General features: G+C 31.8%; 5 protein-coding genes and 2 long non-coding RNA genes across 8 annotated transcripts; 2 read left to right on the top strand and 5 right to left on the bottom strand.

The window, feature by feature from the left end:
* Positions 1 to 36,070: 36,070 nt before the first annotated feature.
* On the bottom strand, positions 36,071 to 49,375 carry LOC128174092 (probable serine/threonine-protein kinase clkA). The gene is made up of 3 exons (XM_052839728.1): positions 49,231 to 49,375; positions 36,484 to 36,586; positions 36,071 to 36,320 (listed from the first exon to the last, which is right to left on the bottom strand). Exons 1-3 carry the CDS (start codon positions 49,373 to 49,375, stop codon positions 36,071 to 36,073), a joined length of 498 nt encoding a protein of 165 aa, XP_052695688.1.
* Positions 49,376 to 66,684: 17,309 nt separating this feature from the next.
* On the bottom strand, positions 66,685 to 73,842 carry LOC128173115 (serine-rich adhesin for platelets-like). Its single transcript, XM_052838837.1, has 6 exons — positions 73,793 to 73,842; positions 72,411 to 72,791; positions 71,186 to 71,563; positions 70,392 to 70,766; positions 69,836 to 70,114; positions 66,685 to 69,020 (listed from the first exon to the last, which is right to left on the bottom strand). Exons 2-6 carry the CDS (start codon positions 72,541 to 72,543, stop codon positions 67,021 to 67,023), a joined length of 3,165 nt encoding a protein of 1,054 aa, XP_052694797.1. The 5' UTR covers positions 72,544 to 72,791; positions 73,793 to 73,842; the 3' UTR covers positions 66,685 to 67,020.
* Positions 73,843 to 96,851: 23,009 nt separating this feature from the next.
* Positions 96,852 to 109,616, top strand: LOC128174091 (glutamic acid-rich protein-like). The gene is made up of 3 exons (XM_052839727.1): positions 96,852 to 96,961; positions 109,112 to 109,306; positions 109,367 to 109,616. Exons 1-3 carry the CDS (start codon positions 96,852 to 96,854, stop codon positions 109,614 to 109,616), a joined length of 555 nt encoding a protein of 184 aa, XP_052695687.1.
* Positions 109,617 to 109,693: 77 nt separating this feature from the next.
* On the bottom strand, positions 109,694 to 110,500 carry LOC128174090 (uncharacterized protein DDB_G0271670-like; the record flags this gene model as incomplete). Its single annotated transcript, XM_052839726.1, has 1 exon — positions 109,694 to 110,500. A coding segment is annotated over exon 1 (807 nt), but the record flags the coding sequence as incomplete, so codon positions are not given.
* A 16,818-nt stretch (positions 110,501 to 127,318) lies between these two features.
* Positions 127,319 to 138,996, bottom strand: LOC128171047 (DBH-like monooxygenase protein 2 homolog). Of its 2 annotated transcripts, XM_052836805.1 has the most exons (9): positions 138,846 to 138,996; positions 138,122 to 138,314; positions 131,860 to 131,989; positions 131,385 to 131,483; positions 130,870 to 131,049; positions 130,243 to 130,400; positions 128,987 to 129,230; positions 128,581 to 128,677; positions 127,319 to 128,081 (listed from the first exon to the last, which is right to left on the bottom strand). In XM_052836805.1, exons 1-9 carry the CDS (start codon positions 138,854 to 138,856, stop codon positions 127,499 to 127,501), a joined length of 1,695 nt encoding a protein of 564 aa, XP_052692765.1. In that variant the 5' UTR covers positions 138,857 to 138,996; the 3' UTR covers positions 127,319 to 127,498. The 2 variants fall into 2 exon arrangements, with proteins under 2 accessions (XP_052692765.1, XP_052692764.1); XM_052836804.1 differs by lacking the exon at positions 138,846 to 138,996 and having other exon boundaries at positions 138,122 to 138,334.
* LOC128171048 (uncharacterized) lies at positions 133,753 to 136,519 on the top strand. Its single transcript, XR_008241994.1, has 3 exons — positions 133,753 to 133,989; positions 136,027 to 136,131; positions 136,230 to 136,519. It is a non-coding gene; the product is annotated as an uncharacterized LOC128171048 (long non-coding RNA).
* A 998-nt stretch (positions 138,997 to 139,994) lies between the features above and the next one.
* Positions 139,995 to 143,882, bottom strand: LOC128171046 (uncharacterized). Its single transcript, XR_008241993.1, has 3 exons — positions 143,135 to 143,882; positions 141,856 to 142,137; positions 139,995 to 141,143 (listed from the first exon to the last, which is right to left on the bottom strand). It is a non-coding gene; the product is annotated as an uncharacterized LOC128171046 (long non-coding RNA).
* Positions 143,883 to 144,179: the final 297 nt, after the last annotated feature.

Below are 144,179 nucleotides of genomic sequence, written 5' to 3'. Positions count from 1 at the left end.
CAACTCCCCTTACTTGTGTAGCAATGTATCATTATAATGGGGTTTATGTCCCACAGATTATTCGTTATACAAAAGCATGCTCTATACACGAACAATTTTTTAACGAGGCATGCTTCTTACAAACAAATATTGGAACAAAAATATTAAAAACATCAATTTAACTCATATTTACGCAAATTCTATGTTCGATACAATGACCTTGTCAGCAAGTACAATGTTTCATTAAGACACTTGTTTGTTGTCTGACCATTTTCGTTCTTGTTAGACCATTATTCATCTACAGGACTGACCACAGTTTTTTCCCGATTTTCATGATCTTAACAATGAACACACAGCGAGTGCAATTGACACTCAAGATTAAAAAAAACCCCAAAAACATCGTGATTACACAAAAATCTGTTTATTTCAGGTTTGTTGTTTTACATTTTCTTAAATTAAACAAGTACATCTCATTTAGATATCACACAGTCTTAAATCATTAAGATCGGTAACTTAATGTGGCCAATAATTCGATTATTTTACGTGTCGACCTCTATTCACTCTCCATTAAAATTTATACTAAGGTCTTAATTGCGGAAATAATAATCTTTATGTTTGCTTGCTTAACAAACACAATTCAAACACTTAATATCGTTTTGTTAGTTTTAGATAAAATTATCAAATATCGAGAAGGTAGCCTTGTTTACTTAGAGTAGATTTTTAAGGGTTTTAACTTGATCGATTGACTTTGATATGAGTATCCTTAGTCTGCTTATTCTTATTGATACAATTAATTAAACTGCACAGTCACTGTTTGCTTTTATCGATGAAAGACCTATGAGGAGATAGAAACTAATTCTTTAATTTGTTCTTGTTTCTGGACAGTGGAGAGAGAGAGAAAGCGAGAGAGAGAGAGAGGAGAGAGAGAAAGGAGAGAGAGAGAAAGAAAGAAAGAAAGAAAGAAAGCAAGAAAGAAAGAAAGAAAGAGAGAGAGAAAGAGAGAGAGAGAGAGAGGGAGAGTTGTTGAAACATAAACATGTATGAATAATAATTACAAAAACAAAACTATAATGTTAAAATAAATATTTGCAGTAGACTTTATCGGGATATACATTTGTTAAAACTTGATAAAACCCAATATCTGCCTCCGTTCTCACAGTTCCTTAAAATTGTTTATATCAATACAAGTTAGAGAAAGCCGAACGTTTAACGGTGTCATTAATTTCTACTGTCTCTATGACGCCACGTTTATGCATAAATTCCCACCATTACTTAAAAACATGAAAAAAAAATGAACAGTTTCATATTCAAAAGTAGAAAATATAGGAAACACAGTTGCTCTAGAATCATTTTCACATATGTTATTGTTGATATAATTTTGCATGTCATATTATTCATTGTGTTAAAGCATGTATGCGTTCGATATTTCTTATTTTAAAAAAAAATGGTTGCAAATACACAACATTTTGGTTTAATCAGCCCTGATGTAAAAATTAGAACATCATCATCCTATTATATTTGTATTATAGCATCGATGAAATAATTTATCTTGTTTGTGTCTGAGTATTTACAAATTAATTTTCTTTGTGTACTACTATGAATTTGATACATATTGAATATAAAATGTGTTTGTTTAAAAAAAAATCAACACATTTCCTTAGATATTAGATATGTTAAAGTTAGTTACGTATTTTTGCATGAACCATAATAATATAAATGCATTACAATTTTTTATTTTATATTTTTTTAAAAAAATCCCGGATTTAAACATATCCGAAAATGAATCGCTCAATGTGTGAAATTTCACTAAATGTGCACAACACACACTGTTTAAACAAATCTACTTTATAAATCTGTTATTAAAAACAAAAATCACTGTAATAATATAATCAAAGATCAAAGCACTTTTTCTTTAGGTAATACGAAGTACGGACAGGCATTAAAACTTGGTGTTACAAGAAGAAAAATACTCATATCAATTATTTGATTCATTGGTTTAGATATTGAATCACAAATTTGAGTCAAAAATGTCGTCTTTCGATTATCGTGTGCGGACATTAAAACATCAATTTGGTCCTCTAGACGTTAAAAATGATAAATCTTAGTTATTTTCTTTTTCTTAAAATTAATCAAATAGATCTATTTAAAAAATATATAAATATTTCTGGGTTTTTTTTTTTATAAATTGCTAGGATTGAGATACATCTGGAGTGATTTTTTTAAGAACCACTAATTAGTACCTGGTTAACGGACAAAAATAAACACGAAAATATACATTAAGAAATGGTTATAGTAAACTCGCTTATAATGAATTGACGCATACAGCGAAGTGATTTTCATTCCTTTTACACTTTGTTTTAAGCGTGTTTAAATATAACTTGAAAAACTTTCAAAAATAAAACTGAGTACCATCAGCACATTATTTATTGTAGAAATTTCATTTCACTAAAACTTACATATGAATATGATATTTAACATTACAAGGGTTTAACAGATGTCTTTTCGTTTACAATTTTTGTAAAAATGAAATAAGATACAGAAATGATATCCCCAAGAAAGAAAAATAAACCAACCACTATCAAGATAATTATAGTACCACTGTACCAAACACTTTCGACGTCACACGAATATCTGGAGCTGAAGTGTGCTTCCTGGTGGTTGATGAAAGTCCTTGTTGGTTAACGGTTAGTTCCCGTCTTCTGTTTTCTATTGACTCTTCTAAAGTTTGATCTACTCTGTGCAGACACAGATACATGCTGTGGTGTTGATTACAATATGCATGACGTCATTAGTTGTTGGCGTCAATGTCGTTGTTGTCGTTGGCGTCGTTGTTGTAGGTTTCGCTGTTGTCGCTGTTGTCGTTGTTAATGTTGTTGTTGTTGTCGCTGGACACAAGTCGGGGCCAGTAATTGGACTTTTGCTTGCAAAATAGCAAGTTGAGCATAATGGGACATAGGTATAACTAGTGCAGCCACTGAGATAGCATCCATTGTTAGAAGTGTCAATGGAATATCCGTTACATAAATTATCGCTGTCACACTCTGATCTACAAAATTTATTGCCTCCACTTAAAGTTCTGTACGGATTGGTAGCTTCGTTAAAGTTATTATATAAAACGTATGCTCCTCGAACAAATGCAACTGTAACATAATAATTGTTTCTTAAATAAAAGTTCATGATATAAACAAACCTTTTTGTCATCCAATTAGTTTGACAGCAAATGATATTTTAGCATTTGTCAACTTAATGCGAAATGGGAAATAAGATTCATATTCAATTACCCAAACTGGATTAAATTTTTAAGAATACTAAAATTTAAAGCAATTTAAGAGCTTCCAGTTTACGACGATATTTTATACCATACAATATCTTGAATATGTTAAAATAATATGAAAAAAACCCAGTAATTTTACAGTCTTTAGTATTTCCGGACTATTATTTTACTTACCTGCAATTGTCCATACAAGAACAAAGTGTGAAAACCTCAAATACATCTTAAACAACAAAACGTCGAAACTATGAATTTTCCATAGTACCGAACTATGATTCATGGACCTACTTTCCGTATATACCCAAGCAAGAATTCAGAAATTGTACGTATTTTGTATTTTTAATAGAAATTTCATTCAATATATGCAAATTGTGTATGTACATAACTGGGTGAAATTATTATACAAATACATCACGTAGGACCAGCTTTTTTAAATAAATGTGGAATGCATATAATTTTTGCTATATACGTGCATGTAATATTTAAAAACATAATATGAAACTTATGTGAAGTTAGGTACCAATGAAATTTTGACCTAAAACTCAAAGAACTTACAAATGCATATCCCTTTGAAATGGTCAAATTTGTTATCGCTACTCTTTGAAACCATAACAGATAGAGACCTGGGACTAGTATTTCTGTTTTTAAGTACATTTACAATACAAACAGAGAGCATCTGAGGCCCCATTCAAACAGTCCTAGCCCCTTGTAATACTTACATTTGCAGAAATTTACTTTTTTTTAAAAAAATGATCTATCATAATTAAGACCAGAATAGTTTGGATGGGAGCATCTACCCCTTACGTACAAAATCACTTAAATGTCAAAGTCATTCGGATTTGAAAATTTGTTATTTAAGTGAGTTCTGAAGTTTCTTTTTAGGGTGACAAAAGGAAAACTTTCAAATAGATATAAAAATGACATATTTAGACATTTTATAGTAATTCCTTCCATGATTTATTTAGCGCCCTTATCGTATTTTATTGAAGTAATTAGAGTTTAATATATAGCAACTTTTGATACAAGTTTCATTTTCATCCTCAAAAAAATATGGAACAAGATTTTTTTAAAAAGTTACTTACTGTATAATTATTTATTAAAGTAAATTTCCCGGTATCCGTATAACTATTCCGGTAAGATGAAAATGTCGTCCCAAGAACAGTATATTTGATTGTAAAACAGTTAACCATACAGTTGCATAGACTGTTATTCGTAGAACCACATTGTTCGTTTGAGAAGGCTTAAATAGAATTAGGTGCATTTTTATTGAATTTTCTTCTCTTACATATCAATTCTTTAAAGTATTATTAATAAAAAAACTTAGACTTAGAGAGTGTTTTATTAGATTACAAAAACGCTATACAGAATGTACTCCTAACAAATAGCCATCACTTTAATGCCGAATATAAGATTGTTTTCAAATGGTAATGGAACAAACAGTTTTTTTCTCAGTGTTTTATCTTTTGAGTAAAAAAATCGAAATTATATGTACTTTTAGCGTTAAAAAAAACATACTAGTTCAGAAATGTATAAATAAAATGCTTAAATAAACAACTTTTCAATTAACATTTGAAAAGCAAGAAGAGGAGTTGTTTTATCATATTTGTTTTTAACTTAGCTTTTTTTAAGCACTGGATGGTCATTTGTTGATGTCGACGGTATCACAACACACCAAGGATGTGCAGACAGATTATCATACCGCAATTTTGTCTGCACAGCATTGGTGTGTTATAGTGCCAACGACATCTAAAAACGCATTCAGTGTATCACATTGATCCACGTACCGTTGCTGTTTAACACATGACTATTTTACAGTATTCTAGCATACTTCAATAGAGTCTTCTTCCTTTTATGGCTTATATCTACTTGCAGTTTGTGTTTTGTTTTCTTTTTTGTGTTTTTTTTTTGTATGAAGTATTTTGTATTGTCCCTAAACCCATTACAATGTATATATGCTTTAAGTCAAGGATAAGAAATATAAATTAAATAGCCATATTAACATTAGATTAAGATCACTTTTGCAACTAAAATATGGTGCAGTCAATAATGAAACTTTGCAGCGAATATTTTTTTTATAAACAAATATATATGATTTAACGAATATTTATTATAAGTACGTTTCGAATTGATTATGTAAATTTTAATCGAACATTCATTTAATTTTACAATATTCGAAACACGTGCTGATAGGTGTATTTATGCTCATGCTCAACCAATAGGCTACGTGTTATCCTAGGAAATTGAACGTCGCAGATTTCAAATACAAACATATGGGTATATACACTTTGAATGTAACTATTTCCGTATGTAATAATTCACTTTTGAATATTCTTTACTTTTTCAAAGCAAATCTACAAGTCATATTTGAAATTTGGAATGCCTTATTATATGACTGAAGTACGCAATATTTGCTTTCATAAGTGTTTGGCTTTTTAAAACTAACATCATTTAATGAACAAAAATATCGCGACGTTTATGAAAAGCAGTAGCACAAGCGTTTCTAAGTACAAGTATTAGATTTCCAAAATGCATATCTGATTAAATAACATTTATCAATGGAAGCATGCATTTATCAATTTGGTTCTCTTATCAGAAATAAATTAAAATTTTCGCTGTTGGTCATAAGTTCATTTAAGGAACTTGCAGATTTAAGAAGAGATTTCAGTGTTTTCTTCGATCTAGTAAATACTTATGTATATTATTAAAATCTTTTATTAATTCAAATTAGTTTAGGAATTTACATCTATCAAATAATTGCATGTGGGCTTGAAAACGGAAGATAAAACACAAATTTTTAAATATTTGTGTTACATAAGATGCAAAATAAACTGAAAGGCATTTTTTTAAAATTCCAACCATCATTTGTAGAGCAAGCAGTTCGATTATTTGCTGTGTTCTTCTACTTAATTTTTAACCAATTTGTTTATATCTCCAGATTTTAAGCACAAAATTCACCTTGATAAAAAGAGTTTATATACATGTATTTTTGCATAGATATCGTATTAAAACAAAATATTGATTTATTTGTTTTAATTTTAGGATAAAATTCATAGAAAGTCCACTTTCAAATATAGGTAGGGTAAAGGTAGGGTGCCCAGGTGACTTACTTTAAAGTTTAGACCATACATCCTGTAAAACGTGGTTGATTGACTCCAATGAGAGAGAGAGAGAGAGAGAGAGTTATTGAAACATATATAGAGAACGAATACATATAAAAAAAATCAATGTTAAGAAAAACGTATGCAATAAAGTTTATCGGGCTATAAATTTGATAAATCCAATATCTGCCCCCGGTTTTTACAAATTCTAATAAACTTCATATCATACTGAGATTCTAAATGTATATAAAACTAACTGTATAAGTCACAGAAGCCAGATATTTGACAGCGTCATTAATTTTCTGTGTCTCCTTCATGCTACGAACATTGGCTTATTCCCGCCATTACACAAAAACATGAAAAATCAACAAGTTTTCTTTAGCAAATAGCAATAGCAGAAAATATAGGAAGCATGGTTTTTTTTCAAAACCATTTTCACATGTGTTAGTATTCATATAATTTTGCATATTATTTTATTACCAATGAACCCAATATTTTTGTTTAATTGGTTCTCTTGTAAATACAAGATCATCATCAATATATTTTTATTGCTATTTTGACATCGTATTGAATAGTAATTGTTTAATCCTTTGTTTGATTAAAATTTCTAAAGCTTTATTCATAACATGGGGCATAAAACACCTTATTCTGCTCAATATTCTTTATTTTAGCCATGCTATCAAATCGGCCTTTTCATTATCTCCAACTTTTTACTTACAGAAAACAAAGTCACATTTTTTTAACCAACATCGAGTGGGTTTTTTTGGCTGCTGTTTTTTTTCAAAAGTTATTTGGATTTTATGTATATGCAATCCTTTATCTTAAAGAATTATTCTTTATAATGTAACGTTGATTAAGAAAAAAAAACAGTATGTTAAAACTAAGTGACCTTTTTTTCTGTTTTTGTTTTTGTTTTTAAATCGTCATGTGTGAGCTATATAAATCGCTTAGGGTGTACAATTGCACTTATATGGTAAACATGCAAAGCTTTAACTAATTTATCTATTCTTATTCTGTATTTAAAAAAATCAGTTAAAAGTTAAATCAAAACATTTTTACTTTAGGTAAAACAAAGTACGGATGATCTTTACAGCTCAGTCACCGTTATAAAGATAATCATATCAGTACTTTGATTTGTTAGTTTAAATACTGAATCTCAGATGCGAATGAAAAATGTTGTCATCAACGCGGATGATCACAGAAATAAGCAATAAAAATATGGTTAGTGCGAACAAGCTAACAGTGAAGAAGAATAAAACGAGTTACGCCTATAACGAATGAACATTACCTGTTCCTTGCATTTTGATATAAGCGTGTTTAACTATCATTTGTAAAAGCAATTAATTGAACATACAACCGAATACCATCAACACGTTATTTATTGTAGAAATTAACTTTTATTAAAACATACATCTGAACGTGAAAGTAAAAGACAATTATTAAGGTTTAACAGATGTGCTTTTGTTTAAATTTTTTTTGCAATTTTTGTGAAAATAAAACGAGAAACAGAAATGATATCTCCAATCAGGAGAAATAAACCAAACACTATTAAGAATATTGTAGCCACTGTACCAATCACTTTTGACGTCACACGAATATCTGGAGCTGAAGTGTGCTTCCTGGTGGTTGACGAAAGTCCTTGTTGGTTCACGGTTAGTTCCCGTCTTCTGTTTTCTATTGACTCTTCTAAAGTTTGGTTTACTTCTGTGCAAATACATATACATGACGTGGTGTTGATTACAATATGCGTGACGTCATTAGTTGTAGGCGTCAATGTCGTTGTTGTCGTTGTTGTAGGTGTCGCTGTTGTCGTTGTTGATGTTGTTGTTGTTGTCGCCGGACACAAGTCGGGGCCAGTAATTGGACTTTTGCTTGCAAAATAGCAAGTTGAGCATGATGGGACATTGGTATAGCTAGTGCAGCCACTGAGAAAGCATCCATTGTTAGAAGTATCAATGGAATATCCGTTACATGAATTATCACTGTCACACTGTGATTTACAAAAACTATTGCTCCCACTTAAGGTGCTGTACGGATTCGTTGCTGCTTTGTAGTTAAAATGTAAAATGTAGGTAGCTCCTCGTACAAATGACACTGTAACAATGTGAAAATTGTTTCTTATATAAGTTATATCAATGTATAAACGTGTCGTTCTTGTCATCCAATGAGGTTGACTTCAAGTTTTATTTTGACATTGTTTAACTTGTTTCGATATGTGAAATAAGATTCACATACGGTAATTAAAACAATTTTAATTCTGGTTATTATAAACGTTTGGAAACAAATAATATGGCTAACAGTTATTCTAATTACACACACATTAAAAAAATACCCTCCCAATAATAGAAAAAAAATGTTAGCGCATTGATAAATGAGAAAAGAAGAAAACTGATCATGAAGCAAATTGGAGACTTGTCTTCAGTTTCCGACGATGTCATTTCTTAACAATATCTTAATTATGTGAATGCAATATCATCAAAAAGGATTGGTAGAACTAAATTTGTTTTTTTTTTTTTATTTAACTTACCCTCTATTGTCCATACAAGGAAAACGTATGAAAACCTTGAATGCATCTGAAACAACAAAACATTGAATAAAGAAGTTACCATAGTATACTATGAATTTTAGACTTACTATATATATATATATATATATATATATATATATATATATATATATATATATATATATATATATATATATATATATATATATATATATATAACCAACGACACAAACATTAAAGTAAATTATTGTCAAATTTTCGGGACAACCCTCCCTTCTTTAAGACAACAAAATAAAAACTATATGTGAAAGAATAACATGTACTAAACTAGCACTTAACAAAAAACTAAATAATATATACCGGATCGAAACGTGGCAACTACAACTTTGTATTTAATATCATAAGCCCGAGAGAGAAAAATCTCGTCCGACACAGCAGGCGGTCTCTTTAGAAGTGCTGAAAGATAACGCAAACTAATTATTTTGCATATTTGGATTGCTATTAATTAAGTTGTACTAGTAAGATAATTCGTAATGAAGGTTTGTAGGGGAGACAGGCTCTGTAAATGACCACATAAACATACACAAAAGTGTAAAAACTAATAGGAGTTAAATTAAGAAAATAAAATGGATAGAAAAAAGAAATAAAATCTATCCATTTTATTTTCTTTATATAGAAGTGCTATCAAACAGATATTGCGCCTAAAATTATTTGAATTTTCATTAATTTACCTCGACCTTTTTCACTATCCATCATAGAGACTTAAAACAGCTATGGATGGGAGCATCTACACCAGACGTACAATATGACTTTAATGTCGAAGGTTATTGCAACTTGAATATCTGCTATTTAAGTGAGTTTTAATTTCTCTATGGTTTATGGTGGTAAAAGAAAAAGAAAACTTTTTTAATAGATATAGGGAGACATCTTCAAAAATTTAATAACATAACCCATTAGCTTCTTCATTAAAAACGTTACTGCCCTTATCGTGTTTTAATATGGTTATTTAAGTTTTTTATAGATAGTAACCTTTGATTTAAGTTTCATTTGAGATCTAATGATCATATGAAATACGTTTTACAAAAATATTACATACCGTAAAACGATTTATCGAGGTATAATTTCCTAGTATTAATATCAGTATCCTGGTGAGAACCGTATACCGTATACCTAATTGTAAAAAAAAAGTTAAGCACACAGTTACACAAATTGTAATTCATATAACCACATTGTCCGTTCGAGAAGGCTTAAATAGGATAAGATGCATCTTAATTGATTTTTTTTCCTACGTGTCACTTTTTTTCTAATTATTGTTAATTAGCAAACACACCGCTAAAGCCCTGATAATAATGTTCGTTTGATAAGTGGCTTTAAATGCCCTAAACAAACAAAATGTTAATTTAAGTTTAAACTTATTGAGGGCTTTATAAGATCATAAAGCGCTATTCAACATAAATTCCTAAAAAAAATAAGGTTTTTATTAGTCAACCCTTCAATGCCGATTATAAGAAAGTTTTTAAATCGTTTTAGAAAATAGTTTTATTGGGGTTTATTTGTGATTTGTTATATTTTGAGTAAAAAGATTTCAGTATCTTTAATCATAAAGTAAAAATAAACAAGCTAGATTAGAAATAAATACATAAATGCTAAAATACACAAAATTTTGATCAAAAGTTCGAAAGCACAAGAATAAGTTTTTTGATTATTTTTCATATTCAAATTTACTCTTAGTTTAAGCACTAAATGCATATTTCAAGATGTTGTCGGTTATATAACACACCAGGACTGCAAACTTTCATGCCGCAATTTTGTCTTCACAATCTAAGTGTGTCATAAGTCTGTTGACATCCAGAAAAGAAAATATTTATGGCTTATAGATTATGTTCACTCATTTTGTTGTTTTTTGTATAAGGTATTTGTGTATCGTCGCTAGAGTCATTATATATGCTTTTACTCATTGATAGGAAACAGACATGAAATAACCATATTTTCGTCTCTGGAACGTTCTACTTTACCACTTGAACGGTAAGTAAACGATGAGCGCATGCTGAGCGAATGTTGAGCGTATTCTGAACAAACGATGACTGCAAGCTGAATTTAGTGAGCGCTTATAAACGGGGAATATTTAGAGATTGCATAGCGCAAACGGAGCGCAAATTAAATAGTGATCGCACGGCGAACGCTATGTGAACGCTTTGTGAACGCAAGATGAACGATTTATTTGAAGTGCCTCGGGAGTTATCATTACATTGTATTTCGTCGGCAATCAGGAAAAAAAAATAACAAATAAACTACCGTATACTGCATCCTGTTCTGCAAAAAATGTCTATCCTATCCTTTTCTATAACATAACATTTATATTTACATGTAGGGATAAGAGTAAAAAAAAAAGACAGAAATGAAGACGATGATAATTTTATAAACGAGTCATCGAATAATGTAATAATGAGAATTTCTAATCAATACACTGTACATAAAACCGAATGTCTTTAAAACAAAGTAACTGTCCATCGGAAATATTAAATTGTACGCGGAGTGTATACAATTTCGTAGTTGCATTATACTTCTGTTTTCATAAGATATATTGTATATCTGATATAACGAATAAAGCAGATATAGAACTTTTATTGTTTAAGCAAACATTTAAATCATTTCCCTATACAATATGACAATTACTTGTAAGTAAGTTTACAAGTAATTGGCTGATTCGTTCGGAGATAAATGTAAAAAAAAAACATGATTTATGAAATTATGATTACTTTATAAATGATTAAAAACATAGTATTAATTGATAAATCATTTGGATTTTTTTGTTTATCTATAAATTCATAAGCATTAATAGTAAACTTACATTTCTTAATTTGATCTGTTCATTTTATTTTCAGGCAACGGCACATTTTTTGGTTTGACATCAACACTTTTTTGTTACTACGGACTTGCTCAAGAATGTGTACATTCAATAATGAAGATTACATTTTGATTAAAATGATGTTGTTGATGTATAAGTTTCATTCAACCTTTACTCATGCGTTTTTTTCTCATTTTGCTGTGACTCGCAAACACCGATCCTTTTACTTTGGAGTTCTAAATGAATATAAATGAAAACGGACTGAACGATAAGTAAAAAGCTGAATGAACGCTAAGCGCAATATGAATGCACACGGAACGAACAGTGAATGCACGGTAAGCGATTTGTGAACGGTGGGCACGAAGGGAGCGGAGCGGATAGCGCAAGTGAACGCATAGTGAACACCCAGTGAGCGCTAATTGATAAATTGATAATGAAAAGTACTAATTAATATTCACTAACTTACAGTTTATGTACTTAAGTAAGTTAGCTAAAAGAATTGTATCCTGTGAGACTTTGAGTCTGACACCATCATGATTATTTCGTGCAGTCCGTGCTTTTTCATAGGTAGCTGTAGGTGTGGACCAATCGATAAGCAGGGTGTGTTGATATCTGTTTGTCAGTTTCAGCCGTTGTAGATTTCGACCAATCGATAAACGGGGTTGTCGATTTCAATCTGGTTGTGTCTATAGAGCTATGAATTAACTATAAGTTTCCATAGCAATGGAGGGAATAATACCTGGTAGATGTAAATATATCTTCATAATAACAAATCAAATTGATGACGTAAATTTAAACCTTTCGTATAATCTTACAATATTCAAACAGGCTACGCGTATTCATAAAAAAATATTAAACGTCGCAATTCCAAACGATTCCAAATGCAAAATAGAAAGAGAAATATACTCCGAATGTAAATTGTTTTGGATGTTACAATTCACTTTGGATGACTTTTTTTGTCAAAACTAATATACAAAATGTATATAGAAATAGTTTTTATAGGACTTATGTACGACAGTATTTGCTTAATGGAAAAAAATGTCTTTAGAATATGAACTATTTTAGTTCCGTTTAAAAAAAATAATAGGAAATTAAAAAGAAAGACAATTAAGAATTATTTTTTAAAAACGTAAAGTAAGCCCAGATTATCATTAAGACTTACTTTTGTATTTAAAATAACAAGATTTACTACGAACACATCATTGACGACTAGGTTAGAAACTACTTCATTCACATCTTTTACTCTCAAATCACCATTTTATTTTGATGACGTTTACAACCAAAATGAATATTAATTTCAAATTTAAACTCAGAAAAGCATGTGAGATTATAATAAAAAAAAATGAAGATCAATTTAAAACTTGTTAATATTGCTGTTTATTTCCTATATTTACGTCAGAAAAAAGACAAATTGTTCAGAATCATTATTATCATGATGGTTTTACGTTTACAATATTGCAACCGTCAAACGTTTAGCGCGTGCAATAACCACAATGGGGTCTTAAAACAAGTCCACCTAGATTTAAACGTTTTTGCAATCTTAATTTTTAACGATGCGTAGTTCACAATATGTAAAACAGTTTAATGTAGACCAAGCACCGTTTAAAACTTGGTCGATTGACTCCGATTCATGGTTTTATTGATTACTTTTAGACTGCCAATTTCTCAAAAATAGAATTGAAAGAATTGCTGATTCACTGGGTTGACTTTTGGTGTTATTCTTTTAAGCAGAGAAAGAGAGAGAGAGAGAGAGAGAGAGAGAGAGAGAGAGAGAGAGAGAGAGAGAGAGAGAGAGAGAGAGAGAGAGAGAGAGAGAGAGAGAGAGAAAGAGAGAGAGAAATAACAATATTATCACTTAATTTTTTTTACGCCTATGCTTCCTGAAAGAAAGATTATTTAGAAAAAAGTTATTAGTACTTCCTTTGCGAACAGAAGTAACGGCACATACAACAAAATCATAAATACATGCACATACATGGGTCAATCATCCACATAAGTTTGGCTGTTTATGTCAGTATCGTTTTTTGAGATTTCGAAAAGACAAGTTCTATGTCTCGGGACCGGAAACGAAAAAGCTCAATTAAATGATAAAGCAAGGTTTTATTTTTGTATATTTGCCAATTGTACGACTCATAAGATGCAAAATGTTCAAACACATGACTTGTACAAATATAGGTTAATCATCCCATAGAGTTTGGTTGTTCGTCTTTATAGAACCATAGATCTCTAGGTGACGAGCTTTTTGTTGCTGTTAATAATTACAATGAATGGCATTACACGGGTTAAAATTTCTTCACACTTCTCTCTGTGTGTGCATTTGCAAATATACTGCTACACAGGTAGATCCCAATTATCCAATCGTTTGGAAATGGATATGTACATATTAAGAGATTATTTTTTTGATTTGCAAAGATATATCGACACCATTTAAAGTGCTCCAATTTTCCTGTACTAAGGAACTATGCAATTCATTCAATCATATAGTGTAGTTAAGTGTATCTTTATATATAATGCTTGGTTTCCTTCAACATTAGCTGACCACAGATGCTCACTGCTTTCGTGGTTTTATTAATAGATGGTTTCAAACATACGTTGCAGTTACATGTAGATAAATTATACCTGTTTATAACAGAGGTTATTGACACGTGTAAGACCTTTGTTTACAACTTTTTTTTTTAAATGATCGTATCAGTATCATCAGTTTATCTTCGAGTACTAATACAAATAAAAAGTATGTTTTTTTTTTCTATAAACACATGATAGTTTTGGATTATAACTGATTGTCACTTTTTGGCATATGATAACCGTATGCTTCCATCTACATTGTGTATTGTTTAGATCGCTTTTAAACACGATAGTTGTTCTAAAAGAAACACTTTAAAAAAGAATTCACCAATTAAATATCGTTAATAATTCATGAACTATTTTTATGTAAGTTTTAAAATGTTGCAAATACGTAGATCAACTTTCTGTAATATTTTAACCAAAATAATGGGACAATTATAACAACAATGTTGATAACAAACCGACAAATAATTATTGAATGTATTGAAAAATAGATAACTCCGGTTCTTTAAATGAGCAAACGTAAAGGTTAAATAATGTAACTTTGCATCAGAATGCTATAAAGGTAAAGTAAAAACATACGTTACCTTTTTATACTAAATATTTGTAGGTAGAAAACATCTTGTGAAATTATTTATAGATTTCCTAAGGCGTGAAAGCCTTTCCTTGATTAGCCAGAAGTAAAGGTCGTGTGAAGATGACCTCCTATCAACCTATCAAACCCTGACTAGTGTAAGGATTAGTGTGTGTGTGTGGGGGGGGGGGGTAATTAGGCTCACTGTTTTGAGGTTTATTGAAATAATTATGATAATGAATAACAAATAGAAAGTCAACATCATAAATGTGGCAAATATTCTTTAATTAGTAAATTAGACCCTTTAGTAGTATACAGTTTGGCTAATTAGTGTGTTGTCTACTTGACATTTTTCTGTATATCTCCAAACATTAATTGTGGACTACATACAAACGTTATATTGATTTGTTTTATTAATGTGTTTTTTTTCGAACACCGAGATGGTGGTTGGTTGACATAACGTAGACGATTAATTGTTTAAATCTTGGTCGATTGGCTCAGTTATATTTTTTATTATTTACTTTCGGTAGGTATATTGCTCATTAACACAATTAACTCAATGGCAATGTTTTACTATGTTCGGTGTTTGACCTTTAAGCAATATTTGTTTATTACTATTATCAAATTCATTTTATAATTTTGTTTCTAAACACAATAAGAGAGAGAGAGAGAGAGAGAGAGAGAGAGAGAGAGAGAGATGTATAACGAACAATAACATCAATCGAATAATATCAGTTTGTATCAACTCGAACATTGAATTTATATAAAACAAACTGTTTAACTTTGAAAAACAATGCCAAAAGCTAGACTCTTCTAGTAAGAAATGTTCTTCAAATGATGAATATTTAGATTTAGAATTTTTGAAAATTCATTGAATACCATGTACATGTGCAAACAAGGGACTTTTGCCACCCGTTTTATACCATTCGCCTGCTTTCGTTGTCAGGACGAATTTAAAACACCTTTTTAATGACTGTATTTATGAAGGTGTCATTTCTGGTTTTTGACTTGTCAAACGTTAATTTGATTTACTGTTCATTAAATCAAGATGAGATGAAAGGAAATTAAAAAAGTATATTTTTTTTTACTATCACACAACTTGGCATAAATATTGCCGTAGAAAGTATTACACGTTTCGCAATTCAGAATTACTGCAGATTAATGAGTCTGTTTAAGCATTTTAAAAAACAATAACAGTAATGTTGGATTTATTTACTAATGTGAAATAATGATATGATACTTGGGTTTCAGAATATGTTTTTAAAATATGATTTGTCTATCAATTTTCATTTTTATAGGCTTTTTACGCGCCCATTCTATACATTGATTTTTGTGAAAAAAAATCACGAAAATCGGGTTTTCTCTCTTATTAAATGGCTAATATATTAGCCTTGCTATCAATTCATATCTTTAAATTAATCTTTAAAGTCTTTATAATACATACAAATCAGAAATATTTTATTATTAGAAGCATTAAAAGCTCCAAAATTTCTTCGAAATTTAAGAACATTAGAGGAAATGCGGGCTAAGCTATATCAATTTTAGTATAAATATTTATTCCAAATGAGTAGTATAAGCTAGACATTCTGATATTCTATCATTTCATTGAAGAATAGAATCCTCAAATCTTAAACAAATGTCTACAGAACTACAAAGAGCCACACGTATTTTTATCATCCTTTACTTTGAAGAAAAAGGTAGTGACCTTGACCTGACCTTTATGCGAAAACAGGATGGTCAAATTTAATTAAACTGATAGAATCATTTGGTAATATGATTTGTTTGACTGTGTCAAAATTTCATGAATTTCTTATTATAAGAAGTATGTTTGATAACGAGAAGACTTCTTCCTCAAGAAGAACGAATATCAATTATAAACTATGTTTTGTTAAATACAATAGAAGGCAAAATTAACCGTTTGCACGAGTAAAGAGGTAAACAAATGATAAAAAAATTAAGAAAAGGTAAACAAAAAGGCTAAAAATAACTCAGTATAAAATTAACTCAGATTGATCTGATAAAACCTCAAATATTAGCTTATTGTTATTAGATTCATTGCCGACACCCACCTGATGATTTATGTATTTGGATTAAAATAGATTTTAAAAAACTAATCTCTCTGAAAAAAAAAAAACTAACTAACAACATGTTTACACAATCGGGTTTATAAGTATGAAGGAAAAAATACATCCGGGTTAAAAGTATCAGAATTGAACAGGACGAGAAGTTTTACCTAAGTTCGCCAAGCCACGTTATTGATTTATTCATTTATTTTGTATGAAATAATACAGAAGGTAATATAACAAAAGAAAAACGCATTTTTTCTGTGCGTAACATCATTTACGAATGATCATTATAGTTTGGTGTCACTGTGATAAAGGTATTCAAAAATAGTTTGATAACAATCATGAATTTTGACTCACAAATCTCAAACATTTCTTATTTTTTAAATGTTGAATTTCAAATCTCGAATTTTAAGTGGGCCATGTCAACGTTGACACTGACAGAGGTTTTTTTTATTCAACAATTGGCATAGATCAGCGAAATCGACTCAAAATTTCAGATAATTGTTTCATTAAAATCATATTTGATTCGAAAAAAAAAATATTATACAAGTTCAACAAATGTGTTTTTGTTTACTTTTTTCTGTAAAATAAATTTAAATACAGAAATGATATCTCCAAGAAAGAAAACCGATCCGTACACCACCAAACCAATAATAGCCACCACAGCAGCTATCACTTTCGACGACTATCTGGGGCGGAAGTGTGTTTCCTGGTAGTTGATGTAAGCCTTTGGTTGTTAACGATTAATTCCCTTCTTCTGTTTTCTGTTCTTTCTTCCACCGTTTGGTTTACCTCCCTGCAGATGCAAACACATGATGTGGTGTTCATTACAATCTGTGTGACGTCATTAGTTGAAGTAGACGTCATAGTTCTAATATTTGTCGGTATTGTCGTTGGCAATGTTGTTGTCGTAGGCGTCATTTTTATCAAAGGCGTTGTTGTTGTCATAGGCCTTGTCATAGGCCTTGTCATAGTCAAAACTGCCGTTGTGGTCGAAGGATTTGTTGTTGGCGTTGTTTCTGTAGGCGTCATGGTTGTGGTTAAAGTTGTCTTTGTTGTAGGCGCCTGTGTTGTCTTGGGCGTCGTTGGTGTCGTAGTCGTCGTTGTTGTAGATGTTGCTGTTGAAGGCGGCATACATACGTCTGGGCTAGTTATAGGGCTTTTACTTGCAAAATAGCACGAAGAGCATTGTGGGACATCGGTATAACTAGCACAACTACTGAGATAGCAGCCATTTTTAGAAAGGTCAATGGAATATCCATTACATAGATTATCACTGTCACACTGTGATTTACAGAAGCTATTGCCTCCACTCTAGTGCTGTATGGATTGGTTGCTGCTTTGTAGTTATTATGTAAAACGTAGCTAGCGCCTTGTACAAATGATACTGAAACGTAAGAACAACTTCTTCATTAATAGTAACAATACTTTAGGTGTTTTCTAATAATGAATTATGTCATAAATCGGTTGCTTCTTTATAGTTACAGTGTATTATGTAAAATCTAGATAGCTTCTCGCACAAATGATACTAAAACGTATGAATAACTTCTTCATTTATAAATACAATACTGTAGTTTTTGTTTTTGATTAATGAATTATATCATATTTTAATTTGTCATATTTTTTTTAAGGTAGAAATGTGACAAGAATTTAATGTAATGATTGCCATTTAAAAACAATTATCATCACTTAAAAAAGTTCATTTCAAGGCTGTTGTATAACTTACTCTCGATTGTCAATGCAAGCACACATAATGGAAAACTTGAAAACATCTGAAACAACAAAGCACATAAAACAACGAAGTTATCAGAGAGTAAGAAACTGGGTTTTTTGGCACATAACATATGAATTTGAAATCAAGATTTCAGTTATAGTTTTAAGTATGTAGAAATTGTATTTACATGTAATATTTTCACATGTTGAAGAGGTAGATCTTTCAGACGTTTACAGAAGCGCAATTGTACTTGGGGTATCGATTAAATTTGTCGCGCATTTCTTCATACGTTTTTGTTAAGACAATGTTTACATGCGTTCTATAAACTTGTAAATTGCCATTTAAACGTGCAAAAGAAACATGTAACTTTTGCAACAAAAGTAATCTAATTAAAGAGTTAATATACTTTTTGGATACATTAAATAGATTTTTTAACTACATTTAAAAATATTTACATTTCCAAATACATTTCCTTATATGAACCGATTGAAACGCGAAAAGGTTCAATTCTGTATGAACTTTTTCGTGACGTCACAATATTCATAGCACGCGATTATCGCTTGTCGCTTGTGTTATTGTAAACACAAAATCTCGTTAATTATAACAGTTCTGAACGATTTGTCGTTCTCAAACGTAAATATAAGTAATAAACAGCAATATTAAAAAGTTCACCGGGATATAAAATCGGTTGGTACGTGATCAAATTCGGGCTTCACAGGATTTGATCACGTGACCAACCAACTTGATATTCCGGTGAACTATTAAACATTGCTCTTTATTTCTTAAGCACATTGATAAAAAATTCCCCCATTCATTTTGAGTTTATTTAGTAAAATAATGTTACAAAACTGCGTTGAAATTCACGTTTTCACCAGAAAAGTAATGGAATTTTAACTGATAAAGTAAAAAAAAAGTGTAGGACAACGTGTAATTATAACACATGCACGCTTACCATTACATGTTTCACATCTCATCCTCTCTATTGTATGAACATGTGTAAATTAAAATGTATTTCAAAATTATTTCTGCATACTATTGCCGTATATGAAAACCGTTGAAGTCAAAAATGTATACACGTTTTATGAATTTAATGAATAGATTCTTTTTATCACATGTTTTGCCACCCCTTTTGCTAAACCTCAATCATTTTCTGTAAAAATTATAATCTTTAGCCACACAACACATTCACTACACGAAATCTACATCAATTTTATTTGAAAAAATTTGTGGACGATTGAAAAATTGTTTTAATTGGAAATACATTTAACATAGAAGCAAACCTTCGGACAATCAATCAGTTTAAATCATGTTTAGAAATAGAGAGATCGAGGCCGTAGCATTATAAATATTAGTAGGGGACGGATATTAAATAATGATTAACTGACCTTGCGCCGTCAAACGTTCCTTACAACTGTGATGATATTTGCTCAATCAGTATTGATTTTTTTTAATCAAATCTTCATCATAATTCTTTCTATTTTATTTTGTTGAATTCAGCATCATGTTGAGTGTTATAAAAATCAATAGAGAACAGCCTATTGAATTATACACTTATCAGGTGATTTCATCATATCTGAACTGTCGTCAAAATAATTTGTTTAATCCCCAGCAAATTTGGTATATGTTTAATAAATGCACTTTAAACAATATATTAAATCCTTTCTTTTAATTAGAAAGATAACGGGTTTATTCTAAAAGGATTTGAAAACTAAAACATATGTCGTTCCTGAAACAGAACGCAGTTGCGTTTATGTAGTTGTATGCATTGTGTGTATCAAAGTACAAACAATCCAAAAGTTTTAAAAAATCTTGCTTTCAAAAGTTATTTCTGTTTTGTTGTCTATGCTAAAGTACTTGGTTTCTATAGAAGTCGTCTTATGTTATTGAAATTGATATACAAATCGAAGATTTCTAGCAAATGTACTGAAAATTGACCTTGCATTCAATTCTAGGCACTGATCGTGGCTTAATAGGGTCATATAAAAGTCCGTATTAAACTTAAAAGAGTGTATCAACAAGTATAAAAAACTGTCAATGTGACACCAAACCGGGTTTTCTTTTTTGTGAACTGTATCCATAATCCATGTCAACCCGCATCCAATGAAATGGAGTACCATATATGCAACATTTCGCCAAAAAAATGACTAAGTTCAAAAGCTAGTATTATTTTTGTAAATAATCAGAAATCAAAATCCTAGCAATATGCACACTTCTGATATATGTACAATTGATCTGCAAAAGAACAACTCCCTATCTTGAGAACTGTAGGAGGAGTTATCCGTACAATGAGGGTACCCTACATGCAATATTTTGCCCAAAAATGTGAATGAGTTCAAAAGCTGGTATTTTTTCGATAAATTATCGGAAATCAAAATCCTAGCAATATGCACACCTCTGATATATGTATATTTGATCTGCAAAAGAACAACTTCCTATCTTGAGAACTGTAGGAGAAGTTATCCGTACAATGAGGTACCCTATATACAATATTTTGCCCAAAAATGAATAAGTTCAAAAGCTGGTATTTTGTCGATAAATTATCGGAAATCAAAATCCTAGCAACATGCACACCTTTGATATATGTACAATTGATCTGCATAAGAACAACTTACTTCTTTGAAAACTGTAGGAGGAGTTATCCATACAATGATGGTACCGTTTTGGCAGCCGCCCGCCCGCCATTTTCACCATTTTAAAATCGGATTTTTCAGATGGAAAACCCGGTTAATAAATGACTTCTTTCATTTTTTTTATCAATATATCGCCAAAGAAATATTTTACCACTATGAATGAACATGATTTCTATTTTCAATAACATTATATTGATTTCCTTTCCGTATTCATAGCTCAAATTGTATAGAGAATATTATTTTTATCAATATTTGTTTTTGAATCGATAGACTTCAAATTAAAAAAAAAATTGATTTGTTTTTTAAAAAATCCGTGTACGAATAATGTTTGCATTTATCGATGTTGACTTATTAACGTATGGATTAAATGCACTTTTCCAGACACTTAAAAGCTTGCAACTTTTTACAAAATCTTTGTGTTGAAGTCTCCTAATATATAATAGTGTTGTGTTGTGCATGTACTATGCCTAAATAGTAGTCAGGGTTTGATACATGGTGCACGAGCCGGAGGAGAGTGCACTATGTATCAAACCCTGACTACTATTTAGGCATAGTACAAGCACAACACAACACTTTTGTTATTATTATGCCGAGTGTTGTATATACTGACGTGCTTTGCTATAAGTAGCTGTGACGTTTGAGTGTAATACAATTATACAAGTAAACCTCATTTAGATAACAGACGGTCTTAATTTTTTTTTAAAGGTCGATAATTTTATGGCCAATAACTCGGTTATTTGGCGTGTCGATCTCTATTCATTATCCTTTTATATTTATACCAAGGTGTTTATTGCAGAAACATCTACGTAAAAAAAGTTTGTTTGTTTGTTTTACAAACACCATTCAAACTCTTTATGTCGCTTTATTAGCTTTAAAGTAAATAAAATATGAAAAAAAGTAGTCTGGATTACCTAAAGTAGATTATACAGGGTTTCAACTTGATCGACTTACTTCGATATGAGTATTCTTAGTTTGCTTATTCTTATTGATACAATCAATTGAACTGCACAGTCACTGTTTACTGTTTTCGGTAAAAGACCTAAAAGGATATACAAACTAATTCTTTAATTTGTTCTTGTTTCTGGACAGCGGAGAGAGAGAAACACAGAGAGAGAGAGAGAGAGAGAGAGAGAGATGGGGAGAGAGAGAGTTGTTGAAACATTAACATGTATGAAGAATGATTACAAAAAAAAATTGCAATGTTAAGAAAAATGTATGCGATAAAGTTTATCAGGATATACATTTGATAAAACCCCAATTCACAGTTGCTAAAAACTTTCATATCATATTGATATTCTATTCTGTATATAGAACTAATTGTGTAAGTCACAGAGACGAGAAGTTTAACAGCTCCATTTATTTCCTGTGTTTCTAAGACGCCACGTTTATGGGTCAATCCTCACCACTCATGCTGTAAAAATGAAACAATCAACAGTTTTTCGTCATATTAAATAGCAGAAAATTGGAAACTATTTTCATACATGTTATTGTTCATTAAATTTTGCATATGATATTGATAATGGTATTGAAGCAAACATGCGTTCAGCATTTTGTTTAATAAAACTGGTTGCAAATACTTAATATTTTGCATTATTTGGTCCTGTTGTAAAAATTAGATCAAAATTTTTAATTTCTATTTCGACATCGATCAGACAATATAATTTGGTAAATATGAATTATAATTGTTTTATTCTGCGTTTAATTAAAATTTCCAAAAATTTATTCATAGCTTCAAATTTTATGGCATAGAAACACTTTATTTTACTCACTATTTTTTTTATTTAAGCCGTGCTATCAAATTAGCTTTTTCATTTTCTCAAACATTTAACTTACACAATACAAACTTCTCTGTTTTAAAAACTATAACAACAGCTAGTGCCTTTTTGTTGCTGTTTTGTAATCAAACGTTATTTAGATCCTGTTCTTTATAATTGAAAGTTGGTTAACAAATTTAAACAGTGTGTTAATTCTTGGTGACTGTTTTTGCAATAGATATTGAGATTCAAAAGTGTGAACTATATTATGGTATTAATGATCGTTTATTGAAAAAAAAAATGACAAAAACAAACTGTCAACCATCTCAAAAATCTAAAAAACGAAACACAAATTCAAAGCAGAGCAACACTGACTTCTAAAAATAAATTTATTTATTAGAATCTAAGGTTTAAATAAATTAAAAGATTAATGTTTATTGACTAAAAGTCATTTTTTTAATAGTGTGTTTAATCTTGATGACTGTTTTTGCAATAGATATTGTAATTCAAAAGCGTGAACTATATCACGGTATCTATGATCTTTTAAAATATTTATTAATTTATAAGAAGTTAGGCTAAAAAATATCGCACAAAGAAAGATCATAGTTTTATTAACTAAAAGTCAATTATTGAGACTGAGTATGTATAAATAAATATGCTTTTTGTACTACTGAATGATGAATATTGAATAAAAAGTTTTAGTCTGTTTTCATAAACCCCTAATCTCCTTAGAAATAAGATATGTTAAAGGTAGTTACGTATTTTTGAATGGGCCTTAATAAAATAAATGCATTACAAATTGCATTATTATTAGAACAAAACATATCAGAAAAGGAATCGCCAAGGTTGTAAAGTTTCACTTAATTTACCAAACACAATGTTTCACCTTCTTCACCTCTTTTTTTTTATTCAATATTAAAAAAAACACAATTATAATATAACTTAAGATCAAAGCACTTTTCCTTTAGGTAACACCAAGTACGGAATAGCATTACAGCCCGGTACAGCAAGGAAAACAAATTCATTTCAATAGTAAAATTTGTTAATTTATATATTGAAACACGAATTCAATTCAAAAATATCGTCTTTCGATTATTGTGTACTGATATTTGTACATCATTCTAGTCCTCTAGACGTTAAAATTGATAGAGCTTAGCCATTTTTTCTCAACATTTATTGAGTAGTTTTATTGGACAATATATATATATATATATATATATATATATATATATATATATATATATTGGGTACTTTTTATAAATTGCTAGTATTCAGGTACATTAAGTTTGATATTTTTTTGTGAAAACCACTATTTAGTACATGCATATCGGGTGAAAATAAACGCAAAAATATACATAAAGAAATGGTCATGGTAAACCCACTAATAATGAATTGACGCATAAAGCGAATTGATTTTCATTCCCTTTGCACTTTGTTTAAGAGTTTTAAAATATATCAATTGATATAATTTATATTCAAATATAAAACTGAGTACAATCAACACATTATTTATTGTAGAAATTTTATTTCTTTTTAACTTACACACGAATATGAAATTAAACATTACAAAGGTTTAACAGATGTGTCTTTGTTAACAATTTTTGTAAAAATAAAATGAGATACAGAAATGATATCCCCAAGAAAGAAAAATAATCCAAACACTATTAAAATTATTATAGCCATTCCACCGATAACTTTCGACGTCACACGAAAATCTGGAGCTGAAGTGTGTTTCCTGGTGGTTGATGAAAGTCCTTGTTGGTTCACGATAAGTTCCCGTCTTCTGTTTTCTATTGACTCTTCCAATGTTTGATTTACTTCCGTGCAGACACAAATACATGATGTGGTGTTGATTACAATCTGCGTGACGCTATTAATTGTAGGCGTCAATGTCGTTGTTGTCGCAGGCGTTGTTGTTGTAGGTGTCGTTGTTGTTGTAGGCGTCAATGTCGTTGTTGTCGTAGGCGTCATTGTTGTAGGTGTCGTTGTTGTTGTAGGCGTCAATGTTGTTGTTGTCGTAGGCGTCGTTGTTGTAGGTGTCGTTGTTGTTTTAGGCGTCGTTGTCGTTGTTGTCGTCGGGGTCGTTGTTGTAGTTGTCGTTGTAGTTGTTGTTGTTGTAGTCGCCGAACACACGTCTGGGCTATAAATTGGACTTTTACTTGCAAACTTGCACGAATAGCACGACAAGACACTTGTATAACTAGTGCAACTACTGAGATAGCATCCATTGATAGAAGTGTCAATGGAATAGCCATTGCATAAATCATCGTTGTCACAGAGGGGTTCACAGTTCCGCCAACTGCTAAGGATTTCACTGTAATACGGATTGGTTGCAGCTTTTCTGTCCCCCAGATAATTGTAGCCTCCTCGAACTAATGACACTGAAACGTAAGTATAATTATCTTATGAAGTAGAAGAATTATTACATATAATAGAGATATTTCAGTTTATCATTTTGAAGGAGGATTGTGACAAATATGTATTTTAGATAGATGACTGGCATGTGTTATCAATGATTGCATGTAGTGTTGTAAAATAGAAATGATATTTATTAATATTAGACATGTAATTAAAGGTGTCCAGTGAACTGTTTTTATATTAATAACAAAATAGTGCAATACCTTATTTAGCAAAAGTCCTGAAATTTGCCTAACATTGAAGCATTTGTGTTCAAGTTATCACAACGACTTTAAGAAATGCAAGGCACTTTTTTATCACCATGATTACAACAAAGAAAAAATATTGACAAATTGACATTTATTATTACAATATAGTACGGCTTATTTCTGTAACGGCTCTAAGTCTTATTTCGATAAAAAAAAATGAAAAAAAGTTTCGAAATACAAACTGCACTGTTAGTTAAAAAAAGACTTATGACTGATGAATCCAAAGAACTATATATGATAAGAGTTAAATTTGGCCCCCATAATTCACCATTTTTTAAAGTGTTTCGGGTACAATAAAATGTTATGTTATAATATAGAAGAGTTGATGTAAAATATATTTTTCACATATTTGTTTGATTTATTTGCACTCACTTGCAGTATATGACATCAGAAGTGACGCGTTTTCTATAATTCAATCAAAATTAGTCGAAAATTGACATTTTTCACATCTTTTTACGAATGGGAAATATAGAGCGCATGCTTGAACCAGGACAAATTTTTTGTCACTTATTAGACTTGGCTAGACACATCTCTGATTAGAATATTTTCTTGGTTCAAGCATGCGCTCTATGTTTCCTGAAAGAAAAACTGCTTGAAAGCAAGCTTTTTTATGCTAAAATGCAAAAATGGCGGGAAATGGTTGTCTTTACAATGCCGTAATTCTAAATTTTGGGCACTTGAATCAAAATGAACATTAAGTTTAAACATCACATATATATCTGTACGAAGAAAACAAAGAATTACAGTAAAATAATGATATTCCTTTTAGGGGGCCATTTTAAGCCCATACTATATATAGTCCTTTGCATTTCCTTTCTACAGTTAATTTTATAACGCCTTTGTTAACCATCAAGTATGACAGTGCATTATTTTGACATTTTTTGGTTCTCTTGCACTGTTAATGTGCTCTGTAGGTTTCATATTTTGTTTTGCAAATTACGTTCTTCTATTGTTCCTTAGAAAATATGAAGGTTTATGTATTTTAGTTTTCAAAGAGGCTTTCTGTATTCAAAATATTTGTTTTATTGCAAACTTAATAGTTTGAACAAATAATTTCTACAACTATGAAAACATGTTTATTTCAGGAACGGTGCTGACCTTACCCTCAATTGCCAATGCAATGACATAGTAACGGAAATCTAGCTTCATCTGAAACCAAAAAAATAATGAAGTTATCGGGGAGTATAGAACTTTTTTTTTGCACCTACCCATTAATGTGTCAGTTAATATTACAATGATAATTCGTAATTTCCCCTAAAAGTTGAATGCCTATTGTATTCAAATATTTAAGTAGGTAAACTTACCTGAAAGGTGCATTTATTTTTCAATCAAAATATTCTTTACCTGTTTATGCATACTATGTCTATGAAAATGTTTTAACAAACTTCGTTTTTCCCAACTTAGTGTTGTATTATTTCTAAGTAAACGACATTATATTTTAAAAGTATAATGTTTTAAGACTTTCATTAAACACTAGTTAAATGATATAAACAAATCATACAAACTTTACACCTTAACAATTTAATAGCACCCTTCGTTTAATATAACTTATTATTATTTTACTGTATGTTTCTGTATCTATTTAACATACATGTACAAATAATGAAAATACAATCACAACATTGCGTCTGTAATGTCATGTTAACATCCAAGAAATAGAAAACAAAAAGTAATGTTAACATATAATCCTACCTTTGGCCAATTAATCACAGTTTGTTCACATTTACTGTTAATTTCAGCAGGCTACCAGGGCTAGCGAATGTATGATAATAAATAATAAAATGTTGGAGAAAACTGATTATTCAAGCAAGGATCAACTACTGACGATTGTTTCTTACGATTGGCTCCGTCATTATTGATTTTTTCCCAAATCGTCATTATAATTAACCCTTTTTAAAGTCTTTTGAATTGAGCATTATGTTATTTTCGACAAAACAAAATCAATAGAGAACAGGCCACTCAAAAAATACTTCATTCTAAACAGACAAAGTCAAGTGACTCAAATGCTAATTAGTGTAAATAAAGAACATTGAGTTACATAATTATACTTTTAATCAACGAGGTCGTTAATTTTCATCAGTAATTTTTATCTGAAAGTGATCTATTAAACTAATTATTGGACATTATTTTTTTATTTTGAAAGAAAATGGGCTCATTTGAACTATTAGAGATTTGCAAACACACTAAAATAATATTTGTAAACGTAGATGCAGATATAATTTATGAATTACAACAAAGTAAAAGCTTTGCCAGCTGATGCTGCTTGAAGCAGTTATTTGCGATATGAACCACTTAACAAGTTATTGCTTGCATCACTCTTTGATGATTTTTAATAAATTTTACATACCTGTGAACTAAATGTAGTTGAAATCGATAAAAGAGAATATGTCCAAAATATCTTCATTGAACAATTATCATTTTTCACTCAAGAAGTTCACAGGAACAAAAACAAATTTCTTACATAGATTTATAATGGGAAATGTTTACATCTTTTCTCCATTCGGAAGTACTCGGGATACCTCGCGCAATTTTTCAACGTTATCGTCCGGGCTTATTAATGGCTGATGCAATGCAAAATTCTCGTAGATTTTCAATTTTTAGATGTGTACTGAAACCTGAAGCTTTAGAGGGGGCGTTTCAAAACAGATAATCTTGACTTTTTTCAAATTAGTGGATAAACGTAGTTTTAGCACAAAGGTATTGATGATTATCGAAATATCAGACAAAAAGTTGTGGAAGCAAAAACTCGAGACAGAGTATAATTGGAGTTTTGTCTACTTGACAGCTTTAGTTTTTATTTAATATCATCAGTATTTACCATCGTCCAATCAATTTTGCATCAGGATAATTTTTAAGTTACTTTGTATATGTATATATAACATGCAGTAAATTCATGTCAAGATGTATCATATTCCTTAACTATGCAACAAAAACTAAATGTCAATAAGACTTTTCTCGTTTAATGCTTTCATTTCATTACATTAAGAACTTTTTTTCAAGAGATTAAATGAAATTATTATTAAGCCACGATTGTTCGTACAATGAGCAATAAAATGCGAATTGAAGTACATTTATAACAAACAGCAAGTCAGCCATGGGTGCTGAAGATAAGAGAAGGGGTTAAAAATATTATTAAACAACAAGAAAAAATATAAATCACTAGGTATATGTATACGAAAATATTTCTGCCAGAAACTTTATTTTAACATTATCTTTAAAGGAATGCGATACAAACAATGCAGGCGTATCTTCCAAAATAAACATATTCTCAACAATATTTTTACAATTCATCAAGAAGATTGAATATTTAAGATTTTTCAATTCACAATTATGTAACATGGAACGTTTTTCATTGAATGAAAAAAACACTTTTCTTTTAGTTGTTTTGTTTTTTTACACATTATCTTCTTGTTTTATCTTTTGGGCTTTTCAGACGAAAACGTATCTTACCAAATATATATATATATATATATATATATATATATATATATATATATATATATATATATATATATATATATATATATATAAAATTATAAAAAAAATATATATATCTTGTATCCAAGCAATATTTAAGCAAGTATGTATGCAGCGAATTAAATAGAGTGCTTGCTAGTACCGATTCTATATTTAGATTAGATAGAGAGCCTTTATTCAAAATCACCACTGCTGAGAGGGGGCACACTGGTATTTTTTCTTCATTGTTTAGAGTGTCGGTAAACCAGCTTATTGAACTCTAAAACAACTTTCTTAATTGTTCAAACTATATAAATTTTTACAAAGTGTGAAATACCTATTTTTTGATTTTGCTTACGTTTTGCCGGAATAACTACATAGTCGAATAGATTAAAATCAACTTTAATAAGTCAAAAAAAAGGTGTAATGTGTTGAAATTAAAATCATTTGATCTACTTCTGAACAATGTTCCATTTTGTCTGCAACTATGGCAATGTGACATAGGGATGTAACGTTTGCCTGTTAGCGGATCAATTTTTCTTATCTTAGTTAAACATGTAGTGTTGAAAACAAGAAAAAAAATGGTTTGAACATGTACAAACAAATACACCAACGTTTTTTTTCTAATTTTGAAAATATACATGTGAGTTACAATGATTCAATTAATAAAAAATGTGGGTTTTTTTTATTTTCTTTTTGAATACTTTGATATTACAAAACTTATGTCGGCTAGAATGATTAACAATGCAGATACAACTAAAATGGTTATAGCTACACCACCAGTAACCTTAAACGACATCCGATAATTGGACACCGAATTAAACTTCCTGATGTATGAAAAAAAGTCAGGCTTATTTATCAACAATTTTGTTCTCCCCTTTTCTATTGATTCTTGCAGAGTTTGGTTAGCCTCTCTGCAGATACAATAACAAACTTTGTCGTTTATTATAATCTGTGTGACGACATTTATTACGGCAAACCTAAAGATTTCGTTCATTTCATAGTTGGCATTGTTTTAGTGAGTGTAGCTGTTTCCAAAGGCAATGTTGTTGTCTTATGCATTCTTGTTGCAAACCGCAAACAAATGTCAGTGTTTGTTGTCGTTTTCTTACTTGCAAAAAAGCTGGATACACTGGTATGTTTGGTGCACTTGCTAAAAAAGCAGCCATAGACGTGTCTATGATATATATACCCGTTACAATAGACATGATTTAAAAATTCCATTCCCCACCGAGAGTCCTGTAGGGTTAGGTAGCTGCAGTTTTTGACCAATAAAGATGATAATCTATCAAGATATTGGATATATTTGAGATATTGGAAATTTAAAGCAAAATTTTTAAAAATACACTTCTATTGAAATATTCCTACAGAGAGATGGTCAGTTCATTGACTCTTTCAATAATGTCCAGTTTCGTTATTTCAATTTGTAAATGGATGGAATTTAAAAAAAAGGTTTTAATGGGGTATAGAAGGAGAGAAAGTTTAAAAAATGAGTTAGGCATAGCAAGTCAAATCTTACTCAATTAAGATACAAAATGGGCATATATCACAATTAAAACAATCGATGATTGTGAAAAGAAACATAATTTTAAAAAAATACTTAATAATATATTAGATATACATGTGAATAAACCTTATTATGTTTGGATTTACATTCCTCGGTGTTGATATATGCTCTGTTTCATCAGTTCGTTATGGTGGAATGGAGAACTTTGACAAAGTTACACATTAGTAAGGATTTTAGTTGGTAACGTATTTAAACACAAGCAAATCCATGTTAAATCTTTTCATGCTGAAAATAAGGCAAACACTCAATCAAGAAAGCCAAGTATTCACAATGTAGATAATTCTATTTCGATTCTACGATCGATTTCTGGCGAGATATTTGTTGACTCTTTGTTTATAACGTACTGAGCAGAGTTGTAATCCAAACAAGCTATTAAATACTTTACATCTGTCTTACTGTTAAATAATTTGGTTTAAGTGATCCAACTGTTTGGAAATTAGTTTGCACATTGAAAGAGATTAAGTCATTTATTTGTAAAGGATTGTGGACACTAATTGAAGTGGTTTTTTCTGTACTTATAGACTCATGCAATATATTCAATCAAAAGTATGATTAAGTTAATCAGATAAATTTGATGCAGAGTGTACTTCAATATTAGTTGTCCGCAAAGGTTAATTTGCTTTGCAGTCTAATCAATCAATAAATTCAAACATACCTTGCAGTTAGATAGATTATAGTTGTTTACAATCGAGTTCATTGATTAGACCATGTCGTTTTAAAATATTCGTTGCAGTAACCTCAGTTAATCATCACCGACAAATACAAATTTTAAGAAATATATACATCATTTTAGGATACATCCGACATTGTACGAATCTTGGATCATAAATGATTGCCACTATTGGCATGAAAAGAACTTTTACTTTTATGAAAGTTGCACATTGTTTATATAGCTTTTTAATACGAGGTCACACTAGGACAAACAGGTTAATGAAAAAGAATTACACAGATATTAATAAAACTGAATCTAACACAAATAATATATACAATGTAATCAAATGAGCTATTTTGATCTTGGTTTTAAAATATACCAAAAATTAAATAAAACTCTCTGTTATCTTTAAACCAAAATGTTGTGGGTTTAATTCTACATTTTATCTTAATGAGATAGTGTACGATTCGTATAGAATGGAGAGTTCAATCAACTCAAAACACAAAAAAATATGAATAATAATTCTGAAACAATCTATGATTGTTCAGAATATAAATATATATTTTAAATATTACAAGAAAAACAATAAACATACATGCGGAATCTTTACGTAAGGGATATAAGACTCGGCAACGCGCATCATCCAGGCCAATATCTGACATAATACCCCACCTGAGTCTTATATTTTACTTAAAACATTGCTTTGCTACAATAATTGCATATAAGATATTTTTTAACAAAACAAAACAAATACTTAAAGATGTATATTTAATGTTTAAAAACTGTTTTATGAAACATATCCAATAAAAATTTCGTTAATAAAATGTTATTCTGAACGCATTCTTGTTTTCCTTTCACATATGAAAGATCTGGTCACTGCTATTGTTATAATACGGTACTCGCAGTTCTTTCAATGGAAAACAAATCGATCACGTCTGCTATTTGTAAAAGGTTTTATCTGTTATGGCTAAGCGGGGTACATAAGGGGTTTTGTCATAAAAAAAACATGATTTTTGTGACGATTTTTCCTTTATTGAACCCTTATAATATTGTACTAACACTTAAACATACAAGTGTGTATAAATACAGAAGAGCTTGCTTTTTTATTTTCAAACTTTTGATGTCTTAAGCAAAATGGTTTCGGATGACGAGTTTCCCTTAACACAAAACAAATATCGCGATGATTCTCCAACTGATGAAAATTCTGACGTAATTCTAAATGACATTTTAGACTTGGGGGAAGAAACCAGGAATAAAGCAAATTTCCAAATGAATTTTAATTTCAAAAGTGACTGTTTCTCTAATATTTCCGATTTTGAAGACGACAGCAATCTTTTGATACAAGCTTCTCAGGAAATTGAAAGTTCCGAACGCTTTTCTATACCTCTACAGGAAAGGGATGTACAAGAATTCGTTATGAACTCGTAACCTATCAACATCATCAACAAGACGCCATGGGCAGTGAGTGTTTTCAATTTTAGAAAAACGCTCGTGGTTGGGAAGGCGAACTACTAACAATGTCCAATGAAAGTTTGAGTTTAGCTCTGAAATTTCTCATTTTCCAAGTCCGCAATAAGTCTGGAAAAGAATATTATCCGAACACAATTTATGAACAAATTATATCCCTACAGCATTATTCGAAAGCAAACCAAAACATTGTGAGTTTTCTGGACGACACCGAGTTCAATACAATGCGGGAGGTTTTAGACGCCAAGATGAAAAGTCTGTTAAAACAATGTATCGGACGTAAAGGACGACAAGCTGACATCATTTCGATAGATCAAAAAATATCATGTGGCAGAAAGGAATGCTAGGAACAGACTCACTGAAGCATATTTTGGACACTTTACTCCGTGCAGCTCAAGAGCACCGGAATCTAAGGGTTGGTGAAAACTCACAATTGACTATCAAAACATCTCCGAACAACGTTGGATACTTGGAATACAAGGAGGATGTGTCAAAGTGCAATTTAAGGGGTCTTAATCACCGCAAAGTGGAGCCTAAAGTTACAAGAGCCTATGAAAATCTACTCCAGCTTGAAAGATGTGTTGTAAAACTCTTTGAAAAATACATGAGTTTACGGTACGTAAAAATAAATTCCTTATATAACGTCATACCCTCGATTTGTGTATTTTATGCATCGTTAATATATTTATTTTTTCCCTTTTCTAGCTCCAGCTGTGGAAAATGCGATTCATTTTATCTGAGACAAAACACGCACCAAAAGGAAGTTTATGGTATGACAGTGTACCAGTGGGTACTCATTCTTTACAACAGACAGTGACGAAGATGTGGAAAGAAGCAGGTTTTGATGGATACTATACAAATCATTCTTTGAGGGCTACTGTTGCAACACGCCGGGGTCAACGAACAACTTATCTCCGAAAAAACAGGCCATAGGTTCTCTGCCATTCGCGCATACAAACGTACTTCGGAGGAACAAAAGCAGAGCGTCAGTGATTTGATACAAAAACAGTCCACTGTCTCAGCATCAGAGTCCAAAAAAGTAAAATCTAATGAAAGTGTTTCTCTTGGATCAGCTAAAGAAATTAAAATAACAGCTGGGGATGTTACCGTTAAGTTAATTTTAAACTTTGAAATGGTTACCGTTGGTACAATTTTAGATTTATATTGTGTTCTTCTGCTCATGAAGGATATAAACTAAATGTTTAACAATTACTATAAAACACGGTAATTTTCCGTATTTACAATATTTACAGTTATGCACATGTTTTCAATAAATCTTCTTTCTTGATGTTTTGGGTTTTTTCAGTCATGTAATAGCTTTAATATTGGCCTTGCTTCCATAATATTGGAGAGTGCCTGGTACAATATGAGAAATAAAATACTATAATGACAAAGAATTGACTCACAGCAATGTTTTAATTGGTGGATATCAATTTGAAATTCGTAGAATAACGTTAGAACTTTAAATTCTCGAAGAAGTTCCCATTAAGAACTCTTGAACTCTTTAAGACGCTACGTCAGCCGTTGTCCATCTAAGGTCAATATTTAGAAATTAATTTCAGGGTGTATGTTTGGTGCTGCTAGATTCAGTATGAACACATTATTGTTTTGATATAAATTTACCCTGCATTTAAGACTAAGGGGATTAAATACAATTTAAATAGCTCGAAAGTAACAGGCAAAAAATGTCGTGATTTGTTTTAACTTAACGTAATTGATTTTAAAACTAAAGTATGTGTATTTTATATATATATATATATATATATATATATATATATATATATATATATATATATATATATATATATATATATATATATATATATATATATATATATATTAGGGCATACAATAACTTAAAGTAGCATATCTAGGATTTAAATGCAAATCTAATGGCTAATTGTCAGACCTCCCATCCTCTTTGAAAAGAGGATTATTATTTTGCAGTCTGTTTAAAACCGCCTCAATTCTCTTTACAGTCGTTAGGGTCTAAAAGTACCGATTAGAGATTATCTTCACATTATTTCTTCATTTGGTTACAATTGAAATATATCTCAAACAGTCACAGGCATTCTTTTTTTCTGTTTTAACAAGTGTGTAACTCTTTTACATTGGGTGTTAGATAGAAGAGGAACTGATCTAATTTTGCTATTCTCTTGTAAACACGTCAAATACATTTTTTTAAAGCAGTAAAACCCCTTCGTTGATTGGTCAAAAGTAAAGATCGTGCAACGATTACCTTTGTTCGATACCTATCAATACCTAAGGATACTTTTGGGGAGTTGAGTTTAATCAGTCTAACTGCTTTAAGATTTCATTAAAAAATTATGAAAAATAAAAAAAAAACGAAAACAACATTATTCAATGCCAAATATCGTTCAATCAATAAGTTTCAATATTTTGACATCATTGATTCAACCAATTCTAATAAGTGTGTTGTCTTCTTGACATTTTCGTTTTCAATTTATTTCATACAAACATAATTTTGCTTTATTCGATCCAATTTTAATTTATTTAGATTAACACATGTTCTCTTCTTACTCACCACAAGTTTACACAATCGGGTTCAAACAATATCTTTATTTTTTAATCATTTGTTCAGTATGAAATATTTCAGAAGGTAATAAAAGTAAACTAAAATAATAAACTTAAGATAAACACACTTTTCTGAGGGTAACATCATGTACGGTAGATTAATACAGTTTGTTATAAAAGTTTTCATATCAAAGATTCGATTTGTTCACTTACGTACAGAATCATGAACTTCGAATCACGAATCTCAAATGTCGTATTTTGAATTTCAAATCTCAAATACCGATTGGTTTTCTCGGCGTTAGAACTGAGACAACTGATTTATTCAACTTTTAATATCTATCAAAGAATTCTACTCAAAATTGCAGAAAATTTGACTAATCAAATATCATATTTGTATTGAGCAAAATATATTATACAAATTTAACAGACGCGTTTTTGTTTAGAATTTCTGTAAAATAAAATTAAATACAGAAATGATATCTCCAAGAAAGAAAACCAATCCGTACACAACCAAACCAATAGTAGCCACCGCAGTAGCTATCACTTTCGACGTCACACGAATATCTGGGGCGGAAGTGCGTTTCCTGGTGGTTGATGTGAGCCCTTTCTGGTTTACGATTAATTCCCTTCTTCTGTTTTCTGTTCATTCTTCCATAGTTTGGTTTACCTCCCTGCAGATGCAGACACATGATGTGGTGTTCATTACAATCTGTGTGACGTCATTAGTTGTAGCAGACGTCATAGTTGTAATAGTTGTCGGTATTGTCGTAGGCAATGTTGTTCTCGTAGGCGTCATTGTTATCAAAGACGTTGTTAATGTCATAGGCGTTGTCATAGTCAAAAGTGCTGTTGTTGTCGTAGGAGTTGTTGTTGGCGTTGTTTCTGTAAGCGTCTTGATTGTGGTTAAAGTCGTCTTTGGTGTAGTCGCCTGTGTTGTCATTTGTGTCGTAGTCGTCGTTGTTGTATCCGTTGCTGTTGAAGGCGACATACACACGTCTGGGCTAGTTATAGGACTTTTACTTGCAAAGTTGAAGAGCATTGTGGGACATCGGTATAATTAGCACAACTACTGAGATAGCAGCCATTTTTAGAAAGGTCTATGGAATATCCATTACACAGATCATCACTGTCACACTGTGATTTACAGAAGGAATTGCCCCCACTCATGGTGCTGTAAGGATTGGTTGCGGCTTTGTAGTTATTATGTAAAACGTAGCTAGCGCCTCGTACTAATGATACTGAAACGTAAGAGTAACTTGTTCACAAATAGATGCAATACTATAAGGTTTTTATTTCTAATAATGAATTTTATCATATATCGGTTGCTTCTTTGTAGTTATAATGTAAAATGTAGATAGCTCCTCATACAGATGACACTGTAACAATGTGATAAATGTTTCTTATATAAGATATAACAATGTATAAACGCGTCGTTCTTGTGATCCAATGAGGTTGACTTCAAGTTGTTTAACTTGTTTCGAAATGTGAAATAAGTTTAACATACGGTAATGAAAATGATTTTAATTCTGGAGATTATTTACGTTTAGAACAGTCGGATGAAATAATATGGCTTATAGTTATTCTAGTTACACACACATTTAAAATATACCCTCTCAAAAAAAAATTGTTAGCGCATTAATAATTACAAAAGAGAAAACTGATCATGAAGCGAATTGGAGACTTGTCTTCAGTTTCCGACGATGTCATTTCTTAACAATATCTTAAGGTAATGGTCCATGCCCCACTAGATAAATAAAATGCGTACAGAATTTTTTCATATTTTTCAAACATGTATCTGAGGATATGCTCTTATAAAATTTTACCCTGTTAGCTGGTCCATCGGTATTATAAAAGCTAGGGCCGTTGCTAAAAATAGAACCGATTGCGGAAATGGCGCTTTTCTCATACACAAAGAATATAAGCCTAAGCCTGAAATTTGACTTTTACAAATTCTTTTTTTGACTTATATCCTATGTAAAATAAAGGAATTGTTATTTCAAAACAAAATTTTTTATGTTACACTTGCTTATTTATCAAAAAATAGATAAATCTGCATACAAATTAGATAAAATGAATAAATTTTCAAAGAGAATATAAGCTCTTATGATTTTATTTACGTACAGAATTCTCTAAAATTTTGATATTATTTACATCTTAACGCCATTAATCAATTGGAAATAAAATACCCAAGGGACCGGCTTTTACAGGATCACAATTGGCATATTTTTGGTAAAATCATTAAAATATATATTTTGAAAAAAGATCTGTAAAAATAAAACTGTGCATAGGTTAATTATTTCATAACTCTAAACAAATATGTTTTCATAATTGTTAAATAGAAAATATGATTTAAACAAACTGTAGATTAATCTGTATCATTTAAATCGCAAAAGATGGTTTCTTTGGATATCGGTGAGTATTATGGATCGAGATCGGTATTTAGAAATTGCGGATACATGCGTGGATAATGCTAACTACCTGATATATGCCTTCAAGACAAAACCTCTATTCAAACTTTTTTTTTTTACTGGTTTTAAAGACTGTTCTTATAATGAAATAACTTCTCTTCAGCGCATGGTTTTTAATTCAAAAAACATTTTTTTTTGTGGAAAACAAATCTATGCTCGTTGCTAAGCGAATAGGATAAAGATGATATAGGTCAAATTATTTCCCCTTGTGTTTTTATCTCCCTTATGCACTGAAATATAGATCTCGATCAGGGTTTCATTTTGGATGTTTATGGACTTTCAGGGATTAATGTTAAAAGAATTTGATTAAATTCAACCTTATAATGGATTGATGTTTATGCAGCACAAAAGTAAGCGGTCTATATTTTCAAAACGAGTACGCAATCGACACAACCTAGTCATGTTATTTCGCTGATTAATACCCCGGTGGGCCTAATTGATTGCAGTTGCCAGGATTTTTGATATATTTGTTTTGAATCAATTTCTATGACAGCTTGATTTCTTTGTTTTGAAATACGCCTTTTAACGTTAGGTCTCAATTAGATCGGGCACGGATAAGACGTAATAACGCGTGAATTACGTCAGACGTTGTTTTGTGACGTATGGATAATGACCTTAAATATGTGAATTCAATATTATCAAAAAGTATTGCTTCAACCAAATTTGTTTTTTCATTTAACTTACCTTCAATTGTCCATACAAGGACAACGTATGAAAACCTTGAATGCATCTGAAACACCAAACTATTGAATTAAGAAGTTACATTTGTAGACTATGACTTTTTTAGACTTTATATATATATATATATATATATATATATATATATATATATATATATATATATATATATATATATATATACACCAAACGAACCATCTACTAACCTAGCATTAAACTAAAAATAATAATATATATAACATCAGATCGGAACGTGGCAACTACATCTTTGGATTAAAGATCATAAGCCCGAGACAGAAAAATCACGTCCGACACAGCTGATGGTCTGTTTAGAAGTGCTGAAAGATAACGCGAACGAATTAGTTTGCTTACTTGGGTTGCTCTTAATTAAGTTGTACTAGTAAAATAACTGGTAATGTATTCTGTAGGGGAGACAGGCTTTGCAAATGACCACATAAATATACACAGAACTTTAAAAACTAATAGAAATTAAATTTAGAAAATAAAATGGATAGAAAAAAAATCTATCCATTTTAGTTTCTTTGTTTAGAATTGATATCACACAGTTATAGCCCCTAAAATTATTAATTGCTATTTCCTTAAATTTACTTCCAAAATTTTCACTATTCATCATAGAGACCTAAGACAACTATGGATGGGAGCATCTACACCGGACGTACAAAATGACTTAAATGTCGAAGGTCATTGCAATTTGAATATCTGCTATTTAAGCACGTTTTAATGTCTCTATGGTTTAGGGTGGTAAAAGAAAAAAACAACCTTTTAAATAGATATAGGGAGACATCTTTAGACATTTAAAAGTATAACCATTAGCTCCTTCATAAAAATAGTTACTGCCCTTATCGTGTTTTTGATAGGGTTATTAAAGATTTTATAGAAAGAAACCTTTGATTTAAGTTACATTTGAGTTCTAATGATCATAAGAAATACGTTTTACAAAAATGTTACATACCGTAGAACAATTTATTGAGGTAAAAGTTCCTAGCATTAATATCAATATCCTGGTGAGAACCGTATACCGTGTATAGTTTATTGTGAAATAGTTAAGCACACAGTTGCACATATTCATATAACCACATTGTTTGTTCGAGAAGGCTTAAATAGGATAAGATGCAACTTAATTGATTTTTTTCCCTATGTGTCACTTTTTTCTAATTATTGTTAATTAGCAAACACACCGCTAAAGCCCTGAAAATAATGTTTGTTTGATAAGTAGCTTTGGATGCCCTAAACAAACAAAAGGTAAATTTAAGTCCACAGTTATGGAGGGCTTTATAAGATCATAGAGCGCTATTAAACATAAATTCCTAAAAAAGAATATGGTTTTCATTAGTCAACCCTTCAATGCCGAATATAAGAAAGTTTTTAAACCGTTTTAGAACAAACAGTTTTCTTGGGGTTTATTTCTTATTTGTTATATTTTGAGTAATAAGATTTCTGTACCTTTAATCATAGAGTAAAAATAAACAAGCTAGATTAGAAATATATACATAAAATGCTAAAATACACAACATGTTGATCAAAAGTTCGAAAACACAAGAATAAGTTTTTTTGACTATTTTTCATATTTCAATTCACTAATAGTTTTAGCACTAAATGCATATATTTAGATGTTGTCGGTTCTATAACACACCAGGACTGCAAATTTTCATAACGCAATTTTGTGTCCACAACCTAAGTGTGTCATAGGACTGCCGACATCCAGTAAAAAAACAACACATTTATGGCTAATAGATTATGTTCACTCATTTTGTTATTTTTGTATGAAGTATTTGTGTATCGTCCCTAAAGCCACTTTATATGCTCTAAGTCATTGATTGATAGGAAACAGACGTGAAATAGCCATATAACAGTCCCTGAAACGTTCTACTTGAACGGTGAGTAAACGATGAACGCATGCTGAGCGAATGGTGAGCGTATTCTGAACAAACTGTGAGCGCACGCTGCATTTAGTGAGCACTTATGGAGCGCAGAGCGCAAATGGAGCGCAAAGTGAACGGTGAACGCACGGCGAACGATGTGAACGCTTTGTGTACGCAAGATGAACGATTTATTCGAAGTGCCTCGGGAGTTATGCTTATATTGTATTTCGTTGGTAATCAGGAAAAAAAAACCAAATAGACTACAGTATCCTGCATCCTGTTCTGCAAAAAAAAATAATATCCTGTCCTTTTCTTTAACTTAACATTTATATTTACATGTAGGGATAAGTGTACAAAAAAGACAGAAATGTAGACGATGATACTTTTATAAACGAGTCATCGAAAATTGTAATAATGACAATTTCTAATCAATACATAAAACCGAATATTTTTAGAACAAAATTAACTTAATTACCTGTAAATCGGAAATATTACATTGTACGCGGAGTACCAAAGTAGGTAAAAGACTAGGTAAACAAACAGGTAAGCCTCAGCATTATATTTTTGTTTTCGTTTGATATATCCATTATAGCGAATAAAACAGATATTGAACTTTGAAGTATTGCTTAAGCAAACATTTACATCATTCCCCCCTACCATATGATAAATACATGTCAGTAAGTTTATCAGTAATTTGCTGCATGATTTGTTCGGCTATAAATGGTAAGTAAACATGATTTGTGAAATTATGATTACTTTATAAATGATTAAAAACATCGCATTTATTGATAAATCATTTGGATTTTTTGTTTATGTATAAATTCATAAGGATAAATAGTAAGCTTACATTTCTTAATTTGATCTATTCATTTTATTTTCAGGCAACGGTACATTTTTGGTTGGACATCAACACTTTTTTTGTTACTACGGACTTGCTCAAGAATGTGTACTTTCAATAATTAGGATTATATTTTGATTAAAATGATGTTGTTGATGTGTAAGTGTCATTTAACCTTTACTCAGCGTTCTTTTCTCATTTTGCTGTGACTCGCAAACACCTATCCTTTTACTTTTGAGTTCCGAATGAATATAATAGAAAACGGACTGAACGAAAAGTAAAAGCTGATTGAACGCTGAGCGCAATATGAACGCACAGTGAACGCACAGTACACGATTTGTGAACGGTGGGCACGAACGGAGCAGAGCGGATAGCGCAGGTGAACGCACGGTGAACACACAGTGAAAGCTAACAGTGAACGCTTTGTGAACGATGAGCACGAAACGGAGAACATAAGTGAATCCACTGTGAACGGTGAACGCAAGAACATATGGAAAAGTCGAACATCTCTTGGACTTCATTATGATACTAAGTTTACTTTCGAAATTAGAAATATAGTGCAGTCAATACAGAGACTTTCTATTAAATAATCATTTTTATAAACGGATTTATATGATTTATTTTTATTTAAACAATAAAATGCTTCTTTTGGTGATTTATTCGGGATATGAAGGTAGTGACAATGCAGAAAAAATACATTACCCCCGTTAGCCATGATCGCTACCTTCATAATCCGCATGAATCATTAAAGAACGCATTTTATTGTTTATGTTAACATCTTTATTTTATCTAATTGATGAATTGATTATAAAAAGTCATTAAAATTCACTAAATTACTGTTAATGTACTTAAGTACGTTAGCTAAAAGAAACAGCGAAATCGTTTATTGTAAGACTTTGAGTCTGACATCATTATGATTATTTTGTGCAGTCCGTGATTTTTCATAGGTCGCTGTAGGTGTGGACCAATCGGTAAACAGGGTGTGTTGATTTCTGTTTCTTGTCAGTTTCAGCCGCTGTAGATTTAGAACCAATCGATAAACGGGCGTGTCGATTTCAGTCTGGCTGTTTCTATAGAGCTATGAATTAACTATAAGTTTCCATAAGAAATAGAGGGAATAATACCTGTTAGATGAAAATATATCTTCATAATAACATATCAAATTGATGACGTAAATTTAAACCTTTCGTTTAATATTACAATATTCAAACAGGCTACGCGTATTCATAAAAAAAATTAAACGTCGCAGATTCCAGATGCAAAAAAGAAAGGGAAATATACTCCGAAACAATTTACATTCGGCGAATGTAAATTGTTTTGGATGTAATAATTCACTTCGGATAACTTTTTTTGGTCAAAACTAATATACAAAACGTATATAGCATATGAATAGTTTTTATAGGACTTATGTACGACACTATTTGCTTTATGAAAAAAATGTCTTTAGAATATGAAGTTTTTAAGTTCCATTTAAAAAAAAATAGGAAATTTAAAAGAAAGACAATTAAGAATTATTTTCTAAAAGCGTGTTTGTAAAGTGAGTCCAGATTATCATTAAGACTTACTTTTGTATTTAAAATAACAAGCTTTAATACGAAGACATCATTAACTACTAGGCTAGAAACTACTTCCTTCACATCTTTTACTTTCAAATCACCATTTTATTTTGATGACGTTTACAACCAAAATGAATATTGATTTCAAATTTAATCTCATAAAAGCATGTGAGAATATAATAAAAAAAGAAGAAGATCAGTTTAAAAAGTTTATTTGGATATGAAGTTGGTTTGTCACATTTGGAAATCTTGTGTAGCCCGAGGGGCTTCTTAAAAGATTTAATCACGTACCAACCAAGTTTATATCCTGGTGAACTTTTTAACATTGCTGTTTATTTCTTATATTCACGTTTGAAAAAGACAAATTGTACAGAATCATTATTATCACGATGTTTCAATATTGCAATCGTCAAACGTTAAGCGCGAACGATAACCATTGTGGGATCATTAAAAAAACCCATATAAAATTAAACGTTTTCGCAATCCTCATTTGAAACGATGTGTGATCTACATAACGTCAACCAGTTTTACTTAATGTAGACCAAACATCGTTGAAAACTTGGTCGATTGATTGCAATTCATGCTTTTAATGTTTACTTTTAGTCTGCCTATTTATCAAAAATAGAATTGAAAGAATTGCCGATTCACTGGGTTAACCTTTTGTGTTATACTTTCTTTTACGCAGAGAGAGAGAGAGAGAGAGAGAGAGAGAGAGAGAGAGAGAGAGAGAGAGAGAGATTACTTATTACTGATTTTTTTACTCCCATGCTTCATGAAAGAAAAATAAAAATATTTAAAGCAATATGAGCTGCATTTTTCATGTTGAATTTTTTTTTTTACCAAAATGTTATTTTCTACTAAAATGACAAAAATATCATGGTTTTTAAATTTCTGTTAGCCATATTTTTGTGGAAAAGGCCATTAAGAAGCCTTATTTGGAGCAAAATTGAATTATTGTCGTCCTGTACAAAAATTGATTTGCTATATATTCCATAGAAGAGAAATATTTCCTTTGACAAAAATTAATGATTTTTTCAAATCTTATTTATCATAAAAGTTTAAGTTATATGCAGACTTATCATACTAGCAGGTTTTTGCAGCAAAATAAAAAAAAAAAAAAAACAAAACAGCTCATATTGCTTTAAGAAAAAAAATTATGAGTACTTCCTATGCGAACGGAAGTAACGCCAGATTAAACAAAATCAAAATAACATGCACATACATATATCATTCATCTAAAGACATAGATCTATCATCCAAAGAAGTTTGGTTGTTCATGTCAATATAGATTTTGAGATCTCGAAAAGACAAGGTTCTATGTCTCGGGACCGGAAACGGAAGCGCTCAATAAAATAATAAAGCAAGGTTTGTTTTTTTTTTGTATATTTGCCAATTGTACATTATAGATAATCAAGCTAGCTAAAACTATTAACAAAAACATAAAAACCAGTTAAACTTATAAACAACTTTTTGTGTTTGAATCCTTTCGGAAGCGATGGTCGACAAAAATCCAATGAAATGTTTATCATCTTGTTTTTGTCTTGATCACTAAGCTCCCTGGGATAATTTTAATATCACACCGGAATTAGAATTTTTTGTTTGATTAACACTGCATTGAATTAGATGAATTATGTTGTAATTTATACTTAAACATTCATTTCATGTAAAATTGATGGAATACATAAAAAGAAAAATTATGTATGACGTCATCACTCGTTTTGAATATCGTAAGATGCAAGATGTTTAAACACATGTACAAACAAGGTTAATCATCCAACAGAGTTTTGATGGTATCCTTATAGAAACATAGATCTCTAGGTGACGAGCTTTTTTTGCTGTTAATTATGACTATAAATGGCACTACACGGGTTAAAATTTCTTCACATTTCTATGTGTGTCTGCATTTGCATTAATACAACCAGACGCTGAAAAAATCAGTAGAAAGAAGGAAACAATAGTTGGTCGCAAACAAAACTGAAATGTCTTAATCAATAAGGAGATTGCTAAAGATTCTCAAAAAAACCATCATAAGTGATAAGGGCTGTAGAAGCAATAATGTTACTTAGGTTTGTATTACTATCTTCAATTCTAGTATTTGTTTTATCTACCCGTTTTGTAAATTGCAACTTCAACACACTTACACATAAGTAATACTTTCAGTTTGTAACGTATTTGAACACTACTTAAAGATAAGTACATTGAGGTGCTGGCATGCTAGTTTTATTAAAAGACTTCAAGCTGAGAAGGAAACAAACCTTCAATTGAATAGATTATATTCATAAAGTAGGGCATTCTATTTCAGATTCGGCGATCGATCCCTAGCAGGACATCAGTTTATCATTATCATTTTTTTTCTATATACTGAGCGATACGGTAAACTTGAAAAAAAACTATTAAACATATATATATATATATAAATATATATATATATATATATATATATATATATATATATATATATATATATATATATATATATATATATATATATATATATATATATATATATATATATATATATTTATTTCTGCCTTTGAATTCATATTCACAGCTACACTACTGCTACACAGGTAGATCCGAATTATTCAATCGTTTGGAACTGGATTTGTTCATATAAAGAGATTATTTCATGGACTTGCAAAGATATATCGACACCATTTAAAGTGCTCAAATGTTCCTGTACTAAGGAACGATGCAATTCATTCAATCACAAGTATAATTAAGTGTATCTCTTTAATTTAATGCTTGGTTTCTTTCAAAATTAGCTGACCACAAATGCTCATTGATTTTTTGGTTTTATTAATACATGGTTTCAAACATACGCTGCAGGTTCATGTAGATATATTATACATATTCATAACACAGATTATTGATACGAGTAAGACCATTGTTCACAATGTCTTTAAAAAATGATCGTATCAGTATCATCAATTTATCATTAAGAACTAATACAGATTAAAAAAAAAATGATTTTTCTTCTTTAATCCCAGATTCACCGAATATTAGAATTAACAGCAAGCAAATAAGCATTAGAATTTATTTCCGATAATAAGACTGTAATAACATTTAGTGGCGAGTTTTGTCACAATCTACTTATACAAAGTAAGCCCATACCGGCGGAACCCAAGGAACACTACCCACCTACAGGGGTGACCTCCCCTGGTCACTGGCGCGATAGTACCCCCACAGGCAACTGTGGTGGGAACAGTCCTCTGGGTGCCCACCTGAGTGACTGCCACAACCCAAGGAGGAAATCAAGTTCTGACTCGGGCCTTAACTCTTACCTGCCTCCCCTGGTATAACCCACCTGGTGATAACACACCCCACAGGGGTAGGCCCCCCAAGCTTGCCTTTGGTACCAAGGGTCAAGCCGGTCCTTCATGTACCAATGAAGTGACCCCTGAATCCTCCCCAGCACTGAGGATGGATACCCCCCCCCCCCTAGTTTTGAGACAGATACTAGAGAAATCCTCCTTCGGGGTAATCCCCAGATTCCGCCGCCCCCAACCCAGATTGTGACAGTATGAATTTACCATAATCCCACGAAAAATTAATATTCATATCAAATATTACACAAACTACTTGCTTGTGCCCAAGTGCCTGTACGACACAAACAAAAAAGCCAACCAATTGGCAATATTGCCTTAATTAAAGCAAAACCACCCTCTACACAGAGAACTGTGTTACCTTATTGTCCATGAATATACACTATAAACTCAGCGTCAAACACACAGCAAATTGCACACTGACCAACTTTGGCCCACATCCAGGAATAGTCACTACCGATAATTGGAGACCTTATGGTTCCAAGTCCGGTTCACTTTTCTCCAACACAGGGTGCTATCAAGTCCAGTCCGAATTTATCCAAACAGGTGTGCTCAAGTCCAGTCCACACATGTCGACGCAGATTGCCAAGGTACACAGTTTACTCCAAATGTAACAGTTACTGAAAACACAACAAGAAAGCAGCAAGTATCTGTCCCTTATTTATGTGAAATGGGAAGGGTGGGTGGGTGAAATTTTTTAAGCTGCTCGTCTGCCTTGTAACCGTCGTCTGATAAATCAGTATCTATTAGAGGCTTAGTCGTATGAAACAATGTGTATATGCAACGATCATAGTCTCAGGGATGTTTGAATTGAACAATGATGCAGAGTTGTCGCGCTTGCACAGGAATTAAAAGCATTTATCACAATTTGGTGATAAATGCAAAAAAAAAAAAACACACGGCAGTTGTGGATCATAAATGATCGCCACTTTTTGGCAGATAATGACCGTATGCTTTTACCTACATTGTGCATTGTTTTGATCGCTTTTTAACACGATATTTGTTCTATAAGAAACATGTTAAAAAAGAAATTCACCGATTAAATAACACTGGTAATTCATGAGCTATTTTTATGTAGGTTTTAAAATATTGCAAAGAAGTAAATTAACTCTCTGTAATATTCGAACCAAAATGATGGGAACATTATATCAAAAATGTTGATACGGAATCGACAGATAATTTTTGAATGCATTGAAAAATTGATTAATTTAAATCAGAATGCTATAAAGTTAAAGTCAAAACATACGTTTCTTTTTTTATACTAAAAAGTAGAAGACAGAAAACAAGTATGAACTATTTTTTCCCTATCTTGTGAAGAATGTTTATAGATTACCTAAAGCTTTTCCCAAATTTGCCAGAAGTAAATGTCGTGTGAAGATGACCCCCTATCAATCCCTGACTAGTGTAAGGATCAGTGGGGGGGGGGGGGGGTGGTGGTGGTGTGTGTGTGTGTGTGGGGGGGGGGGGGTAATCAGGCTCACTGTTTTGAGGTTTCTTGAAATAATTGTGATAACGAATAACAAATAAAACGTCAACATCTTAAAACTGGCAAAAATTCTTTAGTTAGTAAATTAGACCCTTTTGTGATATACAATTTTGCTAATTAGTGTGTTGTCTACTTGACATGTTTCTGTTTGATTTATCAACTAACCTTGGCTGTGGACTACATACAAACTTTATATTGATTTGTTTTATTAATGTTTTTCTTCAATCACACAGAAGGTGGTTGGTTGGCATAACGTAGATGATTCATTGTTTAAATCTTGGTCGCTTGGCTCAGTTATATTTTTTATTGTTTACTTTCCGTAGGTATATTTCTCATTAACACAATTAAATCAATGGCAATGTTCACTTTGTTCGGTGTTTGACCTTAAAGCAATATTTGTTTATTATTATTTTTATTATTATTATCAAATTCATATTTCATTTTTTAATTTTGTTTCTGGAGGCAATGAGAGAGAGAGAGAAAGAGAGAGAGAGATATGTATAACGAATAATAACATCAATCGAATAGTATCAGTCTTTATCAACTCGAACATTGAATTGATATAAAACAAACTGTTTAACTTTGAAAACAATAACAAAAGATAGACTCTTCTAGTAAGACATGTTCTTCAAAAGATGAATATTTGAATATTGAATTTAGAAAAAACCATATATATGTACAGTCAATGAACTATTTGCGACCTGTTAAATATCATTCTTTCGCTCTCGTTGTCAGGACGAATTTTTAACACATTTTCAATAATTGTATAAAGAAGAACGAATATATATTATAAACTTTGTTCTGTCAAATGCATGTATAATACTAGGGAGAATTAACCCTTTGCAAGAGTAAAGGGGTAAACAAATAGAAAACTAAAAAAATAAATAAATAAGAAACGGTAAAAAAAAAAAAAAAAAACCCGCTCAAATAACTCAGATCTGATGTGATAAAACCTCAACAATTAGCTTATTGTCCAATTAGATTCATTGCTAAGACCCACCTGATGATTTTATTTTTGGATTAAAACAGATTTTAAAAACTGTTCTCTCCTAATTAACAACATGTTTACAAAATCGGGTTCAAACGTATTAAGGAAAAAATAAACCCTGGTTAAAAAGTATCAAAATTACAAAGGGTGAGAAGTTTTACCTAGGCTCGCCAATCCACGTTTTCGTTATTAATTTAATTATCTATCTTGTATGGTATCATACAGAAGGTAATATAACAAAAGATAAACACATTTTTTTCAGTGGATAACGTCATTTCCGGATGTTTATTACAGTATGGTGTCACTGTGATAAAGGTGTTCATAAACAATTTGTTACTAAATATTGAATTTTGACTCACGAATCTCAAACATCTTATTTAAAATGTTGAATTGCAAATCTTGAATTTTGTTTGGGTCATATCGGCGTTGATACTGAGATCGTTTTTTATTCAAATATTAGCATTGATTAGAGAAATCGACTCAAAATTACGGAATAATATCATATTTGCGACGAACAAAATATATCAAACAGGTTCAACAGTTGCTTTTTTGTTCAGAATTTCTGTATAAATAAAATTAAATACAGAAATGATATCTCCAAGAAAAAAAACCAATCCATACACAACCAAGCCAATAATAGCCACCACAGTAGCTATCACTTTCGACGTCACACGAATATCTGGGGCGGAAGTGCGTTTCCTGGTGGTTGATGTGAGCCCTTTCTGGTTTACGATTAATTCCCTTCTTCTGTTTTCTGTTCTTTCTTCCACCGTTTGGTTTACCTCCCTGCAGATGCAGACACATGATGTGGTGTTCATTACAATCTGTGTGACGTCATTCGTTGCAGTAGACGTCATAGTTGTTATAGTTGTCGGTATTGTCGCAGGCAATGTTGTTCTCGTAGGCGTCCTTGTTATCAAAGACGTTGTTGTTGTCATAGGCGTTGTCATATTCAAAAGTGCCGTTGTTGTCGTAGGAGTTGTTGTTGGCGTTGTTGCTGTAGGCGTCATAGTTGTCATTGATGTAGGCGTCTTTGTTGTCATTGGCGTCGTTATTGTCGTGTTCGTCGTTGTTGTAGCCGTTGCTGTTGAAGGCGGCATACACACGTCTGGGCTAGTTATAGGACTTTTACTTGCAAAGTAGCACGACGAACAAGATGGAACATCGGTATAAGTAGCACAACTACTGAGATAGCAGCCATTTTTAGAAAGGTCAATGGAATATCCGTTACATAGATCGTCAATGTCACACTGTGATTTACAGAAGGAATTGCCCCCACTCATGGTGCTGTATGGATTGGTTGCTGCTTTGTAGTTATTATGTAAAACATAGCTAGCGCCTTGTACAAATGATACTGAAACGTAAGAACTTCTTCATAAATAGTAACAATACTGTAGGTTTTTTTTCTAATAATGAATTATATCATAAATCGGTTGCTTCTTTGTAGTTACAATGTATTATGTAAAATCTAGATAGCTTCTCGCACAAATGATACTGAAACGTAAGAATAACTTCTTCATTTATAAATACAATACATGTACTGTAGTTTTTCTTTTTGAATAATGAATTATATCATATTTTAATTTGTCATATTTTTTTAAAGGTAGAAATGTGACAAGAATTTAATGTAATGATTGGCATTTCAAAACAATTATCATCATTTAAGAAAGTTCATTTCAAGGCTGTTGTATAACTTACTCTCGATTGTCAATGCTAGGATACAGTATGGGAAACTTGAAAACATCTGAAACAACAAAGCATAAAACAACGAAGTTATCTGATAGTAAGAATCTGGGTTTTTGGCACATAACCTATGAATTTGAAATCAAGATTTCAGTAATAGTTTTGAGTATGTGTTCTCCTAGAAATTGTATTTACATGTAATATTTTCACATGTTGAAGAGGTTGATCTTTCAGACGTTTACAGTAGCGCACGTGTACTTGGGGTATCGATTAAATTTGTCGCGCATTTCTTCATAAGTTTTTGTAAAGACAATGTTTATATGAACTTGTAAATTGCCGTTTAAACGTGAGAAAAAAGTGTAGCTTTTGCAACAAAAATAATCTAATTAAAGAGTTGATATACTTTTTTGATGCATTAAATAGATTTTTAAACTACATTTAAAAATATTCATATTTCCAAATACATTTTCTTATATGAACCGATAGAAACGCAAAAACGTTCAATTCGGTATGAACTTTTTCGGGACGTCACAATATTCATAGCACACGATTATAGCTTGTCGCTTGGATTATTGTAAACATAAAATCTCGGTATTAAATTATAACAATTCTGAACGATTTGTCGTTCTCAAACGTAAATATAAGTAATAAACAGCAATGTTAAAAAGTTCACAGGGATATGAAGTCAGTTGGTACGTGATCAAATCTCTTGAGAAGCCCTTCGAGCTTCACAGGATTTGATCACGTGACCAATTAACTTTATATCCCGGTGAACTTTTAAACATTGCTGTTTATTTCTTAAGCACATTGATAAGAAATTCTCCATTCATTTTGAGTTTATTAATTCAAATAATGTTACAAAACTGCGTTGAAATTCACGTTTTCACTAGAAACGTAATGGAATTTTAACAGATAAAGTAAAAAAAACCGTGTAGGACAACGTGTAATTATAACACACGCACGCTTACCATTACATGTTTCACATCCCTCTCTAATGTATGAACATGTGTAAATCAAAATGTAATGCAAAATTATTTCCGCATACTATTGCCGTATATGAAAACTGTTGACGTCAAAAATGTTTACACATTTTATAAATTTATTGAGTAGATTCTTTTTATCACATGTTTTACAACGCCTTTTGGTAAACCTCAATCATTCTCTGTAAACATTATAATCTTAAGCCACACAATACATTCACTACACGACATCAACATCAATTTTATTTGCATGATAAAAAATTTTTGAAGATTGAAAAATTATTATGATTGGAAATACATCTAACATTAAAGCATACGTTAGGACAATCAATCAGTTTAAATCACGTTTATAACTAGAGAGATCGAGGTCGTAGCATTATAAATAGCAGTGAGAACTGATATTAAATAATGATCAACTGACCTTGCACCGTCAAACGTTCCTTACGACTGTGTTGATATTTGCTCCATCAGTATTGATTTTTTTAATCAAATCTTCATCAAAACTCTTTCTATTTTAGCTTGTTGAAATCAGCATCATGTTGAGTGTTAGAAAAATCAATAGAGAACAGCCTACTGCATTATAGACTTATCAGGAGATTTGATCATTTCTGAAATTGTCAAAAAATTTTGTTTACATTTATACACAGCAAATGTGGTCTATATTGGATATATATTCAATTTAAGGAAACTGTTAAACTTTTTTTTTCAAATAAAAAAGATAATGGGTTCGTTTAAAATGATTTAAAACAAAACAGCATTTGTCTTTCGTTTAGCACAGAACACAGTTGCGTTTAAGTAGTTGTAGGTATAGTATGTTTCAAAGCACAAACAACCCAAAAGTTTTACTAGCAAACGTTGCTTTCAAACTTTTTTTTAATTTCTGTTGTCTATGGTTAAGTACTGGGTTTCTTTAGAGTTCGTCTAATGAAATTGAAAATGATTTACAAATTGAAGATTTCTACTAGCAAATTTACTGAAAATTGACTTTGCATTCAATTCTAGGCACTGATCGTGGCTTAAAAGTCTAACCCGTATTAAACCTGAAAGAGTATCAATAAATGACTTCTTTCTATCTTTATCAATATATCGGCAAAGAAATATCTTACCACTATGAATGAACATAATTTCTATTTTCAATAACATCATATTGATTTCCTTTCCGTAGTCATTGCTTAAATTGTACAGAGAATATTTTTTTATCAATATTTTTTTTGGATCAATAGAATTGAAATTAAAAAATCTTGATTTGTTTTATAAAATCTGTGTACGAATGATGTTTGCATTTATCGATGTTGACCTTTTAACGTAAGGATTAAATGCACTTTCCGGATACCTAAAAGCTTGCAACTTTTATGCAAACTCGTTGTGTAGAAACTCCTAATTCAAAATCTCAATAACTACTTAAACGTCCTGTGTTTCATATAAACCATGCACCATATATATGTATATAATACATATATATGTCAGTTTAATTCCTAAAAAAAAAACCAACAATAGCGAAATGGAATTCCGATTTCAGACAAACATGATACTGATCATCAGTATAGTTTTAATTCGGAACTTTACCCTGGTGATTTTTCTCTTAAAGGCATTAAAAGAAGGTAAAAACCTCCTTTTAAAGACCTCGATAATTTTGTTTAAATATATCGGTTGACCCGCACTCAATAAATTGCCACATAGATATAGAGCATTTGTAATTGCTTTTGTTTTTAAGTGGGAATAAAATGAAACGGTTAAAGTATTTACGAATATAGAGGTAAATGCACTTTAATTTCTACCATTAGAAAACATAACGTCGTTTTAAAATTAGCTTAATCTATTATCGATGAGTGATGAAAATTAATGTAGTTAGGTATATTTTGTTCTAGCAACACATGTATATGACATGGTTCTAATTTTTGATCATAAATAATCGCCATTCTTTGTATAGAATTAACTTTTGCTTTCATTGTTTTGTTAGTTTTAAATTATCATGCTTACCTTACGTAGATGTTTAATTGGGGTTAACTTTATCGATATTCTCAGATACATAAATTTATTAATTTTAAATCAAATCGTAAATAAAATGTAAGGAAAATATCTATCTTTAGGTGCAAAAAGTACACGAACAATCTCTTCAGATTTACACAATTTTTTTTTTGTAATCTCTCTATTCAATGTGATCATTGTGTGTAATTGAAAAAAAAATTGGATAAAAAAAAACTTTGCTTCATAAACTTACTAAAAAAAACACGTGCCAATCGGATTGGCATTTTTTGTAATTTTCAAGTATGATTTAACTACATTTTCTAATGATATGCGTCTCAAAAAAGCATTGTTTTAAGGAATAAGGAATCATTCTTTGAGTATTATGGGGTGATAATTCTGGTGGGGGCTTGATCAAACCAAGCCTGACCGAAATTATCACCTTATAGATTTCAAAGAATGATTCCTTATTACTTGTATTTATATAATTTTAATCCATTGCACGATTTTTTATTTGAATATGAATAAGCAAACCCATGGCGTCTACATCTTGCGTCATTTGAAGTTATGGGTTATATAGTACAAAATCGATACTTAGTGTTATCACAGGCAAATACACTGGAAAATGTAAATATAAAACAATATCGAGGAGTGAGATACTATAAACGTATTATATTTGGGGTGTACGATATTTGGCGGAATATGATTTTTTCAACAAGTAAACGAGATTTGATTTAGCGCATTTCTGAATATACCCATGTATCTACTTATTTTTTTTTTACAGTTGGCAATGAACTTGATTAAGCGGACGCCGTATTCCGCAAAAAAACGCTAAATAGAATACCCAGCCAAATGTAATATGTTTACAGTACCTTAATTGAATCTTTGTTCAATCATTTTATATCTAAAGTTTGACGAGACATAGACGCTTATACGTGTAATTGGTCCAAAAATGTATCAAATAGTTACATCAAAAACATTTTGCTATATATACTATTCTCTACTGTTCTAATAAAGCAATACTTTTACCTTAGAAATTAGCAATTTGTACAATAAAAAAATGTTATTAACGAAATGCTAATTTAAGACGTTTTAATTTTAAGCCAACCAAAAGCAATAGCAACTAAATAAAACTGTTTACACTTGCTTGCGGCACGGCGACAATTAACATTTATACATCAGGGCTGATTGTAAGAGAAAATGAATAGCCTAACATCAATGCAAAAACTGTCACGTTAACGCTGGTCTCCAAATGACAGTTAGTTTGAAAACAAAAACAAAAACAAAAAAACCCAGAAGTAAAAAATCGGTCATCAGAAAAAAAGTAAGGTTATATAGTGTATCGACACTGTAAGAGTATTTCAATCGGCATCATCACCGATATACTGTAAACCCAGTTTTTTTGCTTCGTGTAATTCACGTTTTTCTACACTTGCAAAAGTTTAGCACTGTCGTGAATTGCCAAAGATACTGCTATGTTTAAAGTGAAATGGTTTGAGATATTGGAATTTGCTTAGTCTTCAATATGCCCGCTGACAACGAGGGGGAAGGCAATGAATATAATATGTCCTTGCGAATAATCGACATTTTAATTATCTGTGTCCCTAATCGCGTCTCTTTACATAATGTTTATGTCAAGTTGCATATCACACTGATTTGACCAACTTTATTTGACGAATTGTGTTGAACAGTTGAAAGTATCCATTGCATGCATTTTGTCTTCGTTCTGCATTCAGACGGTTCTGATAATAACGTTTATTTCTTGTTTAATCCACATCGCTTTACTATAGCTGAAGGTGCATCCGTTCTGAAAAGGTTTTGTTGCTATAGTTTTGTATTCATACGCGCAGCTTCAATTACATTTTTTTTTCACATTTTGATGAATCACTTTTTTATGAGTTGGACATAATTTTCAAAATGATAAGAAATAAATAAATCAATATCTATTGATTGACTTCTCATACGAAAATTTAACAAACAACTTTATTTTTCAAGGAGCAAAGCGCTTTTGTCAAGTTTTTTGATCATTAATATCCTTGGATACGTCAAATATTGGAAAACATATTCGATTATAATTTAATCAATCTTATATATGTATCAAATGAAATGTGTTTTAAAATCTTTAAAAAAGTATAAACAGTAACTTATTTTATCATTTCAAAAGAAATAAAATTATTCACAGTAAAAATAATTATTATTTTGGAACACATCTCTAGAGTTACATGTAATACCAATGTGCTGTTTTAAAAATTGTATATACCGTTGTACCGTTAATAAGAAATAATACAATCTGACTTTTTCATGTGATCACATAAGTTTTTCAGTTAGTTTTAGCTCGTATGATGGATAGATGGGCGTTTTTAAATTACAAGAAGACGGAAATAAATACTATGCATTGTATTTATTAATTGAGAAGAAAAACCATTTTTGTATCAACTCTACTTAAAATTTATTAAGATATAAATATAAACAGTTATATAAGTCATGCAGACATCGAAACATTTCTAATTCTCCATCAGAGCTTACTACTCATTCATAAAAATTTGCTTCAACAGTAATACATGTAAGAATTAAAAAATAAAACAATATATACTTTAAAATAACTTTATCTTTTTTAATGTTACGCTAATTTTTACAAGAGTTTTTTTTTCTGTCATTTTATTGAACCAGTGAAATCCGTTGTTTTAGGGTTGAAGGTTTTACAAGTGTCTTTAAGCAGCTTGGTCCGATTCAATATTGAACTCTGTGTACGCTTTTGAACGATGGTTGTGTTAGATATGAGTATAAATTGGCATTGCAGTAGTTTTCCCGGTCAATAAAACGACATTTCAATGAAAAAAAATACGTACATTTTTTTTACAAAACAAATGACACGAAAAGGGTGTAACTAAACGAAATTCCTGTGTACATTTTCTTCACTATTATTTGATTTGATTACAATCGATTATTAGCCTGCAGGTTGAATAAACCCAAACATTCGGGGACAATTTTTTTTTTTTTTTTAAAACATTCCGTCATTGATAATGGTTCGTGTGCCTGTGAAGAAATTATTTTCATTGACTTTGAAACGAGGCTAATTCTTTTTGTTTATAGCTTTCTGAAATAATTGGCTTGTATAAAAAAATGTTTGATACTGTAATAGCCAAAAAAAAATATCGGTGAAGCTTTAACAAATATATGTATACAAACATCATCAAATTAAAAAAAAGAAAGTAATACAGTTTTCATACTGAAATTTGCAATCAACAGTTTAAATTTCTTAGTATTTGCTTTTCTAGGACAAAAAATGTTACACTTTCATTGGTTTACATTTATCACATTACTGTCAGATATATTTCTAGGCCCGTCTATTGAAAATTAGTAATCGACAGCATGGCCGACACAACGCCTACTCACTTTGACATTTAATTGATACTTACAAATGTAATACAGAAACTGCGTTTTGAAAATTCTCAAAAAAATTAGTAGTTGCTCTTCAAAGACACTTTTAGATATGAGTAGTTGCCATTTAAATCCACGTCACATTGTTGTGTCTAGAGAATAATAAATTGACAGCGTTGAAATTTGCTCAAACCTCAGAGAAAGAAAGGGAAAAGAACGTTTAAAATTGAATAGCAACCAAACACGTATATAACTGCCACTTTAACATAGGTTTACGTAGAACAATATATGTTTGTGATCAAAGGTCTCACTTGCTAGAACACGGTAAAACAACACACTAATTATGTTTGTGACTGAATGACAACAGAAATATATATCATTATCCGGTTCAGGCTCCGCCTGGTCGTCTGTTAGATTGATCAACCTGATGTGCTTGTAGTTAATCAGTACCAAACCTTTAGGTAATCATGTTTGCTCTCATATCATTTAATAAAAAAAATCTTAACATATATGAATTAGGCAGCAGACGTTGTTTATCCAAGCCTTCTCTTGACTTACTCTTACTATTAAAAAAAAATCCATAAATAAGTATGCATTTACTTATTAAATGCACTAATTGCTGGAGTAGAATCGAAATATTTTAAATAAATGCACACGAATAAATCGCAAATGAACAATGTTGATCAAAATGGGGAAAAATGTTTATATATATATTAAATAACATAATTTAAAAGAATACCGGTTTGTTTAAAGTAAAATAAATTTGAAAAGCAGATACATCTTCATGTCATTCTCTCGGTATTTAGTTCCACCAATAAATAACACTAAATGACATCTTACCACTTTACCACAGGTCAGCAGCATATAACAGCGATTCACTATGACGCAACATACGTATACGTATATTATGTAAGCCAATGATGTTCTTTAAAAACGACTGAAAATCAGAAACTGTGGTGTTTCCCCAATTGATTTGTTTGATGATACACCCAGAACTGTGTATTTACACCACGCATTCTTTGGATACGAAATGATCTCTGTTTTAAAAAAAAGTTGTTTTTTTTTTGAAGATTCAATGTGGTTTAAATTATTTTTTTCATCCACAACTTAACAACATATCGCTTATTTAGCATGCATTGAATCATAATGTCATTGAAATGTAGCATTCATTTGTGCAAATGACGCGTTGCAGTTAAGTCAACTGAATGTTAAATGAATGGCCTGGAAATGCAACTGAATGGCATTATAGCCATGCCATTCAGTCACTTATTATTTATTTTTCCACCGTTAGAAAAATGTTCATTACAAAAATTTATTTATTTTTCTTTTCTTAGACTTTTTCTTAGAGTGCACGGATAAGATAAAACTTATGTCGGCTAGAATAATTAGCATTCCAGCCACTATCAATATGATTATAGCTACACTACCAATCATTTTGGACGATATCCGATAATCTGGTGCTGAATGCAACTTTCTAATCTGTGAAGAAAGTTCGCGTTTATTAATCGTTAATTTTTTTATCCTCTCTTCATTGGATTGATGCAGGGTTTGATAAACTTCTCTACATACACAGTAACAACGCCCATTGTTAGTATTCATTGATGTATTGTCATTAGCTAGAGGCGTACCTGAAGACGTCATAGATGTCATAGTTGTCGATGATTCTGTAGATATAGCAGTTTCTATTAGCATCGTTGATTGTATAGATGTAGCTATTCCTAATCTCATAGTTGTTTCTGTAGATAAAGCTCTTTCTATTGGCGTTTTTGTTTCTGAATTTGTAGCTGTTCCTAAATGCATGGTTGTTTCTCTAGACGAAGCTCTCTCTATAGGCGTCATTATTTCTGAAGCTGTAGCTGTGTCTATAGGAGGGGTTGCTTCTGTAGATATACTAAGTTCTACAAGTGCCGTTGTTTCTGTAGATATAACATTTATCATATGCGTAATTGTTTCTGTAAATGTAGGTGCATCCAAATTCATCACTGCTTTTGAGGTTGTAGCTGTTTCTAAATGTGTCATTGTTTCAGTAGATGTAGCTGCGTCCAAAGGCGTGATTGATTCTGAGGTTTCAGGTGTTCCTAATAGCGTCGCTGTTTCTTTAGATGTAGCTTCGACTACAGGTGTCGTTGTTTCTGTAAATGTAGCTGCGTCCAAAATCATCACTGATTTTAAAGTTGTAGTTGTTTCTAAATGGGGCATTGTTTCTGTAGATGTACCTGCGTCCAAAACCGTGATTGATTCTGAAGTTGTAGCTGTTTCTGTAGACATCATTGTAGTCGTAGTTGGATGAATTGTTGTAGTTGTCGTATGAGTAGTTGTTGTCATTTGCGCCGTTGTCGAAACCGGCGAACAATATTCATTGCTTGGTGTTTTTTTACTTGCGAACTTACAGGTAAAACATGTCGATACCTTGATAGGAGTGGTGCATCTGCTAAGGAAGCAGTCATTGTTTGATGTGTCTATGGAGTATCCATTGCAAAGTGTATCTTTGTCACATTCCGATTGACAAAGCCTGTTGTCTCCAGCTAACGTCCTGTAGGGATATTTTGCTGCGGTGTATTCATAATGAAGATCATAAAAAAGAATTCCGTTCACAAACAATACTGAAATATGCAAAGAAATATTACATGAGTAATATAGATAATATTTCGAGATCGCGTTTAGTTTATATAATGTTTTGTTTTCTGCGTTGAATTTGAATTCTTGCATTTAGACTTTCCGAAAAAATAATGTAAACATACAAAACAACCAATTTATATAAGAAACGATTTAACTTACTTTCTGAGCTTAAAACAAGTACATAGATTGGGATACTCGAATACATCTGAAAAGACAGCAGCAATTTAAAATACAAGCTCAAAAGAATTGAAATCATAAACATCGTATTTTCTGAAATCCAAAATGAAAAGCAAGGGATCTTTAGGATTTGACGATTAAGTTTTCTATAATTTGTACTTTCACTAACATTCTCAATTCTTAACACATCCCAGTGGATGAAAACAATGTTAATTATAAGTAAAATCAGATTCATGGAAGATGTTAATTAAAAAAGGATATACCACTTTTCATAACCTTAATGATTATTTTTCTTTACTTTTTTAGAGGGAGTGAAGTTTATAAATCTAATTATAATGAATTGTTAATATAATTTCCCTATATGTACTTTTTTGTGGATGGGGGTGTAGATCCCTTTAAAATTATATAATAAGTCCACTTTGTTTCACATCTAGATAAAATATTTATCTTTATCTCGTCTTCCATTGAAAATGAAACTCAAGATAATTAATCAGTAGTTTGTAAATGTCGATAATTGATCTTAAATTAATAATTCGCATGCAGCTTTGTTCCTATTTACTCACAGGCCAAACACTTAGAAATTCAATTTGTTAAACAGGAAAGTCATACATTTCTGAAATTATATAGAATGCAAGTGTCATTATTTCTACACAATTATTTGATGCCTTTAATTTCAAATAGATTATCAATGAAAACTGGCCAACGCAATAACTTATATATTTTATAAGGTTTTCCGTTTTCAACAAAATACCTTTTTGTTTTCGTTCAGTTTTTTCCCCCTTTTTGTAGAAATTTGGTGCACGCGATTTCTCAGAAATCGCCTGGCCGATTTTTATGAATTTTTTAGATTTGATAGATATTGATCTTTACTTAATGTATTTTTTTTTTGTTTTGACAACGTCATTTCCGTTCTTTCGGTAATGACGTTTCAGCGACTTTCAGAGGGTTAGCTTGTCCAGAGAGATGTTCTCTTAAATAGTAAAAGATACTTATGTATCAAGTTCAAACTTTCAGGATTTGTAGACAAAAGATTATGAATTTACATTAAGCGTTCAGATTTGTCATGCTTAAAACGTCGTTGAAGCTCACCTGGTCCAAAAAATTGAGGCTAAAATTGTTGCAAGTGTTCATTTATTTTTTTTTTTTTGGTTTATTTTTTGTCTGGAAAATATTCTGTTAAGATATGTAAGGTACAAAAAGTTAACATTTTTAAAAGCTTTCGTCTAATATCAAGAAAATACGGGCTGGCGTCTAAGATTTTGGACACTGATGGGTCTACTTTTTTCTATCTTAAGTCTTTTACTTGGAGGTACGAGGGTTGTCCCAAAATAATGTAGACAGGACACATAATTCATAAATTGTTCACTGCAATTTCATTAGACTTCTATGTTTTCTTAAATGACCCTTTGGCAAACCATACTGAAAAATTCAAATATGTACTTTATTCATTTCTCGAGAAAATAAATAATTATTAACAACAAGTTTTGTCAGGCGGCGCAATGTGCGACGTCGAAAATTTCCAGTTTTACGTTGTTGCTTAACCCTCCACATCGTTTTACGATAATATTTACGTTTTATTTCCGAAAATGTCTTAGAAAAAAAAATCATCTTTGAACATGTACCCTGAGTGCACAATCAACATATATTTCTAGTTTGTATTTTTAACGATTACGTACAAACGATCTGTCGCCTCCAAACTTGTCCTGTATTACTTGTTGTCTAACGTCCGTCTTACCGAAATGTGTCGTTCTGCATTTTGACGTCCATTGATATCGTTCGAGGTTTCTTTTTTTCACTTATTGTCATCATACTTGTTCAAATATTTTCAATGTTGTTTAACTACTTATTCACAGAACGCATTTCTTATCGATTTTGTTAATTTCATTCACTTCCAAAGCCGCTTAGGATTTATTTTATGGTTTTTACAAAATTGTATCAGTTACTGCTGCGCCGCCTTTAACGCTGACATCGTCATTTATTACGAGTTAACTTTTCAACTTGTCACAAACTGCGCTATATAATATTTAAAAGTTTTGTTATAGCCGAAACATTTTCTGAGTAACTAATAGAATTATTATCAAATATCAATGTATGTTTTATTTGAATGTTTTCATTCAAAAAGTACTTTTCCTCGCAATTTTCATTTCATTATGTTAATTTTAACTTTTTGTTTTTGACATTGCGCCGCATGTCGAATTTCTGATCTAACATGCTTTCATTTCACTAATTTAATCTGAAACAATATTTGATTTTTAAAACATTATTTGAATGCAAATATCTTGAACCCTTTGTTGCACAAATTTCATCTTCCTTTGTCTTCAATTAACTGAATAACGCCACTTATCTACGCTATTTTGGGACAACCCTCGTATTTCACTATTTTGTAACATATTATAGAAGCAAACATGTTCATGCGATTTTTTTATAATGTAGCCTTGTATCATTTAAGCATATGTAATCTGTGTTTTGTTCTTAGTTACAAGCTGAAATCGGACACAAGTACCCCTTGGGTTTAGACTTTATGCCTATCAAAATCAAGGTTATATCGAAATATCAAATAATATAATGCAATTTAGGTCCTCCGTAAAATATGCTTTAACCTTAATTTATCTAAAACCAACGGTCAAATTTGCATTATAATGATAAAATTTAATGATTAAAATTATATCATGATTGCTTTAAAATAGGATGCCCTCTCGTCCAACGGTCACTTCAAAACCATAAAGAGGAAATGAAATGAAATATCCATGCATTCAATAACGCTTCATACAGGAGTCTATAGATTAATAGAATTTTAAAAAATGACAGAGAAACAGCTTGCCTTTAGACAAAAAAATGTTAACAACTACTTTCCAATCGATTCTTTTTTTTTATATCAAAATCAGTGAAAAATTCAAATGCAGAACTGGTAGGAATAACAATGTAAATCAAGCTAAATAGTAGTCGAGATAAATGTTATGGTTTAAAAAATTAGAATGATATAGATATTCAAGTATTTTGAATATTCTTGATGTCTGGTTAATTGTGGTTCAATGGTTAGGTATTTAGTTGGGTAAATTGCGTTCGGCTTAATAAATGTGGTGCATTAGATCTGTTTTGTATTTGGAATACAAGTTGTACATTGTGACGCCGTCGTTTCGTACACAAGGGAGAATGTGCTAACCTAAATATTTGTTTGCATAGTTACCATTGTTCGGGTAATTGTTCTTTTTTGCTTTCAAATGACAAGCAAGAAATAGGGATGCCTAATTGAAACTCTGCTGTCGCATATATCATTATGTGCATCTTAAATGTGTTTACAAACCCTTTCCAAATGACTGTGAGAAGTATATTGATTTTGCAATATGACAGGTATAATCACTTAGTTGTTATATATATTCTTTCTTTTAAACTACTAGTTATTGGATGTTTTGACACATTTAATACAGGATTTTATTTGGTTTGCATATCTACTTGCAATTTTTCAAAGGCTGAACCTTGTATACATCAATGTAGCGTGACATTTTACCGGCAATGCATATTTTATATATGAACTTTAGTTAAGTGAGTTATGCAGACTTCGGATCGTTTTGCTTGTTACGTTTTTATAAATGATATTACTGCGAGCATTTAATAACATTGAGTCATGCATTTTCATCGATTCTTTGAGTTTTGAATCAATGTCGGGGTTAAATTTAAATGTTGCTTAGAGATGTCCTCCGCCTTTTCATAGACAATAATCGTGTTTAACCCTATATTTTTTTTCAGTACAGTAGATATAAATCCAAAACTTTTAAAAAAAGAAAACAAGTCAATCATGCAAAAACACGTATAGACGTTTTTGAATTTCTTTTTTAAAATAATTGACCTTAATTATGTCTTTTTATCATTTATATATTAAAATGACAACTATAATTTATTTTTCTTTTATTTCCTTAATTAAAATATAACTATCAAAAAGTTAATAGATTTTAACAACATACGATGTCAAACTTATTTTTACTAACAAATAGCTGAGTAGGTAAGGAAAACTGCCTTAAATTTGTAACGCTTTTAAATGAAAAAAGTAAATAATGAAGAAATGGAACTGATTTAATAGTATTCCAAAACAAAACACACAATAATTTGAGCTTTTTAAACAGTAGCTATTTTTTAAAGCAAACAACTAATTGAATACTTTTTGATAATACGTACATGTAAGTATAATATTAACATGTGCTACAAATTGTATCAACTACACAACTTACCCCAAAATATAAATAAATAATACGAAAATGGAGAAAAGAATTTTATATAATCTAAAATAATAAACTATTAAATATTTATTAAATGTTTATAAAAGAAAACGTTTTTATTGGATTTTTTGTAGGAAAACAAACAGCCGCATTATATTAATGTTAATATGAAATATTAAATGAGTGAATGGATCTTAATACTTTTGTAAACTATTGAGCAGAGTTTGGTTTTAACTTATTTGTTGGAACGACTTTTTCTTTTCTTGTTTAATTATGAACTAAATCCAAATAATTTCAAAGAAACAATTATTAAGGTTTTTTTATACCACTGAAACATGTCTTTTATATACGAAAACCCATTGTGTTAGTTAGAGTTATGAATTGTGAGGAATATCAATATCTTAGCTACACCCTTAGAAAACATTATTAAACATATTGATAGCGTGGGCCACAAAAGACCTCTAAATAAATATTCCAACAGTTGAGTTTTCGAAAGTAAAAAAAATAATTTTATTTTAAACACCTGCATAATGAAAACATTTAGGTGTTCCCCTAAAAAAAGATAAAACTAAAATTAAACATTTTAAAGAGTAACTCCATAATTCTATGTTTTACGTTTTATTTTTACCGAACCTACCGAATGTAAACATGGGGCATAATATTTGATCATAAATTTATCTTCTTGGTATAAAAAAGAGAGCTAAATCAAAACAGTGATAATAGTTTACTTACTTTGTTTCTCATATAGTGCATTGATGGTGCTAATATTATGGAGAATAAGATAAGCCGCCTTACTGTTCGACGACTTGATCTTTACTTACTATTTTGTTATAAATCATCTGCCTTTTTATCATATCGATTGCAAGCTGAAAAATATTTTGATTAAAAAACCATATGCCTGTTTACAGTGATATTGATTTTCCTCATTAAAAATTCCCTTTAAATTTCACCATCATTACCTTTCTTTTAATCAGCTGCGCAATCAACGTGCAGATATTGGATACAATATGATAGCACCCGTGTTCCGGTAGTGATAAGGTTGATGAATTGGGAGGAGTAACGCATTAAAACTATTGATTTTCCATCAAATTGTTTTAACTCTAACCAGAAACCGCGAGGGTTGTTCAGAAATTATTGAGACAACACAAATTTGTCCCTCTTAAGGTGATGAATTTTAGTGGAAATTAGCATAAACATTGATGAAACCTAAAAAAAAAATAATTGATAAGAGTAATGCTTCAAAATATTTAATATTTTATTTTACTATGGTACATACATAAATCGGCGGTTGAAGTTCCCACCGCAGACCCAGACTCTGAGTTTTTTTTTTTGGTTTTTTTAAAACTTATATAAAAGAATATATAACTAGCAATAAAAGTATGACTGCGAGGCTTTTTTTAAATATTAACGTTAAGGCAGCGCTATAAAAATCAACAAATTAGTGAGACTATATATATATATATATATATATATATATATATATATATATATATATATATATATATATATATATATATATATATATATATATATATATATATATATATATATACACACAACACGGAAAGCGATGAAAATCTGCAGTAAGGGGAGATTATTGACTGATTGTTTGGGTGAGGGTATGATTTGAAGAAATTCCGGGTATTTATATTTTAGTTCCAGGTACCAAAATTGAAACATTTTGGTAAAAAGAAATCTGCATGCCTTTGATGGAATATGTATAATAAGGAATCAATGAGAGAAATGAAAATTTGAACCTGATATTTTCTTAGATTTTCAGGTAAAAAACGCTGGTACTATTTTGGGATAGATGTTCCAATTTTCTTTCTTTTTACATTGTTATTTATTTCAATAAATTTTAAAATTAAAGGGCATTAAATCATTTTTTACGGGCTAGTCTGATTCATATTAAACAAAATCACAAGTTAGATTAAAGAAGGCATAATACCAAATCATTCAGATTATTTTCCACGTTAAACACAAATGAGCGAACGATATTTGGACTTTTGTTGCATAATCATTCATTTCCACAGCGTGCATCGGTATGTTGCGTAGATTAACCCATTATGATCTCTGTTCTTCCTACTCCCTGATGTCATGCAACTTCATATCATTTTGTCAATTTGATCGTTAATGACTTATTTATGAATACACTTTGCTAATCCATGCGCTATGATACAAACGTCTTCACATGTTATGAATATACTTTTGTAAGATTATATTAGCATTCAATCTTATATAACCAATGTGATATGAACTTTTGAAAAACAATCATAAATATATATTTACTCTTTAATAAAAAAGATGGCAATATATTTTTGTCGCAGAAGCTGACTAATTAACATGTTTACATGGTTTTTCCATGTATGTTTCATATTCCTGACAAAAAGCGCAAAAAATGGTTTTATAGGGCGATAGATAATATTTCATACAAATAAACATCAGTATGAAAATATAAATATAAGCATTCAAAGCTATGAGATGAAAATAAATTAATGCTTTGTATTTTTAGGAGAGTTTGTTATTTGTTAGAATAAATAACATTACAGAATTACAGGGATTTTTTAAATTGAGAATGTAAATTAAATTTCCTATACGGTGCATGTTTCTTGCAAAGTGAGTTCGCTTTTTGCACAGAACGGAACAGTTCGTTGTAAAAATGAAGTAGCATCTTTCAGTGTCTTTAGTTTGAGGTTGCAACTGCGAAAGGCTCATTAATTTTCAATGTAGAAAGTAGTAATAAAATATAAGACAATTTTCGCCTCTGAATAATTATTTAAAGCGTACAATTTATTCTTTAATCTTATTAGGTAGATATTGTGGCTAATTCGCGGACCTTTTAGCCTCTTTAAGAAATAAGGAACACATGAAAAGAAAACAATTACATGTATATGAACTTTCTTAGACACATGAACAAATTCTGTGAAACCAGAAAATAAAGTTCATTTTGTTGAAATTTTAAAGATGCTATTAATTACTTGCATTTACTTTTGCAAAAAAGACAAATTGTTCAATTTTTTAAAAATTTTATTTCATTATATTGCAACTGTAACCCATACCGTAGAATTGTAAGATTACAATTTAATTTGGACTTTAAAAATATGACTTTTTGACCCGTTAAAACTTTTTACAGAAATTAACATAATTTTTTTTTCATATTGGTTTATGTAACAACCCTATTTGCAAAAACATATCATTATAAATTATATCTAATTTAAAAAAAAATCTAACATTTTTTGTGCATTAAATATCAAAAGTGCTACATGCTCTCTGAGGTAAAAAAATGATTTTTTTGCTCGTAAATTCAACAGTTCGAATATACATTTGGAAAGCATCAATTTTAACAACTGAAACAAAAATATGCAAAACTTTCAACAAAAGAGGGCATCTATAAGGTGCATTGTATTTTACTAAAAAAATGACTTGGCTCTTACACGACCTTTGTCAATCCATTGCGTGATGATTTTCTGCCATTTATAGCGATACATTTCTTCATTATTTTTTGGAATTGATATACACCAGATATCATATCAGGGAGTATGACTATCACTACAATGCAGCTTATCATTGCTGCTCCAATAGAACCAATTGCTGTTGAAGACGGCCTATTATCCGGGGCACTTGTTTGTTTCCGTAAACTAGACGTAAGGTCTTCTTTAGCTATAAATAAAGCTTTTTTCCTCATCATAATTGTTTCTTGTACTGTGAAATTGTTTTCACGGCAAATGCAAACACATTGCACGGTTCCGTTTGTGATTTGAACAGTTTCTGTGGCGTTACTTATGCTTGAATCCGTAGGATTTTGTAATGGTAGAGATGCTGATGAATAAGATGAATGAATGTTTGTCGAATGCAATGGTGATGAAACAGGAAATGTTGACTGATATGAATTCGATGTCGCAAAAGAGGACGAGAAGGATGAAGAGGAGGAGAAGTGGGAGCTTTTGTCTTCTTGTGTTGTTACGTCTAACGTTGCTGAAATTACTAATGTAGTTTCTGATGTTGATTGGTATGGATTCGTTGCTGTTGCCATTGATGCTTCAGCTGCTGTTGTTGTGGATGAGGGCGAGTAGTAGGAGGAGGAGGAGGAGGAGGAGGAGGAGGTACCTATTTCTTGTGAAGTAGGAATTGAATAGGATGAACTGGTCGCTACTGAAAACGATTGTGAATTTGATGATGGAGATGTATTTATGTCTTCTTGTGTTGATACTTCTGAAAGTTTTGATACTGATGCAGTCATTGTTGATACTTGTGGTACAACCGATGCTAGGGATAAAGCTGTCGATGTGGATGACGTTGTGGGTTCAATAAAAAGTGACAATTCTGTTGATATTGATGATAGAGGCGGGATTTCTGAGAAAGATGATAAAGATGTTTGTGATGGAGATGTAGACTCTTCAACAAGAGAAGTTGATAAAATGGATGTACCTTTATACGTAGTTACTTCCATCTCGCTTTCATGATTTAAAGAATTTGATTGTGAAAACGATGGTGAGGAACGGAAAGTTGCTGTTGATGATTCTGTCGAACGCTGGTGAGATATTGTTAAAAAAAATGATGCCGTTGTGTCTGAATTTAATGATCCAATTGAAAAAGTATTTGAATATGGAATCATTGCAGTTGTAGATGGTGTAAGTGTTGATTTTTCAGATATCGATGGAATTGTTGCTGTTGATATTAATGTTGGTTTAGATAGTTTTGTTTCTGTTGATGTTGCTGAATGTGACAAGTCTTCTGCAGTTGCTGAAATATAAGATGATGATGATGAATGTGAATTTCCCCATGAAGAAGGTTGTGTGTGCGGTAACGACCCTGTAAAAAAGGAGTCGTTTGTGTCTATTGCTGATGTTGATGTCATTTTCGTAGAAAAAGACTGCAACGATGGATTCGTTGCTGCTGATGATGATTGTGGATGATGGGATGAATCCAATATCGGTGTGGACGTTGAGGTTGATTGGTCCATTACAGATAAAGTTGGTGACAGTGTTGATGGCAATGTATTGGTTTTCGCAGACGTAGCTGATAGTGACGTTGTTTCTATTAGAGAAGAAGAAGAAGAAGTAGAAGAAGAAGAAGAAGAAGAAGAAGAAGAAGAAGAAGAAGAAGAAGGCAGCGTTTGTGGGGATTGATTAATCGTTGCTGATGTTGATCGGAGAAGACTGGAAGATTCCGACGTCGGTGTTGAAGTTGATGTTTGTAGGGAAGATAAAAACAACGAAGCAGAGAATCCCATTGTCCCTGATGATGGTAAATTATGTTGAATAGATGATGTCGATTGGTCTATTGCTATCGATGCTGAAGAGGATTGTGGTGGCAACTCAGTCAAATCTGATTGTACTGTTTGGTGAGATGAATAAGAACTCAATGATGAATCAGAAACAGTTCGATAAGGTGTCGTCGTTGGAATCGATTCCGTTGCGGCTGCTGAAGCTAAAAAATCATATAAAAATTAATTGTACGAATGAATTGATAGAATGTACTATTTTTTTTCTCAACATTCAATATATGTATATATTCAAATACCGTATAACGGGTAATTTTCACTGCTGTGATTTTTTACGAATTTGTCTTAAAATAGGGCGATTTGAATTTTTACGCGTAATTTTTTTACGAATTGGACAAAATCATCTGTGGTAAAAGAGGAGGAAATTTCACTGAGACTTTGTTACAGTTAACACATACAAATTAGAAAATCGTTTTTCTGTTAACGAGTCCTTATATTATTGATTGTGGTTATTCATTTACCTTTATTTCATATGTGATATACACTTTACTTATTAATCTAGGCATCATCATTGAAATACACCATGTGGTCGTCTCAGATCGATTTACCGGGGAAAAAAGAGAGACAATTCCATTTCAAAATGTTTTCTCTCTCTTTCTTTCTCTCCCAACCAAAAGAGTCATCTAGCTACTAACTTGGCATTATACGTAGTTTTGAAAATATATTCAAGACTGAATAGAAAGATCTGAACTGTCATCACCACGTGACCAAAAATGCTCAAATATACCTACATTTACAGCCATCAGGGACTGAGCTGAGGGTCATGAACATTGCTCTCATACGTACGATGTAGAAAATTTACGTGCAGTGTGTTTTTTACTTCTGTGAAAATTTACACGTTTAATTTTTACGGACTCGTAAAACTCGTAAAAATAAGTAAAAATTAGCAGCACGTAAAAAATACCCGTTAAACGGTATAATCCGTATTTAAAAACACGACTCGGTATTGAACTAAACATACTTATCTCACATGGGTGTTTTAAGACGAAAAAAGATGTAGAGGAACCAGGCACTGACTGTGTCGATGAACTTAAAAGACATGTGTTTCTGCCATCCCAGTCGAAACTATAGCTTTTACAGGATAAGTTATTTGAACACATATTTTCACACTCTGTCCAACTAGAAACTGATGTATTCAGGTTGTACGAATTTTCAGTTGTTTGCAAAGATTGATATGTATAACAAAACGAATAATCAATGCTGTTATTCCGTTGGGTTGAGGCCTGGTCCAGCGTTTTCTCTACCAATTCATAAAAATATACATCAATCGTTTATCGTTTGACATATAAGTTGATTTAATCATATTGATATTTGTTCAACACACAGGGAAAGTAAAACTAAATTGATTGAATGATCCAATAATTAAAAAAATGATATTAATAAAATTCTCAATAACCATAATATATTAAACGGTATGTTATGAGGCTTGTTTAAGGCACACGTGAACTTGAAAACAATTTCAAGCATCTGCGGTGCCGAGGGAGAAAGTAATAAGCAATGCGTACTATTGTACTTACCATTTGAACACTGTTTTGTAGAGAATATACAATATTCACACCATGGAGTGGATTTGCCAACGTTTGAGTTGCTAAGCTTACACTTCTTTTCATCAGCTTTGAAAACGTAGCCCAAACAAGTAGCGTCCACTGCACATAGAATTTCACACTCTGTGAGAGAATCAACCAACGAAAATCGAAAGTCGGCTGCGTTCATCCTACATAATTCTGATGAAGAATTATATCTAAAATCTCTACATTGGAACTCATTCAAACACATGTTCTTGCAGTGAAAAAACGATGGCGCCGTGGTTTCATGAAGAATAAGTTCATTCCTGAAGTACGTTTGATGATGAAAAAATAACGTTGCGTCATCACAGAGTAATTCAGAAAATTCTGCAATAAAATATTGATATCACATTTTAATTTACTTCAAAATGTCATTATGAAACGTTTAGGGATTTTATTTCTTTTAAGATAAACAGTAGATAAAGCAACACGAAAAATGTATCTTCAAACTACAATTTTTCTTATGAAAAAGGATATATTCATAATATTTGTTATTTTATGTAAAAAAAAATACTCTGTTAATAAATAGTTAATTAAATTAAAGAAGAAACATTTCTTAAATGAAAGGTTGATATAAAAAAAACTTTGTGTCGATTAAAATAGCGGATTTGATCGGACGTTATTTCTTTTCTATAATAAGACCAAGTGGGTTATTTATATTTGAATTTATTTTCATTGATATAGTGCGGATCAAATAACAGTTGATACATGCGTAGTCAAACAGTAACAAATATACTATAGTTTACCTGATTGACATTGTTTTTCGTAGAAGCGACAGGGGACACAAGTAGAAACCTCACGATGGACCTTAGTGTTACTCAGTGTACATCTTTGGGTGTTGTCATCGTATGCAAAGCCATAACATGTCTCGTCATTCTCGCATTCCTCTTGACATTGTTCAAGAGTAACAACCTTGGAGATTAGATCACTGGCACTTAGTTTGCACGTTTCGTCCATTATCCTAAACGCTCTGCAAATGTTATCAAAATCACAACTTGTTTGGCAGGTGGTTGCGTTTTGTCCATGAAGAATGCTGTAAAAGGACTTGGTTTTGGTATTTTCACCATGGTTGAGAAAAGTCAAATTATTGCAGCTTTTGGGCATTGGAGTAGTGGTTACCACATCTGTGACGAAAGTACATGATACATTAAGTATTATTTAAAATTAAGATTAACACATCGATAAAATCACATTAGGAAAGATTGATAGAAAATCACAATCTAAAACGTATGCAGTTAGTAAAAATCAACCTTAAATAGTTCAATATGCAGTATCCGATTGCACTCTAAATTGGAAAAAAAATTGAGTATAAAATTAAATCTACCTTTTATTTTATTTATTAAGTTGATTGAATTCTTTTAAACTTCGGACATTGCATGTTCATCTATTGATTCAATAACAAATACGTCACCAGGACGTGATGATGCTTTTATCAAGTAAGAATATTTATTTCCAATGACAAGAAAAAAAAAACAAGTCTTTTAAAGGGTCGTCCATATTGATTCGAAATGTCAGTAGATTAAGTACGTGTATTATTAGTATCCAGCAGTCTCTCATGTATTCCATACAATCAGTATTAGTTGAATAAAATATCGAAACGCAATTATAACGCATATAGAATTGATAAATGGTAAACTTATTAAGTGAACATACTTCTTCCATTAAAAAATTTAAAAAAAAAGAGAAAAAAAGTTAAAAACATATCGACAAATTTTTCCATCATCAGATATGTTGCAACCGTTCAACCAGTCAGTTTCTAAAAAGAGACTCTTTGCCAACTGGTATTTTTTCTGCTTAGAATGAAAAAAAAAATAATGTTACTTTATCTTGCAAATAAACATTTAAAAAACATACATTATTAAAATTTCATTAATTATTATTTTTGTATGTTTGTCTTTTGTGTTTTTTTGTTTGTTTTTTTTTGGGGGGGGGGGGTGGGATTTTTTTGCGGTAGAAAAGTTAAATACGTACTTGACTGACATTTCTTCTCATAGAATTGGCAGGACAAACAGGACGAGTCGGTAATGAAGTCTGGATCGTTACTCAGTCGGCATCTCTGGTTGTCAGAATTATATGTATACCCAGAGCAATTACCATCATTCATGCAACTGATTTGGCATTGTTCAAAGGTTAAAACTTGAAAAGTTAAATCGCTGGCACTCAGTCTACAATTGCCATTCTCCAGCGTAAATTCTCGACAGAGTTGTTCGTTGTCACACACGTTTCTACAGCTACTAATGTCAGTTTCTGAGAAGGACCTGTAAATCCCTTTGCCTCTAGATTGCAATCCATGATCAAGAAATGATATGGAAGAACAAGGATATGCCTCAGTTGTAGTGGCACCATCTGAAACTGTAACATGTTACGCATGATATAGATAGGATTTGTTGTGTTTAATAATCTGTTTGTCGCATATAGGAGGGCTATGATATGTTGATATGGACCAACACATCTACTTCCCACTTGCAGTACTATGTACACCAGATTAAGGTTTGTTTGTTAAATAATGCTCAGTGAGTGGTTAATTGTTTACTGTCTTAAAGAGGAAACTAACCCTTATCCCTGAAACCCAAAACTACGGTATTTTAATCACCAATAGCTATGCAGTTTTTTTCCCGTTTGTATATTTTCAAATTATATTTGCATATCAAATGAAGAAAATAATTGCATTTTTTATAGCTTATTATTTTTTGTATTGAATATGTTATTTGAAATAAACAAGTTAATCTAGTACACTAAAAAGATTAAAAATCGATATGGCAATTTTTAAATTTGTTTTAATGAAATGGTTTAATGTGTTCAGAATATGATGTCTCCCTTTGTAAAGGTTTACCGACATCGAAATCAAAAGATAATTGCTTCTGCTATCAATTAGACCGTAAATCTATAAATGTTGTTCTTTGATTTGTACGAATACATGTTAAAGGTATCGTGAAAATCCAATTTTTTACTATATAATTCCACTGATGTTAAAAGAAATCTTTATTGATGACTAATGTGTGTATGTTAGCATCGATGTGTCCTACATATAAAGTAAAAAAAGAATTTTAAAAAAATGTGGCTTTTCAATACAGTAAAACTCGTTTAGTACGAACACTGATATTGCGAATTCACGGATATAGCGAAGTCATCTTGGATCCCCAGCTATGTTAATTTAATGAATTTATTATACAATTATAACGAATTACGGATATAACGAAGTAATTTCTTAGGTCCCAGTGACTTCGTTATAACCGAGTTTTGCTGTATTTCATATACATTGTTTGTTTCGTATTAATACAATTCGTGACATAAAACCATAAAAATCTACAAATGTATCAAAATTTGGAAACATTAATTAATCAATATACTACCTTCTGCTGCAAAGAGGACGAAGATCAAAATGATTTGTAGAATGTCAACAAACATCTGGAAATGAAAGATATAATTTACAAATAAAATTGAAAAAGTGGCCCATAGGCCAATCAATTCCTTTGGCAACAATAATCATAAAAATAAGCATTATAGAGTCACACACAAAATAAATGAACACTGCAGTGGACACATTCCTCAATTAAGAGATTTTTTCAAACGTATGTCTACATATGGTTTTGCCAGAAATTGAATCGTTTTTGTATTTGTATGTTTTTACATTAAAATTACATATAAAAACAGGGTTTATTTCAAAATCATTTTTTTTTTCAAAATAATCCATTGAATATTGAATATTGAATATTCCAATGTGACTCAACCTTACCCCTGAAGACGATGACTTTGACAACTTTAATCAACACTATCTGAGGTAGGTTAATTTCCCACGCGTTGCAGCTTTTTTTTTACCAATTGTTTTTAGAGGAATTAAACAAAACATAATTTACATATATCCGTATGAAAATTCAAACTCTAGCAGGGCCACATCCAACATCCATAGAACATGACTTTCACAATTGTGAATCCATCGTTCCTGACAATGCTTCCACACAAGTTTCATTTCTTCTATCCAATTGGTTTCTTTAAGCCTTTCTTTAAAATTTCTATTTAAAATTTTTGAATTCTATTTGGTGTCCCATCTTTCCTTCAGAAATTATAATTTGAATTCTGTAGATCCATTTTTCGCGAGTACTTAATTTCGCGATTTAACTGTATTTCTACGATATCGCGATAATATGAATTAGCGAACATAAAATATTCATCATAATTTCTTATTGTTTTTGTGTATCCTTAAAATAAAAGCGAGGTTTTAAAATCCTTTACTGATAATTTTACATGTTTGCTTGCTTTTCTATTCAACGTATTTTCCTTAATTAAAATATATCTATATCTATTCCTGTTAGCAATAACATAATTGCCTATTGTGACCCCAGTCTACCCTTAGGGGATCAAGTTTTGAACAAACTTAAAAATACCCTACCAGAGAATGTTTCCACATAAATAAGAGTTTTTTTTCTGGCTGATTCAGGTTTAAGAAAAAAGTTATTTTAGAGTTTACTTTATATACTTCAAAGTAAAATGTTGACCTTCCATATTGTGACATTGAAGTGCATCTCAAAAATGTAAAAAGTTTATAGGCAGACAGAGTCAGAGACAGACACACGCCGAACAAGCATTGATAAGAAATGCTAACTTGAGCTTTCAGTTTAGGTGAGCTAATAATGTTAATAGGATCAACACTTTTTTTTAATAAATGTAAAAACCGAACAAAAAGTTCAATGCTCATATCTTAAAAAAGCCCATGATATGTTGCGAGGAAATGAATTATGTAGATTATTTTGCACTAATAAAGAATATAAAGCATTATAAACCACACAGAAAATTTTTGATACATGTAGTATGTTATAGAGATAGTCAACTAATCAATAAAAAATGTATTACTGCAATCCAAATCCAATATTTTAAACTGTATTTCTCAATTAAAAATCATATGCAATTCAACAAGCTACCAATTTTTACATTTAATAACATCTACTTGTCAAAGTGAATATATAAGAATGTTGGTGGATTAAATTTTCCCCTTCAAATATTAACTTGAATAATCTTATCCCTGCTTCTTTTGAATATGTCAAGTGAAATCAATATACCCTTACTTATTTCCACAACAGTATTATACAAATATTCCGGACCAAACACATTCTCAATATAAGCACCTATTTCCCCCACACAAGACAGCAAGAAGAAACTTGCAAACATCTTTTGGAGATTTCACACGGAGAAAATATCTACCACCTGAGACCAACTTGTTATTTCAAATGAGGATTAAAGAATCGATGCTTTAAATATAGACATAAGAATTTATGGATCTCCTTTGGACTGTTTCTCATCAAAAACAGAAGCTGTAGTTTGTAAACTTATCATGAACTCAGCTTCTTAATCGTGTGAATTAGATTTCATCCCTACCAAAAATACTCAAGTTAGTCAATGACATTTTTGCTGTCTGTTGTATATCTGAAAGTGTACTACATTTTTTTTTTGATATCTGTGTACAGAACTTCTTATTATAGATTCAGATAAAATGGGATTCTTAATTTTGCCTGTAATGTTGACCATTTGCAATGACATTAATGGAAAAAAAAGAATAATTCTTACATTCGTTCGTTTCTAAGGTGTTTTAAACACAGAAGGGATTGAATATGAGTTTAATTTGCGGTTGCTTTCAGACTAAACAAAGGCAAGTAAGTCAGCCAACTAGGAATAATCTAATCATGTTAATGACTAGAAAGTGTTCATATAATAAACAATTAGTAAAATTTTAAGGAGACAGTACGGCGCATCTTATTCATGAACTGACTTTAAAAAAAAATCCGATTTGGTTCGGTATTGTTGTAGTACTCATAAAAGTATAAACTTTCAGAAAATTTTAATTTTCTCCATGAAATTTTTCGAAATATTTTATTCATATTAATAATTCTGAATAACTCATAAGTATTTACATCACAACGTGTTACAGGGTTCAGCCTTCTGTACTATTATGCATGTGTGTGTAATTACTGTAAACAAAACACATGCAGGGCTCGCGAAGATTCTCCCGGACATGTTTGTTGATATAACATGTCTTTTCTACTTTTCTCGGGTAATTATTGTTCAAATTGTTTAAAATAACTACAACTATATTTTTTTAAACAATAGTTTTTTTGGAGTTGATTTTAATCAACTCTCCTATGCAGTTACTCAGACAAACCGAAAGTGAAACAGTGTTTGGACCTCAGCACAAATCATTGCTGCTGACAAGACTTAGTTCTTGAAAATAATTGATAAATAAATTAAATGTAATGTAAAACTATGCCAAAGCATTGTTTTTCAAGGAAACTTATTTTTAAATACCTTGAAAATTGTCAGATTTTAAATGGTACGAACAATTTAAATATTTATTGTAGTTGTATGTATTCCTACGCCAGAGTTCAATATAGTCTCGTTCAACTCGACGCTCGGCTGTCTCCGTAAATCCTTGTCGGAGATTTACGGTGTCAGCCGAGCGTCTGGTTGAACGAGACTAGAGTTCAATATTGCTGGGATCCATACAATTTTCGAGAAATATTTCTACTACTGATTCATAGTTTGATTGAATTAATTTTATCTTTAATATTATTCAACATGATTCATATGTGGGTTTCTCGACATTCTTGTCGAAAAAGTCCAAAAATTCATATTATAAAAATGTGCGAAATTCAAATTAGATACTACTTGTACTTGTCATGCAAAATAAAATATCATTGACTTTAAAATAAATAAACATCGACAAAATCAACTCCCGTCAGTTCTTCAGTACTTTGATTGTCATAGGAGTTGCTATAAGTTCAGGTCTGTAAATGAGGCCCTTTAGGCGTTATTTGACATATTCATTCTAAAATAAAATTGGTAAACCTATTAATACATTATCGAGAAAGTGGTGATGTGTTCCGTTTTGAGCCCCTTTTACCTCGAATACCGTGATAACCGTAGTCGGGCGAAGATCTTGTAGTTTTCAGCACGTGTCAATTACTGTCAATCAAAATCCACATGGTACAAATAATCGATATCAGATTATTCAGGCTTGTTCGACCCTAAAATTATCGTAAGCTCATAATTACTTACATTATGGAATGTGAAAGGGATTTATATCTGTTTCACCTGTCATAATCAACGTTTTTTTTCTTTTTTCCCAGCTATACAATGGGTAAATCTGAAGTTATTCATGCATGTGTTTTTAGCTGTACAGTCTCTTTAAGGGTTTATCTTTTCCCTAAAGGTATAAAGATAACCCTCGTGATTTGATCTGAATTATTTCTTCATTTCTTTTCAATACAAATTGACAACTTGATGTTAAAGTATAAGTAAAAGTACTGTGCTATTGCTAATGTACATCAGTACGTTAGATTAAAAAAGGTCAAGTCTGATATCATTATGATTATTTTATATTTATAAGTTTTTGACCTGTCGAGGACTGGTTAGAATAAGATTTTATATTATTGCCCTGAATTTTTTTATAGAGCTATGAATTACAGTCGGAACTATTAAAAACTAGAGGAGAACATACTCGGTAGAAGCAATATTATCATCATCATATTTTTGTCCATTTGATTTTAAACTTTCTTCTTCTTTTTTAAAGATGCCGTTTATTATACGGTATTTAAGCAAATGAAATTTCTAGTTTTAACATTAGATGGAAATGTTACTGTCATAATATGATATTTTTCACCACAGTGTGAAAAGAAACAAATTAACAACGTTATTCAAATAGCAACCGACATCAAAATATATATCAGTGTAATTCAAATCAGAAGTATCTTTATAAATAAAACCACCAACATTTGTAAAATTGTAAATTATAAAATTTGGCAATTGATTTTACATTAAAACAAAAACCTTAATATTGTATCCTCCATTCAAAAGAAAATGAAAATGTTAATATGTGTAATGCAATATGAGCAAAAAATAAGTATTCCATATACTTACAGTTTTTATGCCAAAAAAAAAACATGGGAAAGGCTACGGGAAAATAGGATTTATAAAAAAAAATGGCTTGTACTTCCTAAAGTTGACTTTTTCAATGAAATTATTGTATACACACATTTGAGTATTTGAATTAAATAACATGAATGAACATCATATCGATTGTTCCTACAAAGACCAAACAGTTTAAAAAAAAATTAAAGTTCGTTTATATCGTTCAAGATATTTGAAAAAAAAAAAGAAAAAACATTTAATGCTACATCTTAATATAGAAAAAAATATTTATGTTTCAAACATAACCACAACGGTTGTTGTTTTCATTGACACAATTGTCACACTGTTTGTAATTTAACATGAAAAGCATGTATTATATCAATTAATTTAAGAGCGATTTTTTTTCTGGATCAAATTTATGAATTCAGCAATATGCATCTAATGCTTCTTATCATCAACCTTCTTATTGTATTCAATGTGTAACGACTACACTTTGTACCTTACAAATGAATGGTCCGATATTCTTAATTTGTTCATAAAGGGGAGATAATTTAAAATAAAAAAAAAAAGAAGGTGCAAAATAATTTGCTCCTTATATATTTTCAATCATGTGAATTTTTTTTTTTCTTTCACTGTTATCTAGCAATACATATTTAACTTGTTTTAAATGATCCAAAATTGTTAAATATCTCTTCGTTATACATTGAATTCCTTCATTATGTGTATAAAGCAATAAGGACTTCCAACGCTTGGACTCTTAGTAATGAGAATGCAGAATTAGCTGTTTAAAAAAAACTGTTTAAATAATTAAGGCCATGTTCTGTAAACAAAAATATTGACTAGTGACCTTAATTTCTTAATCAAGCGTGCGGCAAATAATGTGTGAAGCAACAAATGTTATATATGGGTCAATATAAGAAAATGTTTAGTGAAAATAGGATCTGTATTTAGCTTCAGAGTTTAAAGCATTTAATAAATATTCTTTTGTTTCATGTATTACTTTTAGTTGAGGAAAATAAAACTTCATTTACATGACTAAAATTAACGAAACATATAGCAAAACATCTATATTTGCAGATGTATAAGTTGATTTCAAAATTAATTCTAAGAACTTGGTTTCTTCCTAAGTATTAGGACACTTTATGTTTTTTTTATACCGCAAATACAACAGGAAGGATCAAAGAAGAATGATATGATATACAAGGGTTGTTCCAAAAGAAGTGTAACAATATGCACCGCGTTTAACACTGGCGCTGTACTGTATAAAATGATTCAACAAAAATTTTATTATGAAAATTCTAATTTGAAGTGAAATTTTGATTAAATTTCGTCGAACATTTAACAAGATATTGAAGTTTATAGCCTGATGTATACGTGACATCGCTGCGTCATGAATTTACGTATTTTATTGGGTTAGAATTTGTGTATAAATAAAAAAATTTCCAAATTTGAAAAAGACCAGAACAACACAATATTTTGAAACAGATATACCATGGACACTTTATAACTGTTTTAAAAATTAGGCAAGGTTACCGTCTTTTTCGGATATCTACGCAAAGCCTTTTGTCTCCAGACCAGGGAATAAAAAGGTTGGACATGCGAATAGTGATACTAAGCATTTTTGCTTTGATGGATAAAAATCACTAGAAAATGTACTGAAATTGATATATCAACCTAAAATTAAAGTCGAGTGAGCAGGGATCCCTTAACATGGTTCCAGTATCTGATAAAAGTATATGTCATGTTAATAAATAAATTAAATAGACAGAAGATATACGCCCTGTAAAAAACCCAAAACAAGGGTACTACGTCATGAGCTATATCATAAAGCTACGTTTATGACTTCTTAAAGAGACCTCTAAAACTGATCGCTTATTACAAAATATCCAATATAATACCCAATCGATTATAAAAAAGGAAATTAGACACTTTATGATGCATTAACATTTTCAGATCTGAATTGAAATAGATAAACATCTCAAAGCACACGTTTTCGTCTCTTTTTGCGGATATCACACGATTTTATCGCATCTGTAACATTACTTTTTGATCAACGCTCGTATAACCTATTTTGTGGTAATACATTTTTTTTCCAATACTGAAATGCATCATTAATTATGATTTATATGTATTTGAAACCAATAACAAGGAAAGTTGTAATTATCTCCTCTTTTCTTGTTCCTAATACTATCCAAAAAATCAAAATAATCTTATTACATAAAAAAGCAAACAATCCATTTGCTTGAAAAACATTCAAAATAAACATTGAATAAGCTTTGACTAAGAAAATATCTAAAATTTGCTTAAATGATAAATTTATATATTTAGCACTTACCATCTAGCAGAGTCCTCGAATAACTGTCACAGACGTCGCAAGAGATTGTATGCAATCTAAATTTTTATTCTTCAATTCAGAATTGATTTTTGTTTTCGAGTTGAAGATTATCAAGGTGTTTCAAAGAAATTCACAACATGTTCATTATCATATATTGGCAAACAGAATGGATCGTATTTGTGACTTTTGTGTTCTCTATATTTCTTTTTCGATTTGCACAAACATGCTTTGCTTTGTTTGCTCTGTGCAAATAGGCCAGTTTTTCTGTCGATGATCTTCGAGTACGGATATAAAACAAACCCGCAAGTCAATTTAAAAGTCGATAGAAAAACAAAACTGTTTTTTTATTAAAGACATAATTACATGTACAAATTAACATTCAACTATTGATCGCATCATTGAAAATCGTTGTCTGAAAATTTTAACATTTTTTTTCCTTTAAATATTTACTTTAAATTGAATGTTTAAAAGCTATGTGCTTGCATTTCCCCAGTGTCAACAAAATTCAAAAGGTACTACACTGTATATAAATAAAGATGACTTTGACGCATATTTTTCATTAAAAACTACAATGAGGAAATTGCGTGTTATTTTATAAAATCCTCACGTAAAATACGTCTATATTTCCTTCTTCATCTCAGTGGTGTTTTTCAATTTTGAGAATAGTACTATAACATTTACAACAATTCGTAAATATACTGGATAAAATGCAATTGCAAATGCACTTATATCATTTATTCAGTAAATGCATTAAATATTGCACATTCTTCCATGTGTTTACCTTTACAACTTAATTCAAAATCCACTGATTTTTGTTGATATAATATGTATTTTCTACTTCTCCCGGGTAATAACTGGTCAAAGTGTTTAAAATAACTACAATTTTATTTTTTTTAAATAGTTGTTTTTTTCATAGAAGTTGCTATAACCTAAGTTCAGTTCTGTAAATGAGGCCCATGAGAGGTTATTTGACATATCTATTTTACACTTAAAATAAACTGAAATTAGTAAATCTATTATAATATTATCGAGAAAGGGATGATTTGTGCCGTTTAGAGTCCTTTTTTTACCTCGTATACCATGATAACTGTAGTTGGGCGAAGTTCTTGTAGTTTTCAGGACGTGTCAATTAATGTCAATCAAAATCCACATGGTACAAATAATCGATATTAGATTATTCAGGCTTGTTTTACCTTAAAATTATCGTTAGCACATGATTAATTTCATTATAGAATGTGAAAGGGATTTATATGTGTTTCACCTGTCATAATCAACGTTATTTCTTTTTTCCTAGCTATACAATGGGTAAATCTGAAGTTATTCATGCATGTGTTTTTAGCTGTACAGTCTCTTTAAGGGTTTATCTTTTCCCTAAAGGTATAAAGATAACCCTCGTGATTTGATCTGAATTATTTCTTCATCTTTTCTCAATACAAATTGAAAACGTGATGTTAAAGTATAAGTAAAAATAACTTTTCTATTCTTAATGTAAATTAGTATGTTAGATTAAAAAGGGTCAAGTCTGATATCATCATGATTATTTTATATTTATAAGTTTTTGACCAATCGAGGACAAGTAAGAAAAAGATCGTATAGTATTTTCCTGACTGTTTTTTTTAGAGCTATGAATTAGAATCGGAACTATTAAGAAGCGATATTATCATCATCAAAGTTTTGTCCATTTGATTTTAAACTTTCTTCTTCTTTTGTAATGATATCGTTCATTGATACTATTGCCACACTGTATCGTAATTTAACATTAAAGGCATGCATTTTAACAATTAGTTCAAGAGCGATTTTTTTCTGAATCAATATTATGAACGCAGCAATGTGCAGCTTATGCTTCTAAATATCGACCTTCTTATGGTATTCAATGTATAACGACCACACTTTGTACCTTATAAATGAATGGTCCGATGTTCTTAATTTGTTCATTAAGGGGAGATCACTTTTAAACATATATTAAAGTGCAAAATAATTTGGTTCTTATATGTTGCAAGTCATGTGAATTTGGTTTATTTTACTTGCATTGTTATCTAGCAATCTAGCAATACGTAGTTAACTTATTTAAAATGATTAAAAAATTGTTCAATATCCCTTCTTTATACATTGAATACCTTAATCATGTGTATTAGCAATAATGAATTCCAATGCTTGGACTTTAGGAAATAAGAATGCAAAAATAGCTTTGTTTAAAAACCGTTTATATAATTAAGGTAATGTTCTGTAAACAAAAATATTGACTATTGACTTTAATTTCTTCATTAAGCGTGCGGCTAATAATGTATGGGTCAATATAAGAAAGTGTTAAGTGGAAATAATATCTGTATTTAGTTTCAGTGTTTAAAGCATTCAATAAATATTCTTTTGTTTCATGTGTTACTTTTAGTTGAGGAAAATAAAACTTCATTGACATGACTGAAATTAACGAAATATTCAGCAAAACATTAATATTTGCAGATGTGTAAATTGGTTTCAAAATTAATTCCAAGAACTTTGTATTTTTTTAAATATTGGCCACTTACTTTTTTATACTGCAAATCAATCGAAAAGGATTAGTGTAGAACGAATGTAATGTACAAGGGTTGATCCAAAAGTAATGTCATACTGTGCACCGCGTTTAACAATGGCGATGTATTGTATAAAATGATACATCCAAATTATCATTATCAAAATTCTAATTTAAGGTGAAATTTTGATTAAATTTCGTTAAAAACTTAACACGACATTGATGTGTATAGCCTGATACATACGTGACATCGCTGCGTCATGAATTTACGTCTTTTTTGAGGTTTGTATTTGTGTATAAATAACATTATTTCAAAAAATGAAAAAGACCCAAACAACACAATATTTTGAAACAGATATACCATAGACACTTTTAAATGTTTTAAAAAATTGAGGGAACGTAACCGTCCATTTCGGATATCGACGCAATGTCTTTTGTCTCCAAACCAGGGAATAAAAAAGCTGGACATGCGACTAGTGATACATGTACGAAGCATTTTTTGCTTTGATGGATAGAAATTACTAAAAGATGTACTGGAATTGATATATTAACCTAAAATTAAAAGCGAGTGAACAGGGTTCCCTTAACGTGGTTCCAATATCTGATAAAAGTATATGTCATAATTAAAAAATGTAAAATAGAGCATCGTGACCAATTTTTATAGAGTACAAAATTACGAAATTCTACCAAAATGCAAAGATCTAGAAATTACGTCGGTGTCGTGCGGCGACTATCGGTGCTTCACGCTCTACACTAATCTTTATATTATTTATCATAATGCATTAACATTTTCAGATCTGAATTGAAATAGATAGACATCTTAAAGCACACGTTTTCGTCTCTTTATGCGGATATCACACGATTTTATCGCATCTATAACATTTTTTTTGATCAACGCTCGTATAAACTATTTTGTGGTGATACAGTTTTTTTCAATGATGAAATGTTGCATTAATTATGATTTCAATATATTTGACAGCAATAACAAGGAAAGTTGTATTTATCTCCTCTTTTTTGTTCCTAATACTAACCAAAAAATCAATATAATCTAATTACACAAAAAAAAAAAAAAAAAAAAAACAATTCATTTGCTTGACAAACATTTAGAATAAACATTAAATAAGCTTTGACTAAGAAAATATCTAAAATTTGCTTCAATGAGACATTTATATATTTAGCACTTACCGTCTCCGATTACCAGTCACAGACGTCGCAAGAGAAAGTATGCAAACTATATTTTTATTCTTCAATTCATAATTGATTTTTTTTTTGAGTTGAAGATTTTCGAGGTGTTTCAATGAAATCTACAACATATAAAAGGCAAACAGACTGGCACGTATTTGTGACTATTTTGTTCTTTATATTTTTATTTCTAATTGCACAATCATGCTTTTTTAGTTTGCTCTGTGTAAATAGGTTAGTTTTCCTGTCGATGATTTTCAAGTACTGATACAAACCAAACCCGCGAGTCAATTTCAAAGTCGATAGAGAAACAAAACAATGTTTTTTGTCTTATTAAAGAACATATTTACATGTACAAATTAACATTTAACTATTGATCGTATCACATAAAATATTTGTCTGAAAAATTTAACATTTTTTTTTCATTTAAATATATACTTTAAAATGAATGTTTAAAAGTTATCTGCCTGCATTTCTCCGGTGTCATCAAAATTCAAAAGGTACTATAAAAAGAAAGATGAATTTGAGGCATATTTGTAATTTTTTTTCCATATTTGTTCTCCACCTCCTCCTCCCACCCCTTCCCCCCAAACTTTCCATTTTCTTTCTACTCTGTTATCAATTTTTGTATTGTTATTATTACATGTTTTTTCTTTTCCTTCTCATGTTTTCTCTACAGTACATATATTTTTTTTTTATTTTCAACCTAAGCAATTAACCATTATTTTTCTATTTTTTTTTTATTTTCATTTTCCTATCATAAGCTATATGTTTTGTTTATTTATTTTTTGCACTGTACCTCCTTCCAATACTATTTATAATATTAATCTATTTTACAAAATTCAGTTGCAATATATATGTATATATATCTTATATAAAATTATATGATTACTCATATTATACCTTGACTACAAGAGAGAACATAAATAGGCATTATGCCTGCTGTTTAATCCATTTCAATGTATCTATATACTTGAATCAAATACTTCTTAAATTAAATTAAACTATTTTTCATTAAATACTACAATGAGGAATGTGCGTGTTGTTTTATAAAATCTAACGTAAATTACGTCTATATTTTCTTCTTCATCTCAGTGGTGTTTTTTTTTTCAATTTTGAGAATAGTACTATAACATTTACAACAATTCGGAAATATGCTGGATAAAATTGCAAATGCAAATGCACTTATATCATTTATCCAGTAAATGCATTAAATATTGCACATTCTTCCATGTGTTTACCTTCACAACTTAATTCAAAATCCACTAATTTTCCTAAAGTTGACGGAAATTGTCCAACATCTATTGTACTTTGTTTGTACCTCACTGTAAGTTTCACTGACTCCACTGTACCCAATTGTGCCCTACTGTACATTTCTACTGACCAGCATTGTACCTCACTGTACGCCACTATACAGTCCTACTGACTTCCACTGTACCTCTTTGTTTGCCATTATACAGGGCACTGACCAGCACTGTACCCCACTGTACGCCACTGTACCGGGCACTGACCATCACTGTACCCCTCTGTACCCCACTGTACATTTCTACTGACCAGCACTGTACCCCTCTGTACCCCACTGTACATTTCTACTGACCAGCACTGTACCCCACTGTACGTCACTGTACAAGGCACGGACAATCACTGTAACCCCAGTATACGCTACTGTACCATTAATTTGATAAATAAAATCTTTCTTATAATCTACAGTATGATATTTTCTTCGATATTCAGTTTTATGCTTATGTATATAGCATTAACATTATGCACATCATTGCATATAAAGCATAGGAAAATCACCTCTCTAGCCAGCATGGTTACATCATTTTTTTTTATTGGTGATGACAAGCCTTCGTTTAAATGGTCTGGCCGTCAATTCTCTCTCTCTCTCTCTATCTATCTCTCTCTCTCTCATTTAAAGCGGGCGTTAAACCATAGTCTCAAGCTAAAACACAGCCCAAAAGCATAATACCTTGTGTTGCACAGAGCAGGGCTACCAAGAAAATTGGTCGAAATTTCATGTACATCTGATAATTGAAGACATGATTTGCATGTAAAATCTCATAATGTATGAAATATTTCAGCGCTTTTTCTAAAAAAAACCTTTAAAGTAGCGTGAGGATATGTAATTAAATGTAGATTAAAGGTGATCTTAATGCTACCTTTAAGCCATCTAAACTGCTTAAATTTAATTAATAGTGCGTAAAGTAGCTTATTAACGCATTGAGATTGATTTAGGTCCTTAAAGGCAGCTCAAAGACAATCGTTAAGCACCTGTAACCATTATTGCTGATCAGAGTATTGTAGTTATTCTTTTTATCTACCATATTAACCTCCTGCTAATTCAATCGTGATCAACGGATAAAAAAATTGAACATTTATTCGATTTATTCATAATAACACTGCCGTGCGTCAGGACAAACCCTGTAGGTATATCTTGTAATTCTGTAATCCAGTTCCCATTTTTTATTAAGTTCAACAAACAGTACATTTTAATTGCATATAAATTAATAAACGATAGCTTGTCTAGACACAAAACAACGATTTTAGTATTTGATTTTTTATGAACATGCTTTTTTTCTGCGTAACAGATCAACCATGATTTCTTAAAATATTTTTAAAAAATGAGAAACATAATTCTTTTATCTTGTTTCATAATTTATTTTTGATAATTGACTATTAGGTAATATATATCAATATAAGAAATATTCATCCTACATAATCTCAAGAAATTGCCCAAATATGCACGATCCAGACGCAATTACAACCCATACTGATTATAATTACATTTAAAAAACACATTTACAGCAATTTTCATCAGTCAAATTAAACCATGATATGTTTGATGTGTATCTTTTAAACAATCAATTTCATAGCTTTACATTGCATGTGGCATTTGGTCATGATTTTTACAGATGATTTACCCTTCGTATGAAATATTTAATTAACACAGCATTGAAACATTCATGTATGATAAACTGTGCACTTATGCCTTTTTTTACTTGTACATATTTCTAATTTAAAGATTATATAATTACAAAAAAAAAAACAAAAAAACAGAATAAGACAAATATGTTATGTATACGTTGTACATTTTGTGTTAATCTCAAGTATTCTCTCAAGTTGAACAAACTTTAGCCTTAAATAGATATGCAGAAACGAATAAAACACATTAAGACATGTATTACAAATTTATGCCGCACAATTAAGCAAAACCAATTGAGTCTAGCTAAATATGGATGTAACCTCCCTTTTTTTACTTTTGTTTAGCAGATCTAAAATGAAATTTGAAACATTTAAAATTGATAAATAGAAAACGTATTATAAACCTATTATTTAAAATCATTATTTTATTCTTAAATATGTCTTATATGATAACTTGGTCAACTGTATAAAAGATTACTAAATTAAGTTTTATGTGAATGTATGTTCTTTCTCATATACAAATTCTATATAAAAACGTATTTTGGCGTAAATATGAAGTCTTTGAGACTAATGGAAATTATGAATTAAATATCATGTGTAAATATTCTAAAAATCAATCGCTATCGACTTTGTATTTTTTAATTAAACATTGAGGGCATTGTTTTCTACTCTTATGAAATTTCTAGGCACACGCTCATACAATTTCAAAAGCTGATTTAGAGAGAGAGAGAGAGAGAGAGAGAGAGAGAGAGAGAGAGAGAGAGAGAGAGAGAGAGAGAGAGAGAGAGAGAGAGAGAGAGAGAGAGGGAGAGAGAGAGAGAGAGAGAGAGAGAGAGAGAGAGAGCGAGAGAGAGAGAGAAAGGGAGAGAGGGGAGAGAGAGAGGTAAGGTTCCCTCAAGGGCCTTGGAACAGAGGCGGCTTGTGTGGTATCTGCTGCCAAAAAATTGCAATGAAAGAGAGAGAGAGAGAGAAAGGGAGGGAGGGGGAGAGAGAGAGAGAGAGAGAGAGAGAGAGAGAGAGAGAGAGAGAGAGAGAGAGAGAGAGAGAGAGAGAGAGAGAAAGGGAGGGAGGGGGAGAGAGAGAGAGAGAGAGAGGGGAGAGAGAGAGAGAGAGAGAGAGAGAGAGAGAAAGGGAGAGAGGGGAGAGAGAGAGGTAAGGTTCCCTCAAGGGCCTTGGAACAGAGGCGGCTTGTGTGGTATCTGCTGCCAAAAAATTGCAATGAAAATGGAGGAAAATGGCCAAGTTAAAAAATATCACAACGGGCATATCTGTGTTTTATGAAACGCCTTAAGTTTGATAAGCGACGAAGCCTCAACAGTGTCGCTTACACCGAACGTTTCTGCATATTATAGTGTATGTTTACAACTATCAACGCATGGCCTCCTCCCCTCCCCGAACAATCTAAATATAGGTCACCAAATAGTCCACCCTAGACATCTTTCCCACTGTTGCCAAAACAAGTATCCATCAGACTTAAAACATCGTAACAAAAAACTCGGTGACATGTATTATAGAGTTTTAAATCTAATGTTTAGTATTTTGTTATATAGACCGTGTCAAAGAAATTTATCTGTTCGCTAACTTGTTTTGAGAAAAAAAAAAACATGTATAAACCTCATCTCGAATGGTTCTTTTAACGACAAAAGTAATTCATTTAAAAAAAAAAATATGCTTCTATACAATTAAACATGTCTGAAAAGGGAGACAGCCAATATTAATTACCATGGTAAATGTAAATAATACAATGCTTATAGTTCAAATGCTATTAAAACTAATGTTGTTTTCATCGTTCTTATCGCCCCAATGATATGATTAGCATGCATCATATCAACTAGTTCAAGAGCAATTTTATTTTTCAAAATTTAAGTAAGAGCAATATAATTTGTTTAAATAAGAAACAAAACTTCATGTTGCAGCTTGTGAATCTATACTAAGCTGACGTTACTGTAAGTTGAAAATTAGTTCAATGGCTATTTCAAAATTTAAAAATCGACATGCCTAAGTATCTGTATAAAGAAGTATGTTTAAAGATCCCCAGTGTTTGTTGCTTACAGTAATAAAATTGCCTACTTGGATTAAATTTACGCAAAGTGTTTAATTGTCCTATCATTGACAAACAGAATTGAGCTGCTTGGTCAAAAGTTGGGTTGTTTTGGTAATTATTGTTCATCAATATTTTTTATACAGTTTTTATTTGCACAAACATTTGGTTTTTTTTTGCAATGTGCAAATAAGTTCCCTTTTTTGCAAAGGAACTTGTAATACTGTGATAAAGACAAACTTGCAGGACGTTAAAAAGTCAATTTTTTTAGTTTACAGCTGCAAAATGACAACTTCACTATTAGTCAAATTCTTTAAAATTTGTGTTCGAATATTTAAACTTTTTTTATTTCAAAAATATACTACATTATTTTTCTTTTCTTTTTAAGTTAAATATACAGCATTTAAATAGTTGCTCTTAAGCTTGATTTTCAATCTAAATTTGTTTTTCTTTTTCCTTCAACGCATGTTGAACGATCTTTTTTCCTGATTCCTGCAGTTTGTAGCTACCAGTAGCTAAACGAATTGGTTGGACGACCAGGGAGCTACAATGACTCCCATAGTATAAAAGTGCAATTTAAGGCACAAAAAATCGCTCTAAATTGTACTGATTAAACTACACAGAGTCTGATGAAAATATTAGTATAATTGAGTTATTCATGAAGTTAGTTATTAGTATTGTCAGTTAACTTGCCTCTGAATTCCTCTAAGCACCTTCGCTAGTCTCGTAAAGCGAAGTGGAAGTTTATATACATCTAATAATCATTATGGCGACCCTCGATCTCGATGTGATTTTTTTTTTCACTGATCGGTTGACTTGTTTTATTTAGTTCAAAAGTTTAGGCTGAAATGTTTAATGGCAAAGACTGACAGTTAAGATGTCTTTTGTATCATACATATTACAGTGTTATCCATCTGATGACTATTTGCTAGGGTTTACATGGAAAGGTCATTACCATTATACCTAAGGAAGCGAGTAGAAGCTGTGAAATATTTGGATAATTTAAAACAGTTCAATAATGAGTCATGGATATTGTCTTCAACGCCTCGGGTATGGTTCATACATGTATCTTATCTGATAACTTGATCTTAGTTGGACCCTAAAATTTGTTAAGCTGATGCAACAATCTTGCTAGTTTTTCTCCTATGTAAAACAATTGGAGTCCCGAAAAAATAGATAACATTACAGGCGCCGACTACCAGCATTGTCATTTATGGTAGATTCAGTGTAAATGGAGTGCGTCTTCCATTGGATAAGAAAAAAAAATAATAACTGGCAATTTTCACTTATTCAAAGGTGAATAAGGTCATTTAAAAAAAGAAAACAACTATATGTCTGTCGATGCTTCTAGCTCTGTGGTGTTCCCAGGTCGAACTTTTCTTCGTCGTTTAATAAACATAATATATTGTTTGTCTTATCCAAAATTATACATAAGATTGAAAAAAATCTCAAGTGTTGGTTCACAGTCACCGTGCCATTGTCGTTAACTATTTTTGTATTTTTTTTACCTGACAATCTTTTTTCTGAATACATTTGATCGGGTATTTTCTAACTTATAAAGGAAATCCAACCAGACCTGCCTAATAAGTCATTCCTATGGATGTTATTGATTGAACAATCTTTATGGCTAATCTTAAAGATAAACTGATGTGCATAAACTGTATTCTTGCTTATTTGCATTTAAAACAAAATAAGGTTGTGTATGTTTATGCTAATTGGTGTTAATCATTGACTCAAATTGGTTAAAAAACAACACATATTGACCTACCTTGTCAATGCAATGCTTGTTAAAATAACGAACATTGAAAACCTTTGATTGTTGAAGTGCAGCAAAATCCATAAGATAAACACTAGTTTTGTGTGTATGTGTAATACAGCGGATGTACTTTTACATGTATGGTTTTTTTTAAATGTCAACTAAATACATAGAAAAGCATTATCAAAAAACCTCTTGATGTTTAAGTAAAGTTAATAGCATTTTGTAATAGAAACACACACACATATTCTTCAATGATCTACAGTTAGGTCATACAACTAGGTGGTTATGATATATAATATTTTCGGTAAAAAACTAATGTCCTTTGTTCAAACAAATCCAACGCCGATAAAAGTAAACTATCTAAAGATCGCCTAGCACTTGTAAATCTGACGTCATGTCGTAGTTTTTGAAACCTTTGTGTAAAAATCGTCATTTTCTTAAAGGGACCAAAATTTTGAGACAATTCTTAAGGTCTTCCGTTTCCGACGAAATCAAATATCTTTAGATACATATTTGATAGTTCAGTTTCACGCAAAGTGTATTCTTTTATGGAAAAGACCACCAATTTTAAGTAAGAAAATTCCACGTGAAAGTTATTCATAAAATAAAAAAAAACAAAAGGAGATAAAAACACGGAATAATATTAGCATTTACCAAATAATATTTCTACATTCCACAAGTAGTGATATTGCTGCCTAGGTAGCAAGAGACAGTTTCGGATAAAGTACCCGTCAATATTTTTTGTAAAATTGAGAGTTGCTGTACTTGAAGGCGTATGAGTGTTGCCTAAATTCATAAAATGATTTTTAATGATTATCATTAGTTAGAGGTGTGTCTCTTGTTGAAATTTATATGCAATATGTAGGCCCCAGATGTTAGGTACATGAGAATCAGAAGTAAAATGCAAAACCTGCGGCTATGACTGTTGTGTTGACTTTACACAGTGAAATTGCAAGTTACAGACGGGAGATAAAATATCACGAAAAGTAGGTGGATGGGATATTGTAAACTATACACTGGTAAGCTTCTGACATGTGATAGTGCAACATCCACGCTGTACGGAAGGTCAACCCTCTGCAGGGAATTAGCTGGGGGATGTCTAAATAGCTGAAAAATCATGAAAAATTAGCAAAATGTGAAGGGGTCAAAATCTCATATAAACCAGTATGTAGAGAATTTTTCAGGTTTTGACTATTAATTTTTTTCAGAAATTGTTGATTGGCCTTATAAAGAGTGAATTAAAGGTATTTGTGCTGAATGGGAAATTATGAAATTCTAGTTACAGAGTTCCGAAGACATGCATCCCTTGGCAACAATGAATTGTATCAAAAACACTGTCCCGTGCCACCTTATTACATTTCCGTAGATAAAGTATACCTTTTTCTACTTGTGAAAAACATTTTGATTTTTTTTATATCCCAGGAAAATAAAACTCTCAATAAATCTCATTACAGGTGATTTAAAATACATTTCAAGTTTAGGACAAATTTGCACTAAGTTATTGATTAAAGTTTTAAAAAATTACGATTTCATGCCATGTGGTGTTCAAAAGTAATCAAAAGTCCAAATCAAAAATACAAAAATTACAAAACAGGAGCAGAGCAAACACGGACCTCTAAAAGAGATAAAGGGAAGGAACAGGAGCCATGTAGAAGTGGACATCCTATGCTGACCGGTCGTATTCTTTTTTGTAATCAGAAGAAACGTAAAAGTCCGTAGAAAAAAGAGCCAGTGTGCGTTGGAAAAAAAAACCCTAGCTAAACCTACAGATTCATCAAGCTAATTTTTATTACTAATATTTCAACCGTGGTGCTATGCCAAAAATGACCGAAATTTGACTCGTAATTTACAGTGTCTTGATTTTTGAAACACGTTTTGAGTACTCCACAAGCTTTAGTGAGATCCAAGGAAATTTGGAGATAAATGTTGGTCTGGCAATTAATATGATAAACGTCAGTCTGCATGCGACCCAGCGGATGATTGTTTTTGCTGATAAATGCGTTGTGTCGATAATAAAACATACAAATAGCTGACTTCAATCGAGACTGTTGATAGTCTTGTTTTATCAACTTGTTTGTTAAAAGCTTGCCTGTTCATACGAAAAGCAATTAACTGAGAGACAAAAACCCAATATGCAGCTGATGAATGTATATTGCTACAATGCACATTACTCAGGAAAGTTATCGATAAACTAATTGAAGTCATCACGTTTGTTATAAAGTTTTGCTGTAAGTCAGATCTGAGGCACACAGAACAATAAAATCATTCGTTTAGGATTATCTAGTTTCATCTGTTTTTTTCTTTCTTATCCTTTCTTGGAATGGACAGATTTGAATATAACAATTAATATTTAAATAAAAAAGAGAAAGGTCGGAACAAAATTTTTTTTCAGGATCAGAAAAAAAAATGAAATATCTTAAAGAGAAATCAGCGTTTCATTTAAATGTACTTTGCCATTGATTCGGTAGCAAGAGATTTTACTCCTTTGGTCGCTGATTTGTTCTTTCGCAGTACAATAATTGTCTTTCTTGCTTCTAAAGATATCGCTTCTTTGCTCTATAACATCTACTCTTCTCATCTAGATTTTTCTAGACGTGTTGAAACACATGTATACGTCCCTTGTGCATTGTATTCCATTCTATTTCATTGCTGTTGCATTTTTGAGTGTTTTGATGGTGAAAAGAAACGGGGCAGACAATGATGACGTCTTTATTGAGATACCCTTGGGAATTTATGTCAGTTTTGAATTTATGAAAGTGAAATAAATTATATTTTGTAAAGGTAAGTGCTTAATGGAGCCATAAACAAACTATATTTGTTAATAATATATATCAATTTTCTAGTCAATTGACCAATTGGTGCTTTTGCGGTTAAATCAAACTCCTCCATATTTTTTTTTTTGAATTTTACATAAGTTGTTATAGAAGCTAACCTTTTTCAAAGCTAAATAATAAATGTTCGCAAGGTAATGTAACTGCTTTTGGAAGTAGTATATATGTTACTGGAGTAAATTTTTTTCCGTTAATGCATTCTAATTGTTTCTGATGGGACACAACAGAATTGAGTCCAAATTGATTAACATATGGCGAAATTATACCCAATGTCCGCCATTTTTTTTTATCGCCAATATCTCTGCAACCTGATATTAATGTTTTTCTTGAATTTAAGGTAGTCCATCCATAACTACCACATTTCATATCTAAGAGATTGCACGTTTGATCACTAAAAGCTTATGGTGATTTTAAGGAGTTTATTAGATGATAAAGTTTCACCTTTGAAATCTTAAAAAATGAATAATTTTGATAAAATTATCATATGTTGAAGTTAACATTGAAGTCTATGCCAAAAATGCATTTTTAAATATATTTCTTTAGTGCAAGTAATTTTCTCACATTTCTCTTGGTAAAAAGTTGCAAAAGCTTTCTTCGTCTTCGAATATGCTAAAATAATTTATAGTTTACGATACATGTTTTTAGAAAATGAATTTTTTTTTAAAGAGCAGACAACTCTTTAAAAAAAGTTTTAAGTGCAAAAAATTCATTTAATTGACTACATACATATACTTAAGTTTGGTTTATGTCAGCCTCATGATAGCTTCAAAATATGTATTTGATGTAGTATAGATCAATCAAAATTGTAAAATTCACCTTAGTTATGGATGGACTACCTTAAAGACTTTGACAGAAGGATTATAAACCTCAGACGTCTTGATAGTAAAGTACATGTATTTCGATGAAAATTTATCACCTTAGTAAACGTACAATCATGCCTCGCTGTATTATTCGATTGCAATGAAATTATCAAATGTTAGACACCTTCGCCAGCCTCAGAGAATACTAACATGAAACAAACATGTCAATGCATTTTTTACGAACATAATATGCCCAAAACAACGATGAAGAAATGCACAACGTCTAAGACCACAACATTAATACCACAAACGAGTTTCAGGTCTGCAATCAGGTGTTGCAAAGTTTAAGGGTTTATCTGTTCCTATGACAATGCCCGTTTACGAGCATTTTTCAGCGTTAACGTGTTCTTGCAATGCTTGATATAAATATCGATCTTTAATGACCTTTATTTAAAAGTAAGAAAAAACCATAAGAAAAAAAACTACTAAGTTTATTTAAAGTCAAGCAAACGTTTTATACATTTGACAACAGTATCAATGCATACAGTTGTTTAATTGAAACTCTCAAAGACATGTACCTTAAGTAATCGACACAACGACTTATCATAGATATACACACATAAATGTACGATATGAACTATCAACGCTTATCAATCAAGCAACATCATATGCAAATTGACTGCAATTTACTGCTAAATAAAGGTGGTAATTTTCAATATCAGTTCTCAATTTTTACAAAGTTAAACGTGTATATAAATACAGATTTATTTACAAAGAAAATTCATGACAAGAATTGTCAAACGCAATTATTTTGAAACGAATTGCTACTTTTAACAAAAAAAATCAATTTGTTTTACATCGTCGCTGTCTCATATTGGTTGTGACATGTATAACAATTTACACACGTTAGTAACATTTATAAATATTTACAATTACTTTCACCAAATCACCAACTGAGTGCGTATGGATACCACATTTCGTCAGTATTTTTTTAAGAACATGACTCTACTTGAGACTTCAATCAGATCACAGACTGCTATTATACTTTATTGATGTAAATATTTTTTTAATATGTAAAATGATTTTAATTCATTGATTTATTATAATAACAAAAGTTATATTTATCGAATATGAAAATAAATCGTGTCGTAAGAATTTATAGCGAAGTGCTCCATTTCTGTCAGCATAGCTCGACTGTGAAATTAAAAGCTTTTCTAAAGGTAACTCACTCGATCCTCACGTTTTGATTTAATTGCGCAGTTGATCATTATATTGTAAATGAATATTATTTTATTTTCTCAACGTAATCATCATAGAAAGTTTTTTTTTTTTTAAATTACACAACAGTTATAAAGAAAATCTATTTGAATTCAAGAAATAATGACGAGATAGCTATCTTGACTTTATTTGACCAAAAATTATGTGGATGGTAGAAATATGCCATCATAGAAATACCTTAGGGTTCAAATTCAAACGATGCTCATTCAAAATTTAAAAAAAGTCGGAGATTTTTCTTTTGAAATATCCCCTCTTGCTTATATGGTTCCAATACACAGCTCAAAAATGTGATGTCTACGGGGATGTTGTATTGCAACAGACCTGGATGATTACGTTGATAAACTGTGCGAGGTATTCCAAGTAACCTTCAATTAAAGGAAGATGTCAACATTCCCGATTTATAAATTTCCGTACAAAACCAGTTTTCAATCTTGTGAATATTTCCGAGTGAAAAATAATAATATGTGGATGAAATTATCTTTGTAATTTTACTTTGATCTTTTAAACTGCACTTCTTTCACAGAAATGTGCATTTTTATTGAAAATCGTCCAAATGTGTGCTGCATACATATCTTTAGAGAAACTATTATATTTCATTTGTGAGTTTTATATCAAAATTGGTACTTTGAAGCAAATATAAGATTTGTTTTGCTCTCAGATTCGACGATATATCAGCAGTTACAACAATGTCAAAACTTTTAACAAAAGACTACAATCTATCATTTAGATTAAATGCCTTGCCTTTTTTTTTTAGACTTTCGTCGATTCATTGTGAGATGATGTGCCATTTTTAGCCTTACACTTCTTCGTTACGTTGTGAAAGTAACACATAGCAGATATCATATCTGACAGCATGACTATCACCACGAAGCAGCTTATCATCGCTGCTCCAACAGATCCGATTGCTGTGGATGAAGGCCTATTATCCGGGGCACTAGTTTGTTTCCGTAAAGAGGACGCAAGGTCTACCTTCGCTATAGATAAAGCTTGTTTCCTTATCATAATTGTTTCTTGTACTGTGAAGTTATTTTCGCGACAAATGCAAACGCATTGTACGGATCCGTTTGTGATTTGGACCGTCTCGGTGTCGTTTCCTTTGCTTGAATCCCTAGAATATGATATAGGTAGAGATGATGATAAATAAGAAATTGCCGAAAGTGACGATGACGATATTGGAAATGTTGAATGAAATGAGGAGGAGGAGGAGGAGGAGGAGGAGGAATGTTGTGTTGATACTTCTATCGTGGTTGAAAGTACTGAAGTAGTCTCTGATGTTAATTGGAATGGATTCGTTGCTGTGGATACTGATTTTACAGCTGTTGTTGTCGCTATGGAGGAGGAGGAGGAGGAGGCCATTGTTGTTAGAAATGTCTGGTGTGACGAAGAAAAACTCGCTGATGACCCTGAATCAGTTTGATAAGATGTTGTCATCGATATGGATTCCGTCACTAAATCTGAACCTAAAAATAAATATTTTACAAATAAATCAAAAGGATATACTTTACTACGTTACTCACAATATTCAATATATTTGTACTGATATAAATTTGGTATTAAATAAAACATACTTATCTCACAAGGGAATTTCAATACGAAAAAAGATGTAGAGGAACCAGACGGCACTGACTGTGTTGATGAACTTAAAAGACATGTGTTACTGCCACCTGAGTTGAAACTATAACTTTTACAAGTATTGTTTTTTGAACATTGATCTTCACACTCTGTCCAGCTAAAAACTGTTGTATCTAGATTGTAAGAATCCTCGGTTGTTTGCAACGTTTGATATGTATAACAAACAGAATGATCAATGGTGCTATTTTGTTTGGTCGCGGTTTGGTCCAGCGTTATATCTACCAATAAAAATATGTCACTCGTCAATTGGTTCACATATAAGATGATATAATCAGCATACTATTTGTTTATCATAATAAAAACAAAAGAAAAATATTAAATTATCAACTGATTAATTAATATATGTCCCTAATAAAATAATAAAAAAATCAGAAGATGCTAAACGTATTACAAAATTTGTTTCATGCACACGTAAAATGCAAAACAACGTTTTAGTTTTCACAGTGACAAACAGGAAATGTTTAGCAAAATATATTGTTCTACAAATGTACTTGCCAATTGAACACTGTTTTGTAGAGAACATACAATATTCACACCATGGAGTGTATTCGCTAACATTTGAGTTGCTTAGCCGACATTTCTTTTCATCCGCTTTGAAAAAGTAGCCCAAGCACTGGGCGTCCACTGCACATAGAAATTCACAATTTGTCAGGGAACCAACCAACGAAAATCGAAAGTCGGCGGCGTTCATACGACATAACTCTGATGTAGAATTATATTGAAAATCTCTACACTGCATCTCTTGTAAACACATGTCGTTGCAGTGAAGAAAAGACGGTGTCGTGGTTTCATTAATAATGAGTTCGTTCCTGTAGTAAGTTCTATGATGAAACAATGGTGTGGCACCAACACAGTGTATTTCAGAGAAGTCTACAATAATGAACAGAACACATTAATTTTCTAATACTTCAAACAAAAATTGCATCATGTTACAGACTTCGATTTTTTTTCAAATATCTATTACACAAAATGTGTACACACACTGTGTCGGATAATTATGTCAGTGCCGAGATGGCATTGTATTTGCCAAAGGAACATTTATAGGAAAATTTAAATATGACAGACCATTGTTTAATGTGTGTATAACCAATTGTGTTAATGATGTATCTGATCTTTTATGCGAGGTATTTGCCTTTAAAAATTAAATTCCTACACGAAAATGATTCCCCGTAGTTACAACAGTTCTCATTTTAAATATTTAGAATAAAAGATCTTCCAATAGAAATACTAATTCCTGATGTTACGGATCTCATAATAAATCAAATAAGGTGTATCTTTGTCTTCATTTTACTCGTTATGGAAAGAGCTGATACAAAGCATACACATACCAGCTAATACCTGAGTATCAAAATGATAAATTGCCTACCAGATTGGCATGCTTTTTCGTAGAAGTGGCACGAATTACAAGCAAGGTCTTCGCCATAGATTCTAACGTTACTTAATGAACATTCTTGCCTGAGACCATCATATTCATAACCAAAACATGTTACGTCATACATGCAGTCCTTATGACATTTTTCAAGGGTAACATTACTAGGGTTCAAATCACTGGCACTTAATTTGCACGTTCCGTCCGCAATTTTTAAGGCTCTACAAAGGTTGTCAGTTTCACATCTTGTTTGGCAGGTGGATGCGTTGTGTCCAGGAAAAGTGTTGTAAAAGGACTTGGCTTTTGTATTTTGACCTTGATCGTAAAATGTCATGTTGTCGCAGCTTTGTGGCTGTGGATTAGTGGAATCTGTTTAAAAAGTTCTCAATATATCAAATATTATTTCAACCTTAACGATTTACGCAACAAAATACTTAAAAAGCAATACTGTTTCAATAAAAATGTAAATGCACAAAACGTTTGCACTTGATGCTTATCTACTTTTGTTTGTCTTATTTGAAGTAGTTAAATTTCATTATGAGATTTATATACTGCCTACATGAAAAACAAATTGCAAGTTCAATTGCAAACGTCATTTAGTGCGCATTGATAGGCAAACATACATGTATCCTGTTATAGTAAATTAGTAGTTTATACTTTCTTAATTAAAAACGAATGCAGTCATTTAAATTATATTTTGTTTTCCTCTTCGCCTAAACCAAAACATGTATTTACTTTGATTATTTTCCTACGATTGTATCTGTTTATGATAGAATTTCGCAATATAACGCGTTTATAAATTTGTTTCATACTGCTTAATGGAACAAGTTAAACTGTGGTTTTTTTTTTTTTTTTTTTTTTTTTTTTTCTTTTTTTTTTTGGTTTAATGGAAATACAATAAAAACACCCACAAACAATACCAAACATGTTGTTTATGTATATCTAACATGTCATTTTATTTATTATTACTAAACACTGCTCAAAAAAAGGGTCTGTCCGCCATATTTCTGGTTCATCGCTTATATCTCTTCAAGCCCTATATATAAGCCGCAAACCTCTTAGGAGTTACTTTGCTGTAGAGGTATCATCTGTATGGACGCACAATCTTACTTCGCTGTGTTTCCCAGTCGCAATTTTTACGCATTTTCTTTTACCAAGAAAATGCTTATATAAAAAAACAGGTGAATACATTATTTTCAAACAGAATATGTATATCAAACAAGAAATAAATGCACAAAATCTAAAGACCACGAAAGAAATACTACACAGTAGCCTCGAGTTTCCTATTTACGAGCGGTGTTCAGCTTTAAAAAATGTATATTCATGTCATTCTACATAAGTATTATTGAAAATGTAAAAAAGGAACTAATTGCAATCGGGAAAACAGGATGAATAATAAACTACACGCTTATATTTCTTTTAGTTATCGCACATTTTCACTACACATTGCATTTGCTTATAATATCAGATTAATATGTTGACTAGAAAATAATTAGAGTACCAAAACTAACAATCATGGTTAAGAGAGTTTGATACGCACTTGACTGGCATGTTTTCTCGTAGAAACCACAGGAGGCACAGTCAGAGTACAGTGATTCTTTGCTGTTACTCAGTGAACATTTCTCGCCGTCAGTAAAATAGGTAAACCCAGCGCAAGCACCGTCATTTAAACAACGTTCCTGGCATTTTGCAAATGGTAAAGTCAGTGGGTTTAAGTCACTTGCACTTAGACTGCACGTATCGTTGTGAAACATAAAAACTCGACACAAGTATTCGTTTTCACATTCCGTTCTACATGTATCCGTTTCATTTTCTGGGAAAGACTTGAAAGTGATTTTACCTCTTGTATGCATTCCATGATCAAGAAATGAGATGTTTGCGCAGGGTGGGTCCTGACTACAAATATTATCTGAAAACAAAAAATCGTGGTTTTGTACGATATACAGTACCCTTAAACAATCTATCATGTTCATTTTGCAATTTGATAGTATAATCATTAGATATATATATTTTACAATTTCATGTTTTATGCTAAGAAATGTGATTTTAATGATATTATATGAGATTTTTAAGCAGTGCTATTTGATTTGCTTGCTATAAGAAACTGTAATAGATTGTTAAATGATATTGTATGTTGTGCTACATGTATGCTACATGTACATGTATGCTATGGGATATGTACGGAATATTTCCAAGAATTTTTTTCATGACAAACCAATATAAACTGGGTTTTTTTCTATTTGGAATTGAAACATTTCTTTTATTAGAATATTACCTTGTGCCGAAAAGAGCAAGAAGACCAACAATATCGGTAAGAAACCATGTAACATCTGAAAATTGATGATATAATGTGCCTGTTAAATTGGTTTACTGTATTACACTATGAGCACATTTTAAGGAAAAGTCATGTTTTGCAAATTATACAAAATGTTGGGAGAAAATTAAACTTCGCACATTGTGTGGGTTATAATGCATCATTAAAAGAACACATAATAATAAACCGACGTAAAAAAAAAAAGTGATACACTATAAAACAGAAGGAGAACCAATCAAATTCCGATTCCCAAAATAAAAATGTGAGTGTTTTCATTTTCCATGAAAATGCATTTTTGCTAATACAAGCAACAGAACAAGCTAGAGTATATACAATATAGCATATTCGTCTATTCTAAAATTCAACTAGTAACGATATCAATTGATTAATATTCCCGAACACTTACTTAAATTAAATAATCACTGTTTTGTAATGCTTAAGTCATGGGATAATACATGTAATCTTTACATTTCCAAATCGCATGCACGATTCTGACAAACAAATTAATAAAAAAGGATTATCAACAGTCTCGTTTGAAGACTTCTTTTTGTAAGTTCTATGGTCGATATAACGACCTTGTCAGCAAATACAATCTTCAACTTGGCTGCAAGCTGACTGATTTTTCATACTAATTGTTAGACCATAATTTATCATCTAATTGTCTACTGACTTTTCCGGGTTTTTTTTTTCGATTACAACAAAGAGCACACGGCGGGTGTGACCATTCAGCAGAGGATGCTCACTCCTCCTAGACACCTGATCCTACCTTTATCTTTTTAGAGGTCCTTGTTGCTCGGCTTCGAATTAATATTTCGTTTTATGAATGTTGACAGTTTGTTATTGTCATTGTTCATGCACATATAATGCAACCCTTGTATGACACATTAAATATCACTTGATTAATCATCTATGTGTGATTTTTGTACATAAACTTGTCTCCGGCTTTATGGAAAATTTGATTGGTACCAACCCGTATTTATATCCCGATATATACACTTGTTTCAATGACCATAACAATGCTCCATACTTTCTTTTTTGGTGACCTAAATACTTTAACAAGCCGCTTTGATTGAGATGACGTACAAAAATAGTTCAACAATATTGCAAGTATTTCATTATCATGATAAATAAATATGACACTTTTTTTGACAGGACAACATCTTTTTATTATGAGATTGAAGCTTGGCGGAATAGTACCACTTCTATCGAAGTAGCAGAGCGGTTGGAAATTTGTAAACAAAGCGATTGAAAGTTGAGTTAGAGTCATCGTCGGATACCCACGATGAGTAGGAGTCTATTAAGGCATATTCAGGGAAAACTCTATCGCAGAATCAGATTCAAGAGCATGTTAATTTTTCCTCCGACATTATAAAGGAAAGCTATTTCAACTTTTAAGTTCTTTTTAAGGAGCAAAACGGACAGAAAAGCACAAGGAGGTAAATTTGACCGTGATCCGTGAATGTACTAAACAAGAAGGGTTTGTCATGTTGTGTTTGTGATTTTGACCGAGACTTGTAAGAAAGTCAGAAATGAGTCTTGATTTTCTGTGAAAAAATCGAGTTATTCATACCCATAATTCAACAGGTCTAAGATACGTACAGAATGACTCTAATCTAACAAAAAGTTGACTTTTTGGTAGGAATCTTTCAATTTCATTTTTCACAGAAAATCAATAATATAGAGAAATTGTAAATGTTTGTATCTTAAAATGAAATAAAAGATGGACAATTTTAAAAAAAATCCTGTTTTTTCGTTCGCGTGTAAGGGGTTAAAAACATGGGAGCAAGAAAGGGCGTTGGAATGACATTGCGATGAGTTTTCGGTTGCTGTGGGTAACCTGACATAAGCAAGTTTGTCTGTTTACTAGGAATGATCAAATGATGTCTTTGATATTAATCTATTTACAGCAATGCATTGTATTTTTGTATACTTTTTGGTGAAATATATCCTTTTTAACCAGGGGATAAGAGTTTCAATAATTTTCGAAAAATCCTCTTACATGTCTTTAATTTATAGATTTGTTAATTAGGAACCCAGACCTGAGTGAAGAAATTAATATATTAAAATTGATTTTAAAAAATCAATGGACTTAATTATTTTATCGTATATATGAATAAAAAGACCTTAAAATTTTAGGAAGCGTTATTTGCATCGGCCACAAAACAACCTGTTTAGTTTTTATCTCGTATCTTCTGTGTTTATCAAGGTGAGTAAACAATAGACTTTAAAAAGAAATATACAAGATTGAAACTATGTCTAGACAAACAAATCACCGATATCCCACGCAATTAAACAAAGGCTATTGCGTCTAGCTCAAATGCATGTACATGAATATTGTACATTAGCCTATCAAATCTAGAAGTGAACCTCGAAATAACTACAACTAATTAAGATGATGCTTTGTATAAACTTATTATTAAATTGAAACAAATATTATTTAATCACTTTGTTTTATTTATCTTATAAGATAACAACTGGATGATTTTTTATAATCAACAATGACATGGTTTATAATTTATATTATATAGATGCAAAAGGGTGTTCTTTCACAACCTCTAGTTTGAATTAAATGTATTCGGATTTACTCGAAGTATTTGAGACCGATCCAATAAAAAAGATTAATTGAAAACCATGTTGAAGAATTTTAACTTGTGAATGTTTTCGAGTAGGTATTGTTAAAAAATAGCAAAGACTGACTGCAAAATCGTTATCCCTACTACATGTTAGTCTCAAATGGAGAGAGAGAGAGAGAGAGAGAGAGGGGGGTAAAAGCTAAGCATAGATCCCCATTTCGCTCGTGGTATGTGTTCCCTTCCCGGACAAGCAAATTTATTTCTAAATGGGGTTCTTCTACCCCATATAGAAATATGCATTAATTTTATTTACAATTAGTTAACATGGAACTCTTAAGTTTGATCAAAATTGACATAAAATGTACTGAAAGACAGTTTAAAGACAACTTTAAGTGAGTGCAAATGGCACTTAAAAATGATTTAAACGTTACCTAACGGTGGCATTATAATGGTTTAAAGATTGCATGTTCTTTGAGCTTCTATTAGTCAACTTTAAGCTACCTGGAAGAACATGCATTTAAATGGGCTTTCGCCCTTTGTTAAAAAAAAATTAAAAAAGAGACTACTGCCAAGGGATTATTTACTGATCGAATATATGAAAAAAAATGATCATGAAAAAAATATATGTGTTTTGATATATAGAAAACCAAACAATAAACTTATTTAAATTACCATCTAAATTACCCAAGAAATTATATAATTATGTCAATAGTTGAATTCAATTTCGTTCCTATGAAAAAATATAGAGGAAACCTGTTATTTATTAATGGCAGAAAAGAATGAGTTTTCATGTTCATCTCTTTGTTCATCTCTAAAGGGATTTTGTACGTAGAAAATAAAAACAAGTCTGAATTTGCCGGCATATTAACAAAATGTCAAAAATGTCTTAGTCTGTGTTTTAAAAGAGATTTCATGAAAAAACCTTACCATTAAGAACAGAAGCATCAAACCACTGTTGTAAAGAAAACATTTCGAAACTAATTATTTCTATAACTAACTAATTGATTTTTTTTAAATAAAACTATAACAAGCTGCTCCACAGAAAAATCCATTCAGAGTGTATTTATCATATATTGGAAAAAAAGAAACGATACGCTTCGTCCATTGTTCATCTTGTGATATTTTTTTGAAAACATGAAGTCAAGAGAACAATAAAACATCTGTTGTCACCAACATTCAGACCAAAATGTTTACACTGTGCCTTTTTTTATTCTCAAGCAGATTTTCAATAAGTTTTAATCAAACATTTTTTTATTGCTGATTGGCCCAGGTAACAATAGAATGAATTATACTTCCATGCTAATTGGTACCAGTTGATGATTCGAACTGGTTTACTAACAACTCTTATTGACTTCATCTGTCAATGCGATGCTTGTTAAAAATATCGAATTCGGTAAACTTTTGATTTAAGCGTAGCAATCTCCATAGGGGGGAAGTCAGCTACGCAAGTGGATTTGTACGGTGCTAGGGAATTTGTCTGGAATTCCATCCGTCGTGTGCAGAAAGAATGGGATGAGGAATGTTTGCGTAGGTGTACACAAGATAAGTTTAAGGTGTGTTTTGGGCCGTAAAATAATAAAACGAAGGATAGAGATGCTGCATTCCCAAAGATTTAACAACATACAATTCCATAGAAATTAAAACGAATAGATGCAAGACTCCGAATTTATTAGAATATTCTTAACGATAGCAACAGTTTTATGAATTAACAATTAAACAAACTTGTTTGTTACGAGACGGATATGGCCAGTATTGGCCTCCGAACTCAGACACTGGGTGAGTCGGACGACTGGCCGGGGCTGAACGCCGTATTCCAGATTCAGGTTTGACAATTCAACATAACAAAACATGTATATAGGAATTTGAACAACGAATCAAATTGTCGGGTGATGACATTAATAGTAATCTTAAGTAGAACGATCGCAGATATTAAATAATGCGCTATTATGTAACTGCATATTTCTATGAAACATCTATAGATGAAACACGAGTTGAATGTGATCAATTGTTGTTGAGATAATAATCGGAAAGTGAATAATGACGGAAGGACGGATTGACGTTACAGGCACCGGTCAAGTCATGGCGGGGACATAAGAAAGCTTCATATAAATCGCACTGATGAATTTCATAGAGAAAGTTTTCTATGACATCAAAATTATAGTAATTTAAAATGTTAGAAAATGAACTATTGATTTTGATCTGCACTAAAGTATTTCACTACATTAGTGTATTCATAATTGAATATTTTCAATACAAAACTTTCTGTTAAATTAGCTTCATTTACATTTGGTCATGATTTCTTACAGAGGCATGGTCACGATTTTGGTAAAATATTATTTTTTCGATTTTAATGTTTACAATGCTTCAGTAAGGCAACCACAATTTGAGTGTCATTTGTTGAGGTATAAGCGAGTAACAGAGCTTAAACGTTTTTGCTATGTAAACTAAGCTTTTGTTTACATTTTGAATGCTGAAGTGAAAATACCAGTTTTAGACAAATGCGTTGATCGTTGGTATAACAGCTTGAAAAAGATTTTTACTGGTATATTGAACCTATGTAAACAAAAACAGGGCACGAGCCATGTTTACATGACGAAGAATTGTGAGCCCTGTATCTCGCTTATAACTCATTGACTGGCACCCAAATTTCATTCGATCATTAAAAATACATCCCTAAAGCAAAGTAAATAATAAAAACAGAAAAATAAAATTTGACCAAAATCGTCACCATGCCCGTTTAATATGGGGGTGGGGGGGGTTCTTTGACGCAAAGAAAACAATCTCTTTTGTATATGTCTTTGTTCCCTTTCAAAGAACATGGCGTCAGTCGGACTACTTCAATGTCTAACAAAAGGACGTAACAGTTGTCAGTTAAAAATTTCCTATAATGTATAATCTTCAGGCAAATAACTCCAATGTTTGGCTAGACAATTTTATGTAATTGAATTTAACAAAAACACTACAAAATGGTATAGAAACGTATTCACAAAATGATTATAACAACAAAAAGGTAGAGGAACTTGTTCACAAAATGATTTAAGCAAAGAATGCTGCTCATGACATTTCTGCTTATAATATTAATTTGATAAGAGACTTATCTTCTATATGTGAATAAATCTTGAGGAATTTTTAGGAACTCCCATGACATATCAGCAATAAATAGCATTGCATTCAATTAATTATGAATGTCAAGTTTGAGAAAGATTTCAATAAGAATTTGATTAATATTTTATTATTATTTTTAGTTAGTGCACATCAAGCATAAATATCGATTTGATTTGAATTCATAAACAATTCATTTTCATAAACAACTTGTCTTTTTCCATCAATGTTTTAAAGGATTTGCAAATAACAGTTAAAATATCATTAAAAACAAACAAGTCGACACAAGAAATAAGACTGTGATTCCTTTTATTGTGTTTACATAACAATTTAGGAAATTTACACAGATACACTTTTATAAACTAAGCCATACTCACTATTGCTAGAATTTATGTCGTAAATTTTATTAACTCGCAAACGCCTATTGTCAAATTGATATTAACCTGAACAATTGTCTTTTAATTCCACAAATTGGGATACATAGTAATTCTTTTGGCATTTATTTACTTATAATCAGTACACAGTTGACCCATACCAATTTTTTTTAAAGTTTTTTTAACACTCCAGTAAGGAGAAGATGCAATCTACAAAGATGTCATTAACAAGAAAACTAAATGTTAGTTTTGTGGGTTTCTTTTGATTTATGTTAAGAAGGAACCAAGAAACGTGTGATGTGTAAAGTGTGACTCGGTCACTTGCCTCGGTCTGAAACAGATTTGAAAAGACAAATCACATTTGCCAAAAATTAGCTTCTAAAAGAGGAACACATATGTCATTTTGTTGGATTGTTTAATTGTTTATCCTTATGAATGATTTAAACGTTAGGAGTTTTATAAATAAAAAAAAATCTGTAAAATACAGACATAAGAATGAAGCAGGCGGGGGACATGTATTGTGCTAAAGGATACTTATGGAGAAAAAATGATCAAGAGCAGTGAATTTGATATGAATAATACTGATCCTGAAATAGGTAAACATATCAATACTGATCCTGAAAAAGCTAAACATGTTGAAATTTGCTTGATGTTCATTGTTTATGTTTATTGTTTATGATATTATGTTTATCCTAAATACATGTTTCACAATATAAAAACATTGAAAATAATTATATTTCCATGCATTTTACACTTTAAAAAATAAACAGTTTTCCTGAGACAGGAAGTACCAGAAATTTTAACTGATATTGCCCGCTTTTTCCACCCACATTTACTACAATTCAGATTAAATTTAGAAATTGTTTGCTTCATACTTAAATTTCAAAAAGCAAGTGGTGCAATAGTAGACAAAAACACAACATTGAACATTAATTACAAGTCATTGACTGGCTGAAGTTGAACTGTTAGTTGAAAATGACAAATTCACACAGTTATCAAACAAAACGGTTAAAAGGCTGTACAATCTTGTGTTATCTTTAGACAGGAAATCGTTACCAAAACATTTCACAATTGGTAAAATTCAACCTTACAGTTTGTGCACGTAGGCATTTGGAATTTTTTATACAGTAAGACTTGAAACATTAAAACCCTGCTATACATCCAAGGTTAAACAATACTATTTGATGCAGCGAGGTTCATAAATTTTGCACACTGTATAAACAACATAAAGCTTAACACACAGAAAGATATATAAAGATTTGATAAGTCATTAACAAACAAAACAAAATGTTCGGGTTCATCAGTAGTATGTTCATGCTATGACAATTGAATCAGAGCAACAGTCTTCTTTTGACCATACCATTAGACAGATTTCATTTCGCAGTGAAAAGTTTTTCTTTCTTTATGAACGTTTACTTTGTTCAGTACTTCGTAAAGAAAATACATCATAGAGATTGCGTCAGGAAATATTAACAATCCAAAAACTAAACTTATCATGGCGGCACCAACGGATCCAACAACCGTCGATGACTGCCGACTGTCAATGGCGCTAATTTGTTTTCGAACAACAGACGAAAGCTTTTCTTTTTCAACCGATAATGCTTTTTTCCTTATATCCATGGTTTCCTGTAATGTGTTGTTTTGAGGGCGGCAAACACAAAAACACTCTACGGTTCCGTTTGTGACCAGGACTGCCTCTGTCTCTGTTGAGTTTTCTAAGCTAGATGCAGTCGAACTTATTTGACTTAGAGGAGGCGATGAAAATGAAGTAATATCCATCAAAGAAGAAGAAGAATATGATGATGATAGGAGTGGTAGTGATGCTTGTGATGACCACGAGGAGGAGGAGGAGGAGGAGGAGGAGGTTAACGATGTTGAAATGTGGTTCATTGAAGAAGAAGAAGCAGATGATGATGATGGGAGTTGTGGTTCTAATGACGACAAGTAGGGCGTTAAGGTCGAGGACAACGATGACAATGATGATGGTAACGAAAGTGATACTAGAGGTTGTGGTGTGGAGGAAGGGGAGAAGGAGGATATTTGTGCTGAAGATGATGAAGACTGGGTCATTTCTGAAGATGATGATGATGATGATGATGATGGGAGTTGTGGTTGTAATGACGACGAGGGGGGCGTCGAAATCGACGACAACGAGGAGGAAGAGGAGGAGGTTAACGATGTTGAAATGTGGTTCATTGAAGAAGAAGAAGCAGATGATGATGATGGGAGTTGTGGTTCTAATGACGACAAGTAGGGCGTTAAGGTCGAGGACAACGATGACAATGATGATGGTAACGAAAGTGATACTAGAGGTTGTGGTGTGGAGCAAGGGGAGAAGGAGGATATTTGTGCTGAAGATGATGAAGACTGGGTCATTTCTGAAGATGATGAGGATGATGATGATGGGAGTTGTGGTTGTAATGACGACGAGGAGGGCGTCGAAATCGACGACAACGAGGAGGAGGAGGAGGAGGAGGAGGAGGAGGTTAAAGATGTTGAAATGTGGTTCATTGAAGAAGAAGCAGATGATGATGATGGGAGTTGTGGTTCTAATGACGACAAGTAGGGCGGTAAGGTCGAGGACAACGATGACAATGATGATGGTAACGAAAGTGATACTAGAGGTTGTGGTGTGGAGGAAGGGGAGAAGGAGGATATTTGTGCTAAAGGTGATGAAGACTGGGTCATTTCTGAAGATGATGATGATGATGATGATGATGATGGGAGTTGTGGTTGTAATGACGACGAGGAGGGCGTCGAAATCGACGACAACGAGGAGGAGGAGGAGGAGGAGGAGGTTAACGATGTTGAAATGTGGTTCATTGAAGAAGAAGAAGCAGATGATGATGATGGGAGTTGTGGTTCTAATGACGACAAGTAGGGCGTTAAGGTCGAGGACAACGATGACAATGATGATGGTAACGAAAGTGATACTAGAGGTTGTGGTGTGGAGGAAAGGGAGAAGGAGGATATTTGTGCTGAAGATGATGAAGACTGGGTCATTTCTGAAGATGATGATGATGATGGGAGTTGTGGTTGTAATGACGACGAGGAGGGCGTCGAAATCGACGACAACGAGGAGGAGGAGGAGGAGGAGGAGGAGGAGGAGGAGGGTAACGATGTTGAAATGTGGTTCATTGAAGAAGAAGAAGCAGATGATGATGATGGGAGTTGTGGTTCTAATGACGACAAGTAGGGCGTTAAGGTCGAGGACAACGATGACAATGATGATGGTAACGAAAGTGATACTAGAGGTTGTGGTGTGGAGGAAGGGGAGAAGGAGGATATTTGTGCTGAAGTTGATGAAGACTGGGTCATTTCTGAAGATGATGATGATGATGATGATGGGAGTTGTGGTTGTAATGACGACGAGGAGGGCGTCGAAATCGACGACAACGAGGAGGAGGAGGAGGAGGAGGGAGCTAACGACGATAAATAGTGGGTTATAGAAGAAGAAGAAGAAGAAGAAGAAGAAGAAGAAGAAGAAGAAGAAGAAGAAGATGAAGATGTGAATTGTGGTTGTGAAGACAACGATGAAGGCGTTGAAATAGAGGACAACAATGTCAAGAATGATGATGTTGAAAGTGATCCAGTAGTTGAGGCTGAAAAAAAAAATCATAATGAAGCGCACTGCAAGAACAATATCAATATGAAAATATAGCTTAGCAATTCAACATTTAAAGTATTTCACAATCTTTTCAACACAATGTTTGTTTCTCAACCAGGCAATGATCTGAGCGGGATGTTTTAAACAAATGTTTGGTAGCAATTTAAACTTGAAAAGAAATCGGCATTCATTAGAATAAAACGTTTTTAAGGTATACAAAGTTCTTACTGTTTATTTTTTATAATTTTGTTAACTCTAATGTTTCAGTGCTTCAAAATGCAACATTTAAAGGTTGCTTTTTTTAAAATGATACTTAAAAGGGTTGAATGAATGTGGCCATTTCTAGACAGAATTGATCTCATTTAAAAGGAGAATCATGTCTAATGAGATAAAAAGTGCTTGAATTCAAAAACTAAAATTTATGGATTTTTTTTCTTAACTTAATATCCGTAAACAGCTTGATAAATCGAATTTAAAGCATTGGTAAATCTGATGTGTGACTTGCTGACCACCAAGCAACCTTATATAATTTGCTGATTCAAAAACCAATCCATAAATAAACTTCAGCTTTAAACATTAATGGACAAAATAAATGAAAACAAGAGGCCCATGGGCCACATCGCTCACCTGAGGAACAATAGGTATGATAAAATCAGCTTAATGGACTCATAATACAAACAATCTGGACAATGTACAATAATACATGTAGATCCTGTATAAATAAAATCCATTTTTCACCCCTAATATTCTTATGTTTATAATCATTAGTCCCTTTTCTAACAGGATGGTTTTATAGTTATATCACATGTTGAGTATTGCAGTTCTCAAAAAGATCGATATAAAGCTACATCAAACTCGGAACCTTCTTGTGAGGCCGAAGAATTGTCCTAGAGCCAAAGTCTTAACAATCATAAAGAATCATCTGGCTGATTGGTTTCTGAGAAGAAGATTTTAAAAGATTTACTCTATATATTCCTATGTAAAACGTTAACACCCCCCCCCCCCCCGATGTGGCCTCACCCTACCCCCATGGATCATGATTTTCACAACTTTGAATCTACACTACCTGAGGATGCTTCCACACAAGTTTAAGCTTTCCTGACTGATTAGTTTCTAAGAAGAAGATTTTTAAAGATTTACTCTATATATCCCTATGTAAAACTTCGACCCCCCCCCCCCCCATTGTGGCCTCACCCTACCCTCGGGGGTCATGATTTTCACAACTTTGAATCTACACTGCCTGAGAATGCTTCCACACACAAGTTTCAGCTTTCCTGGCTGATTAGTTTCTGAGAAGAAGATTTTTTAAAGATTTACTCAATATATTCCTATGTAAAACTTCGACCCCCCCCCCATTGTGGCCCCACCCTTCCCCGGGGGTCATGATTTTCATAACTTTGAATCTACACTACTTGAGGATGTTTCCACACAAGTTTCTACTTCCCTGGCTGATTAGTTTCTGAGAAGAAGATTTTCAAAGATTTACTCTATATATTCCTATGTAAAACTTCGACCCCCCATTGTGGCCCCACCCTACATCCAGGGGTCATGATTTTCACAACTTTGAATCTACACTGCCTGAGAATGCTTCCACACAAGTGTCAGCTTCCCTGGCTTTTTGGTTCTTGAGGAGAAGATTTTTGAAAATTTCTCGAAATCTAATTATCTTCCCTTGAAAACGGGTGTGGCTCTTATGTTTAACAACTTTGAATCCCCCTTGCCTAAGGATGATTTGAGCCAAGTTTGGTTGACATTGGCCCAGTAGTTCTTGAGAAGATGTTGAAAATGTGAAAAGTTTACGGACAGACGGACAGACGGACGACAGACAAAATGTGATCAGAATAACTCACTTGAGCTTTCAGCTCAGGTGAGTTAAAAAGTATTCCAATGTTTAAAAAAAACACGAAATGTGTTCATTGGTGTTTATGATGTTTGATACATACATGGTTCGCATGTCTTCTCGTAGAAACGGCACAAGTCACAGGGTGACGCATCAAGTGACATCTTATCATGACTCAAAGAACAAACCATGTTGTCCTCACGATAGGTAAACCCCCAACATGTGAAATCGTCTCTGCAACTGGCACGGCATTCCGACTCAGTGATTGAGGAATACATATTGTAAACTGTCACACCAGTCTTCCAGTACCCATGATCGAGAAATGATGTATTGGAGCAGTTCGAAGATTGGGTGGTTGTGTTGGTGACATCTAAGACGGAAAAAAAGGATACGTTTCTAAATGTTTGGTAAAAATTGACCGTGTATGTCATATTTTTACATCATTTAATATCTGAAGAAATATTGTATATAAATATACAATCAATATCAATCACCTGTAGCAAAAATTCAAATTTGTTTTAATATAAATATTTAAATAGTCAAATTATATTACAACACGAAAAAAATTCTTTCAAAAAAAGTTTTTTTTTTTTATCTTTCATGAGAATTAAATAGTATGTGTTTGAAAGAGTGTGGTTAAGGCAGTAAATTTTCAAATTTGTCATAGTCTTACTCAAATAAGGTTTGTCATTCTAAAATAACTAAATGGATATATATCAAGAAGCAACTATACACATACATATATACAGATATTTATTATTATTATTTGTCTAATGTCAAAAAGCTATACATACATGACTGGCATGTCTTTTCGTAGAAACGGCAGGAAACACAAGGTGATGTGTCCATGAACATAGTATCGCTACTTAGAAAGCATATTTGTGAGTCATCTTCATACGTATACCCTAAACATGTTTCATCGTTTTTGCACTCTTCATGACACCATGCATTGTCAGAAAAAGGAAAATCCATGTAAACGTTTCTACCCTTTGTGTTATGCCCATGGTAATGAAATGATATACTGTCGCAAGTTGGTGTAGTTGTGGAATCTAAAACGGACACATATTATAAAGGATTGAATCATAAAGGGTGATTTTTTTTCATTTTTTTACAAAAATGTAATCATAAAAATGCAGACATGTATGTGAACATGACATGTAAACAGTCGTCATATTGATCGTATGGTTCTAAAAATATAATTTATTTATTTTTATTACACAAAGTGTGATACCATTTAGCACTTGATAATCAAAAATGGTTGTAACACTTTATTGTTTAGGATTAGGAAAACCAATCCATATTGTAAAACATCACTTGCACAAATCACATCGATCTATTATAAACTAGTGCAAACTGCGAAATTTTGCTTGACGTAAATAATATATTTTGCACAGATTAACGTCTCTCTTTTGAAATAACTGTTTTCTGATCATGGTAAGAAGGATTGAATTATTAAGAATTAAATTTAAAAGAATATCTATAATATACTTCCTTTAAACACTTTTTGTCTTAACAAAGTGTAAATTGAACCATTTTGAACGCTTCAATTGCCTTATATAGATGATTGTCATTAAATGCTTATACTTTAACGTTACATGCTGATACTTCACCATTACATGCTGATATTTTAACATTACATGCTGATATTTTAATATGAAATGCTGATACTTCAACATTTCACGTTGATACTTCAACATTACACGATTATACTTTAACATTACATGCTTATACTTCAGTATTACACTGATACTTTAACTTTTAATGTTGTTATTTCTTCATTATATGATGCTACTTCGACATGCAGTGCTTCTAAAAATAGGCAACTGTCGCCTCGGGATCGAAATACGCTAAAAGAGAAGCTCAGAACACGCGATCGCATGTAAAGTTTTTAACTCTGGGCGAAGATTAATATAATAGGACTAAGGTCTACTGAAACTAGTTTAGATCAAGATACTCAACAAATACTACTATTTGAATACTGGTTGTCTTTAGAAAAGGTCAAATGTAAGTGTAAAGAATACCTGTTTAGTAAGACCATTGGCGCTCAGCGCATAAAAATCAGGGGTACAAAAAGTCCTCAAGGGATTTTTGGTTTAAAAATGTGCATTCTGAGCCTAATCTTATTTTGGCGATTGGTCAGAGTGGACTGCTAAAAATATCAATCGCACCTGAACAAAGAATTCTGTCATTTAGTTTAGGTTTATTGCGATTGATGAATTTTCCCTGGAGATCAACGTGTAAAAGTGAGCAATGTAAGCACTGATTTTTTCAACAGTATAATAGTATTTGCTAAAATCAGATCCAGCAGCAATGTTTTATCCTTGCATGAATGGGGTCGTACTCTTATAACCTGCTTGTGTGTTTTCATATACCTTAATACACTTCATCCAAACAAATCGTATGTTCCGACATTATTTTTGTTTATCTAGTTGAGATCTTCTCCTATAAGCTGTACTGTATACTTCAAGTTTTCATCGCGTCTCCTCGCCTCGCCAAGATTTAAAATATTGATAGCTAAAAAGATTAGCAGTTTTAAAGCCTACACACCTATTTTCTTTTATTTTTTGAATTTCCTATCTTCAACTAAGTTTTTTTAAACAAATTTTGTAGTAGACATAGTAATGTTAAATATTGGCCTACAAGAAAATCCTCAAAAACTAGCTCAATGAAGCGTAAAGGCGAAGGTTGAGTAAAATATAGTTCTAACCGGACGTTGTTGATAAAACATCATCCGTTAAAAAAATGAAAGTTTAACACATGGGTATTATACACCACTCGTATAAGAAAAAACCGCTCTAAACATCTTAAATGGCATGTCTTCTCGAAGAAATTGCATACATTGCACGGGAAAGCATCAAGCGAGATTCTATCGTGACTGAGAGAACATATCCAGTAGTCCACGCGATAGGTATACCCCAAACATGCATAATCGTCTCTGCAAGTGTTATGCCATTCCCACTCCCATGCTGTGGAAAATACATTAAAAACTGTGATACTAGTCGTCTGGATCCCATGATCAAGGAAAAGTGTATTGGAGCAGTTATAGGTGGATTGTGTTGTATTGTTACCATCAAAAGCAAACACAAATTATGAAATAAATTATCAGTGTTTTATGAAAAGTTGATTGCCTAATATGTATATTCAATATTAAACTGCACTTGTGCTAAATTCACTCGATTATTATAAAATATATCATGAAATTTCTAACAAGTACCTAACACCCACACAATATATATACACAAAAAGTAAATGTAGAAGTAAAATGTTGGTTATGTGAGGTTTTTTCCATCGTTTATCTTATTTTTTGTTTCTGGGGATAAGGGTTTGGGGTCTAAAAAATGTATCCTACGGATGATAAATATTTATCATTTCAACAACGCCTAATTAATCATTCTGAAAAAAAAGACCTAAAGTTTTGGGAAAAAAAAGGAAAGTTGTTTTACCAACTTATATTTATATTTCCTTGATTAAAAATGTCACGGCTGTAGATATAGCGCTATGGTTATCAATGAAACTAAACAAGTCTTATTGAAGTTTGACGAAGAAATACATAAATGTACGACTATATAAAATTTCTAAATTTTTTGTACACCTTTATATCTGACTACTTTAAACAAGGACATATTCGCCCCCGTTTTATTTTCGCCCTTGTTGTCAGCGGGTGAATTTTAGAATAGATGAATTCAAATGTCTTTAATTATACTTCTTTAAACACTGCTGTGTCTGGGCAAATTCATTACGGGGCGATTTTGTTTGCGAGTATAGGAGGGCAAAAATTACACAGGGCGAAAAAAACCCCACAGAATAGAGTATTTTCAATTAATGTCTTAGAAAAACAATGCTTCTGAATACATTACATCGAATTAACAAATTTCTTTCAAGTACTTAATCTTGACAGCGGTGATGGTTTTTTTTATAAATACATGATTGTGCTTAGGTCTAAGCACTGTTTTACTCACGTTTTGCCAGAGTAACTACATATAGGAGAGCTGATTGATTTTCAAAAATTATGACGCCTTCGCTTTTTAATTATATTAATTATAAAAATATTATTTCACATGCTAATGATAATTTTGAATAAAACCGCAATGAATAATTAAGTGTTGGTTTTGCGTTAGAACAGCTTGAAAATAAAATGCTTAGCAAAGTCAAGAGATGTGAATGACACTTGATAGTATATTAAGACAGTTTTATACGTACGTGATTGACAAGTCTTTTCGTAATAATGACAGGTAGGGCAGGGTGACCCGGTTATGAAGTTGTTGTCTCCATTTAAAGAACAAAAGGTATCATAATACGTATACCCAAAACATCCTTCATTGTTTCTGCACTCTTCATGACACAGTATCAAGTCACTTGAAAATATGTTGTCCGTTATGCCCTCTGTTTGTGGCCCATGGTCATAAAATAATACATCTAAGCAGGTATCAGCTGTAATGGAAACATTTCTTAATTTCTGATGAATGATGTAGATTTTGATTATTAATTACATAGTTTAAGTACATTTTCATTTTAAAATGCTTTGATTTGCTGGGTTTTTTTTTTAAATTTGTACCGTGTTTATCGATGCGAAAAGCTAAAGCTACAACTCGTGAAAATAAAAAAAAAAAAACCTTTACGTAAGATTTATCAAACTTGAAATGGGTGTGCAGTATTTCAGGTAGTATGCATCTCGTCATCAGACACAATTTTAAGGTTCTAATACAATTAGATGAAAACTACCCATTCTGTGAGAGAAAGAACTGATCGAGGTCTGTAGGGCCGTGATCATTTCATTGAGAGTACAAGGCAATTATCCAACTTTAAGCATTATCTTCTTTGTTTTAAGAATAAACATTATCAAGTACTCCTGTTGACCATGATGATGAATATATTTTTTTTTAAACTTTGGACAATAGAACTAGTCTTGCATAGAACTTTCTGTTGTTCACTTAATGGTCAGTTTCAGATTATATGAACGGGGTTTATGAAGTTGTGCTGTGAAAATTTCATATCTACTCACTCTTTTACTAAGCAGCACCATTTTGTTCTCTGTTGGGGAAAACATTTCTTATTCACCAATATTTAAGGATGTAAAAGAGGTACTGCATATATTGATACTGTTCTATGCGGTATTCTAGATATGGAGGGTGGAAATGTTATGCCAAATTTTGACATGATTTACATGTACAAGATCATTTGATGAAATAATTTAGCCAACCAAAACAAAAAATGCTTTGACCAGGGGCTCGTAACAAAAAGCATGCTAAGATTTTGACTTAAGTAGGGTCATAAGTAGGACTTAGGCGGAATCTTAGGACATACATAAGTCCTGCTTAAGTATGTCTGATACCGCAACATAAATGAAACTAAGCAATGTCTTAGCTAAGTCATTTTTATGTTAAAAAGTATAAACGTATTTTTCATTTCTTTTGTCGAATTTGAATGTATTGGTAATAAAATTATATTTTTATAGATACACGTGCATGACATCATTGATATTAGATGGGGGTAGATGTAATTAAATTGAGTATATATATGTTTGTACTTAAAATTTTAAACATAACTCAAAGCGATGGATCTCGGGCAATATTACCGCATGTTTGCACAACATTTAACTTGGACATATTTACCTTTATATTGATTTTATTATCTTTAATTATTTAATAATGTTTGCATAGTTTGCATAATTATCTTAATTGTTATCTATGACGTTCACGCATTTGCGTTTACCCAGTGCGTGATTTGCCATATTTGGGCCGTCATTCATTTGCTATTTGTTATTTCATATTTGGGGGAGCCCGTCGGTAGCCCTCGCAATTATCACCGCGGCCATATTTTTTAAGAATATGAATATAATTTACAGTTATAGTTGATGATAATTTATTGATTTATTGTGCAACGTATTTTAGTCTCCTTCCCCTTCAAACTTGCCTGAAATGGTTGTGCAGTTTTCTACGTAATATACACTTCCCGGCTCATCCACAGTTTCAAGGTTGTTATGCAATCTACATTCAGATGTTCCATCCACGAAAGAGAATGATGTACACCAAAATTTATCAGAACATCTTCGCTCGCAGTCCGCCAATGGTATTGTTTCTGGACTATAAGGTACAGCCCCAGCTTTATCTGTTTCTTGAAGTCTAAACGAGCACGTTTCCACGCCAGAGGGTGGCGCTTCACTAAAATGTAGTCCTGAATTTAGAATAAAAATTCCATTCCATAGTTGTTGAACGTTGGGGGATTAAGGCATGCATGAATGGTTTTCGTCAGTTTAAGTCAAACCACATTAAAAAAAAATTGGCGTGGGGATAATAACTGTAGAAGATTGATTTAAATACTTGAACTAATTAAGACATATTAGTTTTGACAAAATGTACGCAAACATATATTTATGTTCATGAAAAGAAAACTGTAAGTCTTTCTTTTTTCTTTACACAATGGTGTATATCTTACTTAAAATAAAAAAGCCTATTGATCTCATTCAGTTTAAGACATCTGAAGTTATAATGAAAATTATGTTTGTTTGTTTAGTTCTTTTTTTTTTTAAAGAGAGTCACTGACAAACCTTGTATTACAAGGACCACGTAGATGAAAAAGTGGACCACAATCATCTGAAATGATATTTTTAGATATGAGACATCAATTTATATCTAAATTTATATCATAAATATCTAAACTTAAGTAAAATCTTATGATAAAAAGCAAAATGATAACTATTGATTGTTTTTAAAACGTTTAGACAGACTTCTGAAAAAAAGGTTACTTACTTGATACACCATGTGTATTGTCATTAAACATGTTGGAGGAAGTCAGTTAGTATAATTATTAATCTTGTTTTTAACTAACGTTCTTTTAAAAAAAATATTTAATTTAATAGAATACATTCTAAAAATGAAAGCAAACCGTTAAGAGATTAAGATAACCTTATTGATGAGAAAAGACCTCTAAATGTACATGTAGTTGAAGAAAAAAACCCCACAAAAATCAATAGTTTTAAGATTTCCGATCGTTGGTACCTTTATTCCCTCGGAGCGTATAATTATTTCAGGAAACCTTTTTTTTTCCTTTCCGTTCTCAGATTATGTTTATTGATTGGTAGTTTGTTAATGCAAAATTGTTTACCTTTCCTGCATCGAATCACAATTTACCAAAATGCTCTCTTGTGTCTATAACCCTTGTTCTAAATCTGAAAAAAAAATCCTTACAATGACGCATATGATTGATATATTATGAATTAATATAATTCAAAACCCCAAGCCATTGTGTTTCGATGGATTTGATTTCAGACCCAATCAAATATTTATGGCAAACTTTGCTTGGCGTTAGAACTCTTTCACCTTAAACTTATTTTCTCATCAATGTCGAAGTATATATGCAGCTATTTTTGTTATCAAAAATAGGAAACAAATGTGCGGAAAAACAAGTTGACTACATGTACAAGACTAATCAAAGTTTTACAATTAATTCAATTAAAGAAATGGTTTATCTTCCAAGTATTATAGTACCTCTAGCTTTTTTACATTTAAATGTACATTCTATTATTCTCTCGTTTGAATTTTAGCCTACTTGTTAGAAAAAATACATAGTAATCGTGCGACATGAAATAATAACAGTAGTATATTTATTTACGATTAATAATAAGTCAACCCTTCACAAATTCAAAATGTGTTTCTCGAAGGCAAAACCTTAGGTATTCTTTATGAATCTACTTACTTGTAAAATGGATTCTTTTTTTTAATTGTATGCAAACATCAAATAATGCATAGCCGCACATCCAGATAAATAATAATGCAATAACGGCAATGCAACTGTCTTTTAACCGTTGTTGTATTTATTGTATAATATTTACCCGTTGTTGTATTTATTGTATAATATATATATATATATATATATATATATATATATATATATATATATATATATATATATATATATATATATATATATATATTAAGCATAACATTTGTTCTATAATATAACATTTGCATTTAAATTCAGTATAAAGATGATAAAGCTTTATCATAAATATAATTTATGCGAGAAAATATTCGCTCTCGTTTAATTTTCATCCCCTTGCGCTCTCTTTGTACTGCAGGTGAATTGAAGAGTGGGCGAATCCCAATGTCTCATAATATAATTATCTCTTTAAACGCAACTGAATCTGTGCGAACTCAAAGACCAGATACAACCGTTGCCAAGTGAAGAAGAGCAAAAATCACTTGGAATGAAATGAAGCATGTATGTATTGAGTATTCACAATGATATTCAAAAAAACATTTGTTGGTAATATAAGAAATGAATCCGCAAAGATATTTTCATGTTATAATGTATAATTTTTTTTTCTTTCGATGTTGATAGGAAAAAAATCAATATTAAATTAATCATTTATTAACGACAAATGCTAGTATATACATAAAGAGATAATACAGCGATAAATTAGAAATAAAATACCATGATACAGGTACTTACCTTTTAGAACTTAGACGTTGACTGATTGATCTAACGGTGTCCCAAGATGAAATCAGACAATTAGGCACGCAATAATTTCTTCTTCAGAAAGACAACATTGATTTCCGTTTTAGGTTTCTGAGTCAAAAGATTTTTTTTCTTTTTAATTTCCTCTAGTTATATACATGCAATTATCGAGCAATGGTAAACATGACGGTTGTAGTTCAAACGTCTTTAAGAAATCCGTCCTAGTTTGCTTTTGTTTTTTTATGTTGTTGTGGTTAACCTTTTCGTTTATAGTCAGTAAATGCTTTTGATCACATGCTGCTTTTCTTTTAATTATCAATTTATAAGGCAAGAGAAATTTTATTGTTAATTATATTTAATTCGGATTTGTAAATTATATATGGTCAGTTGGAATCAGACCTTCGGTGCTGATGCATACCAAACTCACGTAAAAGTATATTTCATGTAACTTCTAGATAAAAGTCTGAAAACTAAATCGCGTGTTGGCTTGTAGGAGGTTATACGAGTACATGAGATTCAACAACAAGAGAATAATTTCACGGTTGGCCCAGTATTAGTCCTGTACGGGAGAGAGCGCCCCGTAATACATGTACATAACTCCCTAAAAAGTCATTGTGAAACGGGCCCCTGGCAGGTATCTCATTCCTTAATTAAAATGTTATTTGAGAAATCCAGATTTTATGATTTTACTATATCATACGATGAATTCAAATGAAATCTAATAGTCGCAGAGATAAATATGATATAGAACGGAGAGATGTGGAACTTCTAGAATAAGTAGCGCGTGTTTTCTTGTATTTGGTAACATATAGATTTTTTTTTGTACAAAAAAGAAAACGGCACAAATGCATCTCGGCTGATAGAAGAAGCGAGTATAAAAAGCAAAACAATTCTGAATGAAACGGCATTCCCACATAAGATTTAGCATCAACATTCCTAAACCAATTTCCGGTCACCCTTATTCCATTCCCCGATAGAAAAAATAAACAACTACTGCCCCAAAAGAAAGTAATTAAAATTTCTTTTAAAGAAATAGTTAATTTTGTATGAGGGTATAGGACAAACTGAGTATTTATTTGGTATATATTCCCGTCTTATCAAAGTGCTTATTTGAGGATCAGGAAAATTTCGTAGAAAGAAGAAGCATAGATAGAGAGAATAGAACAGCTGTTGTTTTTTTTTTATCATTATGACATCAAATAGTTTTAACAGAATGTGTACTAGTATTCGATATTGTACCCAAATCCAATTTCTTTTAAGATTTTTCAAACAAATGCATGAAATGTATTCATAAAATATTTATGATTGTTCAACTTTTCACTCGTCATTAGTTATTGATATTAAGGATTTTCAATTGCACACTGCGACCCGTTCAATTAGAAAATTGATACGAAGGAGCTTTTTATTGTGAATAAAAGCAAACATGTTCTATTTTGGTTTCTTTCAACGCAAAACAGTTCAATCTATTTGTAGGTCTTGTGGGTTTTGTTTTTTTTTTGTTTTGTTTTTTTATTTTTGGTTTTTTTTTTTTTTTTTTTTTTTTTTTTTTTTGGGGGGGGGGGGGTGTTTTTGTTTTGTTTTTTTTTTGTTTTTTTTTTTTTAACGTAAAAATTGAATAAACCAGATACATGTGTCGTTGAAAATTACACTGCTTTTAATTAAAGGTTTGAAAGAAAATTTATACAAAATTTTTTTCTACATTCGCCCCCCCCCCCCAAAAAAAAAATTGCGATTAAAAAGTCAAATCAATTGCTTTTATGTACGGAAATGATGGAAATGAATAATGGTCGACAAAATATTAAGAACAAAATAGCTTTTAACAGAAACATCATAAGTAGTATTTGTATCTGTTGTACATGTACCTTGTAGTATCTGTACATGTTAATTGCATTGATTGTAGACATTTCCGGATAAAAACATCATATTTCTTTAATAGTATGAGGTGATCAAATACGGTTCGATGTGATCAAATCCAATAAAGCCGGAAATGATTTATGATCGATTTCATCACGGCCAATCGTATAAATTTGATTACCTCAAATTATTCAAAGAATGAGTCCTAATTACATGCACTCATATTTCATAATTTTTAGTAATTAAAATAGCTATTGATGTATGATTAATGTATTGGCTTTTTTTAAACAGAATCGATTCGTTATTATATTTCAGAAAAAAATAATGGAAAATGTTACAATAGCGATATAGCATAGTTTCAGGGAAGGGGATAAATTTGGTTTCATTACGATTGTTTGTTCAAATAAATATTTTAATGAATACTGCTCACTAGCATCGCTGTACATTTATTTAAATCGGATTAAGTCTACAGTACTTTAAAGCGACAGCAGGTATTCAATTTGACTTTTAAAAAAAGTTGTTTGAATTCCTGCAGCTTGGCTCATCAACTACGTTAAAGTATCAGAATTAATTTTTGAAAAGAATCCGAATGGATGTGTCCTAGATCGTGACTCTATTCGTTGACCTTTATATCAAGAGTTTAAAATTTCTTTTAAAACCCGCATCTAAATCATGAAGAAAAAAAATCTAGGTCATTTAAGTCTCGTGATTCTGTCTTTAGACTGCCTGAGTTAATAGTTATTAATTGTTCAAATATTTAGTTCTTATAGAACTTAAGCTGGTATGCAAACGTTAACTTCAATCTGTCGAAATACATCTATTACATGTACTTTAGTTCGCATTTTAAAATATTTTTTACACATGTAGTACCTCACAATCGTTACGGGATATTTTTAAAAAGTCCTCAAGGGGCTAGTCATTTTTAGGCTATATTATACTCCTTATGAACAAGAATAGATATGGGCTATCCCATATCCAAGATAATTGACTTTTATATTACTTGAATTTTCACTGTGCTAAGCCACCGTAAACAACCCCTAACGCGGGGGAGTCGACAAAAAGTAGGGGGGAGTCGATCCCAACGCATGGGGGAGTCGATTTTCTTCGCTTCGGAGACGGAAGGAATTTAGGTCATGCCTTTGGTAGGTATTTATAAGAAGTATTTCCAAAAAAGAGATACCGCACGGAAGACAGCGATAGTCAAACTTTGTGTCGGTCATTGGTCCGAGTTCTCTATGCGTCTAGTAGTCTCAAACACTTCGAAACTATTTGACAAATTTCAAATTCACAGTTATCGGGTGGTCAAAATATGCTTGATTTGTAAAATATACGACTTGCTTTGGTTACAGACAGTTGAAACAGCCGAACAAATGATCAACCTTACAGGTGCAATAATCAAATCTTAATAAATGAATAAACAAGACATTTTCGGTTCAGATGTAACGGTCACGTAGGGGGGAGTCGATTTTCGGAAAAGAGAACGCACGGGGGAGTAGAAAATTGTGTATATTTAATTTTACATTGAACTTGTATCATTTGCAAACCTTATTTGATATCAGTTGTCAATATATAAAGTATATTAAACACTGTTTACAAAAAGTTTTATAACCAGTAGCTAAAAATGCAAAATATGTGTTCAAATAAAACGATATATCTTCATAACTTGACTTTTTCTCTTTTCTTGTGATTTGTGTATCTCAAACCATATCAAAGACACAACTTCATTTATCTGTTGTGTTTTGTAATTATCCTGTGTGTGTGTTGTTTGTATGTTTTTTGTTTTTTTGTTTTTTTTTAATTCGTTGTTTTTCATACATATAAACACACTAGTCATACAGAGGATATGATTTAAAATGCTGTATTTGTTTTGGCATCTGTATATCATGTATGTATTTGCTACCGAAGGGTGGTTGGTGAATGCTTTTGTCAATATGATTATCTTGTAAGACCGCGGCGTCGTTGACTTGTTAAATTGGGGGGGGGGGGGGTCTACAAAGTTGTTGTATTCCTGTGGACTGTATGTGAACCGAATGCCTGCTTTTCTTTTAGGGCTGATTGAAGCATAGTTAAATCATAAATTTTATATTTGACTGATGAATTATATAATTATCCATATATGCAGTCCTATTGTACGATAAATAGTACAGTCATCAACTGTGTTTATTCAAACAATAAAGTGCTTTTTTGGGTTATGCATACCGGTATATGATGGTAGCTAACATTCAAGAAAAGTACATTACCGTAGTTATCAGTTTACGTATGTATATATCCTGATATGCTTGCTACTATCATAGCCCTAAGAATCCCTGAAGAATGCATTTTACCTGTTTATTTTGTAATAGTGTATATATAATAGGCTCAGTACTGTCACGCTCCTACTAGCACTAGCTAGTTGGAGCGTTGCTCATTAAACTGAGTAGTCGCAGGTTCGAGCCTAGATCTGGTCATTCCTCCTTTTCTATCACTAAATATTTTCATCCACCAAGTATACTTTCCTCTATTTCTTACGGAAATTGATTGTATAATTCATAGCTCTGAAGAAACTGACAGGACTGAGGTCTATACGCCTCGTTTATTAACAGCTCGAAATCTTCATCAAGCTAGGAAAAATCACGGACTGCACGAAATGACCATGATGATGTCAGACTCAATTTCTAATTAAATACGATTTGGCTGCTGCTCTTAAATAACATACTGATGTACATCGACTATAATTTAGTTAGTTTTACTTTTTACGATCAGTTTATCAATCTTTTAAAAGAAAGATGTACATATAAATAATGAAATGCTGTCTTTGACGATTAATTTAGTTAACGAATGTAGCAATCATTGCAGAAAAAAATACGCATGAATCGCTAAAAAAAAGCATTTTATTTTTTATTTATTGGTTTGAACATATTTTATTGTATATATAATATACAAGGGGTTCGAACACAAGTTCTTGCAACTTACTAGGTTCTCACCCAAAATTATTTATTTATTGTCAAAACGCCACACAGAAGTAACAGCCATATTCGGGATCTATATATGAAGAAGTTACCATGGTAATGAGAAGTATAGCTACTTGGAAGTTTGAACTTAGCCCTTGTACATACATACATGTACAGTCCGTGCTTTCGATACGTAGCTTTACTAGAATCGCTCAATCACGAAAGAAAAAAACGCACGCAATTCCAACATTAAAAGTACAAAAAACATCAATGACTCATGTAAAATAATCAATATAGCTCTTCAAATAATTTTAAAAATTTGATCAGCTAAACAATGGATTAAAAAGTAGTTCTTGAAAGTCAATTAAACGTTTATGAATACGGTCACACACATGTGGTTCGTTTCAATAGTTCGCGTAACTATATATTTTCTAAAGAAATAGAAAGAAAATACCTTTTAATAAATGTATTCTTTTTTGATTCAATTTAAAAATAAAATAAAAACAAAATACGAAATTAAATGGAAAACATGAGTAGTACATGTACCTGTCTTTATTGCTTAAATATCTGTGAATAAGTTGGACCATTTTATTTATTAGTTAAGTCGACTTTTATAGACCTCGTAATTCTTTATAAAAATATAAGTTGAACATTCCCGATAGAGTGAATTGAATTTAATTTTTCTACTCCCCCGTGCGTTCTGTTTTCCAAAAATCGACTCCCCCCTACGTCACCGTTACATCTGAACAGAAAATGTCTTAATTATTCATTTTTTCATAAGATTTGTTAAGATTTGATTATTGCACTTAAAAGGTTGATCATTTGTTAGACTGTTTCAACTTTCTGTAACCCAAAGCAAGTCGTATATTTTACAAATCGTGCATATTTTGACCACCTGATAATCGTGAGTTTGAAATTTGTCAAATAGTTTCGAAGTGTTTGAGACTACTAGACGCATAGAGAACTCGGACCAATGACCGACACAAAGTTTGACTATCGCTGTCTTCCGTGCGGTATCTCTTTTTTGGAAATACTTCTTATAAATACCTACCAAAGGCGTGACCTAAATTCCTTCCGTCTCCGAAGCGAAGAAAATCGACTCCCCCATGCGTTGGGATCGACTCCCCCCTACTTTTTGTCGACTCCCCCGCGTTAGGGGTTGTTTACGGTGTAAGCAGATATCTATGTTGAAATCACTGAACCTGTTAAGAAATTGGCGTATATACACGTAATTCTTCTTGTCCGTTGCTAATACTACAAGACGACAACACATTTTCATTTTTTTAATATTAAAGAAAAATAATCAAACAACAGTTTTGGAACGAACGTTTACGCCCGAAAAAAAAAAAAACAATGTTATAATATTGCATTGATACATTTATATATCAACACACTGGTAAATCTTCCCCTCCTAATTCTAACAACAAGACAGTTATCTATGATATTTTTTATAAAAACAAGGCCAGTAAAGCAGCAACCAGAAGAGCCGATAGTTCCGGTAGAACCCTCGCTCCTACGTTTGTGTCATCTCCGTTTGTCGTCTGCGTCAAGAGTTGTTCTCGCAAAATCTCGAGGTCACATGACCTAACTTTTGAGTAGAAGCTCAATTCCTCGAAAGTCTCTGAATCGCTGGCCTCCCACATGACATACTCTCCCCTGGTGCCCGTCATGCATGGGTGACTTCTGAACCGCTTGACGGCCTCTTTGCACTCTTCAAGACACTGACCTAATGGCCGACAATGCATGTAAACGCCTTGGTATAAAGGGGCCATATCCGGGTGGCTTGCGTTTCCGAAGACTCTCCAATCACAGCCATCGGAGCTCCGGAACAGACTCACCATGGACGCATTTTTCCAGGAAGAACAATGGAGAGACCTTGCGTTACTGAGCGGATGAACCGTTAGAAAACCAAAGCACATCTCGTCGGAAGTTCCGTCGCCTTGAAAAGTAGTGACAGATTTGGTTGTGGACTTAAACACACATCTGGTTCGTATTTCATCTCCGGGAAATATCTGGATTGATTCCTCGAACCTATAATGATTGGTTAAGAAGGTCTTGTAAAGGATAAAGTAATAAGCAATGCATGGCAGTTTGTTAGAACAAATGCGCAACATTTCGCAAGAGAAACAATAAATATTTAGGACATGTAGCTTTTTAGAAAGATATACAGAAAACCTTTATATATAACCATATAAAAACCTTTTTTGACTTTATTTTCCAAAACGAATACATGTATATAAAAAGCAATAGTATACACTGTTCGTAAGATTTCTATCTTTGTTTCGTGACTTGAGTTCGATGCTATAGAAACTAACAAAGTTAGCTAATAACTAATCTTAGTTTTGGAAAAGGTAAATTATGAAGAACGAGATGCATTTACTAATATCTTAAAAGATACGTGAAGGTATCTTACCTTCTTTTATGAATCAAATTAAAGGTTGATGAGCTTTAACGTGGTATACCTTACTTATACATGCATATACAGCAGGTTCAAACAAAAGACAATTAAATATTCTAATCTCTTGCTTACTCAATAAAACGTGGCCTGTCGTAACTGTAATCGGGTTCATTGGTAAGTGTTGTGACCTTGGCCCCATTTCTGTAAAGGTCAATATATTGTTCTCGGCCTGGAATATAATGTAATATTTATTATTCGTAGATATGTACAATATTGTGAGTTTGTTTCGTTTGCACGCTTTTAAACATCATCGTCAATAGTTTCTCTTGTCAAAAAGTTGATTCAGAAAGATACAGCATTTGTGACAGATTATATGCGCGAATCATTCAAGTCCACGTCATCCATATATGTCTTGAAACCCCTCTCTCTCTCTCTCTCTCTCTCTCTCTCTCTCTCTCTCTCTCTCTCTCTCTCTGTAGGAAACAAGTTTTAGATTTGAATATGGAGTGCAATAATTTTATTGAAATTAAAGAATTACCTAGATAATGCATGTGGTTCAAGGCCCGGGTCACATAGACTGGTCCTTTTAGAATCATCCATGTGTCGGCTGCGGTACAAACGGAAGTGGCTTCAACGTGCTCCTTCCGGGGCGGGATTTCTAAGAATGTCTGACCAATCATCATTATTCCGGCGTCGTTTGGTCGCCTGTTTGGAGTGTAGTACAAGGTCATTCCAGAACTGTCTTTATAGTCCGATCGCCGTTCATAGTTGTTCCAGTGAAACTGCAACAGAATTAACGGCATGCAATAACTGTGAAAATAAGTCAAACAGGTCGGACCAGTTTTCATGAATAATCATGTGGTCTTTGGTTTATTTTTGGGTATACAGTTTCAATTTTTCTATTATTCTCAAGAACTAAGTCTTGTCATCGGCAATGATTTGTGCTTGATCCAAACACTGTTTCACTTTCGGTTTGTCAGAGTAACTGCATAGTAGGAGAGTTGATTAAAATCAACCCCCAAAAAGTAAAAACTTATGCCATGCAGACAAATTTATCATACCGTGTTAACGCGCGGTATTCAATTTGTCTTCACAGCCTCTGTGTGTCAGAAGACCATCGACATAAAAAAAATACTGAATGCTTGAATAGATATGAATACAATGACATGAAGAGATGAATTATAGATCACAGCGGGGCGGATCTTAACAAATAACTTTCCCGTTTTGACAGAATGTGAGTACAAATGACCTTCTCTTAGCGAATAATGAGAAATAGGGTCAAAATTTGACAGCTTGTTTTAATGATCAAGCTAGATAGTTGCATCCGACCAATAGTCCGTGCTGCTGTTAAAACGGTTATATTTTTAAATATTGTCATAAAAGTATTGATCAAAAACCGAAACATAATTTATAATTAAGCATAGCCGAAATTTTCTTCATTAATTACAATAATGAATTGAGAAACTATGACATGAAAGATATTTCATTTAAAAAAAGTTCATATTAAAAAAATGCATGTATTTTAAATGGAAGGTAAAAAAAAAACATATGTAGTTTCGATCAAATCCTCAATAATGTCAACAGAAAGCGTCATTGAATTTGCAGTTATACATGTATATTGAAACAAAAACAATTTTCCGAAAAAAAAAAATAAAATCGGACAAACATAGTACTGCATTGTGCACGTTAGTCAAATAAACAAAGTGACAAACTATAATCTACATCATGATTTCTTTCCAGCTTATTATTTTTTGTTGTTCAGAGCAACAGGGGGCGAATTGCTCCGACACCTACCTGCATCATGGCGTATTTGAATCCATTTTGGCCGATCCTGAAGCCGACGTCCTTATGGCTACATTCTCCATTCGCCCCCACGGCCCACGCCCCTATCAGAGTCTGGCAGCCACTTTGTCCCATTCCGCACGAAGACGGAACTGTATCAGCTTTTGTCACTGTAAATAATTCAACAGAGATGTTAGAACCATTTTCACGGCTGCTTGGACCCACATTCCCAAGTCAAGAGTTTCTGATCCGCTCCGCTTTATGTAAGGAGGAGCAGATCAGAGACTTTGGATGATGGCTTGGACTTTGTGTAGTTGTGTCAAAGAGGAATGTGACGTAGGTCTGTCTTTTTTCATTGCTGGCTACTCAGGAATCAAAACGCTTTGTCTGGATTGTGAGCTTGCAACAATCCACATAAGAACAGTTTTACTGTTATATGTATTGCTAATGGTCTAAAACGTGACTGTCGAGGGGAGATAACAAAATTGCGTTTATGGAAAACTATTTATAGCAAGTCATTAACTACTATCCTCTCTAAATAAACGCGAGATATCAAAATCCACGTGGACTGCTTCTCGCGATTTGACGCGGATATTAATTTCTCGCCTTTAATAAGGAATTTACAGTACTTGTCTGTACCTGATTCTCCACATCCGAACAGCAGAATATGGTGCATGACGTATTCGTTGTCAATGACTGGTTTTGTTGCTATCATGTGATAGTCGCCATCTTGGGGAAGTTCAAAGGTCATGCAAAAGTAGTTCGTCTCCTGACTTGGAACTGACGTAACTGGGTATCTAATGGTGAAGTTTTTCACATCTTATAAAAAAAATTAATTGCATGTAGTTTTTAAAGTACATGTAGTTCAACATCACGTTCGAGAGTCTGGTAAAATCATTCAATCTGTTTAAAATTGCAGAGTCTCTCATACATAAGGCATGTACCATATTTGCAAGCCATCCGACGTAGGGTATTTAATAACAAATGGTTAAAAGTTATATATGCGTCAGCTTATTAATATTTTTTTTTACAGAACAGGTTTACGGCAAATTTAGGAACGTTAATGTTTTTGTTCATAAAGGGCATTCAGACTTTATTAGATTTGACCACTCCGGACCATATTTGAATCAATCAATGCAGTTTTCTTAACTTACCCGGGCTGTCTATAGCGTCACATTTAAGTTCTGCTTTCTGACACTGTACCCAGGTATTCTTAGACCGACAGAGGTCGCTGTCGTAAGGCTCGCATACACCTGGACAGGTGAGAAAAGAAAGTAAAATTGTCAATAAAAAAAACTTTATAACGAATCAAAAAAAGTATTTTCCAGATCTACATTTGAAGCAAAACTGTTCTTTGATTCAAATATTGATATAGCGTAATTAATAATGCAAAATTGTTATTCTTTTTTCAATGTTATAGAATTCAAATATTACTGATAGAATTTGAATTATTTTTATTATACAACACATTGATACATGTATATGTGGACACCAACATAAACTGATTTGTCTACGTGTTCGAATTATTGAATTCTCAACAAATCAAGAACTTTCCAATCGCATTTAAGATGCTTAATGAAATATGTTAAAATAAAAAAATTAAAATAAAAAAAATTTTTAAAAAGATACCTGGATGTGAGAATGCATTTTTGTCCGGAATAGCGTTTTCCCGCCAGATACAGTTCGGATCCCCCAGTTCTTCACCGTTGGTTCTGCCGTCTCCGTCCGAGTCTTTCCGACACAGTTCCACAGTCCAGCTCTAGTGAATGATTTGACACACGCTTTTTATAGTCAGTGTACATTTCTAAATTGTTTCTGATTGTGAATATGCATGGAGGCCTGTAAGCATGATTCATACACATGTACATAATACTTCAATGAATTCAATTATGTTTAAGGTTTGAATATTTTTTTTCCTGTTCGGTTTTGACATTTCGATAACGGTAAAAGTTCAATGCAGGCACGTAGTATCGGGGGGGGGGGGGGGGGGGGGTGGGTGGGGGGGCTGCCCCCCCCCCCCCCTTCACTTTTTCTCGCAGCAACTAATTTTTTAAAATTTACATATAAAAAATTGAATTAGCATGGAGTTGCCCCCCCCCACTTTTTTGGGAGGTAAAAAATTGATATGAAAATAAGGAAATTAGGATTGAAATTGAAGTTATATAGTACGTCAGCCCCCCCCCCCCCCATGTGTGAAAATGCAAAACACGTATATGTCTAGCATAAACCACTGGTGTTGAATGCAATTATACTTGCATGACGTACAAGTTGTGGTTTTAAGCAAGACAGAAAGGTAGTGTAAACACTACGTACGACATACTTTCGAATGCTTTCATAAGCATATTAAGCAAATAAACCTGTATAAGTTAGAAATCAGTTCATAGTAATGAAATGACCGACCATACTAAGTAAGCGTTTACTCTAGAGATCAATTACAAAACGACAAGTGGACCGCCATAATTTCTTGTCCTACAAAATGACCCCTGGTCACCCCTACATGTACCTGGACAAACCAACCAACGCCATCTAACAGACCACCCCTCTAGACAACCGTTTCAGAACTGACGCTGTAGTGTAAACATTTCCTTAATTCAATTGAATTTTTTTTAAACTAATTTACTTCTGTACAATGAGTGGACTACGGAGATAGATTTCGGGTGAGTCGGACATTGGCCCAGGCTCGCCGCATTATGGTGAATTAGAGATTCGAAATTTATATATCAAATGACGAGTGAAAATGACTGGTTATGACATTTAAACTAAATGAGTGAAATAATCTTAGTACTCTAAGAAACTTTCTGGCTGCATCGTTTTTTAAATCCTGGCCCTGAGGCAATAAATGTTACTTTTGATCTCAGTCTCATTTTTACGAAAGGAATAATTATATATAGTTATATGCATGTACGGAAGTGGCAGAATGAGATTCAGATAAAAAATGAGTTCGTCGTAGTTTAATGGCCCCTGGGTCGGGAAGTTTAAAAATATCCATAACAATGCATGCTTTTATTTTAAAGAAGTATATATATACAATGCAAGAACAGACGTTATTATATAAAAGGGTCGAAGGATATATTTATGGAATTTGTGCATTGAACTATTATTAATACTGGTACTTGTACAAGTATTATCTTTACTTAACTATGTTAGTTTATTTTTTATTTTTATTTTTTTTTTTTGCTTAGCTGGTAAAAATATGATTACGGTTTTTTTAATCAGTTGATCATTGAGTGATCAAATATACATGTTATGTATGATATAAGGGATTTTTTATTTGGTCCCAAGACGTTCGCTACCGCAGCTTTCCCACGCTAAGAAGAGTTCGTTGGCAGTTAACACCCCGGGTAAATAGATAAAATGAACCATTTTAAGGCATCTATTAAGGCTGTTTAAAATTAATTATACGTTTAACGTAACCCGCGCGCGTAGGTTTCGGCGAAATGGTCGTTTTGAAAAAAACAAACAGATCCGGATTTGAGAAAGTCGTTCCGGTTTGGGTTTTCATTTAGCGACTGAATCCTACACCCTGTATGAGAGAAAAACATGCTCAAAGACAGCATTGAGGTATTCAGTTTTCACAATACGAAGAACATGAGAGTCTACGCCACTATCAAAGTAAAAAAACCAACAATAATGGATCAGACAAACACAATATCGAAGTTGGCAGTAAAAATCTTATTCGAGATTGTTTAATGTCGGTTGTCAAGTCACATAGCCTGAACCATGCTGAACCAACTTCCGCCCCAAAAAGGCAAAAACGAGGTTTGTTGTGTATATTTATTTAAGTGACCCATCAACAACTGAAATGACTTCCCATCTTATTTAACAAAAACTCAGAATGTGCACGGTTAAGTTATTTTTGCATTTTTTTGAGAAGGGGAAAGCTTAAGCAATTTCTTACCACCGCTCTACTGAAAATATATAAAAAGAGTTTTAAAAATTATACCTTTCTTCATAGACTTCAATTTTAACTTCAAGACGTGATAAATTTGTTCCTTTTTAACTTTTGTTCAATTTCAAAGGTGAATGACCCTATAAAATCATACAAAGATTTCAGTGTTCAAACTACCAATATTTGGTTTTAAATAATATGTTTTACGGTGCGACCGTTGGGGCGAGCACAGCATGTGATCAAACAATGAATTATAATAAATTAATAAAATAAAATAAATAACGTGAAATTTGAATGCCAAAAAATAAAACATACCTATTTTTCAGTAAATTTTCATTATTCATAGTTTATAAGATTTGTTATAATTTATTTATTTATATGTAGAACAATAGTTTAATCTCAGATACAATGTTGTTAAATAATAAAGATTTTAATATATAAATATTCATTGCACTGCATCTCCTCTTTTAAAGTGATTGTGATTATGATTGATTGATTGATTTCCCCCTTTTTTTTTGCAGTAGACATTTTTTCTTAAACTTACATATAAAACTTGACTCATCATAGAGCTCCTCCCATGCTAAAATTTTTTTCATTTTTGTCAATTTATACATAGAAAATCGACTTACCATGGATTTGCCCCTCCACTTAAAAAAAAATAATTAATGTTTAATTTTATTTTTAATTTACGCTTAAAAATATTTCCTTACCATGTTAAAAGAACATGGTGTCCCCCCCCCCCCCCCCCCCCGCATGTAATAAATGGAAGTGAAAATAAAGAAACCATTGAACTGCTAAAGAGCTGAAGGATTAGAATTTTCATGATTTATTTTTCTTTTTGCTTGCAAAGATTTTTTGGATGAGGCTGCCATCCACCCACCCACCCCCTTTAAAAAAAAGGTGCTGCTACGTATAACGTTACGTTTCAGGAAATTACCGTAATTATAGTGAATAAAATATTTGTGAGCATTCATCCAAATTAGTGCAATTTACAACTGTTTCCTGTATCTGAAGAAATGTCCTTATTCGTCAGCTGTTCTTTATCTTAGCCTTTGCAAGATTTTAAGAGGATTTTGGTCATTTCAGCAGATTTACAATAACTTCAATTAGAGTAATTTCCCCTTATCAGTGCTTATTGTGACGTCAAAGCTGACGTTGGTTAAGTGTCGTCTTACTCTTTAAAACTCCCCTGATAAATAAAAGTATGCGAAGTATACTGTTTTATTTACTTAAAAAGCATGATGTTCTTAAAATTACACATCTTATAAGCTTTTCAAAGGTTTTACTTTGATTCTCGGGAGAACGTGATGTTGGAACGTGAGGTTGGAAACCATTGGTACTATGAATTGTGGGTCAAAATTTACTGACTCCGAAAAAATATATCGGATCAATGTGTAAACGTTTGTGACGTCACACGATTATTTTTGATTGAAAGTGTACTGAGGTGAACTTTAGAGGTAACATTGACTGTGTATGTCGCTTACATCGTTATTGTTTTTACTGTCTAAATTTGTCTTGCTGATTCTCGTGAGAGTGTGAAGTGATAAAAATTGCCATGATTACAGGGAACTACTGGGACGATTAAAACGATGCATTACTGGTCCGATTTACTGACGCCAAAAAAATCCGTTGAATGAATGTGCAACTAGTCCGAATTTTCTATTCACACACGCCTTGCCGGTAGAGCTCGCTTCGCGCCGGCGCTGCGCGCCGGCGAGCTGCGCTCGCTATAATAATTGTGGATGTAATACCTTGAAGTGAAGCAATGCATTAACTCAGCATAATTTACTGATTTAGATAAGAGTTTTGACACGATAATGACTGCAAATCCCTTTCATTTGAAATATATCTACATTTTAAATAACATGTTCAGGAATAATAATTCATTCATTCACAATATATAATAGGAAGAAACTAACAGGTGGCCCAACTAAAGTGGAAGAACGGAGAGAAAGTGGAATACATTTGTAGGGTGGCAGTTATTTCAAGGACCCTCTCCTGAGTTCTTAGAAGTAGGTAGAGTGAATCGTACAACACAACTCTGATATGTTAAATTTTAAAATGTGTCATTATGAAAATGTATGAAAAAATATCATTATTTTGATTGTAGATAATCTGTGAATCCTATGTGTTGTGCAACATTTTCCCTGAAAAGAAAAAGTTTTCCCTTCGGTTGCTATGTTGATGTAAATCAATTGGATGTACCACTTGATGTGCTTGCAAGTCACTCCACTTCTCATCCAGTATTCATGATGTACCCACAGAAAGGATATAAACATAAATTACACAAAAGTATATGCTTTGAAAATGCAAAAATTAACATGGACTAAATCTTACCATATGTATTATATGGCAGTGTTGATGTATTAATAACTGAATGGGTGACTTTCAATAAATACACACTTGTTTGAAATTTTTGTTTGTTTATTTTTTTCCTCCCTCCCTCGTAGGTTTTTAATTTTCATGTTACGTTAAACGTAGAATTAATTTTAAACAGCCTAAGGGTACATTGAACGCTTGTCAATAACAAACACCCCAAACTGCGAAGCTTGGGTTCTTTAATTTTAGTGAAAACGAATCTGGAAGAGAGAGAGAGAGAGAGAGAGAGAGATTACAATGCGAAGCAGATGAAGAAAATATGATCGTGGAGAAAGAAAAGAGGATAGAACGATGGAGAAAGAAAGCAAAAGAACGAATAAGGTAGATCACAATGAAGCCCGTCATTTGTTCGTACAGACCCACTTTTTGACCTCAGAATTACATAACAATACACCATATAGCAAGGTTTAGCCCTGGGTATCGGGTTTCAGTCAATTGAAGCTGGTTTACAAATGATCATTTTCATGATATTTTGAAATACTGCTCTAGTTCTTTTTTTAGCTGGTAAACAACTCGTGATTTTGGTCATACCGTTCTACACGATAGCACGATAACCGAACTTTGTAACACAATTGAATTCGGGTCGTTTTTTTTTTTTTTTGTTTTTTTTTTTGAGAACTCGATAGTGGCGAATTTTAGACTATTTAAATCTCCTAAGAAGGGGGGCTCTGTAAAAAGATAGAGGAAACTAACAGTTTTAAGACTACGTATTTGAATTCTTTTACTAAATGCTACATGTATTACATGGACAAAATTAAAACTATCAATTTTAAGGCCAAGCATTTGGATTTTTTTTACTGAATGTCAGTAAGTGGACAAAAATGTCTTATGTTAAAGTTAAAGGCAGATTTGATAGTTAACTTGTTGACTATCCATGTTCCTTGAGAGTGCTTTATGGTCGTGATTGTTTTTTATACTATATAATCTCCTTTTTGAAAAGAGTTCTGTACAAAAATATAAAAGATCAAATTCTAACGCTTTTAAAAATATTTCTTGGTTTTTTTCCCCTTACCTCATGATAATTTCGATAATTTATGGCAAAATATATCATATTTAAAATCAATGGGTAATTATTTGACTATCCAACCTCCTTAAAACGGGATTTCAAAGTTAGAAAAAAAGATACAGTACTCAGAGTTCTTTGTCATGGAAACAAGGCCCGTGCCCTGTTTTTGTTTACATAGGTTCAGTTTACCAATAAAAAATCTTTTTAAAAAAGGGGATTTCAAAGTAAGATCTTTCTCGCATTCAACGCATTGTTCAATTCGCCGTATCTGTATGCCTGAGGGATACCGGGGTATTTTTTTTTTTTTAGATTTTTTTTTTTCAAAGCTATTGATACAGGCGATTAAATGTTTGACAGTTCTATACATGCTTATTGTTGTAAAGACCGCACACACATCAACACATTTGTTTCAAATATTTCAAAATTCATTCCAATGTGTCATTTTAATTATCAGCGTACATGTCCAAATAGTCTTTAGTTAAAGGACATATATTAATTACTGGAAAGAAATTTCTGAACAGTCTTTATGTAAAAGACAATTTTTTTACTGAAAAAATGTCCCACTGCATTAGCTGATATTTTGTTTAACAATTATCAACATTAAGAAGATATCTTACCTTTCCCGCGGCGTCAAAATCCCGTCCGAATGGGTTCCTGGACCCTCCCCCTAACTCGTTCTCGTGACCCACCCCGTGCCAGAGGTAGTTGGGTTTACAGGGGTGGGGCACTGAGTCTCCATTTGGGATCTTGTGCTGGAAGGATTTGAATCCCAGCGTAACCACGAAGAGCAGGCAAAAGCAGAAACACGCCCTATAGAGAACATTATACATTTATGAATTAGAAATAGACTCAATCAAACGCGAACAAAATTGATGTAAATTAATATATTGTATCTTAGTATGGATGCAAAAGTTATAAATTAATATGTTGAAATAATAAAAGGTACTAATTTAGCTTGAAACACGGCATTTCTTTCTAGATCTTGGACATTGACATATTCCTTGACAATGTATTTACATGTACATTTTATTTTTTTGCGGTCTAACCTAACACCCATGACCTCCTGCAGGAACCACACATAATCCGTTTTTTTAGGCCAACAATTCATGCAGTGTTATCATTAGAAGTTATATCTTACTTGCCAAATAATCGGTGCAAAAAATGGCGATGAAGAAAAAAATAAGAAAATCTTTTATGCCGCCCGATTCTTCAAATATACAGTCATATTGATAAAAAGATGTACATGTAGTATTCCAAAAATACATGTACACATAATTCAAGGAATATCTCTTGTAACTGTCAAAGTTTTGACGAAAAAAGAACGAGAGCAATCGTTCTTACCTTGTAAGCATTCCGAACAATTTTTTTAAAGTGCCTTTGTACCGGTTTTCAATCAGTTTATATAGGGGTTCCAAAGAAAAGACGGGGTTTGAAAATTATCAGGCGGAACTTTGTAAACAGAGCTGTCCACTCCGTTTAGTGGGGCAATCCTCGCTTTCAAGGAGTCAGTTTAATTCTAAATTTCAACAATATTGTTGAGAAATATAATGAATAAATAAAACTTATGCAACGCACTTAATATTCACCCTATGGCTTATTTATGTGTTTTAAAAAAGAACAAACTGGTCGCTGAGAAGAGCGGTCAGTGTATTTGTGGCGGGTTAGAAAGTGCACATAAGGAAATGAGATGTTATTTTTATTTTTTTCTTAACATTCGAAAATCTTGAATAAAATATTTTGAAAATTTTCAACGTCTAGTTAATACCCTCGTCTTTAAAAATGTCTTTATTGTTTCATAAAGGGGGGGGGGGGCAGGGGGCCCCCTTCTTTTTTGCTCAGCAATGATTTTTTTAAATTTACAAAAAAAATTGAATTAACATGGAGCTGCCCCTATCTATAATAAGGAAATAAGCATTGAAGTAAAAGGTACAGTACCCCCCCCCCCCCCCCCCCCGTTTGTCAAAATTTTTTGGATGAGTTTGCCACGCCCCCGCTTCCCCCTGCAGTCGATCAGAAATTATATCTTCCACTATCGCGGTTTACCTCCCTTTGCTCAGTATGCACTCGCATCTGTTCAGTGTACAATACGAGTGATCAAGATGTCAATTCTTTGCATATTATTTAATTATTGAATAATTCATTCTGTCGTGCATTCTGTTACAATCGTAAACATTCGAGTATTTTTCTTCCTCAGAGAGAGAGAGAGAGAAACTTGAGCTTCGCTTGATTTTTATTTACAATAACGAAATATTTTTGAAATGATTTGAATAGGTTGCAGCCGATTTGATGCTTAGCTTCATAACAACCTTGTTATGCACACAAAAGCATGCTAAAGTTATACATGCTGTGTAGTTCATGAAATCGCAAATGCGCGGGCCTCTCCGGCACCGCTTTGCTCGAAAACCCGCGAGAAGTTGCGATTGACATTTAGCGGATGTCAAAAATAAATATCAATCAAAGTACTGAAAGTACTGATAGGCGGAAGCATGATTGCAAGTTATCAATGTCATGGTGTTATAACTATTTTCTTTTTAAGAATTAGTTTGATAATAGAAAACACTATTCTAATATGTCTATTAAGGTATATACATGTAGTAAACGTGGAAATACTCAGTTACTGCACCAGATTAGTCTCGATCATGCCTTAAATAAAGATTAGATGAGAAAAGCAATTTAAACATCAAAACATTTATTTTGTGAAGTACATTTGTATAACAGTTGATACTTAAATGCAAGCTGAAATTACAGGAATACATTTTTATTTTTCATGATTTTTTTTAAAATAGTCATTTTGATATCAAAATGATGAAAGAATATTATAGTATTAAAATTTAGTAAACTGAACTTCTGAATCTGCAGTATTTTATTCCTTACAATAATGTTTCACCAAAATACAGACGTTACATTTGTACATAACTTGATTACGGTATTTTACACAATCAAGTAATCTGTGTGTCACTTTGCTTTCCTGGGAAGCAATAGCCATTGAGAAATCAGCTTTATAGAATAATACACAAAATATCTGGACAATGTGTAGTAAAAAAGGTAATCAATAAAGAGATTTTGAAGTTTTCTTAATTTATTCTCAAGTTTAACAGTAACAGGGTGAATTCAAAGTCATTTTATATGTGGAGAATTGCAGACCTCTAAATGATCCTCAGACTGCAGTTCATACATTTTGTTGACAAATGTTTCAAACTTAGAAAGAATGTATTTACTTACTGTACTGTACACCAACAATATTTTACAAAGATCAGACATATATGCAAATGTTGAGAATTACAATACAATGTAAAAGCCAAGTAATTTGTAGATAACTATAGATTAATATTCAATAATGTACAAATTATGTTTCCTTTACATTTGCTCCATGTTGTACTGTCAAATCACAGGTCTCTAGTACTGAAGACTTTTGAACTTTTACGTTTTTATTTTAATACTAATGGAATCTTCAAGAGAACTTCCCCCATTACAGAACATAGACTTCCAAAGAATCCCTTTATAGCTGCATGCCGTAATTGTGTTTTTGGAAAGCGTGTAATCCTGGAGTGTGCCAATTGTGGTAACAACAATTTAAATTCACTAGTGTTGTCTTGCATCCATTATACCAATGGCAGCTATCTTTTTCAGCAGGATATTCTAAAATGTTTTAATGAAAATGAATAAATAAATAATAATAATAGATATCTTATCAAGCAATATTTCATTACAATAAACTTGACCCCCAATAAAGAAAAAAATGGATTTAACAATAAAATTAATCTATGAAATAGTTTGAATTTATGTGTGTTTTACCTTATATAATTTTTTTTTCAAAAGTATACATGTATGAGATATAAGATCACACGATATGAATTATCAATATTTGTAAGGTTATTTCGGTATATCACATACAAGTAATGGAAAATATAGTGTTTGAACTGTAAATGAAAGTTTAATTTTTTTCTCCAAAATTCTTCAGTTTATAATTGCATTTAGAACAAGAATATGTACTGTATTATTAAAGATATGACAACAAGATATCTGTGAGTCAATGCACACTAGTGATACCCCTGCACTGATGTGTATACAAAAAAGCATAGTTAACATTACATGTAACGGGAAGTTGGCATCAAATATTTTGAAAAATGAATCCTACTGTATGGCATGCCTTAACAAAGACTGAGTTTAAATTTCAAGCATCTGCGATTGTTGCTGAGATATCTTTGACAAAATTTGTGTTATAGACAAACAGACACACAAGGGTAAAACAATATACCCCCTCTCCTTCCGAGCATAGGTATAATTAGTTCATACTTAAACAAGAAAACCACGGGGAATATCGTAATTAAATTTAGTTGTATTTACTAACCTTGAAAATGGTGTTAAGGCCATTAAGATGAGGATTCCAGCATATTTTAGATGCCCTGCTTCCACTTAGATGTTGCAAACGTGCAATGTTTGTCCCTCTTTAACAGTTCTGAACTGGGAAGCCAACACCGCATTTATCGCATCCGTCTTTTTCTTTGTTTTGCTTGAATTTTGCTGTGCGCCCAAATTTAGCAACTCTCCCCTTCACCAGAGATGAAGAATGATGTTGGGCTCTCATTGTCTCCTCTTGTCAGTTAATGTTAATCAGTTTCTTGACATTCATCTGAAAGAACATATACATATAGAGCAAATAAATATATGTTAGGTTATTATCTATAATCATTGTCAGGTATATAATTAAGTCTTTTTGGAATTGCAATTAATCATGAACATGGGAGATCAAAGATATACCGGTATATAGTCCAAGTTTTCATGAATTGAAAATTTTAAAATTAAGAAAAAAAAGATGCAGTCATCAAAATTATCATATAAATTATGATGTAGAGAAATGTCCATAGGAAATTTTAGTCACTTTCATTATATAGTAATGACAACATAATTCTGAGATACAAGTAAATACAGTAGGTAAAAGGATAAAACATGTTTTGTTTTTTTCAAATGTTCAATTAAATATCTTTGTAATAGCCTATCTGGAATATCTATTTTATCAACCAATCAATTGCATCTTCTATGATTCTTAAAAGCTATATTTGAGATATTTTTAGAGAAAATCCATTTGCATTATTCATATTCATGAGTCATTTTAAAGCCAAGCTGAATATTGTAATTTTTTGTAAGCAAAATGAATGAACCCTATATCATACAGTGCAGTTCGTAACGTATTATAAAATCACCATATAAACATAAAGATCAGCAATAGTGTCACAAAATATTAAAGGTTTAAAAAAGGGAAACGTTATATTCCGTTATATGCGATTCCATTGTACTAAATTTTAATCTTTAAAGAAATCCTATAGGCTCGCCTTGTACAGTATTCATAATTATAGACCGACATTTCAGAATTATCGATATATTCTTTCATAAAATTTATGTACTTGTCCGAGATTTCTCTGATTCTAACCCCCGCTTTTATATTGTGACATGTTTCCCCCGCACGTCACAATATACAAGCGGAGATTAGAGTCAGAGGAATTTCGGATTAAGAATGTACCAGCTCCTCGATCAAGAAAACGTTATCACCATTATTGTAACACGAATATCTAAAATGATGAGGTTAACGTTTATACAATGAGAAATAACACAGTAGTTACCTAACATACCTTACTATGTCGAAGATGGATAGCAACCAGTTGTTCTCAACGTGGGTTTGTTGACAAAAATTTTACACTGCATCTGAGATTACTACGCGAAACGTTGGTATGTTTACAAATAATTTACAGGCATGGTATCATTCTAATAATCTTTTTTAAATCGATTTATACCCACCATTGTTTTTTAAAAAAGCATTCATTACCTGTTTCCCTCTCAATTTTTTCTTCTGTATTCATAAACATGCAATTTCAAATTGAACTATTTTTTCCCTCGCAATTTTATCTACAGGCATCAGACTCCGTGCTTATCCTTTGTTTATGTCGCATACCATCGCAAGAGTTATCGTTCGTTCCTGTACTATCAAAAACGTAAACTCATAGATCTACCACTTGCTATCTTTGCTGTAGGCATTTTCAATGGATAATTAAAAACGATGAACTAAAAATTTAGAGACATACCACAGTTCTATTATTAAAAAACGATGTTTAAACGGGGGTCGAACAGTTGGGGTGGGGGGGGGCGGAGGTTAGAGAGTTGTGTGCCCTTAGTTTAAAAAACATCCGATAGATTTACCACGAAATTGGGCAGGAATTTGACCTTTGACGTAGAAGGTCATACAAGCAATTGCAATAGGCGGTTCCGCCTAAAAACCAAAGAAGTTAATTGGAATCGGATTCTGACTTAAATTGATATATATTTTGAAACGAATACCATCAATCGAAGTCTTAATTCAATGAGGAGACCCAACAAAGAAACTAAAATAACATTAGAACGAAAAGTTTCCTTCACAAACAGACCCCCTCCCCCTCCCCCGTGTTTCATGCATGTATATCTGCGCCGCCTGTATTGTATTTGTTTCGACTTTTTACTGCATGTAACTATTTCATGTGTACACTCATACAAATTGAACTACGTCGTGAAACATCTGCTAAAGCGGAATTTTAAACATGCATTCCCTTTAAAGGAATGTAATACAGATCTACGGTATCATTGATCAGCTCTGTGAATGTTAATGGGAAAGCATTACGGTACGTGTAGATAAAGTAAACATGA

The sequence above is a fragment of the Crassostrea angulata genome, chromosome 2 (assembly GCF_025612915.1).
Source record: "Crassostrea angulata isolate pt1a10 chromosome 2, ASM2561291v2, whole genome shotgun sequence".
NCBI classification, from domain to species: Eukaryota; Metazoa; Mollusca; class Bivalvia; order Ostreida; family Ostreidae; genus Magallana; species Magallana angulata.
Note: the sequence above shows the minus strand (reverse complement) of the source record. Positions and strands in the feature narration are given on the sequence as shown.

Excerpts from the sequence above, each read along its gene's own strand:
- LOC128174092 (XM_052839728.1), bottom strand. The coding sequence starts at position 49,375 with ATGTGTCTGCATCTGCAGGGAGGTAAACCAAACGGTGGAAGAAAGAAC. Across the intron at positions 36,587-49,230 it reads ATATTCGTGTGACGTCGAAA|TATCATTAGTACGAGGCGCT; the intron begins GTGATAGCTACT and ends CTTACGTTTCAG. Across the intron at positions 36,321-36,483 it reads AATTCCTTCTGTAAATCACA|CAACGGATACAACAACGACG; the intron begins GTGTGACAGTGA and ends CGCCTTCAACAG.
- LOC128173115 (XM_052838837.1), bottom strand. The coding sequence starts at position 72,543 with ATGAATGATGGTAATTGCTCTGGGTATACATATAATTCTGACAACCAG. Across the intron at positions 71,564-72,410 it reads TGAGAAGAAATGTCAGTCAA|ATGTGGTAACCACTACTCCA; the intron begins GTACGTATTTAA and ends CTTTCGTCACAG. Across the intron at positions 70,767-71,185 it reads CGAAAAACAATGTCAATCAG|AATTTTCTGAATTACTCTGT; the intron begins GTAAACTATAGT and ends ATTTTATTGCAG.
- LOC128174091 (XM_052839727.1), top strand. The coding sequence starts at position 96,852 with ATGACTATCACCACGAAGCAGCTTATCATCGCTGCTCCAACAGATCCG. Across the intron at positions 96,962-109,111 it reads TTCCGTAAAGAGGACGCAAG|AGGAGGCGATGAAAATGAAG; the intron begins GTCTACCTTCGC and ends TATTTGACTTAG. Across the intron at positions 109,307-109,366 it reads TGTGGTTCTAATGACGACAA|AGGTTGTGGTGTGGAGGAAG; the intron begins GTAGGGCGTTAA and ends AAGTGATACTAG.
- LOC128171047 (XM_052836804.1), bottom strand. The coding sequence starts at position 138,334 with ATGTATAATGTTCTCTATAGGGCGTGTTTCTGCTTTTGCCTGCTCTTC. Across the intron at positions 129,231-130,242 it reads TCAAATACGCCATGATGCAG|TTTCACTGGAACAACTATGA; the intron begins GTAGGTGTCGGA and ends ATTCTGTTGCAG. Across the intron at positions 128,678-128,986 it reads GAACCACATGCATTATCTAG|GCCGAGAACAATATATTGAC; the intron begins GTAATTCTTTAA and ends ATTATATTCCAG.